Here is a 144,179-nt window from a genome sequence, read left to right as displayed (position 1 = left end):
GTGTAATGGAGAGAGGAGATGGGAGGTTTTCAGCAGTCAGAGCCAAACAGAAATGGATGTCTGAATATGGTTTTTACCTCCTGTAAATCTCAAGTTATACCTTCTGTGGGGCCCTGAGAACGCTGCTGTATTATAGTGCATCTACTAGCCTGTCACAAGCACAGACATCTATCACAGAAGCTGATTTTTATGGCTTCTTCTACAGCTGTTTTTCAGCTCTCCTGTTTGAAACGGTACAATTAAACATTCATACAAAGTGAGCACAAACCTATAAATAGCCTTTTAAGAACAGAGAGGAGATTGTTGATAGGCTAACAGTAGCAACCATTTCAGTCACTTAAGGATACGGTTGTAAAAAAAAAAAAAAAAAAAAAGATAGAATAATCTGGAAGCTTCTGCAGGAGTCTCAGGTTTCTACATGCTAAGCAACACTGGCGAGGACTCTCGTATGACTGGACCTGCCAGTCACTTCAATTAGAGAAGGAGAACAGTGACACGAGTGCAATCGCTACCGTCCACCAGTGCGAGGTGGACTTCTGAACAGGCCATTTACTCCTAACCTGTTGTTTGAGATCAGTCAACTGTGTCACATTTTTTTTTCTTTTGCAAGCCAGATCAAATTATTCTCTGGGCTTCTAAACTTCTTGCCAAACTGCTTTTGGCGGCTGCACACGGGAACACAATGGACGTGTTATGTAATGTATTTGAAATTGTAATTAAAAGCTCATTATTCCGAACACTCGCTGACCTAATCCTGCTGCCTCGTTCACATGTTCTCATTAGCATTATGTTGTGATCGCAGAGTTTAGTCTTTTGTCTGAGCAGGAGGCTTTCCTGACTTTATGTTTAACCACGGAGCTGCTGGGTTTAATTGTTCCGCAGCACCCTTAAGTTCAAAGTGGCACAACATCAAATGTACAGTTCTTGTAGCACTTCTCTTAGCACCTTGTGGCCTCTGAGATTTCTCTGAAAGCACATCCATGTTCTTCTCTTTTCAGATAAGGAAATCATGAGATTTGGTCATGTAATTAAAGCAAAATGTGCTTCTATGTTTCCTGCGATCATGACTGCTTCTTATCTCATAAACCCTGTGGGGCAGCAGAATATATTTATTAATGACAGGATCCTGTGACTTGTTCCTCTATTCTTTGCTTTTCTTTTTTCATGACTGTTTTCTTTGAGGCTTTTTTCATTGACAGAAATCAACTTCAACACAATAGACATGACTAATAACAACGTTTCTATAGGGATCTTTTTTTTTTCAATGGGGTGAGCTGAGACTGTGTTTACTGCTTAGAGATGTACAAGAACGACATCGACTCATCTGACTTGCTAACATTTGCTAGCTTGTAGCCTGCAAAAGCTATTGGTGTCATGAGAAGGAATAAGGCCAAAGCTGCAAAGCATCGAGGTGCATCAAATTAACCCCTTCTAGTCTGGAGCGCCCTGTACCAGGACCAGGCTGCGTCTGTTATAAAAAATGCCTTATTTTTCAAAGGTTGCTAAGCATGTTACGCTCAATGACAAGGTCACCTGGTGCTGCTGTGGCTAAAATGGATGCAGCATTTCTCGTACTTTCTTTCTGCTGCAACAGATTTGCTTGAGATTTTTTGAGAACTGGTTTAATAACATCAGTGTTTACTGGCTCACTTGTTATAAGGCCGTTTCCTACTCTCTAATTTGCAATATTTATTAGTGGGGAAGTAAACATGTCAGTTTTTGCTGGAGTTGTTCGGCTCACTCGCTGGTCTGGTGATTGAGACACAAACACTCATTGTATTCACAAAATTCTGTTCCGTGTCTTTGATCCACAAAGCCAAATTTGTTCATTTTGCCCTAACAGTTGTATAGCTGTTACTGGCAAAAGTTGGAAAAGTTTGGATTTCTAGCCAAGGCTAAATGTCTTGTTTGTAGTTTGTCAATCCACCTTTTCACATGAAGGAGACAGAACATGTTACTTATTCTTTGAAAAATGACATAGTCTTACTTTACTATATAGCTATTATTTTCACAATAGCCACTGTTGTACTCAGTCATTAATATCTAAACAGATCTGAGTGTGTTTCTGAAAAAGCTATTAATTAATCGTAATGAGATAAGTTGGATCAGCTACTGCTGTCTGCAGCATATTCTTTATGTAGGAACTAAAGAATTCCTTTATATATAGAAAAGGCAATATTCTAGATGCTGGTCAACAAAATTGTAAAAATAATGGACATTTATAGCATTTCCCATATGAAAAATACATATTTTAATCTTATTTTTACAGAAGACTCTCTGCATTTTTGGCTTTTTAACAATCATTGGAGAATATCTGCATGCTTTAAAATATAAAAATTACATATTTTGTATAATAATATAGATAGACCACTAGTTTGCTTTCTAAACCATGACACACAAGACAGACATCTTTTATTTGAATTATTTCTGTGACCAATAACTACATTGCAAGAAAATGAAAAATAAAAATAGACAGAAGAATGTCAGACTAACCTTTCATAGGCTGAAAGCTCTTCCCACTTTTTACAGCCTTCCTTATTTATCATTTTTCATTCAGACCTTTAATTCATAACATCATACTTTTGGAAACGATGTACATACATTTCCAAAATAGTGACAAGAAATGAAAATGTTGGTTGTTTTTTAAATCTTATATTGCTTATACGTTGCACCTACATAGTTGGTGTTTTATATTTCTAATCTGATTCCTGTCTTATTGTGTATTTTTGGTATATAGGAGTAAAGTCTTAACTATCAATGCACCATCCGAGGTTGCACCAAGTGCAGCTTTGTCGCGCTCTCACAATGACAATGAAGTTCTTGAAATGCCGGCAGCTTTGAAACTGCAGGCCAGAACCGTAGAGAGGACAGCTGAGTGATGATGCTATATTTTCCAAGGAAAGAAAAAAAATGACAAGAAGGTGGCCCATAATAAATATCTTCTTCACCTTTACTCTGTCAGAACACTTCAAGAGGACAAAATATGAGGCTGAAACTGAAGCTGTGCAAAAGGACACAGAAGGTATACAACAGTGTCTCTCACCTTGGCTGCTCATGGGACACTAGGTCCTGATATAAGGAGGGAAGTGATTTATCTGGGACAGAGAAAACTAAGGATAAAGCCAGATGGGGGGAAAGGGGTGTTATTATTTATGAAGAGATGTGAAGGTAGATAAGCAAGGCTGTGGAAACTCTATCAGCTCACTTCAGTTAGCAGCCTGACCATCAGGGGAGTCACAGACTGCACATTATATTACATAAGTTTAGTTATGAATGGATAGAGGATCCCATATGATGGAAGTCATTGAGGCAGAATGGAGTTTTCCTTTTGATTTTCAAGAATTTGACATTTATTTGGACTAATAAAGCATTTTATTTCACAATTATCTTCATCAAATAAAACAATAACTCTACCAGCTCATGTCTGAGAGTCTGTTTTCTTACTATGTGGAATATTCACACACCTGCACCGATATTCCCATCATTTATTCACACCCATCAACGTCCAGATCAGTTCTGTCTCACCTGCATTCCTGAGCTTCTTGTTCCTGTACACGGACAGGATGACGAGCACATTGCCCAGGATGTCAACCACGATGGTGAAGATCAGCACGCTGGCCAGCGCAGTGGACACTCCAGCGGAGACTCCAGCGGAGGACGCGCTCAGCCCGGGGTCGCTCTCGTTGCGCAAACAGTTCGAAGCGTTCACATCCTTCACCTCTAAATCCATGTCCCCTCAGGATGCAGCGGTCATGATGGCAATACTCCAATGTTTAGTTGAAGGGAAAAAAGGGGTCGAAAGTACAGAGCAAAAAATTTAAATGGACTTTCCTGGAGGGAGTCTTGAACTTCTTGTGGCACGAAACCGCGCTCCTCCGCCTTTGGAGCAGTAGGAGATCGCGAGCCACGACATGGTAGTCAGAGCAGCGGAACACTTGGAACATCTGAGTTGGAGCACAATTTGATGTCTGTGGTGATAATAACAGGGAAAGCTCCTAATTCACCGCCGTCCTCCGCGTTCTCCTCGTCAGTCATCGAGGCTCCTGCTACGCGCTGCTCCATTCTGACAGGAGAGCTCGTCCAGGAGGCATGTGAGCGCTCTCCTGTGCGTAATGGAAATGAGAGGATGCGAGGATCGTGCACGGGGCAACTGAGAGTCTCGTGTTGCCTCAGAGACCATTGATCAAGACGACACGTTTCTTTCTCTTTGCTCACTTCTGCCTGCAACAGAGCAGACCGACGCGCTTATTAAAGATCAGACAGATATATTGCGAGCTTTCCAGAACTATAAATAGCTGCTGTGGCACCGTCGTTAAACAACAACTCGTGTGAGCCGAGTGGAGTTTGTAGAGAAGTCGTGCCAAGGGTAGTGCTGTTTATTATAAGTGCGAGGTATAACTGCAGCCGTGGACTAGTTTTTTTAGTTTTTCAACTGATCTTCATCAATAAGAGAGAATCTGTCGTGCGCATGGAAATGGCGCCTTCATGCGTCCAAGCGGACAGAGAAAAACGTACATCCAGCATCCATTATCTATACACCGCTTAGTCCTCATTAGGGTCACGGGGGGCTGGAGTCTGTCCCTGCTGAGTTAGGTTGAAGGCAGGGCACACCTGGACAGGTAACAGTCTATCACAGGGCTACATAGAGGCAAACAATCACACTCACATTCACACCTGCGGACGATTTAGAGCTACCAGTTAACCTCAGCATGTTTTGGGACTGTGGGAAGCTGGAGAACCTGGAGAAAAGCTAACATGCACAGGGAAAACATGCAAATTCCATGCAGGAAAATGTTAGCTGCAACCACCAAGCCACTATTATACAAAACAATGTATGTATTTGATTAAAATGAGGGGGAAAAAAGCTCAAATTTAGAATTTTTGGACATTTAATTTCCTCCTGCTCAGATTACATTGGTTACATATGTGTGTTGAGTATTGATAAACCTTTTTAAGAGCCAAAATCCTAGTATTTTATTATCTATTGATTATTAATTGATTTATTTACCTCCTATAAATCCAAATCTTTCAATAAAGCTGCACAGAATTCATTGCATTATCATTAGTGCTGCAGCTTTCATAACTATGATTTTGGATTATAATCAGACTGAATGTTTTGTATTTCTGACTGTGGCATTATTTTTGCTCTGTAATGTCATTTCTGTGATATTTCAACGTGTCACAGTGAGAGAGAAGTTTAAAGGCGACAGAAAGTTGGCAACCGACATTACTGCTTAAAGGCCCCCGAGTGTATCTAAGCATTCATGTTTGTCATGTTTTCCAAGAGGCTCTGTTTTCCCTGAGCTGTATGTTTGAATTTATCCACACTGGAGAGCATTTTTGAGAAACTGGTGCACTGTCTCTTTCAATATGGAGATGAAAAGTGGCATTTTCAGATTAGCGTGGTTTGATAAATGTGAGGTGAGTGGAGGTTTGACCAGCTGAGACTTGTCCTGTGTCTGTTTCACTCCTGACCGCATACTGACTGTGATGATCTGTGAAAAGAAGAGGATGAATATGACAGTTTGTTGATTTCCTGAATTGTTCCATTGTGGATAATATCACAAGTTACATGGTGTTCAAACTGAGCAATAGGAGTCAGTGTTGTCCTCTGATAAACAGAGCCGTGATGGCATTTCCTAAAACTTATCCAAGTGGTTTAACATACACTAATGTAAGTCTCTTTAATTTTCGATGTGTAAAGCATGTATTCTAATGTTAGATGCTTCTTTATTGCTGAAATCCTAGCTGCTTGTTTTGACTTTTTGGGTTGCATGCTTACTATTTCTCTCTCTTTTTAACTTTTGCTTGTGACAATTAAAATTTAATCAGCTTACTTAGTGCTACCTGCAGAACACCACAGGAAGCGCAGATCTGACAAAAATCAATCAAGCATCTACAAACTGAAAGACTCAAAAATGTAAATTGCTCTACAACACTAACAGAGCAGAGGTGTTGTGTGAACACATCTTCAGCACCAAGTTTTCAGACTATTGCTGATTACACTGTTGGATTTCCTTATTGTCACTGAAACTCCCCTCAGCTCATTCCGATTCACAGTCTGTTACTTTCTTGTCATTATGAGGAGAGTTCAGGAGTCACAGAAACTATTATGATATGAAAGCTTTTTTGCAAAAAGCTGGCTGTTGAATTATTAACATGTTTTGCAGAGGTTTTGCACTGAATTGAACGTGTGAGCTCGAAACAGCAACAGATGAATACAAAAGGAAGATAGAGAGGAATTTTCAACACAGCAACATCCATCATGTGTGGAGAGGAATCAGTACCATCTCTGTACATAATAAAAAGAAAAGGGAGCCATTAGTAGGTGATGTGGAAAGAGCTGATAAACTCAACCTGTTCTTCAACAGATTTGACACTATGGACACACCTACTTCCACTGCTGCTCCTCCTTCTTCTCCTCAGCATATGGAAATCCCCACTACAGCTCCTCCTTCTCCTTCTCTGTCTCCTACACGTCTCCACAGCTGCAGCCACTTCCCTTCTAGCACCTGTGACCTTCTCTGTCTCAGAGACAGGGCTGATGTTGGAGCTGGGAGACTTTGCTCTGGGAAGGCAGCTGGTCCAGATGTTGTGTGTCCAAGGCTGCTTAAAGACTTAAAGTGCTGCACAACTGTGTCAACGTCTCCACAGGATCTTCAACCTCAGTCTACAGCTGCTCTATGGAAAACATCCTGTATTGTACCGGTACCAAAAATCAAATGTCCGGCTGAACTAAATCACTGCAGACCTATTGCCCTTACCTCTATTTAATTCTAAAGTAAACAGATGACACCAGATAATTGAATTTCCCTTTGGGGATTAATAAAGTCATTGTATTGTATTGTATTGTATTAAATGTACTTCTGAATGTCATGGGCATGAATGATGATGTTTTTACTTACTGATGCACACTCTGAAATGCATTTAAACAGTGATGTGTTCACTTTGCTTGGAAAACAAATGAAGACACAACAGTGACAGCAAATCTTTAAACTGTACAGAAACTGAATGGTTGCAACCAGTGAAGTGATTTCTAATATCAGATTTCTGTTTTCTAACATCGAGTCCTGTTAGCTGTCATTTTTATGTGTTCTGGGAAGCACAAGCCAGCCTGAGTGTCTTTGAGGCAACCCACAGCTGCAAAGTTATATGGCTTATTTGATCAGCTGCTCTCATGAATCATATCATCAATAGTAAATCAATCCAAGCCCATACTATGGACAGCTTTTCCTCTGATTATGTAATCGATCCTTAAAGGTTCTTCATGGTCAAATCCATATATATGGTGTTTTGGTAGTATAAACTTAAATATGGCACACACACACACACACACACACACACACACACACACACACACACACACACACACACACACACACACACACACACACACACACACACACACACACACACATATATATATATATATATATATATATATATATATATATATATATATATATATATATATATATATATATATATAAATTAAAAAAACTAGATATCCTCCTGCCTTACAAGCCAGTAAGAATTTTAGAGAACTGCTACATCTCAGCTGAGGAACTAGCAGTCATCTTGTTCAAACTTCATATAATCCTGTCCCCTCGCTGCCCACTGCTTCCAGGTGAACCATTCAGAAAGAGCAGCTATCTAGTAGTTCAACAGGTGTATTTAGAGCTGCTTCACTAACTCTAAAATGTCTCAGCCAGAAGCAAAGCACACTAAATGTTCTGCTGAAAAAGTTAACACGAGTATTCATGCACTCCCAGCACTTGAAGAACTGCAGATCCTGTTGATAACTTTTATTATTGATGGTAGTAGGGTTAGGGTTATAATAAAGGTGTTGTAGTGTCACCAAAATTGTCAGAAATTCCTGAATGTTAGCACGTTGTGGCTAATACTTTAGTTTACTTTTTTAAACTGCTAGTTATAGGTAATGTTAAACCTTAAACACCGATTGGAAACCACTAGACGTGTGGGTTATTGTGTTTCTTGTTGCTTCTTGTGCTTCAGTACAACCTAAGCTCAGCCAGTATGTTCAGCTTTTTACTTCTCTCTGTGCTCACATATACGGCATTTTATTACAGCCAAATTCCCAGTAAAGCTACTTTCTTTTTCTGTTTCTATTATCAGACAATGGAACAAATATGGAATAATGACTGAAATTCAGCCCATAAACATTACATGTTAACTGGCAGTCGCTTTGTAGCTGTTTACAAGCTGCTGCTCTGCAATACTAAACTACTGATTACCATAACATTGTCTAACAAAATCACCAAACATGAGAAGTAAAAATAATGGCTGTGTTGTGAACGCACACTCACAATCATGCCGGTGTCGGCTCCGGTGTGCTGAGCTGTCAATCACAGATGCAGCGAGAGTCTTCTTCCTGAAAGGGGTGTGGACAGCAGGAGCTCAGCTATATTTAAAGCCATAGATCAGGTTAGAAGCAGGTGCAATAAAATCACTTAGAAATTAACTATCTTTGCAGTACTTTAAACAAAAAACTGAAAGACTCACTCGGGGACATGTGACACTTTGTGACCTCAATTTGCTGAAAAGGGATCTTTAATATTCCACACACCCCACTAAATGCCCTCTCTATCTGGAATCTTTCTGATTTCTACCTCAAAACAAATGACCAGTGGTTCAGGCATTCCAAACTAATGCTGTGCCCTGCTCAGTTTCCCTCAGAGTAATCTTCATACAGAATTATTGAAGAGTTGGGACAAGCTGATTCTGCCATTCAGTGAGGAATAAAATGATTTCAGAAATCTTTTAGTTACGTAAGCCCTTCTACCCCAGAAGTCACTGTACTGGGAACAGAACGTATCTGGCACTGTTTTCCTAACACTGCCAAGCGCTGCATGTTCACTGAAGAAGATCCCTGGTGTTACTATTCCTAAAATGGATGTGTTGCACCTCATCTCTTTTGCATCAAATTTAGTGGAGTTGCACCTGAGAAATTGGAACTAGAATTAGAACAGACCCAATAGCTCCGCTGTTTACTGACTCACTGTTGTAAGGCCCTTTACTCTCTAATTTGCTGTTTTTATCAGGCGGAAGTGGATTTTCAAACCTCACTCTGGCCTGGTGATGTAGATAAGCAGACTTATTACATTTCAAAGTTCTGCCAAGTGTCTCTTATCTATTGAGCCCAAGGCTGTTCATTTTGACCTCAATGTGAAGATTAGTTTTTATTTTTTCATTTTTTTTTCAGAAAACAGCCTCCAGGGCTCAAAGAATTAAAGAAAACTGAAAGGAGAAAGGTGTACGTTAAGAGGTAGCTCTTATAATGGTGAACTGTAATATTCACCAGGTTGCCAAAGTGCCAGTATTAAATCTTCTTGACACTTCAAGCAAGAGACGCCAACAGTGTGCAGTTACAGTTAAAGAGCTACCAGTACATAAAGCTTGTGTTTTGACTGATTTGCTGTCTTTGGGCAGTGGTTTGGATCATAAAATGCATAAACAGAAGCACATATAAGATGTAAGAAGTAGTTCGATCCATGTATAGGATATAAGTAAAACATTAGGACCACATTTTCAATAAAAATGTACTTTGTGTATAAAATGTTTGACTTCTACCAAAATGTTTAGCATTTGGTAGCTATTTTTGAAAACCTGACTAAATTTTGAATGTTTTGTCAGTTTGGGACATCCAGCAACCATATTACCTGCTCACGACTGTCTTCAACTGTACCTGCAGTGCAGTCATTTTTCCCAGTCATGAAACTGATATTATGCTCTTGATATCAAATATTTTATTATAAATAAAATGTGCAGACTAAGAACAGGCAGATTCAGAAGTTTAATGTGGTGCAACAAACACTGTGGCTGTGTGGGAAAAAAATTAATCATACCTTAGAAGAGAAGATAAATTTAGACCAACTCCAATCATCCTCAGAAGATGACGATGTTGACATCACCATCACTTCACATAAACAGGCTTGTGATTACAGCAGACATATAATTTTCATTTTCGATAAAAATTAGTTTTATTCATAGCATTCCAAGATTTCTTAAGTTCATCAGTGAGAGACTGCTGATTCGTGGGATGCACTTTTCTAACTGATCGTTCCAATTCGTCCCACACAAGCTCAATTAGAGAGAGTTCTGGAGACTGAAGAGGCCAAACCATCTTTCAAAGAACACCTATCCCTTCTTTTTTAGTAACCCCGACAGAGCTTAGAAGAATGCTTGGGGTCATTATCTTCCACAAGTCTTATTCCAGACAGAACTGCAAGATGCTGGAGGATGAAGGGGTGCTGTTCCTTTGTCATGATACCCTATACTTCAAACAAATCTCTACTCTATCATCTGCAAAACATCTCCATACCATGGCACTCCCACCTCCATGCTTTACTGTGGGTGTTACATATGGTGCTTTAAGACGTTCACCAGTTTGTCCGCAGACATAAACTCCTCTGTGAATTGAGCCAAATTGTTCAAACTTTCTTTTGTCGGTCCAGAGAACTAGTTTCCAGTCATCAAAGGTCCAGTTTTTGTGTGTTGTTGCCCACTCATATCTTTTTTCTTGTTCTTTGGACAAAGTAGTGTTTTTTTTGCAGAGACACAACCCTTTAGATCAGTATTTCTCAAACGCCTTTTCACAGTTGCCAGAGATATGGGTTTTGACCATGTCATGTTGATTTCTTCCCTTACTTGTGGTGCTGTTTTCTGCTCTCTTACTGGTGACAATGGTATATTTATCCTCTGCTTTTGTAGGAACCTTCTTTCTTCCAGACCTGTTTCTATCATCATACCTTCTAGTTTCTTCTAGTCTCTTCTTGTAGTGAACTCATTTGCTGTTTTGCAATGTCTCTTTCAGTGCATCCTTCTTTCATCAGTGTACAAATCTGTACTCTTGTATCTTTACTCAGCTGTTTCTTTCTTTGGTAGTTTGTCAAAGATATGGACACAGTTGAGATTTATTGGGATTTTTGCATGCAAACTCTCAAAAGCCAAGGAGCTGAAGTAAATAATGCAAACTGTGATTAGGTTTTTTTAACATTTGCACTGAAGTTGTGACTCTTGTAAATTTTCTCAATTCTAAAACTAAGCCCTTCTTTTCTTTTGTTAACATTTATTCAACAATTATCTGGGAACTTCAGTGTATTCCTTAAGGTAAATTGAGGAAAATGAAATAAAATGAAAAGCAAAGTCTGATCATGCAGTGAATACATCACAAAATCCATAGAATTCATACTGGTTTTTAAGTAAGGCATTGTGAACAGAAACATGAAGCTGTTTCCAAACTTTTGGCCTGTAGTGCAAGGTAGTAAAAATCATGTTTTATCACAGGAGATTTGTTATTGTTGTTTTGTTTTTTTAACCATCGTAGGTACATAAATTACTAACAGAACAGTCCAATCCAATTTTATTTGCTTTAGTTATAATGTGATATTCACAAAAATGGTAAATGATTTTGTTGTTTACAATGAACCTTAAATTAAAAGAAAGTTTTAATAATGGGACAAAGTTTGGGTAATGAGCTGCAAGCTAATTTTTTGCTATTTTCTGGGTATACATTACATTTGCAGTTTTTATACTGTTGATATACAGTTAGACTATTAAATAATAGCAAATGTCTATTTTTTAATTATGCTTTTTTTCCTGTTGGTACCCCATTAAATTATAGAGACTGTAACTAAATTTATTTTATATACACCATTAAAAAGTATAAAATGTTCTTTTCACAATATCCTAATTAAACAAGCACATTTTATTACTACAGAGTCATTAAAATAGAGCAAATATCCAGGCTTTAATTTATTTATTTTTTACTGTGGACATTGTTCATTAACAGGAAATTCAGTTTAAATACATCCCAGTAATGAGCTGCCAGCACTTTGTCTGTTCATTCACAGATTTAAGATAAGATAAGATAAGATAAAGTTCTTTATTTCTCCCCACTCCAGGGGAAATTTACATTGTTACAGCAGTTTTATTTACAATATATACAAGGGTGGCAAAATTGGGTTATAAGTGTATAAGTGTAAACATGGCTCACTTTCTGTGAGATGTGACATGTCGTCCCTTCAGGGCTTTATCTTGTGTTACGTATCTTTATTTAACTGATAGTTAAACTTTCCGTACATAGTTCTATTTACATTGTGGACACAGTTCAGGATGTTTCATTATTCATCTTTCGACAGTCACAGACATCATCTGAGGTCTTACAGGACAGCCTGTCGGGCCTTTGTTCTAACAAGTTGGCTTGTTTTGTAAATTAGAACAAGTATTTAAATATTTTCCATTAGTTTCCCATTTTTGTCAGTAAAAGGTTAATACAACTAAGTTTTTACTGACTGGGAGTTTTGAACTTTATGAAATAAGGCAACTCAAACTGCATGTCTCTTTACTGACTCTGTCACTACTGTAATGGAAGAAGTAATATACACAAATTAAGCATTTCATGAGTTAACTTCCTCTGCACAAAAGAGTCTCATGCCACAAACCCTCAGAAATACTCAGAAGATGGATTATCTTTCAAAGTTCTGCTGTATTTACTGATTGAACTCGTGATAAGCTAACAGCTAGTAGGATGTTTTAGCTAAGTGCTGAAACAAAAAAGGCATTCATTTCATGTCATGTCTAGTTCTTTGTGTTATTTTCAGACTGCACCACAACTAGATGCGGTTTTTAGCCATAAGTTGACAGAAACACTCCAAAAAAAAGCACTAAAGTACCTGCTAATGACGGATATGTTAGCAAAAATTCCACTCATTCATGACAGATCATGAGAGACATTAGCATCCCAGTGAGCTTATGTCCACATTACACTCTAATGTGACATTCTTAAATTCAGTAATCACATTAACCCTCGTGTCGTCCTGCGGGTCAAAACTGACCCATTTTAAAGTTTGAAAATGTGGGGGAAAAAAATATTTTCACAGTGAAACTTCTGATGTCCACATTTTCAACATTTTTAGGAAATCTTTGAACATTTTTGGGTGGAAAAAAGAAATGTTAAAAAAATGTTTCTTAAGAACATTCACTTAAAAATCAACCAAAATCCAGCAAATTTCAGTAGATTTTGGTTGATTTTTTTTGTAAATGTTCTTAAAGAAAACATTAAAAATTTTACTGATATATAGGGAATCACTTTATATATTTTTAGGATTTTTTGGAAGATTTTTACTAATTTTTTGAAAATATTTACAAGAATTTTCTTGCCAAATTTGGGGGATTTTTTAAAATAAAAATTTTTCAGGGAATCTTTTAAGGAATTATTGGAATTTTCTTCCTGAACATTTTGCAAATTTTCAGAAATTTGTGGAATTTTTTTTGCAGAATTTTTGGATTTTTTTCAGACAAGGAAACAATATTTTTTGGTTCCCATAAATGAGGACAACAGGAGGGTTAAAGCTACTAATCAGTTACAGCTACTCTAATTCTGACATACCATCCCGACTGAGTTTGTTCTCACTGTGATATTTTTCACTGAAGGGCTCTTTGGGCTGCTTTGTCCAAACTTTGCTGTCGACTTTGTGGTAATCCTTTACTACAGAGGCTCAAATAAAGATGTTCTCCTTATTAAGATAACAGGAATTTGTTCTGATTTGTGGTACAAGCAAGGTTTAATCTTAGCCTGTATTGTTAACTCTGCATTACATCTCAGGAAATGTTGCAGAGTGGCGCAAAATTAATAATAATAAATTAATGCAACAAGTGGTGCAATTAATTACTTTCTATTGGGCATAAATAAATAAAGTGGACTCATGTGCGACTCTTTAGGTCATGTCCCCAATTACCTGATAAACATAAGTCAAGGATGTTCAATTACAATAAAAAAGGCAGGTGAGACCACCTTTCAACCTTAACCTCCTATATGGCCACTTTCATTGACCTTTTTAAGAACAGACATTTAGTCATGACAGGTGTAATGATTGACTTGAAAAAGGAGCTATTATGGCATATTAAAAGGCCAATTCTGTAGCTCCATTACATTGCTCCATTACATTGCAATCAAAAAATAGATTAATCTACATATATATATATATATATATATATATATATATATATATATTCAAATTTCATAAAGGAAAAAAGGGCTCACTCATGTTTTACAAAAAAGTTTATTTATTAGCTACATAAAAAATGTTTCATAATTACTCTAAAAATACTGTCATGTTTACTGACAACAGCTTCACAGATGATACTGATATCAGTCTTTGTGTTTATCTCTTGATTAAAGACTGAAATTTTTGTGTTTATTTCTGCATTTATTACAATTTGAAGGTGGATCTGTGATTTTGGAGAAAGATTGTTGATATTCAGCTAGCTGGTTAGCATATATTTAGAAATCCCTTTTCTTCCTTATTTCTCCTGTACGCTTCGTCCTATTCTGTGCTCGAGCACAAATGTGAATAACCGTGAAGGTGCACAGGAAACCCTAGAACAGTCTTGTATGCGCCTGTCTTTGTTTCCCATTTACAGATCTGGGGCTCAGTTTTTTTCAGTGTTGACAAAGAACGGACAGCGAGCAAACTGAGGAGAATGAATCTGGCAAAAAAATGGACTGAATTAGATGCTGACTCTACCTTTACATTACTGTACACACTTGATTTAATCTGATAACTCATCGTTCTGGAGATCAGGGGTCTCTTTCAAAAAGTGACCATGATTGTGCTTCTTTAAATTTTATTCAAATCACTCTTATAATTGAAACCAGACACACTTTAATCACACATAGTCCACTTTTAATAATCGCTCAATGTGCAAAACCAGATTCTTTGTTTTATTTTTTCCAGATAAACTTTGCAATCACACTTTCCATAAAGCCACCACTGAACACTCTTACACACATTTACAACCATCTTTTCTACATACTATTCCCAATTTTATTGCATAAATTCTGTGTGCCCTTTTCACTACAAACTCTCAGCACTGTACATTGAAAATATGGCTAGGGTTGTTAGCATAATTACTTGAACACATAATGTGACAAAAATCTAAGGCACTAGAAGTCATAGACGATGGTCCGCATATTCTGCTGAAGCACACGTAAATCTAGGTCAAAGAGAGTACGGACAAATATTCACAGCGGGCCTTTCTGCTCGGCGAATACATGTGACATAAAAGACATCACATGGAAAATACAAAAAAAAAAGGGCGCACATGATTCGTCTCTTCTCTCTTAGACAAAATATTGGTGCTCATGTCTGCAGTCTAAGATGAGCTTCGTCACAGTTCGGCATACGAAGAGCAGAGTCTGTCTCCAGGTGACTTACCCTTAAAAAATGGAACTCTGATAGGCACAGTAATGTCCTGGTGTGGAAAACCTCCAGTTGGGTTCAAGGTCCATTGTCCAGCAAAGCCTGAGAAGGGTCAACAGGTGGGACCCAGCAGCAGGAAGCCGCCTCACCCGTTTAAAATCACGGCCGGTACGTTTTGATCACATCTTTGATCGGCCTCCTGCATATGGGACAGCAGGCGTTGATCTGTCTCTTCAGCTTCAGGCCGCAGTCGTTGCACAGACACATGTGTCCGCAGGTGTAGATGACCGTGTCCACCTCCTGGTCAAAGCAAATGGTGCATTCTCCGTTTTTTCCAGCAGGGGGCAGCTCTGAGGCGGTGAGGGAGGGAGAGGTGGGAAGACTGAGAGGGGAGCTGGGAGCAGTCACTGCAGGAAAAGCAAGAAAATATATGTGGGTGCCTTAAAATGAAGCAGACACAGATCTCTCAGCTCTCGGTTGCTGTTGTTGCTGGGAGAGTATTCCACGTTCACTGCTGCTTTTACATATTCCTGATGTCTGTTGTTGTTTTGGAGTGTGTTTTGACTTATTTATAACCCAGTCCAAATGCAGAAGATAAATTATTAAAGCTACTAAATACAAAAGCAGAAAGTACTCGAGTTTAATCATTTCAGTGTTTGGTCTAAGTATCATCAAAAATCTATTTAAAATGAGTCACTCAAGGGAATGGCATCAAAGGAGAAAAGTTTTGGCAAACTAAAACTGTTCAGTTTACTATAAAGTTGGGGAAAAAAAAAAAAAAAGGAAAAGCAGCAAATGTTCACATCTGAGAAGTTTCCTCCACAATCCAAAAATGTAGTATACAGAAGGAGATGTGCTGTTGCCACATCAAAAGTGAGACAAAACATCTCTCTCCCCGACTCGTCACGTAACAAATTCAAACCACACCAATGTCACTGTAGTGATCTTGCGAGGGTTTTCTGTATACAATGCAGCATTAGGCACGCTGTCAACATTTGGAAACTTACCCAGAGAGGATTCAGAGGCAGAGGAGGATCTGTTGACACTGAACGCCAGGTCTGAGTCACTGTCATCTGGGCTGCTGCTCTGAGAGGTGGTGGGAGACGTGGAGGGAGGGCTGGACTGCAATGTTCCTGTGTCACAAACATAAAAACACATGAACAAACTCCAGAGAATTTTGTGTAGTGACTTCAAAACTTGGATTCACACAAAGGATCTAGAGCTGAATTCAGCAAACTGTTTAAAAGTAAGGCTGGAGCGTGACATTGTTACGCTGGCCGGACCTAGCCAGTCAGATTAGATAAGCATATTCATTTCATAGAGTTGTTTCTGTCTGAGAGGAATATTGCTGGATCACAAACTGCTGAAAATGAGGTCAGAGCTGATGGGAGTTTTCATGGGAGTAGTGGGACTGGGACAGATAGGTCACAGCTCAAAGCTGAGCAGGCTCACGCAGACATAAACCACCCTAATGCATTCCTTTAGTGTGGGAAAAAACATTCAGGGGCCACCTAGAATAGACTTTCTTCATTTCAGCATTAAAGCAAAACTTCCTGGGGAATATGTGTATTTACTTTGTGCGACAGAGTTTAATATGAAGACCAACTTTGAATCTGTCTAATAAACATGCTTGTTACTTTATGCTTAGAGAATTCTCCACAAAATTCAGCACTCTGCAGTCAAGCTAATGCAGCAGAATCTGTCTTCTTTTTTTATTCCAAGATTTAAAGACCTGGTGCCTACATTACTCACAATGCAATACTTGACCACACATGCAATTTGAACAGAGATCTATGTGTATGTATTGCGAGTAGCAGCAAAAAACAAAAAAAGTTGTAATTTTAACAGTACCTTAAAATCTGCTAAAAGCTACTCAACTTTGTAACCACTGACTCCATATTCTATACGTTGCAGTGTTGTTTTCTAAATATTGCTCATATATCATGGTTTAAAGTTTGTCTTAACGTGTTCATGATGCTGTCAAAATGTGTATTAATTTGCGATGTGTGTTCCAAGCTTTAACTGTGACCTGTCAGGGCACTGCAGATGACAATGAGCCTGAGGGGTAACTGTGGTACAATGCATCAAATGGAAACAGTTATCTTTAATATTGCACACAGTTCCTTACAAATAAAATGAAATATAATAAATAAATAATGCAGCCTTAAGTTGGCAGCCTCAAGCAGAGGTCAGGAGCGGTTTAAAGGTAACTTTTTGTAAACTCCCCATCCCCCAAATTTTAGTTTTTTGTAATCTTGGTGACCTCACTTGAAGCACATTATCAGATTTTGCACAGACACAAAAGGATTTATAGAGTCATAGTCGCCACAACCTGTAAGGTTCCTTTTTGGTTTGTTTTTTTGTGTTTTCCTTGATGGCAAGTCTCATCTAAATACACAAATAAACTTAGAGAACTTGAGGGATTTTAATGACAGTGGTTTTGGTTCTTGGTATCACCTCTATGTGCTGTTCCAACGACACTCACCGAGTATCCTGAGTCTGTTGACGGCTCCATGCAGGGTGAAGAAGGCCCACAGGACCTGAGAGGAGTCCACACAGAGCAGCCGGCCTCGCCCCGCTCCGTTTACCCCATGATGCACCTCTCCGCTGGGCAGCAAGCTGAAGCTGAGCACATCTCCAGAGCAAGGCATGGGGAAGCCCCGGTGCACCACCCAGTACTCTTTTCGGTCCAGGAGAACCTCAGGATCGGCTGGCAGGTCTCCAGCATGCAGACTGGCTGGATCACAGGACGTTAAACCAAACGACAGTGCCCCGAAGTATGGCAGGCCCAGGTGGCCGACCTCCACGTACAAAGTCTCACCTATGTGCAGCGGCCGATCGCTGAACACCAGAGTCCGACTGCTGTCCAGGAAGTGGATGCAGGCGGCCGAGCGGTCTGCGGAAAGTATCACGTCAGAGCCGCGGACAGGGTGAAAGTGCAAGTCATTGTCCAACGGGGAAGGAAGGCCTCGGGACGCCCTCGGGACGCTGAATCCAGTGGAGGCAGATGAGGACGGTGTGGCGGAGGAAGAGGTGGAAGAGCAGCAGGGGATGAGCTGAGTGTAGTTACTGAGCTGGAGGTTGGCCATTTTGGCAGCGGCAGCCTGGTTGTTTTCCAGCTGATTGTTGCTGTAATTGGCCGAGTCGTGGCTACTCTGGGGCAGATAGGCACTCAGACGGGCCGCACTCAGGCAGCTGGATCCAACGCTCTCAGCAAACGTGCTGTCTGTAGTGGAAAATGTGGACAAAAAAAGTACGTGATTTGGACATCGTAACATGTGAAGTGTCCCACACAAGCTAATCACTTTCCCTCTTGTTGCTCCTTTTCTCTGTTCTCCGCAGAGGCCTTTTCACATCAGATATCTGAGGAAAGCAATGAGCTCTGAGGCCCTATCTGTATTTCTACAGCTGCTTTGAGGTATTTGCTATGTGCACTTTAGTTTATATGGGAAGAGTACAGACCCATACCTTAATTAAATTATTAATCAGCTGACACATCTCATTTACAATGTTCTAATGCTGAAAATGACTTTCTACAATGTTTTCTTTAACTATTGTTCCATTATCTTAAAAAACAATAGAAGGCAAAAAAAACAATACTCATACGTAAAAAAAAAAAACAATCCAATGCATTTTCTATCAACTAATTTACTGAGAGATTCACTAATGTGCAGCTCAAACACATCAGTCTTTAATAAATGATGTCATTTTGCACGCAATGGGCTTTTTATGTGTCAGAGAGAACAACAGATGAAGCAAAACCAAAAACAAGAGAAATGTTTACATACATGGGATATCTGTAGTGTTAAATCCATTTACTGTATATCCTGTGCAAATGCTATTGAATAATTATTTCTGCGAGTGACAGTAAGCAGCTGAGAAATACGATATCAAACACACTGAGCAATAACTGTTTGCTATCAACGTATTGGATAATTCATGTTGATGGACGCTCCAACAAGAGCTAAAATAAGCTTAGAGCCCTTCGATTGTCGCTCTTGTCGTGATGTTTGTTGTGGAGGTAAATAAACCTTCCTTTTGACTACAAATAAGCTTTGCCACCCAGAGTTTATTTGTCATCCACCAGTATATTTACCTCTCTGTTTCATTTCCTTCTTTCCCTAACATGACCTCTCTAAACTGCCACAGTCCACGCATGAATCCGCAGCTGCACAGCTGAATTTCTGCATATTTTAGAGGTTGATATAAACATTTCTGACGCGAGTACGCCTCCTCTGACTTATGATACGCTCCTTTATTACTATTTCTAGTGATGCTGGAGCAGTTGAGTGCAGTGGCCCCTCACCAAAGCTCCTGGGATCTGCCGCCTTGACCAAACAAGGCCATAGCTCCTGTCAGACTGAAGATAAACACACCCAGTGAGTACGAGAGGGAACCACAGGGGACAGGGTGATGGAAATGAAGGCAGCGTAAAGGGAGAAAGTGACAAAGTGCAGGGAAGTGATAGTAAGAGAGTGTGGAATGAGCAGAAGAAGAGTGGTTAGGAGTGTCAGGGTGAACTGACTGGTTCAAATCCTCTTGTTCATCTTTTAGAGTTACGTCAGGCAGTCTGAGGGGAAGAAGTTTTCTAGACAAACAGGTCACTTTTATCACACAGATCATTGAGTCACTGAGCCGCCACAGTCTGCACTACCTCCTCCTACTGAACTGGCCCGTGGTGCTGCACAGCTTTGTAGCGCAGCTGCTCGCTGAAGTCCCAAGAAGCTGCTTAAATTAGCTGTGAATATGTTGACACTATGAAAATATTTTCCTGAGGTTTCAGGGTTGTCGAAGCTACGGTCAAAATGCAAAATTCACGGCCTTGTAGCTGACAGACGAAGCTGATTCCAGGCAGAATAATATCCATAATTCAACACTTTGTTAGATATGTTTGATTATTTTGGAGTTAGCTACTGCTTGCTTACATAAGTATTTAACAGGACTGATTTTAAGTAAGTAAACAGGAAAACTTAAATACTTACCAAGTAGCGTGACCTCCTGAGTGATGCCATAGATATCTATGATGGCCCAGAGTGGACAGCCGATGCTGAGCCCACAGTGGAAGAGGATGGGCTCTCCTTCGTTGATGCTATAGAAAACTCTTCCGTGGCGATCGGCCCAGAATGACAGCACATTGTCCTTCAAGGCCAGCCTCTCGGGCAGCGCTTTGGCCCAGTAGCCGGGCCGTGTCACCAGGTCCGGGCAGGCGTACTTGGGGATGTCCGTGGCAACCAGTTCGCTGGGATCCAGACTCGTAAAACCAAACCGCAGAGCTCCACTCCAGCCAGTGTGCACACCAGTCAAGCGTAGACGCACCTGAAGAAGTGACAGTTACATGAATTTAACTTATTCTCTCCCCTAAATACACGGTTAGTGACAAAGAGATGGAAACAAACCTTTTCATAAAGGTGCACAGGTCGATGGCTGAATGTGATGCCGTTACAGAAGCTGTTCTTGCGAGTGGCACGGCGTAGCTGCCCGTCCAGCCTGATGTTCTTGCCTTTGGCGTGCGGGTGGAAGCGGGGCGACTCCACGTTGATGCTGACTGGGGGAGCAGACGTCCTCCTCTCCACACCTGCCCCATTGTTAGGGAGGGTGTAGTACTGCCTACTGGCCACCGGGCGGGGTTGCAGAGTCGCATCTGTGGGTGGAGAAACATCACAGTGAGAGGAAAGAAAAGCCATTATTGATTTAACCAAGTCGGAGAGCAGCGTGTCAGCAGGTCTGCTTTATACGTTTCAGACAAGGTCGGAACAGCAACGTTTGGGACACCAGCTGCTGGAAAGAGAGACAAACATATCAGCACTCAATAACTCGTCTACAAAGCGGCCAGTGGCAGCTGGTCTAGAGGGCAGAGGCCAGTTATGTAAAGGAGCCCACAGTCTCACACACTTCCTTTCCCATAATAATTATGAAGCCCCTCTGCTTCTCTCAACAAGCCTCTTTTAGCATGTAACCCATATTTACAGTATAAAAAGGTAAACCGTCCCAAATCAGTCGTCTCACCACATCCATATGGGATATTTATATCGCAGACATAAAACAAGGTAAATTTAGACAAAACCCATGTGCACAAATTAATGGGAAATATTTATTTTAAAGACCATTTGGCCTATAGGTAAAACTAACAGACATGTCCAGTGATAATATTAGTAACATCACAGGGGAGAGAAAACACACAAAAAATCAAAAGAAAGTCAACAACAGACATGATAAGTCATCCTCGTATTTATGGGCTACACACACCCCTGGCCTACAGCATAAACAAACCCTGAATAGCCCCTTTCATTCCTGCAGAAGATAACTATCTTCAGAAGTGGAGAATGAATCACACAGTGCCTAGTCAGTATAGCAATACCCAAATAAAAGGCACAATCTTTGATCTCATCTTCACAGGAGTCCATGTCCTACTTGGGAAAGGAATTTCTAGATGAGCATCTCAAAACGAATTAACAAGGACCCGAAAGCAAACAAGCTGAATGCTGGCCTAAATGTGACCGGGATAGCTTTGGTTTAATATTAAGAGAAATGAAAGCTTCAGATGAGTGTTTATGGTATAGACTGGCTGAAATTCCAAATGGGGAGGCTGTGTTCCCACTCTCCTCCACGGCCACAAGTGATTACATTTCTGTTTAAAATTCACTGCGATCTGGTGTACAGACAATAACTCAGTGAAATGTTCCACAGTACATTTCCTAAATTAGACATTATCACTGATTATATTCTAAACTATGAAGCAGCAGCAAGAACATCTGTAACATCTCAAATGATGTGTGGGTGCCCCTTTCCTCTCAAACTCTGGGATTTTTTTTTCTTTCAAGAGAGAGTAAAATATACTTTGAGTAAATGGAGAAAAACATGTTGGTGCTTAGCCTATAGGCCTAAGGCTCAACTGCCTCGTTGACAGAGTGACATACTGCAGTTTAAGGACCTACAGTGAAGCCTGATATAGACAAATGTTTGACATTAGATGAAAGGCGTAGCACAACAGGTCATGCAGCAAGGGATGGCTCACAGCGTGGCCAACGTTAGCCCTAGCGGGTGCCTCTCATGAAGTACCATTACATTTGGGTCGGAAAGCTAAACTTCTGAAAAGAAATAAAAAATAAATACCAAGCTATGTCAAAAAATATTCCATTTGCTGCACAATAAAAGGGATTTTTAAGTGAATTCAAAAACCAGGCCTAAACAAAGATGGTATCAGAAAATGGCATCTTGGTTGTAAAATGTCAACTAAATGTAAAACTACAGTGTTGGACTTGTGCATATAAATGAAAATTCATTACATTCTTGCCAAATGAGTCCAGACAAAGCAGATTCAGCCATGTGGCGTGTAACTGAAGAGACTGTGACGAACATTGACTGTGCGTAAAGATGGACGACCAACTGTTATGTCACCCCCAGGTCTCCCGAAGAGCAGCTTTATTGGCTCAGTGTGGTGGCTCCGGCTGTTTCCATCTTTGCATAGAGGTGCAGCTAAAGCAGAGTTGAGGCAGGCCATGGAGACATCTCCAGGCCGTGGAGCGTCCTTTGACAGCTGTCAAAGCAGCTACGCAGTTATTGTATGCATAGCTTTAAGCTGAATACAACTGAAATGAGTTGTTTAAATAAACATTCACTCTGTGTACAGTTGTCATAATTGGGGGAATTAGCTATAGGGACCAAAGCATTTCTTGCACCAGGCTGTAAACATGTTTATTTCTATGTCAGCACTCTGGTAAATCTGTGAGGACTGAGTTGCTCTTTGAGTCAGCATCAAGTGGCCATCTGAGGAACTGCAGTTTTGGCAGTTTTGACTTGGCCTCGCTTTTCAGACCTGGAGGTTGTTGCTCAGTGATGACATACCAGCACTGTTGTAACGGTAGAAAAGTTTGTGATGCTACAAGTGAAAACAAAACGGCGCTCAGTGGAAGAACTACTGTCTAAAGAATGAATGGACAAAATTTTTGACTGTGTTTGTGTAATTAGCCTCACTGCCAGAAGGGGGAAGACAGAAATTTTACACAACAGGTTTAAAAACAGCATCTGGAGTGTTTGAAGTCTACAGTGAAATCTATTCATTTCTTCATATGAGGTTGTCTGTCCACATTTTGTTTACTTGGTGCATGCATATGGTGACCCACAAGCACGTGCATAGACTTGTAGGTGACGTAGTACACATTTCTGCCAATAACTTTGCACTATTTTACTACAGGTCCACATGTGGTGGTAATGCATGGTAATAGAAATGCAAATCTGTCCTAACAATGGCTATTCACTCTGAAAATGACTAACAGTAGTGTGATATTTCACAGACATTTTCACTTCTGTTTGGCTGGGTTTAAGCAAAAATTAGCTGATCATGTTGTGGGTTAAACTACAGGATGTTTATTGTCATGGTTAACAATAATACATGCAGTTAACATGATGAAATGAGCAAACGGTGTAAAGTAATGTTAAGATCAGCAACCTCCCATGTTTAAGCCCAATGTTTGTTGACTCGTTCATCCACCCAAACCTCCTCCCTACACAGACTCTGTGGCTCTATAACTCCATCACCTCACGTGTCCTTTGTTCGGCATGATTACTACGACCACTCGATGGCGCTGCCACAATGAATGCAATGAAACACAACTTGTGGTCATAACAAGCTTCAAAATGTCCAGGAATATCCACTTAGCACATATGTTATTTGTTGGACCTCAAGGATAAATGCAATTCTGAGGGCAATGCTGAACAGAAATACTATTTTTTTTCGTTTGTTCACAATAAAACTCTTCACTATTAATGATATCGGTATGTACTGATGCTACTTTTTGTTCTAATTCAATATCAAACAATAAAAAAACAGCTGCGGGAATATCAAAAACTGGGGTTAGGTCATTGTAAGCAAGTGTCTATTTTCTTCTTCATGAGACACATGTAGACGTTTCTTGATAACCCTGAAATCATTAAGTTCAGCAAAAGATTCTGATCTGTTTATAGTTTGGGGTCCTTTTTGATTTTAGGACTGAGAATCTGAATCCGTGCTGGAGCCATGTATAGAAAATCAAGTAAAAAGTGAAAAGACGTAGTGATGAGGGAACAAAACCACACTGGTTCAGGCAGCTGATCAGAAATTGCTCAGCTGATGTTTGGACATTGCTGCTGTCGCAAAACTTCCCACATGCATTATATCTGCTTCCTCACTTGAATCAGATCCTTCAGGGAAAAAGAACTGTGTCATAGCAATGGGGTCTCCCTGTTTTGTTCCCAATGAATAGAAATACGCAAACAAGTGCAATCTCAAGACTGCACAAGACACTCTTTTGTGCCAAAAGAAATGTTTAGAAATGTAAAACTGATCTGCCAGAGTTACGTTTAGCCACAAGATGTTTAGGCTCTTTATTCAATTATATATCCAGGCTGTTTATCTTCTTACTGTAAATCTTTCACTGAGCAAGGCACGAGCCTTCAGGGGAGAATTTCACAGCCTGTTTTCTTCCATTTTTGCTTCTAGGAGTTGTAAATTTAAAATTCTTGGTGTGAACAGCTCACTGGCATCACTTGTGACAGCACTGTCAGGTGGTATTATATCTTGTTCATCACACAAAGAAAGCCAAAAGATGAGAAAATAACCAACGAAAGCCTACATTATGATATGCCATGCACATCTCTGATATAAACCCAAGTAAATGCAAATATTCTATTAACTGCACGTTAACAGAAACCATACAGTGCAAGCAATAGGACCCACTCTGCTCCTGCTCCTCTATGACTAAACGTTCTCAGGCCAAACTCTACGTCAGCTGCTCTGGTGGCAGCAACCACATCATTTAAGCAGTGAGTGGGTCTGCTGGGGGCGTGGGAGTGTGACAGACATTAAATCTAAATGATACGGGGAACTGATTGTCGAGTAATGTGCTCTAGGTGTCATGACAAAGTGGCTGAGGAAGTGGTATTCTAAGAGCTCATAATGACGGGTTTATTCCAAAAAAAACCAAAACTAAAAAAAAACTGGGACTGACAATCAGATTGTGCAGGAACAAATCACTGGCAATCACTTGAGACTCTAATTTATGTAAGATGGCATTAATAAGTGTGGAATATTACCAGGAAATAGAGGTGGATATGTCAAGAATGTGGTGGATTTGTTCATGCTTGTTCAGCTTCTAGGAAAAATTTAGATTATTTATGTTATTCAGTTTTCTCATCAACTTCTTACAGTGCCTGGATGCTGTGTGCATTATTTTTATAATGTCCTATTGGGATTCATTTAAGTAATCCATCTATCCTGGTGATAATTAAAGTATTTTGCATATGGCCAAAAATGTGCAAAAAAAGATTCTCGTATAGTAATAATTACAAAGAGTCCAGAAGGGAGCAGCAAGTTTAAATTGATTGTGCACAGTAGTATGGAGATTTTTAAAACAGCTGGATTCAATGCACAGTGTGGTATAATTTCAACTAATTTGCACATTATTACAATCGGGTATGCAACCGAAGACAAGTTAATCCTATTTTTTTCTGAGTGTTTCAATGCCAAAATAATACTTGGCACGAATTCCCTGGATCGCATCTTGGGTATCAGTTACCAAAATAAGCTGTTTTCTTGAGTTTTCTCATGATGAGGTGGTTGCCTGCATTATGCATGGCTGTCAGAACCTTTGATTTCAAATTCATCACTGTGCAAATGATGCGATTTTTTGTGGAGAAACGCGGCTTTGCCTCGGACTGGCTCCCTGGGAATCACGCTTTGCTCCCCCGTGATGGGAAAGCGCGTCTGTGCGCAGAGCGAACACAAGGAGGACAAACCATGTGTATCTCCGTTCATGACACCGTTTTCGTGCGTGTATGTGTGCGCGCGCGTGTCTGTGTGTGCATTGCAAGCCGTCGTGAATGCTAAATGAATAAACAAGTCTCACCTATTAAAGGTTTAGGTGTCGTATTCCCCATTATATCCCGAAATTCCTCGCACCGGCTGGCAACTTAATTCCGATTGCAGTATATCTCTGTCCATCCATGTATCCTCCGGTCTGCTGAGTATCTGACCCGCTTCAATGGGAGGATCGGTGCCTTGAAACTGCGCCGTAGCTGCCCTGCTCAGGCATGGACACGCTGCTGCTTCTTAATGTCAACCCCGATCCGCTGCGACAGGCAGACACCTCCAACTGGCGCACAGCAGCCCCCTCCTTTCTTTAGTGTAAGCTCCCCTCTGCACGACTTTAAAGACACAGGAAGCAGAGATCCCCCCTCAAAAGCATCACAGAGCCTCTGAATAATTAATCCATCCATTTAGTCAACGCTGTCTAATGAAACCTAATGAGTGTGGCTCATAAAGCAAACAGTGAAGGGGATCTATAACATAAAAGGGAATACATTTGCATATGAAGAGGTCATGGATGCTGCAAACCTGGACCACAATAAACTAAGATCATAGCTCTGAATTAATAGTCAATGGATTTTAAAGCACATTGATCCTTCTGTGTAGTCAGATTTGCCACTGGGAGGTGATTAACCCTAATTTAATCACATCTGGTTTCACAAATAGACACACTTTTGATAAAAGTCCAAGCACCATATGAGGAAATCCCCTCTTTTCCCACCCTATCCTCCCACAGCCTTGACTGCTGGGCTTCTCTCAAGCTGTTTCCTGTCTTCTGGACCACACCGCTCTCTGAGGAGCCATGGATGGCCTGCAGGGTTTGTAGGAATGATCATCATCGGTGAAAGCAGAGCTGGAGATGGATTTTCTCCCAGAGTGGGGATTTGGAGGGGCCTGAGGGGCTGCAGCCAGAAAATATTGTGGACGAAAACGAATGAAAATTTTGATTGTGTGCAAATTATTCCTCCTCGATGTCAGTGTAATGATTAATTGGGACGCATGGTGGGACTGGTATGGACTGTGCTGATCCATATTACAAGAGAGGGAAAGTGCTGCAGGAGCCTGGCAGCTGACAACACAGTCACATATGATCTAATTCAGTTAGAGAGCAAACAAGTCTTGTAAGAGATGCCATTTGGGTGAGGGCAGGCAGCACCTAAATATAACTCCAAGACAAAAGCATTTGTTTCTACCTCCTCAATGCTGTTTGTTTTAGCAGGATATTGTGGCTCCTTATATGAGCCTCGGGTGAATGGTGTTTGGGGTGAAGCGAAGCAGAAGTGAAATTCCCCCACGCCCTTGCCCTTGCTTCAGAAAAGAAAGAGCTGCTGCAGCAAAAGGGAATTAACACAGGAAGTGAATATGAGGCTGCGATGAGGTCTGCAATCAAGCCTTCCCTGTAAACACGCCGGAGTTGCAGTAACAAGTGCTGCTTCCCCCGATGCTTGCAGCACTGTGCATGAGTGCAGACTACGGGGTGTTAATGAAAGCATAATGACTGCTGAGCTGATTTTATTCAAAAGCCAAATAAACCACTTTCAGGCTCATTTTCGGCACAGTCATTTAAGGGGCTATTGGGCGTCTGCAGAAACATTCGACACTATGGAGACATGGTAAAGAAATAGCCTGACATCTTGGGAAATTCACTTAGTAGAGACCAATCTCCCAAACAGAATGACAGCATTAGTCATTTTAGCCCAGAAGGATATAAACTTGTGTTTCAGGGGGCAACAAAACAACAAACTTTAACACATAAGGCTGCAGTTACTTTCCCAACTCCAGCTGACAGTCAGCAATCATTTCCTGGACTTAATCATGTGACTATTATTGTAACTATGACAACGAAACTTCCCTAACCTTAAAAACATCCTTTATTTGATGCAAAGTTCAGTCTTTCCCAACCTCATCAAGTCATTTTGTGCCAAACCAAACCAGACCAGACCAACCCAATACAGTCACACATAGGACAGATTTATTATTTAAAAGTGATTTGTACTGGGTTTTGAAGGGACAGTCAACTTGATGATAAGACTCTGGGCTTAAATTGAGTAGAAAAACACAAATGTGCCACAACGTTAAAATCTCCGGAGGTGTAGGTCCCCATGGTGGAGCTAAAACAGCTCTGATCCATCTTGGTCAGACCTGTTTTTCTAGAACATTCCACAGATGTTCTATCAGATTGAGATCTGGGGAATTCGGAGGCCAAGTCAACACCCTGAAGTCTTTGTCATGTTAAGCAAAATATTCCTTTTTGCAATATGGCAGGATAAATGATGCTGTGAAAGCAGCCCAAAGCCATGAAGACGTGCATGTGGTTTTCAGCAATGTTTAGGTGGATGGTGCACAATAAAGCAACATCTTCAGAAACGGCAGGACTCGAGGGTTCTCAACGCAACATTTCCCAGAGCACCACCGGCCTTGTTGGGTCTTTGTGCATCCTGCTGCCATCGTTTCCTCAGGTAAACAAAGCATCTGGTTATCCACAAGATGTAGAACGAAAAGTGATTCATGACAACAGGCTACCTTCCTCCACTGCTTCATGGTTCAGTTCTCATGTGGCCACTGTAGGTGCTACCGGCGATAAACAGAGGTCAACATGAACACTGACAGTCTACAGCTGCACAGCCTCATACACAAAAGCTGCAACTCTGTGTTCTGATGCATTTCTATCATAACCAGCATTAATGTCTTCAGTAATCTGTGGATCTGTAAGATCAGACCACCCGAGCCAATCTTTGCTCCCCACACACTTTTATAAGCCTTTGGTGCCTATGATCCTGTCATCTGTTCACCAGCGTTCCTTCCTTGGACAACTCATGGCACATAATACTGCATACAGGAAACAACTCACAAGACCTGCTGTTTTGGAGATGTTCTGATCCGGTCATCTATCACTACTTGGCCTTTGTCAAAGTTGCTCAGATCCTCATGTTTGCCCACGAAACACTACACAAAGCAAGATGCAATTAAACAACACAAACATAGCTCCTATATGGGCTTAGTAGTCGTTGGTGGGTGTAATGGCTGTGTAGCTAATAAGCAACTGATTGATAAACCAGCTGCAAGAATAAAAGCACAACAAGTGAGATGTGTGGAGCACCTAGATGAGCTAAGCAATGTTTGGCATACCTTGTAACCTTCACAAAAACTTTTAGTTTATAAGAAATCTGTTACATTAGATGGATGCAACTCAAATGAGTTCCTTCCTATTGAAACTAGACAGGCTAGTATATAGTTTTAACTCAGCCTAACCAAGCAGAGAAAGAGGCAAGGCTTCTGGTTAGGACTTGCATATTCAAACAGATAAGGAATGATTTTAACTTTAATTTAAATTTGGACTTTCAATTCACACTTTGCTGCCACTACACAAAGGCAAGCTTCTGAGATTTTGGTGTGATTAGTGAGTGTGAGGTGTGAAAATGGCTTAGTAAAGAGCTTCATCGACAAGATAAGATGAAGGACACAGTACTGTGAGAAAGCTGCATGTTTGTTTCTTATTTAACTGGGTGCAAACAGCAATGCTGCGCTCTAAAGTGAGGCACAGTGCATACTGTCCTCCTTTTGGGTATCAAGCATCTGATCTCATGAGGACCCCTACAGCGAATGAAGTTATTTCCAGAGAAGGAGGACAGACATGCCTCGTTTGCTCAAGGAAACTTGGCCCAGAGCAGTGTGACTGCTGCCATGCGGAGCAGCACAGCGACTGGTCTTTGGACAGCAAAGTGTTACATTTGCAGTATTTTAATTCTCTTCAAAGATTCAAAGGCAGTGCAGAGATGTTTGTGTTTGTACGTGGTGGTCTCGGTATCAGGGGAGGGCTGCTGTCCAAACCCCAGCCACTGATCTAATGGATGAAGTGAGTCATACCCACCTTCAACGTGAACATAACCGTCTCCATCAAACACACATGGGCCAGCACAATGAGCCACATTCATACAACAATGTTTTCTCGGTCACCTCTTTCTGTTCGTGCGCTGTTTTCTACTACAGTGCATTCACATCTGCTTCCAATATGTGCTCCTGTCTTTTCATTAGGTCGACTCTTAACAGGCCATTGGAGTCAAGCACCTGCTTTTCAAAAACGCAGTAAGAGCTCAGCTATTGCCAAAGCCATTGTATCAGTAAAAACTCTCTCACGTAGATGATGAAATATACAAAGCTAAAGAAGTTTTGTGTAATCAAAGCAACAGTGCAGCATTTGCCTTTAATTGGAGCCATTTTAGGGGGAGTTCTTGCCATGTGCTTGGTGCCCTCACAGATTGTTCTAATTTACAAAATCCTCAGATCATAAGACTCGATGCTGTAGTAGTCTCAAGCAGACAAAATGTATGCATGCTTGGTTTCGATTCTGCAATTTCAGATTTCAGTAAATTAAAAACACCACTTCGTAGTGAATCACTGGTAAGTGGTGTAAATTGGGGAAAAAAAAGCAGCGCCGCTGGTATGAATGCTGCACAGTAATGCAGTCCGTTGATAATCTGTGTGCTTTTCCCCTCTTCTCCCTATAACAGGGATTTTGCAAAAAGTGTCAGTAGGGGGTTTGAATTGTTCCCAGAAAACAATTTGATAAAACTATGTTAATACTAGGAATTAAGTTCTGATTCCTGAGTGTATGTCAAGAACACAGCAAGAAGGGAATTGATCTATAAAAGGATTTGATTTACTATACAGATTACATTTCATGTATTCATGTTAAAATAGTATATCTGGACCATGCTTTTCTTGAAACAAACGGAACTAAAGATCCACTTTCAAGTTTATTTAAGCTCTATCTTGCAGTCTGCTTCGGTACATGGACGTTGCTCAGTTATGAAAGTGATTAAAAGTTCCAGAAAGCAAGCATGTCTAAGGTGAAACATATATTTTCATACTTAAGTTTTCATTTCATTTATGCACAAAAACGTGATGATCACACAAAGTCTAGGTCTGACCATCTTCATATAATGTTCCCATGTTATTTTATGAAAAATGATTCTCCATCTCCAGACGAATTCACTTTACTGCTTCTATTGACAGAAAGGCTGCAATAATTATCAGAAAGTCACATGTGGTTGGTTACTTTCTAACCACCAGGACTAGGACTCTTCCCTGACTTCAGTGTAGGCCTGTAAAGAGAGCTGTCAGCTTTCTCCCACCTCAATGTGAATTCCATGGGTATACAGCAGTATTGTAGTAGTTTAGGTTGTTCATCAGAAAAGGGTGTTTCCTAAACACCGTAGCCATTGCTGAATGCTGACATTAAGTGATCGTCTGTGGAAAGTGTCCGACACCATCTTCCATGAGACACAACTACAGATTAGTAACTAGAGGTTTAATGTGGATGTTAATATCAGCCCCACTCCCAATCAAAAAGTGTTTCACTTCCTAGCTAGTGGATTGTACCTCAAGTTTTGTTCGTTTTGGACAGAATGGCACAGTCTTAACCGTCTCTGAGGAGCAATTTGGTTTGCAAAGCTCTGGTCTAAAGCAAAGCATGGAACTATACTTCAATTTCCAATTTTTGCTCCACTGCTATTAGTTTTGTTAATGTTTTCCCCTGACTGAGTAGAAACCCTATAAAGCTTGATGTTGGCAGTACAGACATGCTGCGTTTCTTCTTATGTTTCTGTCATTTTTCACTGTGTTAGAGAGCCGACAACAAAAAGCAAAAAGCAAAACATGAAAGGTACAAAACTACATGTGACAAAAAAAAAAATCCCCAGCTGGAAGCAAACAGGGGCTGACACAGCAATGTTAATAATGGTCATTGACAGAGATATTGACTGTTAAATGAGGAATTTCCATATTCATTTTCCATTGAAGGAGTCTAACTCACAACATTATGTAACATGACAGACCCTGACATTAAATGACCCCTGCTACTCTAACAATGGAACCAGTCTGGGGTTGACGTGTTTTTTTTTCTTTTCTTTACTGCTGTTATTGAGCATTTTAAAGGAATCTAAGCTGTTGGTAAATCAGGGCAGCACTTTGTCATAAAGAGCTTAATTTTTTAGTTTCTGATAGTGGAAGATGAAACAGTGGCATGGCTCCACTAAAATGTTGTTTTAGGCCTCTCTGTCAGTGGGAGACATGCTAAAAATGGCCTTTCAATGCATTTAACCAGATGCACGGACAGTGTTCTTCCTCCATCTGTTCTATTGTCTCGGTGTTCTCTGGGATGAGGAGCGGATGCACCACCGAAGGAGATGCAGGAAACACTCTTGGCCCAGAACAACACAGACGACATCTTCTAGCCTTTTGCATAGTGGCTTCAGATTCAAGAGCAGCTCAAGGTGGAGGTTAAATGACAATAGTCCCTGATGCATAATCTATAATGTTCCCAGTTTTCCTGTTGCTTTATGAGACGGAGAAGTCTTCATAAATGTGATCCAAACACACAAGAATTCGATGTGAGTTTGTTTCTTTTTGCTTTCATCTCCACAAAGTAGCGTGCTTAGTGTAGTGGAAAATCTCTTGCAGCTCTGACTGGTTTCCAGCCTCCGGGTAAAGAGGAACTGGGAGGCTTACTGGTGCCCATGTCAAGGTCTTTGTCATCTTTAACATGACTTCACACAAATAGCAGGAGGCACACTCCACAAATAGACATTTTGGTGGAGCATTTCAAATTTACAAGGTGAAGCTGTATATTTAATCCTTGAAAAACGGACAAAAATAAACCCTGTAAAGACGAGAGGTGCATAATGCTAAATAAAGAGAGGTAAATATGGAAGCAGTTTAGGGTTTGTGTGTATAACAGGATAAATATGTTTTCATGGGATAATATTATGAAAGCAAGATGGATGTTGTTGACCCACAGCCTCAGACTGCTGCGCCACAGTTGTTAAAACCATATTTGCATTAATCCTGTCAGGCACACGGGGGGAAAGCAGTGAATTCTTGTGGTTTATATTAAACAACAAACCTATAGTTAAGAAAATCCCAATTAAGCCTGTTAACATCATTAGAATTTATGACACAGTTCAAAAGGAAATTACTTCCCAAGCAGTTTAAGGCTTGTCAGAATTTGCCTTCAGGCTCCCAAATTCTAACCTCCAAATTGCTTCACTCTCAAATGTTCAGGAGAAAAGAATCCAAAACCTCATTAGGGAAACGCAAGTGGTCTGGAGGAACCGCTAAGGAGCCCAGTTTTTGGGGCTTTTCAGCTACAACAGTTTCAGCATTTTAATCAATTTCTTTATGTCGCTCCCCTTTCATGTGTTGATCGCGTAATGTAATTTCTGATTGAAGCTAAGGCAGCAATTTATTAAAGTTAATGTTCCTGAAAAGTGGAAGTAAGTTTTTCAGTCTTGTACTGTGCTTTGAACTGTAGTGTGAAGATGAAAAGTAGTTAATTTCAAGCCGCACACACGTCATTTTCTGCACAGTATTTCCTCAAAAACTTTTACATCACAGAATAATTATCGCAAACAATAGCAAAAGGAAAAATAGTATAGAAAAAGAACTATTTGGGACATTTTCATAATCAAGTACCAACAGATGTGGGAGTTTCCTACATGTTGCTAGCAGTAACAAACAGTTCCCAGCCAGTAGTGATGTAGACATTGACTGCAAAAGGGCTCAATGACCCAGCAAAGGCCCTGAGGTTATGACACCAAATACTTCTGCTATTATTACCCTCCCTCTGTAAGCTAAAAAAGACATCTAAGGCCACTCTCAGCGAAAGGCTTGGACAAACTCTGTTGGAGAAAAGGATTCCAACATTTCCATGAAGTGAAAGAGAACAACAGCCAGCACCTGTCATATTATATACTGACCATTAATTTGTTTTGTCTCGCAGTCCAAAAGGAGAGGGCATATAGGGATAGCAGAGACCTCTACATTACATAATAGCATATTTCCTTCCAACGCTCCTCTCTTTCCATTCCTGTGCAGTTGGTAGCCAGAGATAGTAACACAGATCTAACTGTATGTAGGGTAGCCTCTCTGTAACTCCAGCTTTCCAGTGTTTTTCTATCAGTTGCCCCTTCTCCGTCCCTCTCTTGGGATTCGCAGTGACACACACAATGTTCAGCTCCAAATTTCCCATAGAAGGCAGAAAAATTTAGCCTGGATAAACACACATGTTAAAACCCATGGAAGTTGCGTGGTCGCTGCGGGCCATGCAGAATTTATTGGCGTCTGAGCTTCCAGTGTTATCAAAATAATTTAACTCCCTTTTGTTTCACCTTGCGGCTGCTGATAGATGCTTATTATTTTCATATCATCGCAGTCTGTATGCTCTAAGCATGGCTCGCCTCCAAAAACACAATCCACCAGATCAAAAATGTTTGAGCAAACTCAAACAAACGCTTTAACACAAAGCAGTTTTTGTTCTCCGCTGGACTGTGCACCATGAAGGTCATAGAACTGACACTCTGGGAGCGGGACAGAAGTCCAACCTTTCCTTCCAGAGCTCTGAGTCACTCGTGTCAACTGTCATCAAAAGACATGGAAGCCACTAGCAGCCCTGCACCAGGAGGTTCAGTCATAGTGTGCTGTTCTTTTTGGTGTCAAGGGCAATTTCAAGGCCTGCAGCTCTCTTTGCTCAGGCTTTAATGAAGGCGAACAGGACTGCCTCGCTTCACGCGCCGACAAAACAGGGAAGCCACGCTCGGGGTTTAATTACTGTTCCTCACGTGTTCGGTGTGTTGCTCGCCTTTGAGATGTAACATGTCGAAAGGACAGTCAGTTTTGTTTTCAATGAAAAAACAAAGTCAGCACTTAATTCTCAGTATTTTACCTGTCAGCTTATCTCTATGCCAGCACTGCAGCCCACATGTCCCGGTCACTTCCTGTCCAGTTTCCATGTCCTCAGCTGTTGCCCCTTTGCCTCCATGCATCTTTCTCTTTCTTTTACCAACATGCAGACAAAGAGAGATTTTTTTTGTTGCTCTGTGCTAAGGGTCTTGATCTGATGCATGCCTCCTGCCTTGCTGCTAACCTGGGTGGGCACAGGTAATTAGAGAGCAAATCCTGTTAGTTCAGGTCTCCAGGGAAACAGCCACAGTTCCCATGGAGGAGCTTGAAGCTGAGGTGTGCGCTGACTCTGTTCTGGATGGACGCCCTTCGCTGAGCACACTCAGGTGTTCTCCTTTCTTGCTTTGTGAGGTAACACTTCAGGATCACTGATCAAATTCTGACAGTGTGAGAGTGAGATGTACAAGATGACAGATATTTTGTTAAAAATGGTCATCGACCATCAAATGAGACTGTTTCAAGAATTCCGGTAGAATATAGGCTTCACCTCTTTACTTTGTGGATCCTAAAGCTATTACTGCTCTGTACTGCAATAGAAAATCAGAAATTAAGAAGGCTGGATAAGAAATGTAGCTGTTTTCCATTATTGTCATTGTATCTCTGCACAAAGCATTAGAGAAACAAATGAAGTGCTGGTAGCTCTTTACTGATATGCAGCACTAGGGCTGTAACTGAGCCAGGAAGCAGAGACAGATAAGCAGCAAAGGGCCAGTCTCCCTTTGTTTTCTTATGATTCCAACCAACTTGTTTTGCCTGATGCATGACACCAAAATAAACAGAATTGTGTATTTTCTTATGTACAAGAGACAGAAAATGTCATTATTGACATTTTTTTTTTTTTTGGTTACTCCACCTGGTAGCAACATTACTCAAAAACGAACTAACGGATTGACACAAGGACTAACTGATTAGATTTTGGCAGTGATGCGGCTTATAGTCTGGATCCACAGACTTAAAGATTTCTGAATCATTGCCAGATAGCGGCACAGCTTCACTGTAACCATGACAACAAGTGAACACTACGTCAGCTGCCTGCTGACGATCACATGATTGTGATCCTACTACAAATCCACCGCTAAAGACTTATCGGGACTTATCTGTCAGAAATGATCCAAGGAACAACTGATTAAATTATGGGGGTTTCTGAGTCCCATCAATTCCCGTCATTCGCTACATATTTAGGTCACATGATTTGGTATCTGTACATAACATACACATGCAGAACACACACCTGTGCTCAGCGCAAGGTCATTTTGTTTGTGGGTACGTTTATATTAAATGACCAAATTCTATGTTGCTGTGATTTCTGGCACAATTTTTTTCAAGATTTCAGCCGTCGGAAATGATCCAACAACTGAGCAGCCTTGGTGGAGAACTGAACTCTCTGAGTGCTTTTCTTGTTTTTCCTTTAATTGCAGGATGAAGATTGATGAGGTTCGTACACTGAGCTGGTACTGGTCTGATTTATTCAAAGTAAACTGCTGAATAAAAATATTTGGAGAAACAGATGAGATCTTGACATATATGAAACACAATGACTACTCACATCTTGTGGCTTAATGGATTCCACTACAGAGTTATGGATTACAGCGTGTTTAATGCCTTCTGATTCCCTTTCATCTGAGGCCACGCATGAGGAGCCTGATACGTTCAAACATAACTGTTAATTCCACCGCCACTGAAATCTAGCAAACTTGGAATGTGTTAGATTGGACACTATCCGCTATCTGCAGGCTCCCTCTATAGACAGACTCCATATCAGACATCAAAGACAGCCGCCATGGAAGGACATGAGGCTGCTGGAAGTCTGTAAGCTGATCTCATGTCCAGGAACCTCTGAGATGTTACAATGTACAGTATGCAGCTAATATGTGCAAACAGGTAAACAGCGATGCCCAGTAACAGTGAGGAATTTGCTCTCCGTCATCAGGGACATGAAAGATTAGAAAGGTTAAAGGTGGTACAAAGTTACATCACACTTTAAACCACACAATAGAGAAAAAAAACATAAAAAATAATGAAATAAAATAAGATAAAATCACCTCAGACTGTTTAAAAGGACAATGCCAGCAGGGACAAATGAGTTTTTTAGTCCTGCAGCCAGATGGGATCAGCTTGAACACACTGTACTATGAATGAACAGAACTGACTGAGCCTCTTTTTGGTTCTATTTTTGAATAATACAAAGAGATTTTCAAAGTCAGTCTCAGCAATTTTCCTGCACACTTTCACACACATTACTCTCAATATAACATTTTCATAAAAGAGATGTTGAAGCTTCTAAGTTCAAAAGCTGGTGAGCCTTTCTGCCAACAACTAAGTAATATTCACTTCTTAAGATGACACTCAAGAACTACAATAACTGTGCAATAACACAATTATAACTGCATAATTACACTGTATACTTATAGTTTTATTTTATCATACAGTGCGCATTTTTACATTTTATACACATACGTTTCTACTCATGATCATTTTTAGGACATTTGTTCTATTTATGTTCATGTTAATATGTATATTCACTACTTTTCTGTGCAATAACACAATTGTAACTCCATTACTATTTAGTACACTGCGTATTTGTATTTATGCTTTTTTAGTACAATGCGTATTTTTACATTTTATGCTCATAATTTTCTACTTATTTTCAATTTTGAGGACATATTTTTCTACTTATGTTTATCTCGACCCTGCGACAGACTTCACCTTAAGTCAGCTGGGATAGGCTCCAGCCCCAACACGACCCTAATGAGGATTAATCGGTGTATAGATGATGGATGGATGGATGGATGGATGGATGGATGGATGGATGGATGGATGGATGGATGGATGTTTATCTTGTACTGCGTCAATTTCTAAGACTTGAATGGGAGCAACTATAACGTAAGCAATTTCCCCTTTGGCATCAACAAAGTATTCCTGATTCTAAAACAACCTCAGCATTGGAGTCAAAGGTTCATTTGTCATCGATTATTGTCCCCACATACTTCAAACTGTTGGAAAACTTGGACAGCCTGGCCAGGTGAAGGGCTCCTTCTAAAATTACCGTTCATTCATGAGCATTTTTTTTCTGCGTGCTTGGGATGCATTGATACAGTTGTCGGTGCCACAAACACCCTGTTACATAACCTTGCATTTGAAGTGAAGCGGGGAAACATTGGGGTCAATTTCACAGACACTCGGTTCACCTTTAACACATCTACGCTGCCAAGTGCTTCCGTCCATCTGTGCCCCTTTTCCTGATCTCCACGTCCCTCCGCTGCCACCCCGAACCCTTTGTCTTCACCGCTGTCTTCTTCTAGCATTTTTTTTTGCATTCTTTCTCACTCGTTATTTTCTCTCCTTCTCCTTCAAGCTAATCTTCCTCCTCCTCCCTCGTCCTCTTGTCATGACATCGGCCTGTGACACGTGTGGGAAACTTCTGCAGGGCCCCTGCTTCGGACAGGACACTGATATACTGAGAGTGCTGGGTGACGGGGCTATTTTGGGAACTTGTAAATATGAGAACTTCCTTTCCTAAAGTCTATCTAATATCCCAGAGGATTAGTAACAACAAGAGTAATACAGAGGCAAAAAAAAAAAGAAAAAAATCATGTCAGCATGTCTGTTATCACTTCGACTGCAGCTTCTTCTTCTTCTCAGAGCTCCAGAATTACGGCCACCATCTTGTTTTGTGTTTTTTTTTTTTAAATCTATACTTTCAGAAACACAGAATTTAAAGTTACAGGACAGTAAATGTGGCTGAAACTTAAAAGCTACCTTCATCAGCAATTGTTCTTTTGTCTGCATAATAGCATTTTCAGGTGTTTCCACGGTCTAAGTCCATGTTTTATAGGGGGTATCTGGCCCATAGGTCTGAAGACGCCTAAACTCTCTCCCATGTTTGGAAGTGGGGAGACAAGACAAGAGGCAAAACAGGGAGGAATTATTATTCAATTGAAGCCTTAAAGGAGGAAGCTGAGATTGCGATAAGACAGATGTAGGCTTTGCTGCCAGCATTTAAACTGGAAAGTCACTGGGTTAGATCTCATGAGTGACTCTATTCTCCACGGCTAATGGAAGAAGGACAGTGACTGTCTTGAATAATACTCAGGACTAGAACATCTTGTTGGAAAATTAATTGGAAAATTATGATAATAATACTGACAATAAACTGAATTGTTATCAACAGAAGGGTGAACAACTGGCATGAAAATCAGATCGGCATTAAAAATGTACGGCAACCTCCTCATCAATAAAGATAACTAGCTGGTGATTTATACTTGCGGAATATTACTGATTAAATGATAATGTGTCTCATTTTCTTATCTCTTTTTGTCTCTCTCTCACACACACATGCACAGTCAAGCCGTCTTAAATAATTAAGGTGGTGCTGAATGTTTTACTGCCTCTTCTCGTGCCAACAAAGAGCTTCTTCACATGTGAGGGAAATGATCATGGTCACAGTCACACCCACAGGACATAATCTTAGTTTACTTTCCCTGTATTCACACGTTCCATTACAGATCATAGGAGAAACATGCAGCAAGAGACAACCTGAAAACGGCAGATTAAAATCTTTATGCCTTTCTTTTACTGCAGCTTTCTCCACTGTCATTCTCCTGACGTCCTGCTGGCTTAATGACAAGTCAAACAACACTGATCCAGAGCCTAAACAAGGAGCACATAGAAGGCCCCATTACTCCTCAAAGAGAGGCCCCTGTTGTGTCCTCCGGCCTTCAAATATAGGAGCAGACATTACACAACCACACCTGTTGCTTGAAGCAACAAGACGCAAACAGCTACTTCCACTAAAAACCACAATAAACACATCTTCCTAACGCTGCTGCCTCTCTGGATAGTTTACATTCAGACAATGCAAATAGAAACAATGGCGACTGTCTCATGCGGTGACCTAATACAGCAGGAGAAAGTGATGAAACATGGAGCTTTGCTTGGCGACGATGAGCCAATGAACTCATCCTTTCACATGCCAAGTCAGATCCTGAAGTGATGAGCCCTCTAATGGCAGAGCCCCAATTTGTGGTGTGTTTGTGATATAGTGGTGCCACCTAGTGGTACAGTAGTGGTATGTATAACATCAGATCGCCAGAGCAATCAGAGGAAATGGGGATTATTTAAATTTGTGTGGTTGCAGAATGTATGACAAGAGGCTTTCTCTTGGGGAGTATCATGCACCAAATTACAGTAAATGTGTTGTCTTTGTTGCAGCATCTTGCAAAATAGGTGGTCAGACTGCCTTAAAACTAAAATTTAACCCTCTCTACTGCACTCCACCTCTTCTTCAAATTGACCATTGAATTTGTAGATTAAGTTTAACAGCTCAGAAAACAAGAACAAGAGCTGCCGATGGGCAAATACAACAATGCAGATGACCAGAGGCATAAATAGAGGAAAAGGAGAGAGAAACACGTAGCCAGGGGACTTCCAAACGTTTACTCACACTCTGTTTGTTTTCTTTTCTTCTAGATTACTTTGGGTTTTTTGTCCAGTGGCTTCCTCGTCTATTCTCACAACCATTTTGTCTTTTTCTCATTATCCGACGGGGGTCTGGGAAAGCTCTGACACGGCCTCTGTGAACCTCACTCAGCCACATGGGGCCCAATATAGCCACATATGAGCGACAGGCATTTCCCGTCTGTCTAAAACAACAAATAACAGGGTTTAATTAAATTAAGATGTGGTTAAACACGGCAGAAGCCAGATCTGATATCCAAACAACACAACGGATCTGAACAATGTAGCAATTATGGGATGTGACAACAGCAGCAATAAAATACATCAGAAAAGATGACATTATAGTCTTGTTTTTTTAAAACACACCCATAAAGGTTAAATTTGCATTATTATTTTGCTCATAAGAACTGTTACATTCATTTATTACAGTGATGTAATAACAACCTTGTCATGATCAGATAAATGCGATGTTTCAAGTACCCCTTTTATGGCTGATTTGGAATACAATAAATGGATTATTTAACAGCTTTAATCGAAATAAAATGCATTTAAGTGACAAAGAAAAATAAAAAGAGTGAGATAAATACAGGTTAACTTACCATGAGTGCCGCAGTGAAGTTTCGTTTGTTTGTTGGAAAGAGGTAAGTTGCTGAAACCAAAGGAAATGCACAGGTGTGATGACTGATTACTGCCCATGCTGGTGAAATCCTTCAGCTTTGATAATTCTGAATATTTTTTAACTAAAACTGACAGTCTGCTCAGGAATTCTGCTTCCTTCCAGTTGCTGGTTCTCTCAAATTGTTTGGTCTCAAACCTGAATCCCGCCTGAAATTTGAAGGTTTGTAAACAGGGCCACGTGGCTGCTGTTATCTCTTTATTCTGTCCAATAAAATCCCGCAGGAAAGCGCGAGAAGGACCGTTGGCACGTGGGAAAAGTGTGTGTGTGTGTGTGTGTGTGTGTGTGTGTGTGTGTGTGTGTGTGTGTGTGTGTGTGTGTGTGTGTGTGTGTGTGTGTGGTTAACCGTCGACTGTTAAATATAAACATACGTCCATGAATGAATCACCTGCCTGTGGACGCTGCGCTTTCTAAAAACAGGAAGTGGGCGTGGACACTCACAGTCGTGTCCTTCAGAGGTGTGTTTGTTTTAAACACGTTCATTTCCGTCGGAAAAAAAGACAAAAATAAAAGGTAAAACATTGTAAATAGTTTAGCATGTTCAAGGTGTGCAGCTCAAGTTCATTCATGCCCCGATTATTTTTTATTAACAGGCAGTTGTCATTTGTGCCATAAATGTGAAGTTAACGAGCCTTTAGCCGTGTGACAGCAGGAAAAGCAGAGCTGTAAATTATACTTTTAATGATGACTATATCAGCAGTGAATTTAGATGGTGAAGGTGGAGCTGCTGATTTATTATAGGTAAGCAGTGAAAGAATAAAGCCTTGTGTGCTTTATTTACTTGTGAGACAACTTATAAGAAAATTCTGAAATAAAATAATTTCAAGTAAATGCAGCTGATGAAACTGAAAGTAATTATTTGTTGAGATAGATAAAAATGTCACATTAAAAGTAGTTCTGAGGCTCTAAAATGCCTTGGTGTAGACTAGATAGATAGATAGATAGATAGATAGATAGACAGATAGAAATCTGGTGACTATGAATGTCTTAGTATCTGATTCACATTATTTTGACCATCATCATCTGTGCATGGGAGCATTGTTATCTGGAAGAGAGGTTAAAAGTGTTTCATCGTAGGACAAAGGTGACATTTCATCACGAGGATCCAAACCCTGCCTGCAAAATGCTCCCCACAGCATAAAAGAGCCACCTGATCCCCTCACTGTAGAGGTCAGAGGTTCATGTGTTTAATGCAGTGGAGCTGATGTATAAAGTAGAATCTCACAGCCACAGTTTCTACTGCCGTCCATGCGGCTTACTGGTCACTGTTAATGTTATTTGTTGCACCTGTGCTTCTCCTAATGTTGGCAAGTCAAAATGCTGGCTAAAAATGTAGGTCTGTTGGTTTACATGAGTCAGTCAGTCAATTACAAATACCCTCCCACAAATTTTCTGTCAAACTCAAACAGCATGTGTTCAGATAATTTGATGTGTCATATCAATTGTAAACAACAAATCTAACAATATATCTGTTCCAGTGTCCTAAATAAATATTAGTGTGAATACACAACTGCAGCCAACATCATGGTTTTAATATGAGCATTTGGCGCTAAATTTATGCTGATTCTCTCTGGCTTTAAACTTAATGTATCAGTGCAGCAGATAGAAACAAGCTGATCATTAACTCCAAACAATACAGGTACCTAAAATGCTCACATTTCCCTGCAGAATACGGGTTGAAGCCCTTACATCAGCACTGCTACTCATTAACACTGTTCAAAAGTCCACAGTTTGAATCAGAATCACTCGAGTTTGACCAATAGCAGTACAGCAACTTATCCAGTTGACCTCAGCAGTTTCTCTCGATTGGACTCATGTGTATTTACTGAATTGAAGTTTAAATGAAAATAGCTGATGTGGAACCAACTATCAGAAGCAGATGGAGCATCAGGTTAACCCTCCTGTCGTCCTGCTGGTCAAAATTGGCCTGGTTAAAAGTTTGAAAATGTGGGGGAAAAAAATATATTTCGACAGTGAAACTTCTGATGTCCACATTTTCAACATTTTGGGGAAATCTTTGAACATTTTTTGGTGGGAAAAAAATGTTAAAAATGTTTCTTAAGAACATTCACAGAAAAATCAACTGAAATCCAGCGAATTTCAGTGGATTTTGGTTGATTTTTTTTGTGAATGTTCTTAAAGAAACTATTAGAACTTTTACTGATATATATGTAATGACTTTAGATATTTTTAGGATTTTTTTGGAAGATTTTTACTCATTTTTTAAAAATATTTCCAAGAATTTTCTTGCCAATTTTTTTTTTTTTTTTTTTTGGGGGGGGGGTTTGAAATAAAACTTTTAAGGGAAACTTTTAAGAAATTGTTGGAATTTTCTTCCTGAAGGTTTTGCAAATTTTCAGAAATTTGGGGAATTTTTTTGCTGAATTTTTGGATTTTTTTTTCAGACAAGGAAACAATATTTTTTGGTGCCCATAAATGAGGACAACAGGAAGGTTAATATAAATCCCCTGGTCAGAGTCAAGAAAGCAATGTTTGTGTTTGATTGGGTTTCTACACCCACGCTGAGCACTTCAGAGCCACGAGTGACTTTCAGAGAACTGAATCATCTAAGCTCTCTGATCACACGAGGTGATAATAAAGGTAATATTAAAGCTAATACACAGGGAGCAATTTAATTGAGCATACTGGGCTCTCTCTCTGTTCCCTTGACAGACAACACTTCTTATTGGTGAAACACGTTATCTTCCATTAGATGGCGCTCAAATCCAGTGAACTTGGAAGAAGATGCTGCCTCGATACCTTTGAAGAGCCTTTCATATGTGTGACAAGACCGACTGAACATGCTGTGAAAAATAATCACAGATCTCAGTAGAAAGTGCACAACACTACACATAGTTAATTTTTTCAATGTTTAATGTGTTTTAAGGAGCTTCTTTTGGTGTCTTTGGTGCATTTAGTTACTGTATGTCGAACCTCAAGCAGTTGTTCATGACGATGACTAAACAAAAAGGACAAAAACTGGTGAATAATTAATTTTGGTGACTCACTTTATTGTCGACAACATGCAAACTTTAGTGATTCTGTGGGTCATCGGTGAATAAGAGTGTAGAGAGGTAAAAGCTGATACCACCAGAAGGGTTAGATTATACATGTCATACCAGTGTAGAAAATGAATGTGAATTTAGAAGATATGCCGTACTTTACACACTTGTGTTTGGATTAAAGCTACACTCATTAGTCACCTAATCTAGGGGCATCAACTATTATATTAATCATTATCTATTTTAATCATTGATTAATCATTTAACCGTTTTTGGATATTTTATTGCCCAAGTAACTTAATAATTATTGAATAAAATGATTAATTGAAGGTTAAAATAATCCTTAGTTGTGTCTCTAAACTGAAACACTGCTGACATGAGGAAGATCTTCCAAGACTTCTAATGCAGTATCTTTACTTGACTCCCAAGATTTGACACCATTTTCTAGAGTTCCAACAAAAAACAAGAAATTAAATCAAATGAATTTTTTTTACCCCTAGTTTTTCCTACATTAAAGAACCCACAAGTAGGACAACACCATGAGTCCTCTTCATTTTCCAGTCATGTGGAATCTGCTGTGGCTTACAAACCGGCCTTTGTGTGCGTATACACTGAACAAAGTAGGGTATAGATTAGATTAGATCAGGAAGATCTGTGCTTTCGTCAGGGCAACCAGATTTCTACAGCATGATTTATGGCTTTATTGTCACCCCTTGTTTTGTTGAGGTCATCACTGTTAGCGATCTCTGCCTGTTTTGTAAACATGCGGATCCTGCAACCAGTTTGACCAGTCTTTTCTTTGTTTGTTTGTTTTTCATATAGTGACTCTATGACACGTTCAGGTCCCAGCTAATGGTAAAAGCCAGACAAACTGAGCTCAAAACTCTTTCCTTAATTAAAGGTTTAGAGTCAAAATATGACTTAAAATTGGAGTTGTTTTAGCAGCCCAACACATCTGCTGACAGCTTTGTGATTTACGTCCGCACATATGTGTCTTCTTTGGGTGTGACATCATCTCTTCAGAGTGCAGTCGGTAGAAGACAGGATGCCAGACATTCCTTGAATACTCCACACAGGATCTCACTTATCCTTGTGAACACAGGCCTGTACCTCCAGTGAGTGGAAAAATACAGGCTCTGTTCAGAGTCAGCGGCCTGAGTGAGCCTCTGAATGTACTGAGAGGTGTCCTGCTGGTTTTCATTCAAATACCTCATGAGTTTTAATGATTTTTCTTAAAGAGCAATGCAAAGTCACTGCTTCTTTAGGTGTTAATGTATATTTATTTTCAATTACAGTGAAAAGTGATGCCCCACTTTTATACTAAGGTGTAAGAGATTTCTTATCTGGACAGGTGCAGCACAATACAAGATTAATATATGATAATCGCAGCACATGCCTCACATACTTCCTCTTCCACCATCGTCTGACAATCCAGACAAGACTGTTAAAGGAAGGGGAGCCCTGTTGGCAAGGAAAAGCCCCTTGACTGCAGCTATACGTAATGTCCTGACATTCCTTGAGCAAGTATTTGGCTATCATGTCACAGATCTGGCCTTATCTCTGTTCCTCTCACGCAGCAACGGCTCGACTGGGTTCTGCAGGCCGTCGACGGTGCAGGAAGTTAGAAAATGCATAGCAGCTCATAGCACAAATCGCCATTTCTGTCCTTCTCACACGCCGAAGTCCTTTGTATAAACGATTTTGAGGCAGTTTTGGGCTCTGGCACATTGACTCCTTTTATAGGAGGCTTCCATGTTTATAACAGTGCCTCCGTGAGATTTGGAACAACAGACTTTTGTGTGAAGATTAAAACGAGTCACTACAATGATTCAGATGCTGCAGCTACACAATGTTACAGGAGACTGCCTGTCACAATCACAATCCTCTTACAGATTTACTCCAGGTGCGTATTCTGCCGTGACATCAATGTGTGGCCTAAATCTGCTCAATTAGGATAATGTGTGTGTGTGTGTCAGTGGGAGACTTAATCCAGTTCAAGGTACGATGAAGTTCAAAAGGTGTAAATACTCAGCATCTTTTAGTAATCAGATGGGAAGCATTTTTACTTCGGACTCTCTTTACACTGAAACTCTAGATGAATAATGTGGATAAAGTTATTCATTTCTAGCATGTACATATTGAGACATGCCAGTGTTTAGTGTGTCTTTAATGTTATTTTAATCAGTTTGAAAAGTCACCCAGTGTGGCACGTAACTTACTAGAAGTCGGACAAACAACATTTTTATTATAAGTTAGATGGAAACCCTGCAAAATTATACTAAAATGCCTTTCTTTATACCGTGCTTTGCAAGCCTAGTTCACATAACACTAAATTACAAAAGGAAAGACTCCAAAGAAGAATCAAACTTACATGATTCTACAAAATCACAGTATCATTGCATCCCATTGGAGTCACTGTAATGCACCAATATAACTCTGTCCATTCCTGAAAAATCACAACGATGTTGAGATGTTTCACCAACCTGTTGAGCTCTAGTTTTTTCACATCAGCCATTTTGACTTAGATTTAAGGGAAAGAAGGTAATAACAAAATGCCAAGACCCTGAAAATAAAGCAGCTAAATGGAATTCAGCCATTGTTAATAGTCCAGGTGAACAGGGTAAAACCTTTCACCTTGAAACTTCTCCAGCTGATTACTCATACCAAGACAATTGTATTTTGGACTACTCACACTTTTAACTCTCCTCCTGTCCTCATTTACGGGCACCAGAAAATATTGTTTCCTTGTCTAAAAAAAAATCCAAAAACTCAGCAAAAAATTCCCCAAATTTCTGAAAACTTGCAAAACCTTCAGGAAGAAAATTCCAATAATTCCTTAAAAGTTTTATTTTTTAAAAATTCCCCAAGTTTGGCAAGAAAATTCTTGTAAATATTTTCAAAAAATGAGCAAAAATCTTTAAAAAAGTCCTAAAAGTATCTAAAGTTATTACATATATATCAGTAAAAACTTGTATTTTCTTGGAGAACATTCGCATTCGCTGGATTTTATTTGATTTTTTTGTGAATGTTCTTAAGAAACATTTTTTATATTTCTTTTTTCCACCAAAAAAATGTTTAAAGATTTCCCAAAAATGTTGAAAATGTGGACATCAGAAGTTTCACTGTCAAAATATTTTTTTCCCACATTTTCAAACTTTAAACCGGGTCAATTTTGACCCGCAGGACGACACGAGGGTTAAAGCACTCATACTATGCTTTCTGGATTTCCCTTGTCCTTTGGTGTGTTGTAGCTGTTTTGTGCATGTAAAAGATCTGCAGACTCACAAACCCCAAATTCCACACCAAAGAGAGGTGCTATCTCCCACAGAAAACACGTCCTTATCTGCCTGAAATGCTATGAAGAGACAGAAGTTAAAATGGAATATTTCAGACGGAGGATCAGAAGTGTCACAGCAATGTTCAGTATGAGAAACATTATGTGCTTTTTGAACATTAAAGCATATTCTATTAGACCCCAAAAATGAAATAAATATATAGTTCATGATTACCTGATTAAATATGAGATCATTTTCATAACTTTTCAAAACTAAAATCTAAACTTTTGATAAAGCCATGCTCAAAACTGTGATTTCATTTACTTAACATATTAGAGTTGAACTCTTTTACAAAGAGAATTTTTGATACCTCTTTTTATTGTTCCATAAATCAATCTAAAAAAAAAAAAAACAATTTTCACAGTGATTTAAGAAATATTATATATTTATCTTGCTGTGAATCATTTTTGATCAAACCTTCTGTAAAAACCTTATGAATATGAATATTTGGTATATCTAAGTGCTACAAAAGTGGACATTTCTGACTCAGAGGATTATAAAAAATGATTCAGAGATCAGCCTTTAAAGATGTGTCTTACGATTGAAATCTACTGACAGACAAATAGACAAAGTGTAGCAAAAAAAAATTCTATATTTTGGGCATTTCCTTTCCATTCGTCCAAAAGAAAACATGATATGAAAGTAAAAGAGCTGGGATCTGTAGATTAACTGTGCATGCTTTGCCTGAGGTGTTTTACCTTCATTTTATTATCTATTTCGATGTTGGGGTCAGAAAGAGCCAGAAGGAATTAAGCTTACGCATTCGCCAAACAAAAACAATGAGCCAAAGAGATTCACTTACGTTCCTTGTCAAGGTGTTACTCTGTCTGTGTGTGGCTGCTTCTGATCAGAAGATGATCTGAAATGTGCTAAACCTGCCTTTCCAAATTGATTTGGTGACATGATATGGATCTTACAGTGTTGTCACCTTGTTTTCAATAACCAGCAGGTATGTGTTTAACCAGATGACTGGGCTACATGGAAACCACAGGATGTGTGATCGGTCTATCAGAGCTATTGTGTCATATTGTGTTTCTACTACACATTTTTTTGTTTGATCAAATAGAACAACATGGCGCAGGACAAAAAAAGCTATTGTTTTCCTCTCCAGACAAATGTGTGCTCAAGCAAAGCCATCTGCAGAGCAAACTGTAAACCTTCTGGCCACAGCTGATATCACGCTTCATGACAAAGTGGATGAGGCAGCGAGACAAAAATCCTCTTTGGCAATTCATGTATGACGCTGATGCCAGTTTTTACTGACACATCTAGTTTGTGGCACTGTGACGACGGTTAATGTGTAATATTCTACCAGACAGGAAAAAAGAATCCTGCAGAAGGTATTTAAAGTGTGACTACTTTAACAGAAACGAAGGATTAGGCATTGAAGATCAATACTGGAAAGAGACTTTCACCAAATGTGACAGAATTCAGTTCATATACATTGTTCTCATTCATTACAGGAGTGGGTTTATGACACATAAATGATGTGAAGGAGACATGAAACTGAAAGACAAACCCACAGATTTGATCTGATGTAAAAGGGACGGGTGGGTTTCAGCCTCTTCCTGTCTTGGCAGCAGTGTCTGACACATTATATAACCATTGTTTTCGTAGGATTGTGTTAATTAAAATGGCTTTGAAGTTGAGTCAGAGCTCAGTTGTTGAATGACAGAGCCAATTGACAACTCAGTGAAACTGGTGAATGACGTTATGGTCCGACTGGTGCTACGTGAAACATTCGAGGTTATAAAGAGAAATGCATGATATAATAGAGAGGAAGCAAACTAAAGCAAGTTTTTGTTTTATCCAGTCTAGCTGCAGGCTATTTGAAATTCTCTCACACGCACTTTACACCACTACGCTTTAATATCTCCGATAGACTGGAGGCCTTTTCTTTTCCTCCCTCCACAACATCAGATCATAAAAGATGCCTAACGACTTTCACACACATGCAGACACAAACACACTCCCTCCTTACAACAGGAAATCTAAAGACACAAAGGCGGGTGGGCTGGGTGGCAGGAGGAGGGTGGGGGGTCGCACATATGTCACCAAAACCACAGCTTGTCTGAGGGAGATGGTGAGGTAATGAACGAGCCTTTCATCACGGAGGCCTCGTCGCTGCTCATGTTTTCTGTCAGGGACAAACATTTGCATCGCTGTTAGATGAGCAGGAGATGTCTGGTTGTTATTTGTCCATTTAGTCTCAGAGAAAGTGGGCTCAGAGTGTTGTGTCTTCTCTCATAAACATTAGCTGTAGATGGCTGATTTGTCAAGAGGACTTTGGGGTATAATCATCATCATCACCTTCACAGGAAGTTTTTTTTGTTCTGTTTTTTTCTCACACCCCACCGCGGGTCACAGCCAATGTTTTGGCTAATTTGCAACCCAAACATATTCCTTTCCCTTTCACGGCCATCTCCGTCCCCACCTCCTCATTGGTGTGTGAGGCGGAGGACACGAGGCTGGTGCTTGACTGAGCCCTGAATGCTCTTTAGTTGTCACACTTTTCCCAAACGCCTTGCAGCTGCTCCTATTGTGGCGGCGGAGGGAGGGCTCCTTAGCTGATTCTTTAAGCCTCCTGCTGTTGCTCCCGGCCTCACATGGCTTCATAGAGAGGGAGTGTGGCCCAAACAACGGCTGACGCCATGACATCATCCTTCTTATATTGGTGAAAATCCTTTTGCAGATATAGGATGGGATTCCATCGCATGGAACAAAACAGGGAAGGGTGGGTGTTTGTAGCATTGGGGCTTTGTTTAGGTATGTTTTAAATGTTTTTTTCTTCTGTGTTCTTTTCAGTCTTTATAAGCAGCAGATTAACTATCAAATAAAATATGTACAAGCTGAAACACTGACTGCATCAAAAAATAGAGTTATCAGCAACTTTTCTGATTAAAAAAAAAAAACTATTTTTAAGGAAAGATGTCACTTTTCCACTCTGTTTGTTTCTGGTTTTTCTCAGTTTTCTGACATTTAAAAGAACAAAATGATCACACAAGACAGTAATCAGTGGAAACTGTGGCTAGCTTCATCCTTTTTTGTATTCCTGGCTATATACACAGCACATTTACACAAGAATATGAAGTTATTCCAGATTTCTAAACTGTGGTGACCTAATAAATGCACAATAAGGTCATAATTTTGTTTTATATTTGATATACTCATAATGGAAAGAAAAATCTGCATTAGTTTACTCGGGATACTGTTTTTTTTTTTTTTTTTAGATGTTTACATAAAATATGTATTTCAAAACTTAATCTGTGTTATTAGCTGTACTGTTGGCTATTATCAAAACTGAAGACAAAAGGAGAAGATGTGCAACTTAGTACAAAAGCCAAATGACATTTATTCAGTCGTATAAAAAAACAACATGTAAACAAACATTTGGAAAAATATATATGATAAAGAAATATATTACTTTATGTTAATAAATATGTCAGAATGCAGTCAGAGAGGACAATGTGGCCCCATTTTAGTAGTTTTCTGGGGTTCTGTCCATCTCAGCGCTGCAGTACACAGTACGGAAACATGAGGTATTTTGTGGTCGTTTTCCCCAATGTGTCAGGATCGTCAAAGTTTCATGATGTCTTGAAAGGCAGCTATTTGCATTTGAATTGGCAAGCTATTCAACTCTAAAACATGAAGATTTTTGCCACATTTGTGTTGAGAAAAGGGGGATACATTCATTGTTCGTCAAATGAAAGAGTTACTTCCATGCCATGCCGGGCAGTATGTTTCCATTGCTTTCTTTGACCAGTGCAGAAAGCAAAAACAATGGACATGTGAGAGGATAAGTCAACATTCCTGAGACAACTGTTAGCCCTCTCATTTTTGTCTTACTTAAAAATGATTATGATTATCAAAAGCAGTTGCCTTCATGAAAAAAAAACAGTCCTTTGAATAAAGAATATTCAGATTATTTCCTATACAAGAGAAATCTCATCTACCTTGCAGCAATTTCCCAAGTCATTTGGAATTAAAACTGTGGATGACTTTCACATTTAGAAGGTTAACAACAACACTGCCTGATGGTAGTTATCAAATCTCCCTTTGAAATGAGGAGGCCAACCTACACAGATTTGGCCAGCAGATCAGAGGGTCAAACGAACTGACCTCAGACAATAGTACCCATTCTGTTCAGTGATACCAGCATCACAATCAATGGATAAACAGATGAGAATCTGGAGCATATTTTGTGAAGTGCTCTGTTCAGTCACTTGTGAGCTGCAGTTCAAGTCCAAACAAGCCGTCCACAGCTTCCTCAGCAGCTGGGAGAGGTGGTGATGGGACTGTGGAGGAATGACAGCTGGCTGGCTGAGGTGTGAACGGGGATAGAGACAGGGAAATTGAATACTGTGCTGCTGTTGCCTATAGCTGGACTGCCTGCTTCTGAGGAGCACGTGGATGAGGCCAGGACCTGCGACTCGAACTGAAGGAGCTGACCCATGAAGCTGAAGTTTGGGGAGATGATGCTGCGACGCTGCTTGACAAACTCAAAGGCCTCATCCAGCTTCACACGGTTGGTCCGCATGAGGTACGCAAGGCAAATGGTGGCAGAGCGGGAGATGCCTGCTTGGCAATGCACAAACACACGACCTCCTTTATTTCTCACTGAGTCTGAGGGGGGGAGAAGAGAAAGAAAAATTAGTGGCTTGTAAACATCTACGAGGTGATAAATATAGAGGTGAGGTTAAAACTCTGCCTGTCACAGGAAACCACAGACACAAAAGTCTTTGTAACACGTTCAGTTTCTTTTTAAATTCAACAGCACTCATTAGGACACAGGAACACAGTTAATAGCGGGGCAGGGTGTGAGCTAGTGGGGTGTATTCCCAAAGGAGGCCGCCTGAATGGACAAAGAAGGGGAACAGACCCCCGCTGGGGGTATTGATCTGGGAGGAAGGCTGACAGTGAGTGAGGAGAAATTGCCTTTTGTTCGGCCAGAACAAAGAGCTGTGTGTGGAGGGAGCTATTGAAGCACGGCCAGCCTACCCTCTCACTACAAAACTAGTTTGGGGCTGTAACCTCACAATTCATTAAAAGAGGGGGGCATCCCTTTTTCTACGCCTGAGAGCTGGCGATGATGTAACCACCATTGTGGTGAAGTGGGGAGCCTGCGCCGAGCCAGCTGGTCGGTTTTGGAGGGAACTTTTTAAAATTTAAATCCAGCAGTCAAAGAGTGGAGTGAAGGAAGAGGGGGGTTAGGTGTTTGTGTTGTTTGCTGGACTCAGTGGTAACCGCTGTGACAGGTCCTCACATTTAGCAGCTGAGAGAGTAAAAATGATGCTCACCGATAAATTCAATCGCCTCGTTGAACCAGGAGCTGATATCTGCTTTGTGGTTGTCCTCGACGGGGATGCTTTTGTAGAGGAAGGAGTCCTCAAAATGGTTGGGGCAGTTGGCAGAGACGTTGATCAGAGCGGTGATGCCCAGCATGTCCAGCATGTCTTTTCTGGAGGCATGGTACGCACTGCCAAGGTACAGGAAAGGTAAGATCTCCACAGGACCCCCCTAGACAGAGAAAAACAAACCACTTAGTTAAATCCAAGGCAGATAAAGTGAGTGTACTGTGTGGTGTAAATGTAATTACAGAAGTTGTGAAAATACACACCTGGTCGTATAGAGGTGTATTGCATGGGCTGCAGTTTGGGTCAGCACTCTCTGGATGGCTGGAGCTCAGGGGCAAGCTGAGCCCCTGTGGAGGGGAGGGCTTAGTGCACATCTCTGGATAGTCTGTGGAAAATGTGTCAAATCCGCCTGGAAAATGATTTTAAAAAGACAACAAGGTCAGATCACTGGACACCACAAAGACATGTACATTTAAACACGGCTCTCCAAAAAGGTGACAACTGCTCATGGGGCTATTTTGGAACGTTGTTTATACTCCAGCACCAGCTGGTAGGTGACAGCTGGAATCTGCATTTGTTGCCCCGTTGTTAGGATACGAAGAAACAATTGTGCCGCTGACTTTTTCTTACCTTTGAGAATAAAAACACGGGCTCCACAGGGGTCGCGGCACAGGGCTGTAAGAGCGAGCATCAGAGTCCCGTCCTTCTTCACCTGGCTTAAGTCCAAACTGCGGTCGTCGAGCAGCACCACGGACTGGTAGTCCCCGGACAGGAGCCGGGTCCGGGTGTCCTCGTTGGGGACGATGTGCTCCAGCCCCAGGCCGCCCCGGGCTCTCCGGCGGACTATGGTGCTGAAGCGGACGTTGGTGGAGCCCGATATGTGGGACGAGTTGAAGGAGAGGAAGGAGCGGCAGTCCAGCACCAGGACGCCCGGGACGTCGTCCTCCAGCAGGCCACAGAGGGACGCAGAGTTGATGGTGGGGACCTCCATTATGACCATAGTAGAGCGGCGGGAAAGAAAAGTTAAATCCAAATACATAAAGCTGGAAAACACAACTCTCCTACGAAGTAGCGTCGAGTCCTTTGTTCCGGTTAGCTTGTTTAAAAAAAAAAAAAAAAAAAAAACTAACTTAAAAAAACAGCAACGAAAGAAGACAAAAGTTTTAAGACTATCTAAAGTTGACTTGTCCTCTTGTGTTCCGTATCCGGTAGTTGTCCTTTAGTCTAATAAGTGGAAGTTTTCAGTCGGTAGCTTCTGTCTGTGGGCGCCGACTAAAACCGTTTATATGCGGCTCGTGCTTGTGAATGAGGGGACGCTGACGTCGGCGCCCCGCCCCGCGGTGGCGTCCTGCCAGAGCTGCAGACGTCATCGAGTGCGGCAGAGGGCTCGCGCACATGCTGGACATTTCTGAACAGGCGCACCGCACGTACGCGGGCACGCGGAGTTCACTGACCTCCTGTCCTTCTTCCTCTGAGTCTCTTCCGTTCTGCTTTTAGTTTTGTACTTTCTCTTTTGTCCTCCTGATATTTGTTAGATGTTTCTATATGTTTTATTTAAGATATTTATATTGTAACATTGATTTTTATAAAGTCATAACTTTCTCTAGTTTTGAAAGTAGTCAGGTAAATCTCCATAATTTACCACACTGTAGGGTTCATCTGTACAAATATCAAAAGTGTGTGGTAGTAGCCTTAATATTTAAGTCAGTTAGATTAATCTTTATAAATAATAGTGAAACCACTGTTAATAATATTGTAGGGTTAGTTTCTATAATTATTAAAAGTGTGTTGTATTAGCCTTAATATTTTAATTAGTAAGGTTACTCTCCATTATCAATAAAACTGTACGATCTTAGCCTTAGTATTCAAGTAGTTAGGTTAATCTTTATAATTAAAGTTTAATGTCTATTTTTAATAATATTTTAAGGTTAATCTCCTGAATGAAAAAACAATATTACTTAGCCTTACTCTTTAAATGAATTAGGTTAATCTCCATAACTACTGACACTCTACAGTCTTAGCCTTAATATTTAAACTAGCCAAGTTAATCTTTATAACTATGCTATAAGGTTATGTCCATATTATATAATATCATAGGGCTAATCTCCATAATTAATAGTACTATAAGTCTTAGCCTTACTATTTCATTTAATTAGGTTGATCTCCATAAGTAATGTTCCTGTACCGACTTAGCCGTAATATTTAGCGTAGTCAAGTTAATCAATATAACTAAAAATACTGTAGGGTCAGTCTCCATAATTAATAATACTGTATGTTCTTAGCCTTAGTATTTAAATGAGTTGGGTTAATCTTCATAATTGATAATGCTGTAGGGTTAATCTCTATAACTGATAATGCCGTAAGGGTTTAGCCCTAATATTTATTCTAGTTAGGGAAAACTGTATTTTATGTAAATTTTAATAATAATAATAATAATAATAATAATAATAATAATAATAATAAATTTTATTTATAAAGCGCTTTTCCAAAAACTCAAAGACGCTGATTGTTGAATTTTGTAAGGGTTTAATCCTTATTCTTTATATGACTCAGATAAATTAACACCATGACTAACACTGTAGGACTTTAACCTAAGTATATAAACTTGTTAGGCTACTTGAACCTGGAAAGCACTTCAGCGCCTTTTTTTTTTACCTGTGCTGTATAAATAAGGGTGACTTATGTAAATGATACAAAATCCCGGGTGTCTTTGTTAACTATTGACAGGACTATGACAGCATCCTGCACCCGTTGCCTTAGATTCAAACTATTATTGTGGCATATTTTGATTTTTTTTTTTTTTGTCAAAATCAAGTTATTGTCACTGCTAGATTACTAAATTTAGTATAAGCATCGAGTCATATCATTCCCAAAATATCTACTTAATACTGATGACTGATTATGATTAAGGTCATCAGCAACAATCAGAATACTTAAGATGTTCATGAAAATGACAATATGATGATCTGGTGTATTATTCATTAGCTGGCAGTTCCATTACCAACGTCATAATATTAATCCTGTTAAGCAATGAATCAATGTTTGGTAAATTAGTAATTAGACAGATTTTTCTTTAGTTAGGATTAAAATAGGTTATATGTAGTCATCCCCAGAGACTATAAAAGTTAATCATCAAACTTTTTATCCTTTTATCACATCATTATAGTGAACCTTATGGTTTTTAATTTTAAGTGTTGGTATAAATGGTCTATATGTCAGCAAATAAGGAATCTGCCAAATTTTCCATGATGTTAGTGTTTAATTAGATTTCTATTTTGCCTCTTCACCTGAGAGTTGACAAATAAGACAATAAGTAAATACCTGCCATGGGCACCATAAAAGTTTATTCTTTGTTTTTATTAGTCAGCGGTACATAGTGTTCAATGCTGCGAGAGCAAAGGCTAACCATAAAAGTTAATCACTGTATAGAAATCTGAAGTCCAGTAAATTTCCACATGCTGAGAAACAAAACACTGGTATTCCAGGAAGACAACAGCAGATGGAGATCTCCTGATGACCTGTTAGTTTTGTTTCATTTGTGACCTAACTGAAACAAGTGGATGAGGTGTTTTTTTTCCCATACCACAACCGGAGTATGTGTATGTGTGTGTGTTTTTTTTTAAAGCAAACATGATCGGCCTGTCCTGGGAAACCCTTTTCATTTGTTGCTGTGGTTTGCTGACTCAGAATGGGCAACACTGCTGTCTCATAAAAAGGAAACTGTTGACGGACACCGCTCACCCGTTGACTACATGGTGAATTAAAGTCTTAGTGTACTGAAATGAACCAGCAGAGACACACCGATGTTGTTTTGCTGTGAAACAAATGTTTACTAAGCCGAGTTTAAAGCAGGTAATGTTGCGACACTCACTCATTCACAATCCCATGCAAGTTTCAGCTTAACAAATCTGCAACAGTCACAATAAACAGATCAAAACTAATCTATTTAAGGTTTTATAGCTCAAGTGTCATGCTGAGTGTGAGAGCTTTAAGCTGTACATTTCTTTAAACATCAGGATGACATGCACTTTATAGGCCATGATGTCATTCTTACTTTACTGTAACCTCAACAAATGCGGATTTCAGACACAGTGAATCTACATTGGTGCTGTTTTGACCCTCTTTTTTTACTGCAGGCAAAGGGAGAATGGATGTGTTATGCAAGGAAGGAAGAGGGGGAGGAGAGGGGTTAGCCTGAAATACAGAAACTTAACCAATCACAACAGAGTGTAAAAACTCTCCAGCCGGTTTAACCTCACACTCCTGTGAGATGAGTCAACTCTGAGGCACATGCAACAAAGCAGAAATGTTACACTCTATGCAGGGAAGGAGGGTCAAATGTGCTCTGAAAACAGTCCGTACCCAAACATTTTGTCCTCACTGTGAATACGTGTTGCCTCAAGTGAAGCCCTTACGGTTAGGAAAGACATTAGACACCTGACAAAGAGATGAATAAAGACGGTTAGTACATAATGAACCTAGTAAAGCAATTTCGTACTTTCATGAAGTAAAAAATGTTGACTTTTATCCCCTTTTTGCCTTATTTGCATCACCTGCTATTGGCATCTAGCATGATATTAACTTCCAAAATATGTGACTACCCTATTAAAGGAAGTTAATTTGGTCAAACCCATGTATCAAATTTTCTCTGGGGTGACGATGACCAACAAAAAGACCATGTATTAACCCAGAAACATGCATTTCAACAACGAAAAACCCTGTCCTCCCAAAAAAATGCATGTGTGATTACACTTCGTGTGACAGAATATTGAAATTGATCTCCAAAAATAGAGCCTGAGTTCTTGCTTTGTTTTTGATTCCCATAATTATTGGCCATAACCAACGAGAGCGCTCGTCCAGAAAGGGAAGTGAAAGAAAGGATGACAGAGAGGCATTTCCTGTGGTCCTCGCTGTCGCTTGCTGTCACCCCTGCCTGTTTACTGTCACTGTCACCACCAGCAACAGCTGAGCCATCACTGGGAAAACACAGGGTCTATCCACTTCTAGTGTCTCAGCAACAGGCACGTTATGTCAGGCACATATGTTTTGTTTCAGGTATATATAACTCAACTGATGTAGCATGTAGATTTTCTTATGTGACAGATGCATTTTTTAAACTACGTAAAACATGACGTATAGCTCTCTGTTTCTGGTTTGTAGCTGGAATATGGTCCAAATTGGTCTAAAACAGAGAAAGGCCTGTCTGATCACATTACACTTTATATTGCTGAAAACAACACTTCCACTTTCCTTTACTGAGCAGGAAGCTTGAAGAAAGGCCATATCACTTGAAAATGAACTTGTCTCACATGCAAGTTCACATGGACTGCATGTTTTTCTTGGTTGCCTCTTTGCTTGTAAAGACTAATTTATGTGACTGAATTATTAGAGTTTTATAACAATGTGTATCGATGATTTATTCAAGCCAAATATTGTAATTGATATGTTTGGGGCCAGCAGCACCAATAGATATTCCTACAGAAATAACTTCCTGAAATGGAGTCAACCAATTATCTGTCTGGCTGTTTGTCAGATCTGAAATTCAATATTTTTCCAGTTATCAATATTGTTTTAAAAAACGATTCTCTATAAAATAAAAATGTATTCAAAAATGTGTTCCTTTGGCTCTGATGCAGCCACCTCTCTTTATCTGTTGTCACCACTCTTAGAGCAATGTCCTGCCCAAAGCATTATCTGATTTGTTACATGCCAGGAGCAATAGCCTATAAATGGTGAAAGATATAAAACTGAGCGGTTCTCTTTAAATTCAACATATCTAAAACATTAATAAAGATATTTTCATGGCGTTCTGTGATGGAGTGTGTTTTCTTCTAAAAATTTAATACCAAAAATTTCATTTTAATTACAAATGTTTATCAGTTCAACATACTGGTTATTGGTCTCCTTGATCGCTACTGATCAGTTGGTATCAGCCCTGAAGAAACCATAACAATTGTGCTCTAGTTTTTATGGTACAAAAATAATCCTCTTGCCTTAACTTATTTATAAGCCGAATACAGTCACTTAAATTCTTTATAGCATATTCCTTAAAACACCAGTGTAAGCAGATTAATATAAAACTAAAATAAAATAAAATGGCTTTTTGGTTAAAAATGTCCACACTTGTCTATGCACTATAATGTATGAACAATATTGGTAAATGTAGTGTTTGTGTCTTCCTGCCCAGAAACTGTATATCAGTCTGTATTTAAATCAGTTTAGGTTTCCCTTCTCCTGACCAATAGATTTGGTCAGTTTTCATTTCAGGCCTTTTCTTGGAAGTGCTAATCTTTAAATAGCAGTGAAATCATTTTACTGGTCCGGGGAAATCTAAAGAAATGCCTGAAGCAGATTTTTTGATTCAAATATATATGCACAAACATTTTTAGGCTACTGTTAACATGAATCATGAGAAGGATGACTCATTACTTTAAACACAGAATGACAAATACTTTATATAACATGGGGAAGTGTAAAAGGAGAACTTTTGAGGTAAGATAATAGACATCTGTGGTTTAAATATTCTCACCCAAACTTCTGATAGATTATGCCCCATCACCATCATTTCATACAGTGACATATTAGCTCACCAGCGCTAAAAAAAAGGAAAAGAAAACAAGCAAACAAAAAATATTATTATTTGTCTAGAAGGCTAAAATAATATAACAAAAACAGAAAAGCGCTCAGAGACCACAGTACTCCAGCAAGACTGCTCACTTGTATCATTTCTGACGGCTGAAATGCTGAAAACAGTCGTGGCAGAAATCATGGCACCATGGAATGTGTCCATGTAAAATAGATGTATCCACAAAACATGACCTTGAGCTGAGCCCAGTCATGTGTTCTGCATGTGTACATTATGTATGGATACTGAATCACGTGACCTAAATATGTAGTGGGCAGCAGGAATTGATGGGACTCAGAAACACCCCCACAATTTAATCAGTTGTTCCTTGGATCATTTCCAATGGATAAGTCGAGATAAGCCCACAACAGTGGATTTGTAGTAGGATCACAATCATGTGATCATCGCAGGCAGCTGACATAGTGTTCACTTGTTGTCATGGTTACTATCTCACAATGATACAGAAATCTTTAACAAATTCATGAGTCCAGACTATGAGCCGCATCACTGCCAAAATCTAATCAGTTGATCCTTGAGTTATTTCTGACCTTCCCTAAAAATTTAATCCAAATCCGATGGTTCGTTTTTTGAGTAATTTTGCTAACAGACACACAGACAAACCAACTCCAATCGTCAGATTACTCAGCTGAAGCTCCACCTCCATATTTTCTGCATGTGCAATCTAACATTTATGTTGCAGTTAAGGTAAAAACAATGTCAATACGATGGAAAAGTTCGTTTTGAATTAATCTTTATTATTTTACATGTAATTTATTAATAACACAGTTGTACTCTGTTATTAATTAATTCCCTTTAAATGTGTAGATCTATAATGTTGAGATTCAAAACATATATAGTTTTAATATTGATAATATTACATAATATCAATAGTATTGCCACAAAATACTTACAACTTTTTATTTGGTTAAAAAAGTTTATGTAGTGTGATTTCAGGTATTTGGTGTAGTTATTCTCAGCCAATAAAAATAAAATATTATTTATTTTATTTATATTTTTGCTGTTCTAATAATTTTTCCTGAATATTAGACAGTTTTCATCAGTTCTCAGCCAGTTTAGCGACAAAAATCATACCTACGTGAGGTTCAAACCGGAAGTAGAATCGGTTGAACCGGAAGCAGCTCTCAGCCAATCAGTTTCTGCAAAGCGTCCTAAGCTGACGTCAGCCCGGTACCGATGAACAGCCGGTAACGTTGTAGGGAGCTGTATGGCCGCCCGTTGTTTGTAGCTTTGTCCGCTAATCTCTGTCCGACGAGCAGACATCATGCCTTTCGATGTCCGGAGGTGAGTTCGGGGCTTCGCTCGGTTCGGGGTGCAGAAACCGGGGGTACCGGGGCGGGTGTTTGGCGCTCTGAGAGCTGCTCTGGATGGATTAACGTTTGGCTCAGTGTCGCCTGCTGATGAACCGGTGGAAGTTGTGACACTAGTGTTTCCCGTTTGGCATGAATAGGCTGCATTGTGGCAGAGTTGTTGTTGGGGGATGCTCAGGTTTACTCAGTTTTTAATTCCCTCCTGCGCATGTGCAGATTTTCCTCCATCCAGCCTCTAATGGCAGGACTAAGCAGTGGTTTCACAGCTGCATGCTACACCAAACCAACATGGTATGCAGGTACACCTCTATAACCTCCTGAATGCGTGCAAATTCAGGCTCATTCAGACCAAAAAACACCTAAAAACAACGAAGGACAGAAATACAAACGACTGCATGTGTTGCAGAGCCATTCAGCTACTCTGTTAGAAGACTTAGAATGGCTTTATTTTCATCATACATGGCATGACCAAGCTGTTCAGCCTGCTGCCATCAGGGATCAGGCTGAGATCCTCAAAATGCAAGACAAACAGGCTCAGGAACAGTTTCTATCCATGGTCCATCAGACTCCTGAACTCCAAACGCCTTCTACCTGAATGCACAATGTCACTTTTTGCTGCTTTCGTGCAATCTCTTAACATATTTATCATATTCTACTGGTTCTTATTCAATTTCATTTACCTCCCATGTTGTCATGCAGATGTTGTCATTTTAAATATTGTTTTGTTATATATGTACATTTGACTTTATTATTTAATGTTGATATTTTATTTCTTATTGCTTGTTGTTGTGCACCGTCCAGCGGAAGCTATTCATATTTTCGTCATGCCATGTATGTGATGTGATGACAATGAAGCCATTCTAATGCTGTTGAAGCTTTGAGAACAAATTTATCAGACACACCTTCTCTATTGGGCCGTTGAGCACACCCTGGTCAAAATAAAAGGCAGGATGTTTGGACTAAGTGGTCACACCATGCTGTTGAGCAGTGCTAGATACTGACTGCTATCTGGTGATTACAACACACTCTGAATCAGACCAGTCAGAATCACAAGTACTTTAATAACCACATACTAGTCCCTGGATTTGACTGCAAAGTAGTAAATCGTGTCAATAATGAAAAAAAAAAGTGTAATGCTTAGGGCTCAGACTCAAATCAGAGTTTATAGCAATACAATTAGCAAATCACTGCAGCATGTTTGACCTATGGCTTAAACTTCTGTGTCAATAATTTTATAAATTCATGCAGTCCTGTTTGTATAATGCTGTGTCATGTGTTTATGTTCCATTACATGTTTTAAATATGTTACACAGTGACAACTAAAATGAAGCTTGACTTTTCTGTCCGTCAACGAAATCAGTCTGATAGTTTCCCCAAATTGCTCAGCCATAGAAGGGACACATCTGTGGATAATTTCCACATTTAAACTATGCTTATTTTTCTCAGTTACTCATTTAATCCTCTCAAGTCCAATCAGTTTCTGAGTGTGTTTTGGTCTTGTCACATTTCTACTCACTGTAGAGTTATTTTTCACTAAATAAACTCTTGCACCTCTATAGATACAGCACAACCATGGTGAGAAGAGAGAGAAAACTCAGAACTGTCTTCTGTGCAGTATGACACACTTGTAATGCCATAAATCATAGCAAAGACTCAACACAAGTTGAATTTGTTTGATTATTTATTGTACAAAAATGTGTACTAATACGACATACAAAAGATATTTAACTAATTACATTTTTGTTTTGGTTCTATGTAAACACTGCCTGCAGTTCAGCTGAAAAGTCTCTAAATTTTTGTCATGTGACTGTTCACTGTTGAGTCCGTCAAGACTTTTCATTTAAGGAAAAGGAGCGCAAAATTTAGTTGTTTTCTTAAAATAGAAATCAGGTAGAGCAAACGCTTTATAAATTGGATGTGGAGCATAAAGTGATTTTAAATAAATATCACAAATTTAAGAATACATTTTTATTTTTTAAGATGGAACCACGTCTCAGATGAATAGTTCAAGGACCACCAAAAGGTTACAACGATACATTCAACAGTACGTTTTGTTTTACAGTTTCTGGCCCTCATACATTGTACAGGGTGTCCCAAAAAAATTTACATCATTTGAGATGTCCATATCGGAGTGACTACATGGTCAGGAGGAATTATACTTCATAGGATTTATTTTGGACATAAAATGGTTTATTCTACAAATTGCAAATGAAAAATTGTGGAGGATGATAATTTTAAAATGTTCCAAAGTTATTACAGATGTTCAATGTGTGCGCCGCTTGTACACATGAAGCCGGTGGTGGAGTTCCTTCCGCATTCGCTGCAGGATGTGGTGTAACGTTCTGCAGAGTTCCTCTACACATGTGGGAAGTGGTGGGATATAGACCAGTCCATTCACGTAGCCCCACAGAAAGAAATCACACGGTATAAATAATAATAAATAATAAACATGAAAATAAATTAAAATGATTACACTTTTTGGAGCAAAAAGAGCAAACAAATTTTAAAGAAATTATTAGGTGATGAAATAATGTCAGTTTTTTTTGGGACACCTTGTATAATTTTTGCAATGCATTACTATTTTTTTTTTGTTGTTGTTATTATTGTTTTATTTTTTAAAGAAAGCATGCCTACTGCCAGATTTTGGGATTCAGAGGGTCCAAGAATACCCAAACCCGAACGGTACATGGTTGACTATATGTCACCGATAAGCATTACATTGTGCCATTTGACAAGCTTGAATTAGAGAATATGTGATTTTTTTCCTCTTATTTTGCTTGAGAATTGACTAAAATGAGTAACTGCTTGTCTGAATACTTGCTTATTATATCTCTGTTGGTTGACCAAGCAACCAATCATGTAAATTCAGAAGGGTGTGTATACAATTTTAATTAGCTTTTTAAACTATTTTCAGACATTTTGTATCCTAAATCATTATTCAATAATGAAGATGATCAATAATTGCAATTTCAATCACACAAGATCTGTGTGTGTCTTTCACTGCTCACAGTTGCTTTCATCTTAGAGACCACGGCTATGCGGTAATTAACGACAGAGCAAATTTAGCACACAGGATGTTGTATCAGAGTCTTGATTGCGATGCTGCAGTAAGTGTGTGAAGGTTGTGTGTGAGCAGGTCATGAGGTTGTTGTGTGGCCATGTTGCGTTCCGATGCTTCCCAGATTGGCACTCTGATCGCACAAAACCTGCGTTGCAACAGCAGGAAGTGGGTCGATTGGCCAACTAACTAGCTGTTTCGACGTGACGCCCACTCAAAAATAGTAATGCTTTAGTCACCAGTGTGAGAGTGTGTAACGCCTCTGGTTACCGTAGGTTACACCATGGACATGGGAAGCCTGTATTCCCAGAATGTTGTATGGTGTGTTTGTTTTCTTTGTTTTGTTTTTTTACCCTCTCCAGAAGTAGGTTAAAGTATACAGTTAGTGTTTATCTTTTGACATTGTCGCTAACTCCCATGAAAACACCAAATTATCCACCTTGCATTACTTGCACAAACTGACTCAACTTGTTTTTATTAAATTTAAAAAGACACCACATACATAGTTTCTTTTTTTTTATTTTCATGTGGCTTTTAAAAATTTAAATATAAACTACTAGATCTTATATATTTATATTATTATATATTTATTTTAAAAATAAACTGCTTGCGCTGACAATTCTGCGCTCCTCAGTGTAACTGTGACACCACTAGTGACTCGGTGGAGACCTTGATAGAAATTCAGGGACTTTTTGGCAGTATAAAGTCAATAGTATGTGTCACCTCTTTTTCTTTTTTCTTTTTTTTTTTTTTTTTACTAATATTGGTAATACCTGAGGACACTCAAAACATGTAGGAAATATGCACTAGAATAGTTCATTTGTTGGGGACTGTTTTCAGCTGTTGACACATTTGGAGTTCTAGGGAGATTTTTACAGCAGCAGAATGGTGTAACCACATATCTGAGGCTTTGTATACCCCTCAGTACACGTTAGTAAGATCAGTTCATGGCTGGGTTGGGTCTTTTATTTGAATTCCATCATTACCAAACATATCTGCCTTTTGTTTTGCTTTTGAATGGAGTTTCAGACTCAACCTCATCCAGAATAACTGAACATTCTCTGTCCCGAAAGAACAAGTGAATAAATAATAAAAGACTTTTATCCCCAAGTTTAGTTGACTTTACATTAAGTCATCTATTGACACAAGGAGGGTTGGTTCTGGCTCACCTGATGACGGTGTACTGTGTTTGTCGTATGCTGATTAGATCAAGACGACTTTAGAGTCAAAAACAGTGTTTTTGTAGCGATATCTCTTAATCTTGTCACTGCTGTGTAGCTACTGCTTCACACTTGACGTGCTCTTCCAGTAGATGACTGCAAACCTACATAGAAAAACAAGACCTCAGTACGTCTTGCTTCTAGGCTGTGATGTGACACGATCATATGTGAGAACCTCAACCGTTCTTAATGTGGGTTTACTCAGCTATACATGGATGAACCACTGACTCACTCTGACTCATTTGCAGTTTATTTAGTAAGACCATTCCTTGAAAAGCCGCCCCGTGCTTTCATTTCACGGTGTTAAGCAGAGAGATGCTGGTACACCGTGTCCTTGCTAATCACAAAACATCCGAGGGCCCTTTGCAGAAGCCTGAGCAGCGAGTTGTGACGGAGGGAAGATGTGTGGATGACTGTAATTCAGGAAATTACAAACGTCAATGACAGAACGAGACGTGAACTCGCAAGAGTCAACGTTAATATTCATGAAGATGCTCTGAGTGGAGGATGTTATTTTGAAGCTGAATCCTCACCCTGTATAAAACAAGCATATGGAAAGACAAAGTATGTTATTTAAATTAAATGTTAAAGAAAAAAACATCTGAAATTATGTACATTTCTTGAAAGACGTGTATTAGAGGGAGTATATTTCCTCACAAAGTTTTTTTTGTGATATTAATACACATAAAAGTCTGAAATATTCAACATTTTGAAGTAAAAGTACTACATATCCTGCAGTTTAAGAACATACGAGCAAATGCTTAAAATATTACAAGTAATTCCAGTTTTGCTAAATTTATGAGACGGTGTTAAAAAAAAAAACAACTTATATTAACAGTACCAAACCTCAATTCACTTCACTAACCTTAACATTCTGAATACCAAAGTCTACTGATAGGTTTGAAAGGCATGTTCTCTTTAAAGAAATCTGCCAAATTCCACTGTCTAGCCGAGCCAGAAACTGTATAAACAGAAAGAAGTGTCAGATTTTGAGACTATTCATCTGTGACACGCTGTTCTGTGGGAAGACTTAACCAAATCCAAATTTTAAATCGTGATATTTCATTAAAATCCCTCTATTCCACGTCTCTTTTAAAAAAATCACCAAAAAATAAACCCTAACTCTAATCCTGATTCTCTAAAAAGCAAACAGTTTTGTGTTTGCTTGTGCAGCTGTGACACCATTAGTGACTCAGTTGTGACCAACAGTCATGTGAACAGTCAAGTGAGTGCAAATAAGGGACAAGTATGGAAAGAAAACATAAATGTGAGTAATGTCTTATCTACAATATGTACAGGCACCTTTTTATTTTGTATCGTGCTTGAAAAAATGTTGTACATGCTGATTTGAGATTTTTTTTTTTTCAATTAAAAAAAACTAAATTTGGACAAATAAAGCTTTTATTTTCTTTTTTTATGATTACTTAGACTATAACTTTATGATTCTGCCCAGAAAACATTTTTGAGTTCAACTACTTCCAGCCATGGCTGCGTTGCTTCTATCAGAGAGCAGGACTTTATATAGCAGTGAAAAAAAATGCAACAACAACAGAAAAACGAAGAAATTATCTAGAGTTCAGAGGATTAATCTTGAGTGGCAGGTGTCGTGGTCGTGTTTATCATCCTTTTGTGGCATTTGTGTGAATCTGGCCTATTATTTTGAGCAGATATGGCAACACATGATAAGAAAATCTTCTCTCCCTGTTGTTATCACACAGTTTGAGCTTTCAAACTTTCCTCTGGGCCTGTCCTTTCAAATTCGTCTGCTATTTTCACATTTTAGGTCTGTGCTGGCCTCTCTAAGATGAATTTAATTTGAAAGTAACTTTAGCGTTCAACTGTTCTCAAGGTTTAAACTGCAGCACAGTAGGGCTGAACAGGTAATCGACTTTAAACCGAAGCAATACAATTAAGAAATCGCAGAGGCTGCAGTTTAGAATATACATTATGCAGCACGTCTGACCCGGGGTTTAAACTGTCACGTCAATGGTTTTACAAATTCATGCCGTCCTCCTTGTGTTACAGTCACGCTTTCAATGCGGCCTCATGACGTAATGCTCCATCACATGCTTTAAATCCATTACACGGTCAATACACAATGGAATCTCAGCTTTAAAACACTGTATTGCAGATCACATTGCAATCACAGTATTTGTCTTAAAAGTCACAATGACTTAATTTCCCCAAATCGATCACCCCCTACAGCGCAGCGTGGGATAGTTATGCTATTCTAGTCTACTTGTAGGATGAGCTCATCACGTCTTTTTTTCTATAATGCAGTGCTGCAGTTCATGGAGGAGGGAATGTCTGCTTGCATGCGATTCCTGGCCGGAACGATACGGTCCCATGGTCTTCGTGTTTGAAACTGGGCTGCTACTTTATCGTGTAATTTTCAATTCGTAATCAAGTACTGTGTCACGTCCACATGCAGAAAACACTGTGATGCCTCAGTATTCCCCCTGTCCACATCTCCAACCGGTAACTTCAAGTGTAACCCACACCGTGTGTCAGATTCGTAGTTAAATCCAGACTGTCTGCTGTGCATCCATCTGTGACTATTTACAGTTCACGTGTAGCATCAGATTCCATCCCACGTCTCAAGTGACCAGATGAGTGGGATTTTATTTCCCCGCTCCCATTTGAATTTAGCAGTGGGAAACTGTGACTGCTAAAAATATGTATTTGTCCTCATACAGCTAGACATTCTTTAACTATTTATAATCTTTTTTTTTTCTTCCAATGGATATTCAGTGGCATTCAGCTGCTTGCAAGGTACTAAATTCACTCTGGACTGTTCTCAATTACATTCTGCGATGTAACGTTTTGGATATGCAAAATAGCATCAAGAACTATTTTCAACATGAGTACGTTATAAGGATTTAGTCTGTTACAGCAACCCTCATGAAAATGAAATTTATCATTAAGTATATATATTCATAACATATTAAACTATTTTAAGTGTTTAGTGGATCTATATACCTGCTTATTGTGGTTATATATCACAAATAAATACTTATATATACGCCAGAATGATGTTTGTGTATCTTCAATTTAAATTCAGTCATTGCAGATCAATTGAATTTTGTTAAATGACTTTTTATTCATTGTTTTTACTGATTTCATTGATTCTATTTATTATCTCATACTGATGGACTTTGTATTTATGTCTATGTGGTTGTTCTCTTTTTCTGTATCTGCCCATGGAGAACAGATGCAAATTAGCTGCTAGCTAAGTCTGATGCCATTACTTTCAATTATGCTCTGTCCCTGCAAAAATAAACAAAAGAAACTCAATTATTTTTTTAAAAAGTACACCAATACGACATTTATATATAAAAGGTAAAATTCACGGGACACTTCCTTCTTTCGTAAGGCTAAGCTTAATGTATGAGGTCAGTGGCATCTCTTTTTTTGGGGGGGTAAATATGCCAACATTTCATAAGCCAAACTTGTCGTTTCTAATGTGACCACTCTGACCACAAGTTTCCCCAACAACAAAGGATCATGTCTCCACAGGGCATCCCACACGGGAATGTGTAATCCTTGACCTGAAAGTGGAAATCAACAAAACTGGAGAGGCTTTCATGTGACGGTGGTGGTGTATCAACACGCTCCACCTGTCTGGTGATCTCAAGAGAGGATGTAAGGACAGAGACTCTCCCTCAGCACATTAGGGCTTAACACTCAGGGAGTGTATTAGTCTGGTGATCCTTATAGAGAAGGACCACTCCCTGAGCTCTCCACCCAGCCCCTCTCTGTGCTGTCTGCCCTACATATCCTGTCAGGCCTGCTATTTGCACACAGTGATCTATTATTATATTAACGGGGAAAAGGGAGGCTGGCTGAGGTGTTTAGGGTCCAGGGGTCCTTGTGTAGATACAAAAAAAACAGGGGAACGAGAGCAGGAGCCGAGGCAGAACAAGAGAAGCAGCAGGGTCGAGGGCCGGAAGGGAAGCCCTCCCTCCTGCTTCCTCTCCCGCCCTGCATTGCATCAGCTGCGATTATTTCTCTGGCAGCTCTTTTGGTGGAAGAAATGTGAACAGATGTGAGTGTTTTGGTAGGAGATGAGGCTGTGAGAGAGGACAGAGTGGGTGGGGTGGGTTTGTGCAGTCAGCGATGGAAGTTTTTAGGGTCGAAAATGTTTCACTGCCCAAAAAGGACATGTGCAAGAACTCCTGAACCTAAATAGTTTTAGTGTTGAGTAGCAGAGGTTGCTTTTTTCGCCGGTGCTCAGCTCCCCAAATAGGAAATAATAGTATTTCACAAGCAGAGAGCTGATTGTCAGGTGGTCATGATCTTCCTACGCCACTGACTCATTGATTTACACACACTTTGTGTTATGAAAACATCTAAATTCATCCGAAAATCTTAAAATAAAGACTTAAATGAGAATATTTCTCGTCTGATTCCTCACTGCTTTTGTAACTGTTTATACTGTCAGTGTTGAATCTACTTACTGCCAAGTAGATGGAACCATATAATTTGAAGGTCTTACTGGAGTAGTGTTTATGTTCCTTTTTGTTGGAGTGTGTATGAGTTGTGTTGGCTTTTGTGTTTTTCCTGTGTATATGCAGAGTGTCAGAGACCTTTGTTGGGGTCAGGTCATAATTACAGAGCACACATTCAACGGAAGAGGTGTAACCCTGTAAAAGTGTGTGTGTTTGTATGTGTTGCGGTCGGCTGTCTGGATCCGCTGTGTGTAATGGCTTCAGTCCAGAGCTAACATTCCACCTCTCTTCTGTAATATCGCACAGCCTGACGGGTACAGAATGTGCTCCTTTTCTCTGCACATAGTGTTTACATTTGCCTTTTTTTCTCACTCTTCTTTCCCATTCTTTTTTTTTTGTTCCCTTTTCTTCCTGTCTCTACGCAGATTTGATATCTACAGGAAAGTGCCAAAAGATCTCACCCAGCCAACGTACACAGGAGCTTTCAGTGAGTAGTTCTTCACACACAGGCCAAAATCATCAGCGTTTGTCACTGGTTTTTCATTATTTGGGTATTAAGTTTTGTCTTTGTAAGTATCTAGAATCCATGAATGTTTCTGTTTAGGATTATAGATGCAAAATCTACAAAAGTAAGTTTCACACTCTTTCCCATAAATCTGACAGCATCTGAATGCAAGAACCCTGGTCATTTTTTGTAAAAGTCGTGGTAGCAGTGTTGCTACGTCAAAGCTAGTATGATTTCTATAAGACCAACAAGACGTTAACGGATCGAAACACATAAGCAAAGTACTCTGAGCTACACAAAGCCGTTTGGGGAAAGATACTTTTTCCACCCCCTTTTGCCATACCATTTAACATCTATTACCAATTGAAATACCCATAAATATTTAACTTTACTGTGTTGAAGACAGGACAGATTAGAGAAATGAGACTTACCAATAATGAATATAATCAGAGTTTTGACAAAATGTAAACAGGAGCTAAGGTTTTTTCCTTCTAACTGTTTCTCGGGGGTTTTCCTCTGAGTTTATTACATACCAGCAGCAGGATTCAAAGCAAGACGGTCTTTGGATCCGGTCACATTTACACATTTAGCAACAGCACTGACTTCATTACCTACTTTACCTACACGAAGACAGACTTAATCAAGATCTGACCCCATTTAACACAGAGTCACTATCATCCTCAAGTTGAGTCTTGATCAATTAATTGACAATGAAATTAAGTGTTGGCTCTAAACTGTATACCATTCCAAATATCAGTTATTGGCATCCTTAATTACTAATATGTGTGTTTGCATTGTCCGTAAGAAAATCATATTGGTCAAAACCTGTTTAAAACAGAGATCTTAAAGCAGTGTGAATTTTCTTTTCTCTCTCTTTGCAAACAAATACACAAATGTTTCCATGTTGTCATATGCTAAATTGGCCTTAAAGGGCAGTAATAGAAATGTGTTGTATTAATTTAAAATTGTAAAGGATAAGTGATTCTTTTTTTTTTTTCATTTTGCAACACTTGGCAACTAAAAAATAATTTCAATTATTATGAAACCTTTGCTTACATGTATTTCAAGTGATGTTTTGTCATGTGTCTTTCGTTGTCTTGTGTTGTTCTTAAATGGCAATAACTTTGCTTCAGAGATGGTATCTAGCAAGCCTTTTAAAACTCATATGCACGTTTTTCATGGGACAGTAAGTTCAGGTATCAGTTGCTGCTCAGGGAGGTGGATGTGTTGAGGTAACAGTTTAGAAAGGAGATGAGATGACAGTTGTAATTCAAGTACCTGCCTGCCCCAGCTCAGAGGTACGTCTTGGTGGAGGCAGTCGGAGCCGAGCACTGCCTGTTTTAGAACACTTGGTATGATAAGAATGTTAATGATAATGGTACCTCATTGCCGCAGGCAGCTCAGAAGTCATCACTGGAAATCTGAATGCTTTTTTTCCTGTCAGGCCATGTGTTTTCCTGTCATCAGTAAGTCACTGACGAATCAGAGAATGGATTGATTATTCACTGCTTTGTAGAATACAGAACACCTGCTGACACATTTTTGGCTCCTGTGTCATTTTCTGTTATTGATTATTCATTAGTCAGCTGATAATAGCCTGTCAAGCCCAAACAAAACTGATGACACGATGGATAAACTGAGCTGTCATCGCTTATTGAACTGCTTAACGCAGATTGTAACACCTTCCTGGATGACAGGGAAGAGAATGAAACAGCTCGACATATACGACAGAGTTTCCACCCAACAGGAAATGTGTGGAAGTCCTTCCTATACACAGTCGACTCCCTTCCTGTCTCCCTGCACTGTCTAGGAGTGAAGGGCATTGGGTTGATTTGGGTATTAAACAACTGTTATTGCTTCATTCACAGCAGGTCAGCTTACAGTCTGGCTTGTGTGGTTCAGAGGCAACCAGAAACCGACTCCCCCTTTTCACAAAAGGCCAAATATTTGACCCCATCTGCTTTTGTTATTCTTTTTTTAGGGGCGCATTCCTTTGGGTTCCATTTTTACGCTATTTACGCGGAACAATACCTCTGTTTTTGCCACTGGGGTTTCCGGAGTCGTCCTTGTTTTGGATATAATGTGTCAATCTGTGGTTTAATATTCTCTCTTCTTATTTGTTTGCCCTGTCTGTGCTGGTAGAAAATCGTCATTTGTCTGTTCTTTGTGAGGAAAAAATAAGCCTTAGGGAGAATGGTACAAAATAAATGACACATCTGATTTCGGAAATGCAAAAGGCTCGTGTCGGATTTCACTGTCTGATTCATGGTGTTATTGTATCCGATTCTTTGTGTGACAGCCCTGAGAATATGCGAGTTTAAATAAAACCCAGTCATGTTAGGGCTTTGTAAATCATTTGGCTCATCAGTGTTTCCATTACAAATGTGTTGAACTTTGAATCAGTAGTAAGCTATTACTGCCATCTGTAGTTATCCCCTCTGCCAGTATTGCACCCTTTGAAGCCTGGGAAGAATTACTGTATATGTGGTTTGATGAACCTGATCTGGTAAGAGATGTGTCATCGTGACACTCCCTATTGTTTGTCGGTAAACATTACCTTATGTAAAGTCTCCACTGGCCGCAGGTTCTGCCACAACACCCAGCCAACTGCGAGGTCATGTGATTGATCCTAGGAGACGGTTGCCACGTAAACACGCCTCACCTGCTGAGTGAGAGCTCTTCTGACCGAGGCTCTCGCCATACCGGATAGACCACAGTTGCGCAGACACAGATCAGTTCCTTCCATATTTATCTTAGTAAACACATGACAAAGTTTTATTTGAGCCTTCGGCTGATTAGTTTGACACATGAAATGAAACAGACAGCCTGGCTGCTTCTCCTTTTAAGCTCAGACTTTACATTGGCTCAGGGTGACAAAAATTATTTAAGGTTAATAATTTCTAATTTGGTTTCTGTTTAGCTTCTCTGTGGGAGCCATTTTTGGTCTGGGTGATTGTCAGAGTGTGAGTTTGTCTAAGGAAGGCTAAAATGTGCTGTTTGTAGGACTTAGTAAGGCATGAGATCACCTCTCTCAAAGAAGATCTGCTGTAATGGCTGCCTGGTGTGCTGGCATTTAATGTGTGATTAGAGTAGGAGGGTCTTTTAAAAACCTGCGTAATGGCAGGCCTTAACACCGCCAGTAAAAATGCTATTTAGGGAAAAATTTTTATGGCTGCTGTGATTTCATTAATGTCAATAGCTTAGGTCAGCCATTCCAAAAAGACTGGATTAGTCCGGCTCGTTAGGTTTGCATCATTCCGTGAACAGAAGGTGTAATTTGAGATTAATGTGAAAGAAGTGACATACATAAGATCAACAGTGACTGGAGTTTAAACAAGGTGTTCACTCTAACTCTCTTCCTCTTTGCCCACAGTTTCCATTCTGTGCTGTGTCTTCATACTCTTCCTGTTCCTGTCTGAGCTGACAGGATTCATTGCCACTGAAATGTAGGTATCACAGCATCTCGTAATTTCCTGTAGCTGAAACACGAGGCGACCGACAGCTCCTTGGTTGCCACACAGGCGCAGGGACTTCATAATGAATTTCAATGCCCTCATTATGGTGTATTCTGCCCAGCCAGTGTTGTAACCAATGAATGGAGTCAATTTTCTCACAGGATATTGGCTTTGTGCATGCGTCAGCCTCTTGGCAAAGTGTATTAAGGGATGACTTGTGAAGGGTGTGACAGAAAGGAAATTACACCGACAGAGATACACAAATGCTCATCGCTTGCAGTTTGGCAGAAGATGAGCTGGCGACTGTTAATGTGGTGTCCAAATTACACTTTGTGGGAGGAGAAAATAGCCTCTTTCTTATAAAAACTGCCTTTTTTGCCGTCATTAAAAGTTTTCTGTTTTGCTAAACTTTTTGTACACTCTCTTTTCCATCCGTTACAGTGTAAATGAACTGTATGTGGATGATCCTGATAAAGACAGTGGTGGGAAGATAGATGTGAGTTTAAACATCAGTTTGCCAAACTTGCACTGTGATTGTGAGTATATACATCATATACATCATATACACAACTCTGTTTCTCTACATACTCTACATACTTTGTGTGTTTTGTCTTTTATATTGTCTTTTTAAGGCTGGTTTTTCCTTTTTCAGATAATAGCATACTTGCCGTGCCCTTATTTAACACAGCATATTAGCAAAAGATAAATGATCCCTAAAACTGCTTTATAATTTGTTGTGTTGTGGCATGCTCCCTCTGTTTGAATCTCATGCTGCCACACATCTGTGATGTGCGTTTGACATAAAGTTGCCTCTGCTGCCTCGTCTACTGTACTCAGATGTCAGGAAAAAGTGGGCAGGCCGGTTGAAGCATGCCAGGACGCAGAGCAGTCACTGGTTATTTGCTCCTCATGACTCCTCTCAGAAACTATGCCCAATGACAAATCTCACACACATTGGCGAGGTTTGGGCAGCACAGAAAAAATCTCACATTCGGTCGGTTCAAGAGATACCCAAAAATGGCAAAGCTAATAAATGCTTGTGTGAAAATGAAGTCCAGATTTCTGCAATAGCGGCTTTGGCATGCAGACACACAGCTGTCAGCCATGTGTTTAGACGAGCTCACTCATGGCATGTCTATACAAAGAAGGTCCCCCTGCCGTTTCCAATTAAAGCTCTTGATGACTGTATGCACAGCGGGTTTGTTTATTTGCAGAATTTAAACTTAAAAAAAGAAAAAATGTGGGCCCCTTATGAAGACCAGCTCAGACATGTTGCTTGAACCACCCTGCAGCTGCATGTAATGAGCAGAAACGTCCCTCGACCCCTCTGCTGCAAGCTGATATTGCACATCAGTCTACCTCCCGGGCCTTCAAACAGGTTGTCATCCATTGCAAATTTACTCGGAAGGGAGAAGCAGTTTCATCATGGAAAACTTGGCATTTCCGTCTCTTTTTTTTATTATTTATCAGCTCTGCCGGTCTAGAGTTAAACACCGTCTCCCTCCGCTGACCTTTGCAGGTTGATTTGTGACTTCATGGAAAACCACAACCGCGTGCAATAACCTTATAACTCCTGCACCACCACCACCACTACCCACTCCTGGTCCACTTTATATCAACGCACTTCCAGGCCTAAATGTCTTAAAAAGGAGAAACAAGCCATCTCTCTCTCTCTCAAACACACACACATATTCTCACACTTCACTTATATTTGCACATGGTATTTTAAGATCTGGGGTTCTTGAATGTCAAAGGTCAGACAGACGGCATGTGGGGGTTTTAGCACAGATCCAACAGACATCCCTCTCTCTCCGCTGCTGGCCGACATGAAGCACCAGCAGGCTCTGAAAATAGGCGACTGCCAGTGTGCCAACATACAGCGGCCTGCAGGTGGTGGGGGGGAATCGGTGAAGTCTAGATGGAAAAACACAGGCGGAGCCAGAGAGGGGGTGAAGGCCATGATAAGTGGTCTGTTTGGACTTTGTATGTTTACTTTGTGGGTCACTGTCTGCAGCGATATGCAGAATCACTGTGTTTATTCTTCTCTTTCTACTTGTTTGGTTATTGAATGTAAGAAATAGAGCTGCAGATGTCTGTTGTCAGTCACGTCTCAACTTAGCATTTAGTCTATATCGAGTCCAAATAATCTGAAAAAAATGCCTGTGAAAAGGTGATGTCTTCAAATACTTGGCTTTCAGTTAACAATAATGTTTCCTTTTACATTTATTCATACTTTTGTGGCTGTTTGATCACTGGGATGAAGTCATGATTTCAGTTTTTCCAACATTTAATGTTATTAAAAGCTCTAAATTATCATACAAGTCAAATGTTGGATATAGAACTGAAGTATTAAATTGAACAATCAAACAAAAACTTTGTGTGTTGCATCACTGTAGAATATTAATCGGATAAAACAAGCAATTTCAAGACATCACACTGGGAAAATGTCTGTGTTTTCTTACCATTTTAGGCTGAATTAGTCACTAAAATAAATCACTTACAAAATATGTCAGTTTTTTTGTTGTTTACTTTGTCTCAACATAAAAACAAGTAAAAATCTGGATCTAGAAGCAGAAACTGAAATATTTTTGATTCATTATGTCTCCCATGTGTCTTTGTGTTTTTTGTTTTTTTTTTTTAGTGGTGGGTTTGGACATCCAAGATGAGATGGGCCGCCACGAGGTCGGTCACATAGACAACTCGATGAAGATTCCTCTCAACCAGGGGGATGGTTGTCGCTTTGAGGGAGAGTTCACCATCAACAAAGTAAGGCCTCATCACACAGTGGAGTTTATAAAGACTAGTCCAACACATGCTGTATGATTTCTCTGATGGCGCCTTCACAAAATGGAGAAAAGTCTAGTAGTTACATTATAATGGATAGAATGAGAGGCTTGCTATTGTATGGGGCATATACTCATGGACTATATGTTGTGTATTTATCTTGGACTGCTTCCTCCCTTAGGCTAAATTAAATTATATTAAATGGAAGAGCTCAGGAATTCATCTGACAAGTATAGTCTGAGCCCTGTGAAAGGCTGTTCGTTCCACCTCCTGCTTGTGCGTCACTCTTTCCACTACATTTAAAATGATTAACCACGCAGTTGGACATTTAACACTTTTGCTCATTGAGTAGTTGGAAATATGTAAAACGCATGAAGTCAGGAGGAGCAGGGAACATTTAGTTTCCAACCGAGTGTGTGTGCATTTAAATGTGCTCATTAGTTAACTAAATGTGTTGCAGGTGAGTTTAACTGTTTGTGTGTCTTCAGGTACCAGGAAACTTCCATGTGTCGACACACAGCGCTACAGCGCAGCCCCAAAACCCTGACATGACCCACACCATCCACAAGCTGGCCTTTGGGGAAAAGCTTCAGGTCAGGATGCACAGAACAAAACACACAGAATAAAACTGAGGCATGGAAACTGATCTCCCTCCTCTCTATTGTCACACAGGTACACAAGGTCCAAGGAGCCTTTAATGCTCTAGGAGGGGCCGACAAGCTGTCATCTAATCGTACGTATCCACGCTGCACATGTACTCATTATACCCGCTATGTGACGTTTATGTAAGCCCGCTTGCTGACATAGTATGATGCAACGAAATGCAACTCCTCATGAACAGCTTTTGAATCCAAAAAAAGAGGAAACTTGATTCACACAGCTGACACTGCAGCCCAAATACAAAGGGATCCATCCACTTTATATTTTTAAATAACTCTGTTTCCCTTGCAGCTCTGGCCTCGCATGACTACATACTGAAGATTGTACCGACGGTGTATGAAGACCTGTCGGGTAAACAGAGGTTCTCCTACCAGTACACAGTGGCCAACAAGGTGCCGTATCCCTGCACGTTTTATTCCTTTCTCATGAGATCATACCTTTGTGTCATATGTTTTCTTTGCACTCATCACGGAGGCAGCGTGACCGTCCCAGCATGTGGTCGGAGCATGTATTGCTGCGTTAACTTGTGCACTCACCCGGAAGTGAAAGCTCACCCCTTAGCGACTGGAAACACTCCGTCGATGTCAACAAACCATAAACACACTTCCTAGAACTGTGTTGACTGACAGCTGGGTATGGAGTTTGGAGTAATAACAGTGCAGGTCATCTGTAAAGCAGTGAAGATGAGGGTCTCAGCAAAATATTCCGAAAACCTCATTCCCAAAGCATAAATACAGGCACACGTTTAAGCCTGGACAGCAAAAACAAGTGTTTGTTGACATACTAAGTGTTTTATTCTCATCAGTTTTATTGTCTTGGTCAATTAGCACTGATTTTGCAGAAATGGAATTATATAAACTCACTGATAGCCATGTCATCGCGCAACAATAACTTACAACCCATTGTAGCCTCCTCACAATTACTTCATCTATGAATTATTCAGCCAAGATTTATTTTTAATGAATCATTTATGACTTGTTGAGTGACTTTGTCCGAAACAAATCCAGTAATGACTCAAACAGCGCTGTCACCACTACAGATAAAAACAAAATGACAGATTGTTCTTGTTTGCTTTCTAAACTTAATGGGATTAACTTTCTTAGTATTGATTAAATCTGTTTTTTTTTTTTTTTGCCAGGCACATCTCCAAAAGACATTAAAATTTGTATCGCTCTCTTTTTTCCCCCCTCCTTCCCACACAGGAATATGTTGCTTACAGCCACACAGGCAGAATTATCCCAGCAATCTGGTTCAGATACGACCTCAGTCCAATCACAGTCAAGTACACAGAGAGGAGGCAGCCGCTCTACCGCTTCATCACAACAGTAAGTGAATTCATACCTGGGATATCACAGAACACAACACTTTTGGTTAAAGGTCTTATATTAATATTGATTTATTTAATTCAAGGCCTCAAAAGTGTTTTTTCAAACACTACTGGATGGTTCAAAGAGTATTTTTCTGAGTGATCAGTCAACAACTTTGGACCAGACTAAAGCATGTATTTGATAGATTGCTGTGGCATTTTTTTTTAATCTACTGTTTGTCTCCTACTAATTACCAAGTGACAGTATGTTAACATGAAAAACTTTGACATTGAATATGGTAAATATTCTGTCCATTAAACATCAATGTGTTAGCATTGTCATTGTTAGCTTGTCAGCTTGGTGACAAGGAAACGTATCTATGTTCCCAAGGTTCTACGTTCCTGTGATACTCAGAAGCATACAACAGTGATGAGGAAGATAAAAAACCCTTTAAGTTTCCACAACAGCTCATATCATATTATGCGAATACAGAGCTTAAGCACGTAGTACGAAACAGGTTTTTCATAGCCAGGCTTTCTCACCATTGGCTGGCTCAGTAAAACATAAAACCCCAACCATGGATAATCGTGGCGGTGGTTGTCAACTTTCTTTGTGCGTGCTCCCTTAAAGATGGGTATTTAGCATTTCATGTGACTCCTCTTCTGCTCAAAATGAAATCCGAATATTCGGATCTGAAAATAAATATTCGGATACCACCGTAATGACTGAATATTTGGATATTCGGGTCCAGCCTTACATGTAGGTTAATATATCTATTTCACCACTCAGTACGCTCTCAATGCCAAGCTGCTTATTCCCAGACAGATACACATTATAGCTGTTAAACTTTAAGCTTCATGTATTTAGTGTTTGATATCTTTATTGAAATTTTAACAATATTTAAAAAAAACACCCACATAAAACAAACTGATCAATCCCTACTGCCACTTACAGAAAAGAAAACACTGTTTAAAGCAGAAAACATTCAGACCATCAGTAAATGGATCACCCGGACTACTGAGCCTAGTCATTCTCTTACCGTTGTTGATGGTTGGCTGAAAAAAGTCAAAAACGGCCTCCACACCTAATAAAACTTTTTCTCAGAGTCCCTCATCACAAATCATATTTTTTCCAACTTGAGATGAAACAATACATCTTTAATCCAGTGTGATACTGTGGGTGGGGCAGCATCCTTCCATTGGAGAAGCGTTAGACGCCGTGCTAGCAAGGTTGAAAAGGCAGTAAGTTTTTGTTTAAGTTTAATGAACGCAGCCTTTTCGTGTCACTCTTGACAAAAAAAAAAAGTTAATAACTGCCTTTTCCAAACCTTCATTAATCCATTTTGCTTTCCTTTGCCTCGACTCCCCACCTCACCTTGTGGAATGTTGTCTTGGCCTCATCAGGAAAGTTTCCTGCTGACTGATGATGCAGTCAGGATTAAATTGGCTTCCCGGCTGATGAGCTCCACTATTATTTGTCTTCCGTGTTGTTTAAGTTTATCATGACTTAAGGCATGGGCAGGAGATGACTGCACTTGTAATGTGATTATGAGTCAAGGCTAAAGATTGTGAGTCAAGCTGCAGCTGGATTCCAGCACATAGAGAGGTGTCAGTGTGATGTGTTATGATTAAATGTGACTATTCTGCCATTTATTGAGCAATTTGTACCAAGAGAAGAACACAATAAAGCTCTTGAAAGTGGAGACTGACAGATTGACATGTTTCCTCCAGATTTGTGCTATCGTTGGAGGGACCTTCACAGTCGCAGGAATCATCGACTCCTGTATATTTACTGCTTCAGAGGCCTGGAAGAAGATCCAGATTGGAAAAATGTCATGAGGACTGCTTCCCACCACTCCTTATATTTTATTTATAAGTGCAAGGTTGCTAGCCTGTTAGCTAAATCCAGTCCTGCTCGAAGCAACTTCCTTATGGAGATGGTATCCCGGTGACCAATGAAGAGTCTCTGGCACTCGATATAACTACCAGGCTACACGGTTCTGTTACTGAAGATCCTCTCAGGCTCCATCTGCTCTGATGACGTGTGAACACCAACTATCACATGTCTGCTTCCTGCGTCTTCAGTGTCAGGAGAGGGAAAGGGAATCTCTTTTGTTACTGTGGAGGTGAATGTTAAAGAGCTGTGGGCCAGGATTCAACCAGTATGTGTTTTTCAAAGGCTGCAGCTGATATTTTTAAAATGAAGTTTTAAAAGAATAGCTCATATTTGTGCTGATATGAAAGTTTTTTTTTAAATTTGCGCCATGTGTCCACACAGAATCTTCCCATTTTTAATTCATGTATGGATTACTTGCAGACAGAAATGGATAATTTAACCTGCAAATGAATCCAAATAAGGATTAGCTCCACCAGTATTTCAGTCTGTGTTTGTGACTATTAGAAGGAAATTGTGCAGGGTTTTGAATCTTGCAGACTGGACTGAAATCTGAAGTGTTTGTTTCTCATACTGTCTGTAAAACTGTATCATACAACATTGTCTTTTTGGTGTGCCCCCCATTTTTATCTCCAGCATTCAAACTGTATGCCTTTTTGTTCACTTGCCTCATTATCATCAACTCTCATTAGTTTGTCAGGCTTTTCAATGGCTGCCACTGAAACCTGAATTTTCACCATGTTTTTGATGAGATTTACAGCATTTGTTTAGATTTTAGCTTTTAGAGGATTCTTTTAAACACATTGCTCATTTTAGTTTTCAGTCTCTGTATACCAAATAATTCATCGGCACTGTTAAATATCCCTGACTTTTTCCATTCCATCTCAATGATTGTAAAAATGTGGTGGAGGTCTGTTAGTTTTAGTTTGATTTATGTACAAGGTATTTGTATGTGTTTCCATGAAGTTGTAAATTGTAATGAAGGTTTGGTTTTGTAAGGAGAGAACTTGTTGGTGAAGATGTCCTTTGCTTTTTGCTCTTTTTTTATACTATTACCACAACCTCTGTGATCAAGGACAGTGATAGTCACAAACCCCCAGAACCAGTTTTTCTACTCTGAAGGCCATCAATTTCCTCTTCCGTCTCAAATTACTCTGTAATGCTATGTGTTCCTCAAGTAAAGGTGCTATTGAGGTTACAGGTGTATGCTTCATGTCTGAGTTTCTAAAAGCTGGCTGCCATTTATTCCTCTTGTCTGACTTCATTGTTGATTTATCTACCAAGTCTGTTTTAATGATAAATGTCACCTATTGAAATGGAAACGAAACACAAAGTAGTTAAGTCATGAAGCTTTTTTCACATAGAGCTGAATGTATCTGGATGCCCTTATCACTAAAAATTGATAGAAACTAAAAATGGAACCTTTTGCGTCGGTGATTTTGCAGCATTACTAAGCTGTTGTGACTAAAACTGTGTGTGTGAAGTGGACTTAGCGCCCAGACACTGCTCATTTCCCTCAGCTGGCAGCCACAGCCAACACCCTGCAGGTTGTCATTTGTGATGTGAGTGTGTAAGAGGGTGTTAAGCTGTCACAGCTATCATCATGCTTACGTCCAGCGCTGATAAGAGGTGCTTAGAGTGACTCACTCCTTTATTCGCCCTACATCCCCGTTTACCTCCGTCACTTATTGCTAGTTAACGGTGTTGTGTCTCCACCTCCACTGAATGACACAGATGCCACAAATACATATTTGTTTCTTTAATTGATCCGTCATATGGATCATCACAGAGCTTGTGGCTCTTGTTTACTGTGAGCTAAAAGCAAGTTTGCATCTAAAAACAGCCGAACTGGAATAATTACAGATCCAGTTTCACACGAATCAACAATGTAAGAGCAAAAAAAAAATCTGATAAATTTCTTTATTTCTTCCTATATGAGTCATAAATTGTACAAATAAAGGAAGAATACTTTGTATATAAAAGCTAAAAATATGTGAATATAAAATACTTATGCATTGTTTTTGTAATAATGCTGCCACCCAGTGGCTGGTTAGAGGAATGTCAGGCACATGTAGCTCAGTCCATTTGTTGAGGCAGCAGCCCGAGAGGAGAAAGGAAGGACTTTGAGATGAAAAGAAGTCAATTCTGGTTAAAAGAAGATAAAACCTGATCCTCATTAGCAAATGACTGATTACATGTCAGATACTGAGATGTTACAAAGTCCTTCCTTAACCTGAGCACTTTTTTTTAACCCCTTCCTTCCTTTGGTCTACATCTTTGATTACACATTCGAGGAAGCGAGGCAGGGGGCGTCTGGTGTGGAGTAGAAGTCGCAGAAGCCTTCCTCAGACAGGTGTCCGTACTCGTTGTTATAGAAGGTCTGTCCTGACAGCTGGCTGAAGAAGTTTGGACGCTGCCTGTAGCTGCTGCTGCTGCTGCTTTGACCTGGTGAACTGTGGCAGGCTGTCAGAGGTTCCATGCTGCTGCTGCTGCCTATACGACTAGAGAAAAAAAGACAGCTTTCACTGACAGCTCGGGCAGATAGATGTTCAGTATGCTGTTTGGAAAAATATTTTTAAATAAACTCAACAGATTACTGTAGATATGCTGGTAAAAGCCAAATACCTCCATCTTTAAGCTCCCATAACTTAAAAAGTAAAATATTAGTTTATTGCTCTGTAACATAGACCATCATTGTGCAAAGCCTATTATAATACACATCAACGATCCACACTGCTGCACGGATTGACAGGTTCCCTCATTACCATGAACAGGTGCTCTGTAGTTTATTTTGAGTCAATCCCACATACACCACCCTGCCGCTAAGAATGCGAGCCATAGTGCCAAATCCACAGCTGAAAATAGTTTCCACTTTGGGTAACTTTGCTAAAATCTATACTGTCCAATCATTTAGCGTTTAAAAAAAAAAAATTACAACATTTTAAAGACTCACTTCCTCTGGAGGCACCATTAGGACTGTGACCACAAACAGAACAGTAAAAGTGAGTCAGACTAATTTGCAGTCAGACTTATTTAACCTATTAGACTTTTAAATGAGAGCTCAGTGAGTACTCAGCTTCGGAGACCTGTTTTGTTCAGTATGGCTGCACAGTTTACGTCACAGGGAATACTGAACAATACAGTGAATCTAATCTGCATAAATCAGGTAGTTCAAATCTATTTTTCCACTTCTTAGGATCACAATATCTGCTCCTAAAACTCCTCCTACACTTGTTGCAGGAGGGACTCGCCAGATAAATATGTATTATTTTTTACTTTTAGTCAAAGATGATTCTTTCACCATCTTGTTGTCCTCATTTACGGGCACCAAAAAATATTGTTTCCTTGTCCGAAAAAAATCCAAAAATTCAGCAAAAAAATTCCCCAAATTTATAAAAAATTGCAAAATCTTCAGGAAGAAAATTCCAATAATTCCTTAAAAGTTTCCCTTAAAAGTTTTTTTTTTTTAAATCCCCAAATTTGGCAAGAAATGTAAAAAAAAATTAAATTTAAAAAATTTAAAAATAAATTTAAAAAATACATATATTTTCAAAAAATTTACAAAAATCTTCCGCCAAAAATCCTAAAAATATCTAAAGTGATTACATATATATCAGTAAAAGTTCTAATATTTTCTTTTAGAACATTCAGAAAAAAATCAAATAAAATTCAGTGATTTTTTTTTTTTGCATTGCTTTTTTTCCCACCAAAAAAATGTTCAAAAATTTCCCAAAAATGTGGATATCAGAAGTTTCACTGTGAAAATATAAATATATTTTTTCCCACATTTTCAAACTTTAAAACAGGTCAGTTTTGACCCGCAGGACGACACGAGAGTTAAACACAATAAAAGATGTAATTTGATGATGACGAGCCTCGGATTTGAATGACTTCACCTGCTTACCCATGCATTAACTGAAACTCTGCTGATGCTCACTTCCTTTGCAAATCTAGTTTCGCTGCACATAAAGCAGTGGATGACTATTCTACAGTTTCCATGAAAGAGAGAATGACTGTTTGCTCATAATAACACGCATTTACCGTATGAAAGTATTCTGTACTAATATATCTGGAAGGTTTTGCTTGAAACTGACAGACATTGTGCTGTTACAATGAGTAATAAGAAGTGTGTATCAGTCCATAACTGGCTGCATATTTCTTATATGCCACTTCCAGGCGATAATACAAATCATAGCTTCAACCTTTTTAAGACGGTCCCCCTGTGGTTGTGTTCAATTCTTTCAAATTCTTCCGAGGCCAGAACCATCCCGCTGTCTGTCTGGTTATCCTGCGAAGAGACACAGTTTGACATTGTGTGAATTAAATGCCTTTAGTTGACCTATCATGTCTCTGCCAACAGCAACTATTTATGGTTATTATCTGAGGAAAATAAATTACCCAAAGTCCAATCCTGGTCACAAAATGTCACCAGCCGGTTCACATTTTCAGCAGCTGATAAGAAGATAGGAAGAGCTTACTTGAGGAGCTTTCTGCGGATGCATCTCCAGGGGCAACTCTTCAAATGTCTTTACCCTGGGCTGACATATTTTGGAGGGACCCACAAACACACAGCCGGCAAAAGGCACGCAGTTATAATACCTGGAGAAGAGATATAAAAGAGATCAGCAGATAAATCCCTGCCAGAAGCTCCTGATGATGTACAAATGCCACTAGAAAGATGAGAAAAAACACCAGCAAATCCTGCTGGAGCTCCGCTGTGTCTCTTTTAGCATCGCCAAATTGTGTACAATTCTTGAAATTTGGCCTGTGCCGCGCTGAACAAACAACTGTTGAATATCGTCCCTTTTCTCTTTGCCTTCTGCTACCCAAAACCTAAGTCTGTTTCAAAAGTATTCAACAGACTAACTGTCTTTTATATTTAATGTCATTAATCTGTTCTCCATTTGGCAAATATGAATGAAAAGAAAAGTATTTTTATTTTTGCTCCAACAAATTGTGTATTTTGTGATTACTATTCATACCTCTGTGTATTTGTGCTAAGTTATATAAGGATTGATGTGTTCTTTTATATAATTTAAAATTGGACACTTCTCGGTTTTTTTGCCCAAAAATGAAAGAAACAAAACAATCCAGACATCTCTGTGTTTGTATGTCAACAACTGTTTCTTTTTTCCCCAGTCCACTTCAAACATGGCGGGTGTATCGCTGTGGATCTGTGCCAGCAAAGTGTCACATTTAGAGCAAATCAAATAAGCAGGGATCTTTTGTGGTATTTTTGGGGTCCTACAACTTGGCAGCCTGTGGATGGAATTGCAAAAAACAAATGTAACGCGCAAATCTCTTCAATATGGAGACAATAGAAGAAAATGACGACAAAGCCGTCTGTAAACTGACTGCTGAGTTATCAAGAAAGAAATATCTGTAAAGAAGAACTAAAATGGAAGAAGCAGCAACAGGAGGTGACTCAGCCAGTCAACCCCTGGAGAAATTCATCAAACCTCCAGGAGCTGGATGAGCTGAACTGAACAACTCAGATTTTCAAGAATTTCTTAGTTTGAGAAAAACGTTCAGCAGGGACAGAAAGCAGGTTTCAAGAAACAGAAGAAAGAGAAGAAGTCATCTCTTAAAATCATGTCTGGATTAACTCCTGCAGCAACTCCTGCAGCTCCTCTCACAGCTCTTGAGTTACCTACCTCCATTCAGCCTGCAGCCTGCAGCAGCTGAACATCTACTACTCAAGCTAATGCATGCCAATAAGCCACCTGACAAAGCAATAGGAATTAATTTTCCACATAATTTTACATTATTTTTGGTCATAAATTAATTTAATCAACAGAAAATCTGAGGAGCCACCACATAATATTGAAAAAAGGAAATAAAGAATAATAACAGAACATTCTTCATAGTCGCCACTAACCACAAAATGAGTTACTTTCACAGCGGCTAAGGCCACGCTAACAGCAGGAGGCAGCCACATATTACCACAAAACAGTGACTGGAAAATAACTAAAGTTGGTTGAAAATACGGACCTTAGTGGGAAATGACAGTGAAAATACAATGAGAGATTACCAAAACTGAGAGGAACAGCAGATGCAACTGTAGGAAACAAACAGTTTTATCTCAAGCAATCGATCTCACAGTAAACGGACACAGTACACTATTGCTACACATCCAGCTACAGGAATCCTTATTAATTAAGAAGCCTAATTACAAATAACAGGTCCCCTCCTGTCACATGCTGTTAAAATATAAAATGTAATGTATATTGGTTCCAAATATCAGTTACTGGTCTCTCTTGATTAGCAGTATTCGGCATCAGGATGAACCCATGTTGGTCAATCCCTACTTTATAAGTCATATTCTCACAGGTGACCATTCCAGGTATAATGGCATCGTCTTCCAAAGTTTGTGTTCACTTTTCTTAGCTGATTTCAGTGGTGATAATAAGCCCATTTAGAGGCTTTATTAGTCTCAAGACTTTGCATACTAATGTTTGACTAATGTCCACATGTTTATGAAAAACGTTACTATGTTTGCTTATTTCTTAGTGGATGACTTTCATCTAAAGCGAAGGATTTGTCATAGGGATCAATCATTTACTGGACTGGTCGATTATTGAGGCCGATATTTAGTATTTTCCAATCATCCAAAACGTGATTTTTAGTAAACTAAATACACTACTTTGGGTCTGATGAAGCTGCCTCTCTCTGTCTGTAGTTGTCTTTGGTCACAGCTCTAATAGAGTCACAATCTAAGTCGCATTACTTGAGCTCTTTATAGCCTTTTTGTGGGCATTTCCCCATTAGCTAGCAGTGCTGAAAATTAACATGACTCAGTTTCTGAAACCACAAATAAAAAAAGTATTGCTTATGAATTTCTTTCTCTGTTGTCACTATTTTCTGGTTAAAATTTGAGTTTTAAAATCTGTGCCATTTTCCTGTTCAAGAGCACTTCCTCTATAATACATGACAAGTTTTTATAAGCACATTTATATACAGGCACACATTTATGGCTTAAGGATTTACATCCAATTCCGTGTTTACTGCAGCATGGTAATAACAGTTCTTGGCTACTGCAAATAATTTTTAAGTGACATGCATGTGGCAGTGTAAACACTGCGCTACTAAGAAGAGCTGTAGCACAAATTACTGGAATATTCTAAACCAAATCATCATTATGGAAGATATCTTAGTGTAAATGTAAATTTTCCATGCACATTTAAGACATAGAATTGACTTTAAACACATGTGAATCTTATTTATCTCATTATGAACAAACAGCTACAAGTTCAGTTACATTTAAATGAGTTATTCGAATCCAGTGACTCAGCAGAGAGATTTTTTTGTTCATATTGGAACATGTTTGTTGAATAATGAGATATTGAGCTGTGTATTTTTTGGTCGTTCTTTTCAGATATTTTTGGTACATTCAGCTCACACAAAAAGAAGAAGCATTGTTCACACACTCTAATATATTCTAAAGCAGATGTAGCTTTATATGTTGTCACAGAGTCAATGTCAAGAAGTGATGCTGCTGCTGTAGAAAATCTGCCAAAACTAACGGAACAGAAAACAGCTTTAATATTGTTGAAATTGGGTTGTTTTTTATATTCCAGCCACAGCTGTGGATGAATTGTTGGAAGAATTTGCACTTTTTTATTAAGCTCTGCTTGCGCTTCAGTCACAAAATGTACTTTTTCAGAAATTTTCAAAAGCCACAACCTTTACATCAACCAGGCTGCTATTGAAGAACTTTCCAGTTCTGTTCAAAATTTTGAGAAAATAAGGGCCTTTTGTGATTAATTTCAAAAGACAAAGTTCTACAAGTTCAATTTTAGTGTTATAGAGCCTGTTGAGTGTTTCTATCAAATGATTTCATTTCAGAGTGTTCCTTAGTTACAGTTGTTTCAGGAGTTACTGAGTTACCATCAGATACTGGATGGACTGATTGAGGAAAAAAATTACTCAAGAGAAACCTGATGATTTGTGTGATGGTACAGGTGTCTTCAAAATGGTCATCATTATGAAACAAATAACTTTTTCACTGTTGAAGTGACAATCTTTCTTTCCTTTACCTTGACGATTTCGAGGTTTGCAATCCTCTTGGAACCTCAAATAAAAGTCTAAACTTTGTGGGGCCTTGGATAATTTAACTCGAGGCTCTTATTCGGCTCTGTTGTCCATTTATTTTTGCTGTTCTTTGTAAAAGTAATTCTTTACAGACATTTAGATTTTAGAAAGTTGTGGATTCACTGTTAAAAGATCTGGTAATTTTCGACACCGTGATGTGTTTATGACTCAGTTGAATGAGTTTATTAATGGTACTGGGACTTGCATAAAAGCTGAAAACATTAGGAGCTAATGGGCTTGGAGGCTTTGCAGAAAGTGTTATATTTGTGGAGTCTGCATAGCTAAGAAGCCTGTAATTCAGGTTTTGACTGCTGGTGTTTCTGAGCATAGAACACAGGAACTTCATCGAGCTCGTTTAGAATCTGTACTGGTGTGCTGTGGCGTGTTTTGATTAAGAATCTCCCTCATTTTGATGTCACTGCAGGCTGTTCCCCACATGTAGTCCACAACTTATTTGATGGTGTTATACCTGTGGAGCTTACATGTTATTTAGTTATTTTGATCTTAAAAAACTATTTCATTTTACAGGAAACATAACTCAATTCGGAGTACTTGAAACCACCCTTACAGTGATCTGTTTTAAAAATGATATAGAGGAAGGCAATGCAGGGACACTTCAATGTCAACAGAGGGCTCAGCAGAATGTTCCTCTGCATCCTCAGCTGACATCAGTAATACAGCGTCTAGTTCAGTCATTGACGAATCTTTGGGGTTGGAAAAGTGTTCTCACTGTCCCACATTTCATCTATGATGCTGAACTAGAACTTGAGATGGCCAGTGCTGAGTATAGCAAAGAAGAAACTTCTTTGAACCCTTCGCTGCCCCTGGGATGTCCTGAGATAAACATAAACTCTCTTAAGAAGAAGTACACTGCCATATATAGCATATTTGCAGCATTTGTCTGGTCAGTTTTGGGAGATAACTCTTGGGTAACATTTTTGTTAATAACACATTATTTAAGGATGGAGTTTATGCCAGTGATTAGATTTGTGACCTTGTGAACAGATGCATTCATCAAACTAAAATGAGCTACTTACGACAAATTTGATGAATTTGACCCAAAAGACTGTTCAAGCATGAGACCCCATAAGAGAAAGACCTTGGGATTTGACATGAGAGGCAAAAGGGTTTGATTTCTTAAATAAGCTGTTGTGGATTTGCATTTACTGCTGTATATGTAACAAAAGTCACCACTAAAAGATGATGGTATATATTTTGTTTTCCCAAATCCCTTGAGAAACCTGCATTCTATTAGTCCGTAGCTGAATATGCTCCAACTCCCTTCCTGTCCGTCTCTCAACTCAATGCCAACACTTACGATCCTAAATCATGACAATGCTTTCAAACCAGTAAGAAAAAGAAAACTCCAAAAATAGCTGGGAACTGTATTGCATTTGTGTAACTGGTGAAAATACATTTGTGTGTTTGTGGAAATTGTAAAGCATGTCACAAAGTGCAGCTGTTTTCATTTGACTACTTCCAACAAAAATGATTGAGTTCTGGCTTTGACTACACAAACAATGCACTGAATGATCGAGGCTTTGTTGGTTTTGGAAGAAAATCACTTGCATGAGTTCATACCTTGTAGGTAGAGTGTTACAGGCCATTCTCAGTTCTTCCTCAGATGCGGGACCAGATGAGGCCTGTGAGAAACCATCATCTTCTGAGTTCTGTGAGTGGTTCAGGGGGATGTAGTCTTTCCCATCCTGAAAGGGAATAAAGGGAACATCAAGACCCCAGAACTCTTTACCACACAAAACAATCACTTATTAAGGTTCTGATGGGACTTACAGGTAGGCTGTTGTCCTGCAGCAGGTCTCCCAGGATCTGAACCAGAGCTGGGAACGTGGGTCTGTCTTTGGGCTCGCCCTGCCAGCAGGCCAGCATGATGCCGTATCTGCCAGCAGAGGGCAGCACAGTCACAACAAGAACCACACACTCAAGTCATGTAAGAACACATTTGACTCAGTTGTTTCCCTAAATGTGGGAGTCACTTGGATGATATTCATGAGGAAATTTCCTCCCGGCAGTGGCATTATCAGTTAAAGGGATTTAGAGCTATGAAGCATATCTGTTCTTTAAAATGTAGAAAGAGAGAGAATAAATGCCTACATCTCAGGAGAGGCCGTCTCTGGTGCTCTCATCCTCACACCATCTTTCAAACGTTTGCAAAACTCTTCATCAATCTGTACACCCGGGTACGGAGAGGCACCTAATTGGGGAGAAACAAAAAAAGGTCGACGCACTGATTAAAATATCAGGGAAGGGAAGACTTCAGCTACTGTTTATAGTCAATACATAAATTTAGAGACACTTGTGAGCTCAGCTACTTCACACTTCTGGTGGTGACTGTGTTTAAACTCTGCCCCTTGATTTATACACAAACGACTGCCTTCCTAAAAGATGAGTGCTATGATTCAGTCCTTACCGAGTGAAAAGATTTCCCACAGGAGAACTCCAAAAGACCATACATCACTCTGGCTGGTGTACACCTTGTCAAAGATACTCTCCGGAGCCATCCACTTTAAAGGCAGACGAGCCTGAGAGAGCATTAAAACACCCAGACAGTCACATAAACAAAAATGACACCTGCCATTAAAACGCAATCATTATGTGGGTGGTTAAAAACATAAAAACAAGGGGGAAAAAGGAGCTTAATGTTTCCCCACAGAAAGTAGAGATGGATAATAAACCAAGAGCTTGTAGTGCAGCGGTGAGTGTGAGGAAGACGTACGTTGCCTTTCCTGACGTAATCGGGGTCTTTGTATATGTCTCTGGCCAGACCAAAGTCACAGATCTTCACGATGTTGTTCTCTGACAGGAGAATGTTCCGGGCAGCCAAGTCTCTGTGGATACACTGCAGATACACAGAACAACGCATACATCACAGCCCTGCAGGCAGCTGTTTGTGCATGTTTGTACAGTTTTTGCGTGCATCGTTTAACCCGTTTTCTCTGATGAGTGACATGATTTGGAATAAGAAAACAGCAACTAGGCTATTTCTGTAATTTGTGGCCTTAATATCTGAGTGTGTTTCTGCCTGTGTGTGTGTTTCGGTGCAAGTTTTGCGACTGGACTGTGTCTCAGCCAAGCTGGGCTCTGTGGAATCGCTGCAGGAGATCCAACAGCATTCACAAAGCTGTCAAGTAAACGTGTCTTTGGGTTCCCGAGCAGTTTTGATGGGGGCATTTAAAGCCACACAGTCTGCCTCATATCCCATATGGGTTGCAGCTTCTCGCTATTTTAATTTATTATTCATCCACTCAAACTGTGTAAGATGGACTGTGGCAGGCGATAACCCCTCCATGTTAGCATTTTCACTTTTTATTCTATTTTATTGAACACAACAATGATGATTTTTTTATAAACATGCATTTGATGTGTGAGTGATAAACTGAAACAACCCAATAACAACAGAAATGACATAGTTTGCACACTTCTCCAACACTGTTTGCTAATAAACTCGAAATATCTCAGCTCCCTGTGAGAGCTGTTCCTCAACTTAATATCATCCCTCCTCATTTATTTTTAATTTCATTGGATTTAAATTAACTTACTTTGGAATTTTATTGCATATTTTTTTATAATACAGAATATTATTTAACTTTTATTTTTTAGCAATTTTAATCTCATCTAATTCAGTGTTGGTCCTTTTAATGTTACTATGAACTGATGAATATTCTATTTCACGTTCACTAGAGCAGACGGATCATTTCTCAACCAACCGCTGTGCAAATTGAGTAAATTAATCATTAGTTTAAAACTTCTATCAGTCCCTACATACAAGTTACTCTGAGCAGCTTTGTGAAAAGGCTTTTAGAACAAATTTTAAGCTAGAACTGGAATTTAGGAGGCCTTAATGGTGAGAACCAGCATGACACTTTGTGATAAACCCCAGATACACTTAGGTTCAGTGTTAGACTCACTGTAACAAATTACATTTACTGAAGCACTTTGCTTACGTAGGCTGAATAGTAACAGTGTGTTCTACTGTCTACCACTAAACATTTCAAAGTGAAATATTGCAGCTTTTATACTTTATTTCACAGATGTAGTTACTAGATTAATATATCATTTTATGAATTACTGTCTGATGTATTGTTAGAGACAAACCTACTTAATTCTAAATGTATTAAGTACTGAGCATTAACCACGAACACGAAAATGTCTCTTACTCCACAATACACATGCAACAGTAACGAAGAAACATAATATTGGATATATAAAAGTCTCTAACATAATGGCTGCAACTTACATCAAGTTTCATTGCCATTATTTGCCCGATATCTGATCTGAAAAATGAAAAACATTGACCAGTGTTTCTCGAGATGACGACTTCAATTTTTTTTTTTTTTAAAAAGCCAAAAATATCTTATTTACTGTCATAGAAGAGACAAAAACTAAACCAGAAAGCATTCAAAAAGAAAAAAAAAAGAATCACAGAATTTAGATTTTTCTTTTTAAAAAAAATAAAAAATCACTCAAACAAATAATCGATTTAATAAAATAGTTGGTGATTAATTTAGTTGTCAAAAACAAATCTATTAATTGATTTCTATATAACAGCCTGTATTAAAACTGTGCTTGGGTCAACCTTAAGCTCTATCATTTGTTAAATGTATAAAATAGCCACATTTTCCCTTGCATTCTGTGTTTGTATTTAGTATTCAAGCCATTAGAGCACTTTGTTTTTGTCAAATATAAAACAACGCATTTCATGTGGAAAAACAACTTCTTCCTGTTGCTGACATTTAAATTAAATTCCTTTTTTCTTGTCTTAGTCATCCACAGTTTGCTCTAATGTTTTGCTGTTGTAAATGGTGCCGCAGTTTTACACCGGTTTGTCATTTCAATTGTGTAAAGAGGCGGAATATTGTAAAACTGCTCAGGGTGAGTTTAAGTTATGGAATTGTAGCACAAAGGACAGAATGGCAGCATCTATATGTTCCTTTCCTACACACTGCACTGCACAATTTGTCTCTCCATCACCCAGTCACACAAACAGTGGTGGTAAAGCAGCTACACGAGGCTCCAGGGGACCCGAGGGTTCATGGACAACCTGCTGAAACACCTGACCCACAGCATGAACCATCCAGACCACAATCCAAAGCCTCTGAAGCTAATCTTCGGCAACAATTCACCTCAGCCTATTCAAGAATTGTGGACATTGTAGTGCTGACAGCTAACCTTTCTGGAGGCCAGGAACTCCATCCCCCGAGCCACCTGAAAACTGTAGCAAATCAAATCTTCTATCGTCAGAGGAGTTTTCCACAAATCCTCCACTGGAGAGAGACACAAAGACAGCAGGTAGGAGGGTAGTCATGGAAACAAAAGAATACAAGGTTACGTTTTATCGTGGGACACTGAGCAGCAATTTTTCTCCTGTCAATTTAAAATTACTCACTTTTCTCCACAGCGGGATTCGGGTTGGTCGTGTTTGATGCGGGACTCTGGGGGCTGCTGAGCGGGGCGGACGATGGAGAAGGCGGCTGACGAGCTCTTTGGTCTATCTGACCCGCTTCTATCATCCGCCTCACTTGGCTTTGGGTTTTCGGTGAGCGATCCTAAGTGGGGAAAAAGTTCAATGCGTCATCTCAAAAACGGATATCAAGAATAGAATTATGAAACACATGTGTCACAGTGAACTAAATTTGTAACATAAATTACATATAACAATCAAAGCAAAGACAGAAATATTGAACAAACTAAAGGCTCGAATGAATTGTTTTTATACCCTGTAGGGGAGGAAGAATTCCCTTTTGGCTCGTAGGAAGTTGGACAAATTCCCATACTTGCAGTACTCCACTACCACCATCAGTGGACCTGTGGGTACAAATGATTTAGAATATTAGCTCTTCTCTTCTTCAGCATATGTTGCATTACTTTCACACTTGACAAAAACCATGAAAATGACTTCTGCCTTGTTTAGGAGGTTTTTTTTTGTTTTGTTTTTTTTGGCACACTAGATAGCAAAGGGCTGCATATAAGCTTGAGTATTTCCTGCCAGGCTGCTGTTGTTTAGAATAAACATTTTCAGATGTACCCCAACAGAAATGTGCTCTATAGGTCAAATCAATTTGTAGGTGTAAAAAAAGGGGGGCCAGCTGTTGGAAAAGTCAGTGTAAGCTGCAAGGGGGTGGATAAAGTGTGACGTAACTACTTTGAATTTCACATTGAACTGAGTTAAAATGAGGTCAAACTGCAAATATGTTTCTAAAAAAATACTGATATTCAAAAAATACATCCAAGATTATGACAACACCTCGTTCAAAAAAAAGGCAAACGTCAGCAGGAAAAGGTTGATGTTACGTTTCCCAAGCGGGACCCCAGGAAAATATCCAGAACCCCAAACTTTATTAAAGTATCAAAAGGAAAACCGTAACAAAACAAAGAACCCCAACACAAATAAACCAAACAAAAGGTCACAAAATGGGTTCGGAAAGGTGATGGAGGTAGATTGCCTCTATCACCCACTAAGCCAGCCAAAATGGCTGGAAGAATTATAACAAACAAAACCAAACAAAAGGAGGAGAGGGTGAAATAAATGTGCTTAGGGTGTAAACACAATTCAAAGGGGCTTTATTTCTCACAAGAGAGCTATTTGACACACGCTCTCAAACGAACAGAGAAATATGATGTGCAGTTCTCTGAAGTCAGAGCCCATCTGAACAGCTCAAGAGTCTGTCTTTTAAAGGAGTGTCACCAATCACTGCAGCAGGTGTGTCGGATGCAGCAGCTGTAGCCACTCAGCCTAATCAACCAGTGTCCCAACACTGATCACATAGACACATATGGAAAAACAGCAAAACAACACAAATTTGCAGTCACAAAGCCACAAAACAAGTTTGAAATGGCCAAAAATACAAGACACAAAACTCAAGTGAACTGATCAATGTGTTTTAAGCATTATTTCCTTCACTGTGGTCACTCATGAATTAAAAAGTCCCCTCACAAACATATGGCCATCAAAATTGGGCAAGACACCACACAAACTCATAACAGGAATCCCTGGTCGTTGGTTGTGCTGTCATTGATAGTGACACAAGTTCCAACACGCATCTAGAATCTGAACCAGTGGTCCCCCTGGGTAACTCCGAGATCTTAGCAAATCTTGATAAGTATCTGTCTCATTTAAGTATTAAAGAAAGAGCAGATGTTGCAGATTTATTGTGCTCATACAAGGGTATATTTTCGGATATCCCCTCTGAAACAAATGTTTTGGAGCACGATATTGACGTCGGTGATGCTCAGCCGATTAAACAACATGCGTATCGAGTTAACCCTATGAAACGGGCACTGCTGCGAAATGAAGTTGAATATATGGTAAAGCATGGTATTGCTGAGCCCAGTGATAGTCCATGGAGCTCACCCTGTATTTTAGTACCTAAGGCAAACACACCAAATCTGAGATTTTGTTCAGATTTCCGTAAAGTAAACAGTGTAACTAAAGCCGACTCTTATCCTCTTCCGAGAGTAGATGACTGTGTGGATCGTGTTGGGTCAGCTCGATTTGTTAGTAAATTCAACTTACTCAAAGGTTATTGGCAAGTGCCACTAACTCCACGCGCAAAAGAAATATCCGCTTTTGTTATTCTGGATGGTTTGTTTGCATACCGTCGAATGCCGTTTGGCCTGAAGACTGAATTTTGGTGGCCATATGTTTGTGAGGGGACTTTTTAATTCATGAGTGACCACAGTGAAGGAAATAATGCTTAAAACACATTGATCAGTTCACTTGAGTTTTGTGTCTTGTATTTTTGGCCATTTCAAACTTGTTATGTGGCTTTGTGACTAGTGATGTTACGCTCGAGCCAGTTTGCTCGACACAGTGCCGAGCTTTTGAAGCAAAAGTGTCCCGAGACAGTGTTTCGATCCCTGTTTCAGCACGCCCACAATCACGTGACTACCGAGAGCGAGGCCTCGTTACGTCACAGCGTGTGTCGCGGTGCTTCGCGGGAACTTTGAAGGGGTTGGACATTTCAGTCTGTCCAGGTCTTAAAAGGAGTCTGATTCACTCCTCAATGGTTTTTAAGAAGAGATTACACTCGCGCATTTGTCATTTGTCATTTTGAAAGAGGTTAAGGAGAGGATACATTTAGGTAGAATTTAGTTTAGATATATTTAGTTGCATTTCATACATTAAATAACACAGATAGATACATACACAGAGATTCTCACACACACACACACACACACACACACACACACACACACACACACACACACACACACATATTATCACATTATTTAGATAGATAGATAGATAGATAGATATAGATATATAGATATAGATATATATAGAGATATGTAGATATAGATATAGATATAGATATATATATAGATAGTTTGTGTGTATATACATACACACAAACATACATATATACCGTTTTAAAATATTTATTGCAAGTACAAAGCAGTGTCAGACAGGCAGTCCTGAGGCTTTTTCAGTTTTCTCCACTTAGATGCAGTTCTGACACAGAGCCAGCAGATGTCGCTCTTCTGGCTGTGTCAAATGCTTCGAAGCAGTGTGTCGTTCTTGATGCAATTGTGTCAAAGTGGTTCATTACTTCATGAAACTTCGATTTCACCATCACTATTTGTGACTGCAAATTTGTGTTGTTTTGCTGTTTTTCCATATGTGTCTATGTGATCAGTGTTGGGACACTGGTTGATTAGGCTGAGTGGCTACAGCTGCTGCATCCGACGCACCTGCTGCAGTGATTGGTGACACTCCTTTAAAAGACAGACTCTTGAGCTGTTCAGATGGGCTCCGACTTCAGAGAACTGCACATCATATTTCTCTGTTCGTTTGAGAGCGGGTGTCAAATAGCTCTCTTGTGAGAAATAAAGCCCCTTTGAATTGTGTTTACACCCTAAGCACATTTATTTCACCCTCTCCTCCTTTTGTTTGGTTTTGTTTATTATAATTCTTCCAACCATTTTGGCTGGCTTAGTGGGTGATAGAGGCAATCTACCTCTATCACCTTTCCGAACCCATTTTGTGACCTTTTGTTTGGTTTATTTGTGTTGGGGTTCTTTGTTTTGTTACGGTTTTCCTTTTGATACTTTAATAAAGTTTGGGGTTCTGGGTATTTTCCTGGGGTCCCTCTTGGGAAACGTAACAAATACACAGTAATCAATTTTCATGAGGTGTTCATTTTATTTTGCATTTAAATTTTGTAGGTTTATTTGACAGCTCGTTGATTCTGTCTATCAGATTTGCAGTTTACAAGACATTTTAATGCATCAAACTTTGTAGACACGAATCAGGAAAATAAGATTCTATATATACATAAAGGGTAATTTAATGTACTCACCATTTGGTTTGGTGCAGGCTCCTAACAGGTTCACTACATTCAGATGGTTACCAATGTGAATCAATATCTTTAACTCTGACATCAAGGCTTTGTGCTCACTGGCTGTGGCTCCATCTGTAGCATAAATTACACAGAAATCACATCTTATTGTGTATTTTTCATTTGTTATTCATGCTGCACTGCACATGCCTTTCGAAGAACCATACATCTAAGTCCAAGAGCTAAGAGCTTCATCAAACTGCTGCTTTAGTGTTTAGAAATCTTCCAACAACACTTCTATACAGCATGCAGTTACACACAGAGCACATAAACAAAGCCAAATCTCACCCTTCAGCATCTTCACAGCTACAGTGTCCAAACTGCTGCTCTTGCTGATACCATAGATTGATGCTTCAATTACTTTTCCAAAGGCGCCATGTCCTAAAACCTTTCCTGTATCAGGAGAAAAAAAAAAACATAAATAAACACAAGTATTCATGCCTATTGATTCATGCTGACTTGGTTTCAGTCTCACTGGAATACACAGTGGTGGGAAGCATTTGCAAAGCGTAAATGTACATGACAATCCACACAGACCAAGAGGAGGCCTTAGAGTATCAATTGCAGCATTTGGAAAAACAACATGTTCCCATAAGTTGCTGTCATGAAACAGATGCTTTTCCTCTGGGCATTTTTTAAAGAAGCTGTTGTGGGAGCGAGCACATATTTAACATTAACACTTTACTTGGCAGCACTCTGCCCAGCTGGCAGTGATCCAAACTCATGCTGTTATGGATTCTGAAAATGGAAAAGTAATTCAGTTTCATCCCTCTACTTGCTATCATCCATGCCAGCATATGTTCTCACACACATCTCCATCCTTTTCACCCATTCTTCCTGTTGCCCACCCAGTCTGAGCCGGTCTCTGGAGATCTCCCACTGCGATGAGTCGTAGGGCAGGTATTCACATTGCTCATCCAGTGGCACCTCCCCCGGGTCCATAATGATCGACAGATAGCCCGTCTTTATGTCTGCTGGGTTCACCTGAAGTTTAGACAGAGAAGAAGCTAAATTAAGGTGAATATTGTAAAGAAAGCACTGAAAACACAGCACAAACCGAAAAAAGGTTAGAAGATCAGAGTGCAACCATGATGGAATTTTTTGCAGTACCATCATGGGAGGAATATCAAAGCTCCTTCTTGCCTCATCTGGCAGGAGGGGCCTGTCTTGGTTTGACTGACAGGAGCTGGCAGGCTGAGCTCCAGCAGAGGAGAGAAACAAACTCTGCAGCTTACAAACCACCAACAGACAGATGGTGTTATTATCAGTGGTCTTGAATAGAAGACATCATGATGGTAACACTGTCTACACGGCCGGTGAAGTGTGAGCAGCAGAGCAGGGCAGTAGAAGCTTCTGTGCTACATCATGTGTTCAGGCACAGAAGTGTGTGTTAGATCCAGTAGTATACTGGTAAACTTTCATTTATTTTTTGGGCCATCCAAAAAATCCTTGATTTTTTTTCCTGTTTGTCTGGTGCCTGTCAATCTGGGCGCACATGAGAATATGCTGCATGTATATTTATATATATGATCAAGTTTCACCAACCAGAACCGAAAAAGTCCATCCAGAATGTGGGTTTTAAATAGCTTGTAATCTTAGTTGCATGTTCAGAATCACTGTAAGCTCTGCAGACAACAAAACTAGGAGCGATCCTCTTTAGGTGCAGAGCAAATGCAAATAGTAAAACACAAAAACACAGGAAGTTCAATAAAGAAATACCAAGATAGATATAAAAACAATAATATCAACACTGAACACGAAGCCGACTGCAGAGATGAGATACTTTCACTGACACAAATTGATAAAAGACAAGTCGGTTATATTAATTTTACAATATTGATTTATGTTGCATATCCAGAATCTCTGTAGTGCTTCTCCTTTGGGTCTATAGCAAAACACTGAAAATTCCATAAAGAAACACCAAGATAAATGTAAAAAAAGAATAATATCAACACTAAATAGGAAGCCGACTGCAGAGACGAAGGACTTCCAGAAACACAAATGGATAAAAGGAATGTAAATTATATTCAAGTAATAAGTTCAACTGCAATATTCTACCAGAGTGTTGACTATAATAAGTAGCAACATGAATTATGATAAATAAAGTGCAGGATAAAAAGCAGCCTGAATGAGTGTAACGATGTGTGAAAGAATTGCAGGAATAATAAAGTCTCTCAGCACTTGTTTGAGTTTATTCTGCCAGCAGCCTTGGGGAAGAAACTGCCTCTGAATCCGGAAGTGTGCGTTTCGGCTGACCTGTAATGCCTGTGTGGGGTATTTAATGTTGCTGGTGGCTACATGAAGTCGTGCGTTGTTGCTTTTGGACTTTGACAATTTAGTTTATTGTGTGATTAATTGTTTCATTATCAGCTGCAGCATTTTATTAATTAAAATTTATATTTATGTGGGTAACATTGAGTGGGCCAGCACGGTGGTGGCCTTATCATCCCACACCTAGGATTTGCTGGGGCCTTCCTGTGTGGAGTTTGCATGTTCTTGCTGTGGCTGCATGGGTTTTTCCAGGTGTTCCGTTTTTCTCCCACAGTCCTAAAACATGCATTGTAGCGTAGTTAATGATTCTCAATGGACTGCAGGTGAGTGTGAGCGAGCATGGTTGTCTGTTTCTCTGTGTTTGCCCTGTGATGAAATGGTTTACTGACTCTTGCCTATTGTCAGCTGGGTTGTGCTCCACCACTCCTGTGACCCTCTATGGGATAAAGCAGGTATAGCAAATGGATGGATGGACACTTAAGTAGCTTTTACAACCTACATATACACCTCACTTGACTGAGAGTAAGTGCCATTACTGATGAAGAGACGAACGTGAGTGTGACAGAAGCAGAATAACATGTTCAGAGGTTAACCTGAAGAACATACTGTCTTGCCATGTTGGCATTTATTAAAGAAGAGTCCACTTTGTCACCCACAACCCAAAGAGATCAGAGTTAAAAGCTGTGCAAAGTGCGAGTCCACCTATTTAATATACTAATTTGTCTACTTCTGTGCATGCAGACACCATTCAGATGCTTTTTCTGCTCCCATAGAGAAATAACAGTTGGAACAGCTAAGAGGATAAGAGAGAAAATGATTGAGGTGCTATAAGTGAGAGGAAAAAACAAGCTAATTAATTTGTTATTGAGAGCACAAATTGTGGATGAGCAGCTGTGTGAAATGATTTCAGAAATGTTCAAGTGAGGAAAATCAAAAGCAATTGGAGCTTTCTGGTGGGGCTAATAGCAACTTATTGGACTCATTCCCGGCAAATATCAGTAACTGTCTCAGGGTGTAAAGTTACAGACTATCTCTAAGAGCAAACAGATTGTGCTCAAATGCAAACAGACATGTTCTGAGTCAGAGGTCAGAGTGCTTCTGTCACAGTCTGTCAGCTTCTCTCACAAATGCACAGACAGAAACTCAGTGAAAAGTGGCGCCCTCTGACCCGTTTCACGTTGCAGAAGATGAGGATGAGCAAAGCCCAGAAGAAAACAGCTATAACTCCGGTCCCGATGAGGATTACAATCTCCACACTGGCTTTGTCACTTGACCCTTAGAAGAAATGAAAGAGGAAAGAAAGTTACTTTCACACGCAAATGTTCTGAGCACTATTGCAAACCACTGTATGCAGTCACAGGTCTTACTGTTTACCATCTATAGGGGGAGCTGTATTACAAAGTATTTGTACTTTTAAGCCTCCAGCAAAACCCAGCTATGGAGAAGGCTCCTTACATTAAATCTGTAGGTTAAATATATGTGCTAAGCAAACCTTATTCGTTCCAGCCATTCATTATGAAACGGCTTCCAGGAAGCCTTTTGAATTATTCATCCTGAATACAGAATATGCCAGTGGTCACTAACTTTAATTTTATTGTGGAAAGCTGCACACAACAAAAGCACAAAAACTACAGCTGCAGTGAGAGGTGAAAATCTGAAACCTGTACGCTATGTGGGTGAAGATCTGAGCTCAAGGGCAACAGTGATTTCAAGGCCCGAGTGCACTTGAAAAAAGTGTGTCAGCAGTGAGTGTGTGAGTAGATTCAGGTGTTTCTGTGTGCTCTGTCTCACCGATGACCCTGACTTCGGCTGAGGAGTGAATGCATCCACGCTGGTTGCAGGCAGTGCAGGTGTAAAGACCTGCATCCTCCTCTCTAACCCGCTGGATACTCAGCGTGCGGTTTGAATCCTGCAGCTGGATCCCTGCGGGGAAGCACAAGATGACAAGGGACACAGATACTTCAGTGGCTGCCAGAGTCCTTCACCTCACGCATTATAAATTCAGTGACATTTAACCCGACATTTTTGGAATTCCCGTCACACCTCTGGACTTCAATCTGCAGCGTTCATTTATTATTCCACCGTCCTGTGTGTGGAGCCACATGTCCCTGTAGCCTGTCTGAGTGGACCCTTAGCATCAGCTGTCACTCAGACCCATATTGACCCCCCACCTCCCCACCTCCTTCAAACATTAAGACGGAGACACACTGAGAAAAGCTAATGAGCCGTGTCTATTGGCCGGCAGGGTTTCATGTTTGTGTGTGGGTGGGCGTGTGGGTGTGCAGCAAAATGCATACAAGTATTCTTGTCGCTGTTGTGTTTGACACATCTGTTCAACGGTAGGAGAGTGTGCGTGGCTGTGCATGTGTGTGTTTGCCCATGCTGGCTTTTAATAGCTGGACTGACATTTTATCACAATGCAACATTAAAAAAAAAAAAAATTTGCCAGAAGTTGTAGATATCTGAGTAAATAATAACCAAGCATATCTTTATTTATCTAATATTAAGTTGGAATTTGAACTAAACTAACTAAATTAATACAAGCCTGACATGTCCCCAGAAAATGCCTTTCATTTTTTTTTTTGAAAATACTGCAAAATGGATTTTGTTACCATGACTGTGTGGTTTTAACTCTGTTCTAAACAGGCCACCTCAGTGTCTTCAGGTTTAAATGCAGCTGAGCTACTGCTGTCCACCCCCTTCAGGAAGAAGACTCTCTCTGCGTCTGCAATTGACAACAAGGGAGCTGACAGATTTGAATGAGTGGGTGAGACCAGAATGTTCTTCTTGACATTGAAACACTGGCAAATTCACAGCACAGCCGCTGTTTTTAACTCTTGCGTCTATAAAATCAGTAGCGAAGTGACTGTCATTTAACATGTTGGAGGGACTTTGGCTGAATACGTAGCACACAGAGCAGGAGAGAAGCAATTAGATGGAAACAGCAGCTGAGTTTAGCATTCACTGAAGCAACGTTGGCGTATGAGTGTGTACAGCCTTGCATGTGTGGCTGCTGGGTTGGCGGTGGGCAGCTGCACTGTGCTGTAAGCATGTGTGTCACCTGTGTAAGTGTACTCATGCACCTGACATCTGGTGGAGAGGCTGGTTGTCTTTGAACCAGGAGAGACGGGGAAGAGGTCTGCCCTCCACATCGCACTCCATCCGCAGAGACTGAGTCACATTCACCGTCTGGTTGGTGAGGCTGCGTTTATACCGAGGCGCCTCCAGGGCTACGGAGGGAGAGGGAGGCCAAAAACACCATCCAGGAAGGAGAAAGAGAAATCAGCACGATGACTTGAAGCAATACAGATGGCACTGATGTAGTATCAACCAAAGGATTGTAAGTGTACATGGCATTTACAAAACGGTCTCACAGGATGGAACGAAACCACACATGAAAAATCCCATTAATATCTGTGCTGCAGGCAGTGATGCAAGGTTACAGCACCACAACATGAATGAAGCATGAATTTGTTTGCACATTTCAGCCCCAGAGCTTCTCAGCTTGTTTTCTGTCATTACATATTGATTTAGTGCAAACACCAGGTATTTTGTGCATTATGTGTGGATGTGGGTCTGGGGCAGCGTGGGCATCTCTTTCTAAATGTGTGTATTTTTAAGCCTCCAGCATCTCAGCACCAACTCCAATGCAACCCGTGTGCATTTCCACTGCCTAGGCTTGAGCTTGTCTCTATAGTTAGCTGTGGTTGTTCCTAGTGCCAGGTGATGTGTGTTTATATGTCTGGAGCTTTCATTCTCTTTTATGTCTCACCTTTGACAGAGATGTATCTGACCAGGCACTGTTTTTCCCCGTTGCGTCTGCTCTGAGCCTCACACACATAATGACCCTCATCCTGCAGCTGTATGGAGTGAATGGTGAAGTCCAGGACCCAGCTGTTGGAGGGCTCCTGAAAGGAGAGCTGGCCTTGAAGCGTGTCGGCATAGAGGTGGACGCTGTTGCAGTCCAGCTTCTGAGGCTTACCCTGCTCATCCTGCAGGGCCTGGGGGTCAAGGCGGTACCATTGCAGCTGCTCATAGGTGTAATTGTCGGCGCTGCAGCACAGAGATACTTTCTCCTGCTCCAAGGGATTCTCAGGGGGCTGAACGTCCACACTGAAGCCCTCAGGGATGGCTGCGTAGTTGAGACAGGGACAGCTACAGTGATATGGCAATATTGTAAGAGAGAACTTTGCATTGCCCATTATTGAAATCTATTTGTTAACAGCTCAGTTCACCCAAATTACAACAACTAAAAACTTATAGTTTCTCACTTAAATTCAGAGAAATCAAACTATGGAATGCAGTTAGAATATGAATTGAGCACTCCAATAAAACCTCAGCTATTTCTTTGGGTATAGAAATGTAAAAGTCAACCAGAACAGCCCATATTTCACATTTTATTACTAGGAATGATCAGCCTTAATATGAAAGAATCAGGGTTAAAAACTCAGTCTGGACTTAATTCTTATTGAATTCTGTCAACTTTGGCTAAAACATGCTTTTAGCAATCACAAATGAACACAACTCTTTAGAGCCTCCTTCATCTGACATTGGAGGCTTTTTAATGTGGCTTTTTCCTGCCTTCAGCTATCAACATGTTACCATTTTCAAAATCCATTTTCACTACAGGAAAAACCTCTGGGCAGCAACTTACCACGCGTGTGTTACAGATAGTAGAGGAAAGTGGTGGCGCTACATTCCAAAGATATTTTCCAACTTACACTATTATTTGTTAACATAAGTTGATTTTTGTGGCTGTTGGTCACACCTGTGCTTCTGATTTTTATTTGTTTTTATTTTTTTGAGCAAAACTTTCTATGAAAAACATGTACAATAAAGTGTTTGTGATAAAATCTAATTATTGTAATTATAAGCTTCAATTTTCTTTATTTACCAGGCGGAACTGCACGTCCCAGAGGAGTAGTTCAACAGCTTTTAAAAAATTATTTATTTAAGTTTTAACAGGTTTTGGTTCTGATAAATAGTGCAGTTTTGGCATTTTTTTCAATTCAATATGCCTTTTAAACACTGCAGGAAACAAGAACAAGCCCCAGGCAGCAACTTAGCGCACTGTCACTGTGAGATCCTGCATTAAAGCAGTCCTGCTGCTTCAATTATGTGGTAAATTAGCCATTTTAATGATAGTTTTTACCTGCATTCATGCAAATATTCTACCAAAACAATTCCCATGTCATTATTTTGAGGGTACATCGCTGTTGCAGCCTTCATTTAACTTCACTTAATACGACTGTGAGTGCTTTCAAAGAAATACAAACAAACCAGAGAGTTTTTGTTTTTTACCTACAGCCAATGATTACGAGGTGCAGACAGACCATTCTGCACAGATGTTTTCTAAATCCAGATGGACGTACTTACTGGTTACGTAGAAGTAGATCAGCCGCTCATCTCTGCCCACTTTATTTTCAGCAGAACACTTGTACATGACAGAAACACTGGCATTGTGAATCTGGAGCCTGCTGACGGTCTGTGAGGTGACAAAAAGAGGACAAAACTTTAATTCATCAGGAGGAAACACACACCTTTAAAAGGAAGTGCAGTTGTCTGTCATGTAATTCAGTGTGAGCTGACACAAAGCAGATTTTATGCTGACAGGCCAATAAAAGGCAAACTCACTCAGGTTTGAATTTAAAAAATGGGACGTTTGCGTGAGCGAGCATGCATTCATGTGATAATTTCCTCTTGTGTGTGTGATTTATAAATGCACAGGCGACTGTACGTGCACATGTGCCCCCCTGAGTGTGTGTCTGGATGTGTTTATAACCAGCACTTACAGGAAGTCTGCAGAGGAAGGCTGTTCTAAATATTTCTACTGTGGAAATGGTTCTTGATTGACAAATTATGTTATGGAGCTCAGAATTTGGGACACTTACATAAAAACATCACAGTTCATGGATAAGTCCACTTACATAAATGTCTTCTTTTCAGGGTTGTGTCCTAATCATATTCTGTTATTTTTTTACTCCTACAAGCGCATAATCACATTATGATCCTGTGCATTTTAGAATTCATAAACACGTGAGTTAATCCATAGAGAGGCAGCAGCAACAATTACAAGAAGCCAGGATGAACCTTTTGTCGTCCGTCCACCACTTCGACATTGGTTTCAATAGCTTCAATTTCATTCATGGCATTTTCCGAGTTAATGCCCTGCCAGTTCTGACAGTCTGCCATCCCGTTACTCCGGCTCTTCCTGTCTCGTCGGACTCTGGAGAGAAGCACAGACACATTCATGACATCTCTCCTCATTGACATGTACAGCAAGAATTCAGAAGCACCGAGGAGATTTTTATTTTTTTTTGCAACACACTGGATTGCATTTCAGATCAGCTTGCATCCCAAAGCCAATGCAATTATGCAAAGTGTCCTAGCAACTAATGAAAAAAATAAAGTATCAATTTCTATTACGACGCCCCATAGTGCGAACATCATAGCAGAACTAATGAAACATGAAATGGAATTTTATTTAGCATTTTCTCCTAAAGACTTCTTTTTTGGAGAAGGTCATCGGTGCCAGTTACATGTCACTCTCTACATAATATAAAAACACCACACATACTTAATATATGATAATGTATATTACACAATAAATACTACACTGTGCTTTGATTTCCTTAAAATATTTTAGTGTCAGCAAACGTCACTGACCATCCTCTTGTGCCGTTATCAGGCCAAATTATTCCAATACTTTGGACTTTTTTATAGATAAATAATACATGTCAGCATGTTGAAATATCAACATAAATACTAAACTCAGCAACTTCAGTGTTCTTTTTTTTTTTTTTACTCCTGTCACATTTTTAATCACTGTGAGCTCATTTTTTCACTGCAATAAAAAGTCCTGCATGTATATGGAAACAGCACAACCGCTGCTAAATGAAAATAGAACTCAAAAATGTCTTTTGTGCTGTATGAAACAGTTAAAGTGACAATATTCCTAAAATATATTACATCAAAACCTTGATGAATTATTATACCAAAATTGTAGAAAACCTGGAATCAACACGTACAAATGTTGTCCAAGGAAGTAGTGACTCTACATACTAGATATTTTACTACTTGCATTTCTGTTTAAGTTTCTGCTCTTGTTTGGGATACCAGGAATTGCTGCCTCAGCCCAAAACACACGCATAATGTAAAACATTAAACCGGACACGTGCTAAATATTAGCTTGTGGTAATACTGTGCAAATGAGAAAAAGCTTCTGGTTGTCTCCTAGCTGCTCCGTGTAAACACAGCCTGCAGTTCAATCCAGTTCAGCTGAAAAATCCCTGAATTTTTGTCACATGGTTGTGGATCGTAGCTGAAAATAGTTTGAATTGCTCTGTCGAGTAAAAATCTTTTGTTTTTCACACAATATAGTTAAAGTAAATTATGCCAATTTTTACATAAGACATGTAGAATTGTGAGATTCTGGTGAAATAGCAGGGTTTTAGGTGCAGGCTAATTTTCCTGACAGAACCATATGTCCCAGATGAGGAATTATAAAGAGGTCAAAAAGTTATTTTTTTTTTTTTAGAAATGTTTGTCTCTCTGATAAATAATGTAATTTTGGTGATTTTTGGGGGGGTATCTTATCAAAATCTCTAAAGCTCACAAATTCATACAATAAATCTTTCCTAATCTGTAAGAACAAAAAAAAAAAAGCCTCCTGTGACTCATTGATCCCAGATAAGGAAAACTGTCTTGTGTTGGAGGTAGATTAAAGTTTTCCCCTTATTTGTTGTCTGTTCCATTAACTATTTTACCTAAAAGGTCTTAACCTTTTGTGCAAACCTGCTCTTTGTATGTAGCTGCTCTTTTTATTACCAAAAGGTAAGAGAGCCGCTACAATGTGTGAGCAGATTAATGTCTACTGCAACAACAGACACGTGGTTCTTATCATGCAACACGATTCATTGTTCTCAAAGTAATTTCTTGAGCTCTGTGGAAAGACGTACACAACTGAGATTGCAACAGTGCTAGTCTGATATTCTGAAAGGATGTTTTTCATCTAGTACACCTGGAATTGAATCCACAGTGTACTACTGCACTTCACAGGCTTTGGGCTTCACCCAAAGACAGATTTAATTAAAAATTCTGGACTGTATGTTTGTTTGATCATCAGATTAAATAGGAAATTCAATTTGAATCTTCCACAGAAGGTCAAAACGGCATCATTTTGTGCCCATGAAATGTTATATTAGATGCACAGTGCAAGAGACAGAACCCAAATGGGACATCTTGAGCAAAAGTCAAGACTAACCTTCCAGAGTGCTGTGCTTTAGAACCCATAAGAACATCCTGCACACTTCTGCCTGCACTTATGTTGCTTTCTTAAATGTAAAGGTCAGAACAGCAATACCTTGACAAAATTAAGCCTTGGAGGAGTACGGTGGACGTAGGTGAATATTAGAAGTATATCCTGCAAAAGCAGCTAACCCCTAACCCAGCACTGGGGCTTAAAGAAATAAGAAATAAGTCAATATATGGGCTGTCCAGAGAATCCATTATGTCATCTTGTGGGCTTCAGAAGAGATGGAGAAAGGGAGAAAAAGCCTGAGGCGATGCCTGGTAATAAATGTGTGTTTATGTGTGCATTCAAGTGTGTGTATGTAACATATAGCATCCTGCTGGGCTTCACACTCGCCTACTGGAGGTGGTTTATGTGCATTCATGACACAAGAATGAGTGAGAGTGTTTGCTGATGAATGTCAGAAAGTGGCACCGCTGTGTGAGAGCTGGACCGTGGAGGATCAGGAGCAGAGGATCGGTCCCATTATTACTCCCCCGGTTGGACATCTAACCGACATTTTCCCTTCGTCTCCTCTCTCTTCTATTTACTTCTCCTTCTCCACTTTCTTCTTATCTCTACTCTTTTCATCTACCTCCTCCTCTCTTTCTTTTTTCTCATTCTCCCTCACTTTCCCCCCCAGATAATTTCACACTGACCTCCTCTTCTTATTTGGTCTCACATAACGCTTCATGCACTGCATCCCACTCCTCTCCTCCTTTCCGTCCTGTTCAATCAAGCCTTATCTTCTCCCACACCGGTTACACACAATTTGAAAAAATATCAGTCCTGTGCAGGAATGTATCTGGGACATAAGTTTTTTTTTCTCTCTCTCTTTCTCTTACAGTCTGCTTTGGGTGCTGTTGAGGACACAGGGACCCCAGGGCCTCCACTGCCAGCTGATGTTGGGTGCAGGTAAGCCATAGGCGGTGCATGTTAGGGTCTGGCTGCTGCCGCTCGGGTACGGATTAGACGGGTCAGCCACTTCTTTCTCATGAATCTGAGGTGGAACTGAGGAAGAGAAGAGCCAGTCAATCAATACAAGCAGCCAAGATACTTAAGATTGACTGTGTAGAACAAAGAAACACCCCAGACTAGCAGCCAGTCCCTCGTGGCAAACACAAATAGAGAGAAAATCAAACTTTCACTCCCTTTTAGAGTTATGAGATATGTAGGTTTAAATGTTTCTGAACCGTGGGAGGAAACTGTGGGAGGAATGTTATAAGAACACAACAAGAACATTAGAAAACATAGAGGGCAGCCTGGTGAGGTGAACACGAGGAGAATCTTAACTCCTAAGCTTCCCTCAGAAAGAACTCCACTGAGCAGATACTTTTACATTACAGTATTGTGTATATTTTGGAACATAACCAACTAGAAGTGTGAGTCTCTGTAATGTTTTGCAGTTTATTTGTTCTGTTTCAGGCTTTAAACAAACAGTTTCAGTCCCAACACCCTCCTGATAGAACAGCTCATGCAGTTCCTCAGTTCAAAAAGCCTTTAAAAATTCTCCTGTATAACATTTTATTCTTTCTCTGATTCGTTGTTATTGATCTTTTCAAGGTTGCACTGTCTAATGTTTTATTGACTTCTTTTAATATTTTAATTGTTATATTCCAATGCTTTTTGTATTCTATTGTTCTTGTAACTCCAGTTTTGAAGGCGCTACAGAAATAAAGTTTATTAATCTCACCATCAAAAAGAACCCAACGTGTTGAGTTTAAAACTTTCATTTTTCTTTTTTTCCAACTAAATCACGACTAAACAGAAACATTTATATGTAAAAAAAACATTGAATCAATACACTAATTTTCCAACTCTATGTTTTGCTTGTGGCAGCACTGTACCATTAACACAGTCCCACAACCACATAATGTAGCCTGTTTCAGAGTCTATCTGACCATGTAGTAATTTATCAGCTGCACTGGATGTCAGCCATTAGTGCTGACAATATATTGTTTATGACAACATTATTTAATGTTATTGCTACTTGAATTCACTTTATGTATTCATTTATTTAGCCATTCATTCTTTTATTTATGCCTTCATTCATTTATTAGGCTATATTTAAGGATTTATATCATCGCATATGCAGCGCAGCACACACCCCATGGGGCACCTGCAGGGGGAAGAGGTACATTTCAAAAGGGTATTTGACTAAAAATAGATTAGTCCAATCTATGAGTACGGTTCCCCTACGTCTTCAAAATGCTTTCAAAATAACGTAGCTGATGAATTATTGCCCCAGACACCAATGGTACAGTCCAACCACCACCACAAAAATACCTACAAATTTTAAATATTCAATATTTTTTTTATACATCGCAAGTGAACAACTAAGAAATTAAACTGAGAGACAATTATCTACATGTGCAATAATCGAAGAAATAAATAATTGAAGTTTCAACTCCATTGTTCACTTGTTTTAGATTGATGGTTTAAATTGAACAAAGAGCTGCAAAGCATCACAGGGAAAGCCATGCAACACAATTTTGCATTAACTAAAAAACATAAACACTTAATACTGTATTCTAAAGAGGGGAACAACGGCATAATTATTGCATGACCCTTCCATAATTTTAGATATATATTGCAACTCCCCTTATTTATGATTTATCGTTTGTGAAAGCTTCTTTAAGAAGTTGTATTTTCTTTATAGTTTGGATTCATCCACTGCAGAGACAAGATGATGCTGCATCCAATTATGAAGAGAGAATCAAAAATTACAGGTAGAAATCAACCCTTTGTGCATTACTTCTTCGTTGATGTAAACTTTTTAAATGAAAAACAAGCAGCTTCTTTTACATTTCTGATTTAAAAGTAAAAAAATACATCTCCAAATCCCAATTTTAGTTCAGATATTACACATTTTTGAATCATAATACCTTCATAGTTCAGTCCAACCATCATATAATGCACACATCCTATGTTCCTTAAGCAAATATGCTGTAAATCTCTGTTAACTTCACATCCACTGTTGCACATCCACAAAACATCTGTCATGATTCCCACTGAGGCTCCACAGATCAACATACCGTTGACAACCAGAGTGATGTTGAGCCTCCTCTCCAGCGTAGCGGCACTGTTTTTCAGCACCACCGTGTAGATCCCAGAATCCTCCTGACAAACATCCTTAATCTCCAAAGCGTGGTTAAGGTGCATCCTCATCCTCTTCATCTTGAACTCTGGCCGCTGATTTATCAGCTTTCCATCTTTATACCTGGACACAAACACAGTCATTACAGTCATTTCAGCTCTCGGCTGTGTGGGGTCTAATTATGTCTCACTATGTTTAACGAATACAGAGATTCTCATCTTACCATTGCGTTTCAGGTGTGGGGAAGGCCGAGACATTTACTTGTAATTTAAAGGACTTCTGGCCAGCTGTTACCTCCACCACAGGCCCATTTCTGTAGTCGAGGTTGATAAATGGCCTTTCTAGAATTGGAATCATTCAATCATTTACATAAATTGCTTCAAAAATGTAAAGTTTGGATAACACTCGCCCGCTGTCATCTTGACAGTTGGCTCTAAACAAATGTTGTAGATATCTCTTTTGTAGAAGGTGGCAGCTGTGAAATCACACGTATTGTGAATACAAATGACTGCAGAGTTACAGCATGAAAACATTACAAGCGTTGAATGAAATATGTATGTTCAGCCTGTTTATACCAATAAATCACTTCCTGCACAAGAAGTGGTTCAGAGGTTCAAGCACATTTTCTTGCAGTGAATCATCAGAGTCAGAGTCAACTTTACAGCCCAAGGCACTAAATATTTAATAGTTCTTTGATCGTGCTCATTAAAATCCAAACTAAACTGTATAACTCTATCTGAATAAGAAATATCTTTGTCTTCTTGTTATGAATGGAAACCTAAATCTGTAAGAAACAAAACGTATCACTGCTTAAATTAAAACCCTGAGGCCTTTCTCCAGTTATTGGTTTAGAGGCTAATGGTGACTTATCTGAGCTAATGGGAGCACAGTAAATCTGCACTGATAGTCCTTCATGATGGACATTAGTGAGTCAGCCGCTGGCTCTTACACTATGAAACTGTCCCACTACATTTTAACCATCACTGGTATCTCATAATTTCAAGTAACATAGGCCTGCTTTGGACTCTACAGATGTCAGTGGCTCCATCAGTTTGACTGGAATATCTCAACAACTATTGGAGAAATCAACATAAATTAAGAAAGCTTGTCCAATACTTTGGATTATAACTACAGAGAGATTGTAAAGTTTGGTCATACTTGTGACTCCAGTGTGGTTACCTGCTTATGTTTTGTTTGGTTTAAAAAGTTGAATAAAGTATTGAAATCTATTATAGAAGGGAAGACATGAAGAAAAGAAAAGAGCAAGAAAAGGAATCCTACTAGGAGAAATTAAATCATATTGCCAAGCAGCTGTATTTTTGACTAACTATATGCAATAAGCAGCATAAATTCATAATATATATAGCTGATGTTCCACTTATTTACAAACATGGTAAACTGTCTTGTTTTGAGGCTAAAAGGTCTCAAGAAGTTTGTGGCTGATCAACTCCAGTGATCCATTGACTTTGTGAGTTCTAATTGCGCCCTCTTTGTGAATTTGCAGAATCAGCTACTGTAGAAGCGTTAATGAGCTTCTAAGGAGCATAAAACTGAGCATCAAAACCCAACATATGCTGGTATTGCTAGTATAACCAGCATGCATTTTGCTTTATGCAGTTTTTCTAGCAGGGTAGTAATGGACAGAGTGCATTTGGCTAAACATCAGCATGCTAATCAATCACAACATGTTCAGTCTTGCAGAGCTGCTAGCATGGCAGTAGATCCTTGGCTGCAGAAAACTGTGTTTACTGTGGATTTTAGGCAGATTGATGTATTGAAAAAAGAAAGACAGACTGTTCTCAACGATTACTTACCATGAACTATGACCTGAGTTTGATGGGTTAGTGTTGTGTCCGTGCTTGTGACGTTACAGCTGTACGGGCCGGTGTCGGTGACATTGACGCTATGGATGGTCAGAATGCTAACAGCCTCTGTGGCTTGAGCCAGAGCTTCTCGATAGGGCTTAGTGTCCACCCAACTGTTGGTCTGACGAGGGGAGGAGAGACTTACTGTGAGTGTCACCATCTGATATTCTGGATTTTTTTTTTGTAATTTCAACATGTGACTGTCCGCTGAGTACCTCCTTGCCAGGGTACGACCACTGAATGTCCACCCCGGTGTTGAACTCCACCAGTGCTGTACAGTTCAGGGTGAGGGCCTCCCCCACTATCAGCTCCACCGGGTCCTCAGGAAACAGCTTGACATCGTAAACCTGACTTCCTATCCGGGAAAAAAAGAAAAAAGGGGTGGAAGGGGGGAGACACAGTTGGACAGGGGGGAGGGAGACAGTGAGAGGAGGTCACAGTGACACTGTCAGCAGTTTTTTCCTTCCTCGCAGGACCAGAGGAAATGACTTTCCTTTGGAGCAGAGGAGCCATCGTACTATAAAGAAGCTGTCTGTCACAACCTCGCACTGTTTCCATTCATGTGCCAAGCTTCATTGCTGAAGGAAATTACAATGGAATGCAGTGAAGCCTCAGTTAAAGATAAGAGAGAAGAAGGCAAGAAAACCTTTGGACACTGGCCAGTGAACCTGATATTTGAGCTGCAGTCACTGGAAATGACGCAGCATTAAAAAAAAGCCTGATTGTTTAAACACTCCATTAGTGTTCAGAGAGAAGACTCGCTATGAGTTTCTCCTCTGACTGATGCGGCTGTTACTTTTGGCCGGCAGCGGTGGGTATGAGTTTCCCTTCGCCCTCTGAAGAGCGAGGTGAATGATCTCACACAACCTAGCAAAAAAAGCCTCCGGGGTCCCTTGGAGTTCACATCGGGAACCTCAACATAAAGTCTCATCTCTCTGACTTAGTTTCCTTAAATTAAATTATGCCTTCCCTTTCCTTTCTTTTCCTTTCTTTCTTCTCTATTAATTCTGCTGGCATAATGACTCACATTAAAAAAAGGGAGTTGTTTTTGAGGAAATGACATAATTCAATAAAAGTTCGAAACTGAAATAATTGGCTGCCATGAAGAATTATGGTGACAAAGCGGTCAGTTTCTTGATTTCCCAGCTAATTTCTCTTTCAACAAGATCTGAGGCTCAAATATAATTTTCAATATTTGTGCTGGCTCGGGAGTGTTTGTGTAACTGTTGAAGTTCAAACTGAAACTGAGACTTTTTCGAACCTTTGGAGTGAGTGTTTTACCTGTGGTGTGGATCAGGTAGTTGGCAGATTGGTACTCTTTGCCTCCCAGCATGGCCAAACATGAAACTCCAATGAGCATCGGCACACTGTCAATGATCTGTCTGGGGATGGACCAGCCTCGCTTGTTATCCCACGTCATCCCGTTCCTCTCCAGAGGCGTGGGATACTGAGAGGACACACAGAAATAATTCAAATCACTGATCTGAAGCATCATTTGGCCGCTTCGATTACAGGAATGGAGCACGAACCGCGTGGAGAGTGACGTTCAGATCCGGCACCGTGACCAGACACGGCACTACGACTTGCATGGAGAAGCGTGTGATTAAAATGGTCTCCAGGTCGCTGTCACCGTCTCTCCGGAGGAAGGGATGCTCGGGGTCTGGACAGAAACATGAGGCTGTTAAAGGATGACCCTGATAGCAGCTAGGTGGTAATGGCAGCTATTACTGGGGTAACTTCATGAACAGACAGCATGATCCCTCACAGCCTGATAATGACCCACTGGACGTCCCTTTATGTGGAATTTATCATGATTACCAACAGCTCAGTGTGTCCGCAACCTCGCAAATAGCATTAGGTGCCACTATTACACATCAGCCGAGAGACAGACAATCCTCCTCTGAACAGTGTTACAATTTCACCACAAGCAGGGGCATAATCTCTCTCCTCTGTTTCATCCCTGACACCGTGATGGTTCCCCTTTTATCGTCTGGCTCACAGGGCTTTGCGGGACATCGCGCCAATTGTGTCGCCAATTTACATCACAGCTGTTATTTCCACAAAACCTCGCATTCCCACAGCAAAAGAGAGCAAAGTGTTGTAAAAACACTCTCCTGTGACTTTACTGCAGCAGCCAAAGATGATGTTTGACAACCACCTGCTCGCTTCTTTTCTTATTTTTTCCCACAATTAAGCCTCCCTGTTATTTTCACACTTTGTCGCTCAATGCTGCAAGGCCAAACAAAGGGGCCAATCAAAAGGCTTATATTTCCACCCCGCTGCAGTCTAAATACGCAGAAATAATACACAACTCCTCGCAGTTGAAGTTCTCATCAATAAATCGTTGCAGGTATTAGACTGCAATCTAACACCTTTTGAAAGAAGAATCCTGTCACCAAAAGCAGGAAGAAGGAATGGCAGCATGTGTATATTTTAAATGTGCTTGTTTATGTGAGTGAAACCCTGCAGCTGTACAGTACATTCACATCACACTGAGTGTTTAGAGGACACATCAGACGGGGTAAAGGGTCGACATCTTCCCGTCTAATTGAATCCACATGTGTCCCTTCTCATCCCACCAAACGCTGGCTCTAATTTATGAGCTGCAGTTTCATCTGCTTCTGATCAGCCCCCCAGTTACATCTGTGGAAACTGTTTTGGCACCTTGTCAGAGGGGATAAACAGGCATTTCACACTAGTGGACTGGTCAGCAGGACTCCTCCACATGACAATCATCTGCCTCTCGATCTAAAGTGTAAGTCAACTCTGAGTCTAAAAGTTGGCTCTGAAATCTACATTATCGCATGCCAAGATCTGTAGCAAAACACCCACTTCTTATCAGATCTGATACTCTTATAAAACACATGAATAACCTCATAAAAAAGGTGACTCAAAAGAGCGTCGCTGTTTTATTTCAATATTTACAAATTAACAGGATATTCTTTCTCTAATTAGAATGAGCGAATGAACTGATCTTCCCTGTCTTTATCAAAAGCTCTGCATCTCTAATTTCCGAAACATTAATCCTGCCAGCTTCCACTGCGTTACCGAGGCCAACTCATCAATTCCAGTTCTAATAATGCGGCCACCTCTTTAATATTGAAGTTACATTCAAAAAGGAGATCTGTTTCAGCAGGACAGCTGTGGTTTTCATGTGAACCTCCCAAGGCAAACAGAAGTAAAGATTAAAGAGTCCACACAGCCAAGGAGCCAAAGAGCTGCAGACCAGTTCAGGCTGGCAAGAAGATGAGACGCAGTCTCTTCAAAAGCAACAGCAACATAAACCCACACACACATATAGTCTCACTAAAATCATTTTTATTTATATATATATATATATATATATATATATATATATATATATATATATATATATATATATATACATAAACTCCTATCAGAAATAACGTGTTTTGTTAAAAGTGACACTTTAATTTGCAGGGTTGATGCATCTACACTCTGACTATTAACTCTAAAAGAAAAAAAGAAAAAAGCTGTAACAGCCCTTTCTAATGAATATTTTATGCTGAGCCAGTGAGGTTAACAAGTCATTTCAACGTTTTCAATTTTCATTTTCATGTCAGTGTCAGCATTAATGTGTGTGTGCGGGGTTGTGGGAGTGACTCACCCCTCACAAAGACATAAACGCTGACGGCAGTGGTGCCGTCAATGACGGCCTTGACATCCTTATAATAGCAGCGGTAGTGTCCCGTGTCTTTTCCCTGCGCCCCGTTCAGGACCAGCCTCTTGCAGTAGGGCCTCCCCGGCTGCCCTGAACACTCACTGACTAATGCCACCCTCTGACCGGGGGCCCTGGTGCTCGGAAGCTGGGCCTGACGGTCGGTTAGCTCCTGTCCAACCACAGTCTGGTCAGGCCAGGCCCAGGCCAGAGTGCGTTGTCCCCTGAGGAGACACCGGTGGAAAGACATGGAAGAGATTATTTTGATCTACTTCAGACATGCCACATTTAATAAATGCAAAAGAGAACATAAATACACAATACAAAACAAACAAAAACAACTAAGCCACATCCAAAAAAATAAAGACTTAAAACAAGTAGGATGAAGTTTACCTTACTAGCTCCTACATTTCTGTACATCTCACATCTTACTGTTTCCTGAAACATTTACTGTTCCACATTATTCTATTTTTCAAGCAATCTTACTTTGTATTCTTTTAAAAATAATTTTATACTTGTGTTGATTTAGAGACCCTCATCCAGATTGTTCCATAAGTTTACTCCACACATTCATAAAAATCTACTCTTCATAGTGGTGCGAGCAAATGGCTTTTTAAAATGAAAATTTCTTCCTAATTCATAATTTGCACTTTTACTTCTGAACAGCTGTTCTTTGTTATCAGGGAGTAAGTTTGGACATATTTGCGATGTTTAATTTAACTAAATCAATGAATTTTAATGCATCTCCTTTGGAAAACAATATAGATTAGACCGTAATTAACAGGAAAAAATGGACATTAAACTGTTTCAAGCCAGATTTGTTCAACAATGAGTTGAGTGTGTGTCTGGTTGTGCTACAAATTCCTCTCCGCAGCCACACATCTCTGTTTCCTTTGTGCTTTGTCACATAAATTCAGTTATGTTAACCCGGAGGCCTTATGAGCGAGATTGAGAGGAATCATAATGGCTGTCTGAAAACCAACAGCTACGCTTTCACCACCTGCCTCTGCCGAACACAATCGTCCACATTTGCAGACGGTGCCAAAATGTGATGGCTGGAAATCACATAAAAATGACAGAGGGCGGTGGAGGTATTCGGCGGGTTATTTTCCAGCTCTCTGAATAATGTCTGTCTGTGCAGGTTCTACAAAACACTGTAGAGTCTACAATGAAGACCTCCTGTCGGTGGTGCGGTCAAGTGAAGTTTACCTCCAAACAACTATTTAAGGCCCGTGTTGGAAAAAGTCCAACATTATCCCCAGCTTTCCAAAGACAGCACAGAAACTAAATGTTTAATGGAGCGAGCACTTGGCAGCAGAGTGCGCAGTGGAGATTTCATAAGGATAAAGCATGGTTATTATGACTGAATTCATATCTCACATAGGCTCAGTTTAAACCAGCGCTTGTTGTGCTTTAGAACAAAAAATCCCTGTGTGTCTTTGTGACAGCCTGTTGTTTGTATGATGTAGATCATGTCGAAAAGGTGCTTTATCAGTGTGGACATACTTCTTAGTCAAACAGAATCTGATCTTACACAGAGTATGTTAGAAAATTCCCAGAGAACAACCTGTAATTTGGGAATTCGTAAATAAAATCTACTAGTTTCCATCAAAAGCACAAGGCGTACAAAATACTGTGCACTGAAAAATGTTTCACAGCAGCAGTTGGTTTAAATTACTACCAGCATCCTCAGCAACGTAACTCTCATTTAATTATGTATTTGTGGCATGCCCAGTAATTGACTTTTACAGTTTATAAATGTTGCAATATTCCACCATATTTTAATGTGTTTACTTTATGTATTTATTTTTGTAGGTTTATGCTTTGTTTTACTACATTGAGACTCTAAAATGTCTAAAAGTTGTATAATCATTTCATAAAATGCTGGATTTCTGTAATGCAAACTTGCATGCTTTGCTCTATTTTTACAGCAGCAGACCTGTTTAAAAGGTTATTTTAGGATATTTTGCATATACACTATTGTTAAAAGGTTTGGGGTCACCCAGATAATTCCATGTTTTCCATGAAAACTCCCACTTTTCTCCATGTGCTAACATAACTGCACAAGGGTTTTCTAATCATCAATAAGCCTTTCAACACCATTAGCTAACACAATGTAGCATTAGAACACAGGAGTGATGGTTGCTGGAAATGTTCCTCTGTACCTCTATGGAGATATTCCATTAAAAGTCAGCTGTTTCCAGCTACAATAGTCATTTACCACATTAACAATGTCTGCACTGGATTTATCATTCATTTCATGTTAGGGAAAGAAAATCTGTATTGATTTTTGGTAAATGTCTTTAGTATCTTAAATTTGTTAAATCTGTATGTTGTGTGTTTTTCATCAACGGTGAGTCCTGCACATGCGCACGTCCACAGTCCTGAACCACACACATACACACACACACACACACCACACACACACACACACACACACACACACACACACACACACACACCACACACACACCTACCTGCATGTAATAGTGAGTGTTTCGTGGACGGGGATCACGAGGTCGTCTCTGGAGCTGTCGAGGATGGGTGGAGTCATAGAAAAGCCTATCACCAGACCTGAGGGAACAAAACACAGCAACTGCATTAGATTCATGTTACACAGGTCACCCAGGACCTTCTATGGTTATGACAGAGCTGCTGGTCGGCCGTCAAATCTCCGAAACGCATCAGGAATCTGAAATCCGACACGCTGGTTATTACATTTACAAGCTGTAAGGCAATCTGCAGCTAAAGTGCTCGGTCGCCCAGAAATCATGGCCCACTCATTGAGGCAATGCTGCCTCCTCCTCTGCCTCCTCCTCTGCCTCCTCCTCCCCTTGAAAGCCACAAAGACCATTTACCCTTGATTCATTACCAATGCACTCACATTCCTGATTTGTGCTCAGTTAATATGACCAGTCTTGAATGTCATTGCCATCTCAGGGTCTCCTCAGGGTACTATTAGCGCTTAGCCAGGCTCTACACCTAGAGTCTATCATATATAAAAGTGTCACCATGACTTATGTCCCACCTGGATAACATTACAGATGAAAACACACAGAGTGACAGCAGAGACTCACTATTTGGTAGCGGTGAGGATTTATGTGCATTTGCAAAACAAACAACCATTTGTCACATCCGACTGTATTTGTGATCTGTGTGTAGGAGCTAATGTACTGTTTGTTTGCACCTTACCAGTTCTGCTTTTTCCAGCTGTTTCAAGGACAAATAGAGCAGCATCATAAATATCCAAACACCTATATTAACCCTTCAAACCCCAAAACTCAGAAGCAAATTGGAAAGGCATGCTTTTAAGAAATCCGCAGAATTTCTTCTTTGATTACAGCTAGAAAGTAGTGATGGCAGTTCCAGCTCTTTTAAGAGAGCCGTTTCTTACAGCTCTCAAGTGCCTCCTCAGATTTAAATTAATTTATGACCAAAAATTATGTGTACAAAACAAACATTATATCAAATGTTTATTATTCATATGACTTATTATACTCACCATGGAACAGCGCTGCAAAAAATACATTTTAAAGTACAAAAACAAATACCCATCTCACTTTGACAAAAAGATCCAATCTCTGACTGTGTAATTTTTATAAACTTTTAACTATTTACAGTGAAACAACATAGAGAAGCTTAGAGAATCACTCATAATCAATCATAGCCTTTTGCACAAACTGCCTCATAGACTCTGGGTTGGAGGTCCAGGTGGTTGTCATGGTTACTGGATGATGCAGTCGACCAGGGTTTCAGCTACTGGGTGGCTGTGGTGCTCAGATATATGTGTGACCAAACGTGACATTGAAAAGAGGTAAATTAGAATAGAATAGAATAGAATAGAATAGAATAGAATAGAATAGGGTTAGGGTTAGTAGGGTTAGCTCTAACCCTACTAACCCTAACCCTTCTATTCTGTTCTGTTCTTATAGAAGTACTAATTTCCACCACTGTGGTAAACACAGTAGCTGCTTGTGCCAGTTAGAGCAACACAAATACAGCTCAGCGATCATCATGCGCTTGCATAATGCGACCACTTGAAATATTAACTCGCACACTCTCAAAAAAAAAGGTCACAAATGTGACCATTTTGGTTGCAGTCTGGAGCCCTGATGTAAACACAGCAACAGCAACAACTACAGTTGCAGTAGTCAGACTTGCATTAGTAGCAGGTTCATTTGCTTGTTGTTTTTCTTTGATTTAAACAACTTTGGATAACCGTGACCTGGATGAATGAGAAACTACACAGACATTTTTCTTCCAACTGCACTGATGGATGTCCGGTTCTAATGTTCCTGTTTAGGTTATTTGTAGAACCTGCTAGATATGAGATTTTAACCTTGCATACTCAACACTCTGCCTTTGCATTTTCAATGTAAATGAAACACACGATTTCACCACACATCATGTAGTTAACCAATCAGGTGCGGCTTGAATAGAAGAAACAAAAAAGTGCTTCCGCTCCTCTCGTTCATTTCAAAGAGCCGTCTCTAAGAGCTGTTTCGTTCACAACCGACACATCATTACTAGAAGGTGTAAAAATTTTTTTTAAAATGTCTAATTTTCAACTTTCTGATGGTGCTTCAATGTAACAATTCAGGAAAATTAACTAATTCCAAGCCTGAAATTATAATATTTCATCATAATCACCTTATTCTAAAGGTCCTTTTTAAATAATAATTTTAAAAAAAAAATTTCCAGTTACTAAATTTTGTAAGAAAAAAACAATTCCTGCACTCTTTAGCACAACTGTGAAGTCATTAGTATGTCAGCAGTAAGCAACAGTAACATGACAAAAATTTGGCTAAATTCTGTCTTTACACAGAGCAGACAGGAAGACAAATATGCAAAAATAACTTAAAATTAAGTAGGTAAACATCTGTAGTATGTAGATTCACTTGTTTTTTCAAGTATTGGTAACACTAGTGGGAAAATTTCTTACATGTTGATTCCATGTTGTTAACATTTTCATAAAATGTCCAATGACAGAAATTCAATCCTATTTTTTAAAAAAAGTTGATTTATGGCATTAAAATGGTGTCATACTGAGCAGAAAGTCATGGTCATGCCGCTTCCATAGAGTTGCAAGATTTTATATTGCTGTGAAAAATGAGCCCACAGTGGGTCAAAATGAGAGAGGAGCACAAAACAGTGAGTTCAGAGGGTTAAGCAAATTTCATACACTGCAGCACAAAAGAGCAGCGTGTGCACATTTTTAAATAACTGACTCATGCATCTTAAAATGTGTGCAACCCCGACAGCAGACCAGACACCAGCGGGAGAAAGCAGTAAGAACGTTTCACAGTCATGACCTGCTGCCAGTCAAAACCCAGAGCTCTGGACAGCTGCAAATTTTGTACACAAACTCCAGACCTTCAACACATCCTGCTGCCCAGGGAGCACAATGGAGCAAAGTTATTCTCATGTAAATATTTTGTTAATCGTGTTTACAGTAAAGGCTGATCCCAGTGGAAGGAGACTGATCAGACCAGGTTCCTTCCAAGACAGCAAAAAAACAAACAAAAAAACCCTCAAAGACACCCTCAACTTCATGGGTCAGTCCTGTAGTGAAAGCATGCAAAGTTATTAGAAACTTTTATTAAAAAAATTATTTGAGGTTGAGCTTATTTGCTGTCTTGGTGAAAAAATCACCACTCCTTTCATATCTAAATATAATATCCAAATATGAAACTACAATCAGTTCCAGTAGTGGCCCTGTGAACAATGCAGGAGGCATCTGCAACAACATCTTCTGATGATTTTTCCAACACTGCTCATTAATACCGATCTCCTTTAATCTCATGGGTTGCAAACCATGGCAACGGCAACTACAAGCAAAACAATATATATCTCAACTGTGTCCAGGGTGTTCATCTCCTTTTAGTGCCTTCTGGAAACAGCTGCTTTAAAGCTCGTTTCCGTTATAGTCACTGCCGTTTGCAGGGTTTCTGTATTTGGTTGTGTTTTCTTGTATTTGCAGTGATCTTTACATTTGATGTGGATTTTGTTTGGAGTCTTTATGTCAAGATAAACAGCTGTTCAGCTTCATTTTTACTTTATGGATGTGAGAGTGGTGTCAATGTTCACTTGGCAAGGAAGTAAGTAAGTACCCTTCCTAAAATGGTGAAATGCCCTACATACAGTGTGCACTTATTCTTGTCCTCTTACTTTCATAATGAAAAAAAGAGAAATGTTGTTTGACACTTCAAATATCCATGTTCGTCATATCTGCTTCTGTCTTTGTGCAGAGATTAAAGGAACAGATGTGTAAGATTCAGGATTTCATGGCATCTAAAGGAGGTTGCAAATCCTTTCTTTGCAAGCATGTAGAAGAATCTATGATGGTGTGAGTGTAAAATGCCCCTCTGTAGAGCCAGTGTTTGGTTTGTCCCTTCTGAGCTATTATAGACAGGAGATAGGAAAAGTCCATTCTAATCTAGCAAAAACACAATGATTCATAGTTACAGATCATCATGCATTGATGAAAACGTAACAATTATTAAATTCCCATTTTAGTGGTAATAAATCCACTTATATTCTGCACATCGGTCCTTTAAAACTGAAATAATGTAATGATTTAAATGCATGCACAGCCCTTAGAAAAACAAAACTGAATGTAAAGTGTGAGAGCTAATATTGCAGAAAACAAACATGTTGAAGGCTAAAGTGGGAAGTGGTGTCAGACCATGAAATCATTCCCAGCTTGGCTCCCAGCAGGGCATTCCTTCCCTGCTCCTTTAGAGATCTTTAACTCTTCCTCAGAGGACCAGCAAGGTTCCCCCCAGCATATTGTCTCAGCTCTGATGTGAACCTGCCACCAGCTTCAGTCCCATCACCACCCCTCTGCAGCACAGCACAGCTTTGTCCAGTCTCCCTCACACCTCCAAATGCCGAGACGCCAAACTGTGTCAAAAGAAACATGCAACGGGGGCCAACATGGGCCCCCCAAGAGCAACAGGCGAAGGGGAAAGTGTGAAAGGAAATTCCTGTCAGGACGGATTTTTACTATTTTAGGAAGACCAGATTTCCTTCGTTGACACTGAGGGAGGCGAACAAGAGCGATCATCTCCTTGAGTCCTGGCCCAATCTTCAAGGGGAGCAGATAGATGAGCTCCGGACCTCCCACACCTTCCCATTAAGATCTCAGTGTCTCCTGTTGCCCAGCAGAGCTTGATGCAGAGCATATGGCAACGCCTGCCATGTTGGATCTCACAGCATTACATTCAACTGCACTGCAGAAGTAAAAGGTGTATTCGAGGTTTAGTTGAAGCACAGTTTCAAATAAATCTCACTTATCTCTCTTCTCTGGTGGATGAAGTTTGAAATTACATTTAGTCGCTTTAAACAGGTGTTTTAATTTCAGCAGAAATGTGAAAATTAGGTTTTCTGCTCCTTTAGCATCACAATGTCCAAGTTTCTTCAAATTCAACTACCATTTTCTAAAGTTTTCTAAAGAGTAAAGAAAAGCAAAGAGATTACAATATCATGTTTGACATTTTACATCTGAAACAGTGAATTATTAAGTTGGAAATATTGAAAAGTTTAAGCTGACTTTCTGCAAATGAAAGTGGCAGCAATGCAAACTGTTCATCTGAGAGTAGACCTAGCTGGAAACATTAGCATTATTATTTCTTGCTAACTTAATTTAATTGCAGCAATTCATTTAAGTTGCTCCAACAATTCTCATTTTCTAGTGTGACTCAAAAACTAGAGGTTGAGAGATCAGCTTTTCAGTTTTGACAACTTTGAAGCTGCACTAATCAATATTTTTAAATTGATTAAAGATTAAATGATGTGTATTACTAGAAGGTGTGCTGTTATATGGCCGAATGTCTTTTAGCTTTATGGAGCATTTTAGATTTTCAGCTCATTGGTTTGGCTTTTTGACTTGCAACTTTAATGATTTGGTTCACTCTCAGGGCTCTCATTAGTTGACTGCTAATGAGACTGCTTCAGGTTATAGTTGACGCAGTTTTTTAATCGATATAAGCTTTAATAAACCCACTATTTGCCACCTGCTCAGTAACAAACAGCAGACGGCTCACAAAGAGCAGGTAAACATCATGTAGCTGCTGAAGATCCAGACATGAAGCTCAGGAGGTGGTGGAGATCAAACCGGAACTAAAAGTAGAGTGGATATTATACTTATATGAAATGGGAAGACAGAATTACATCTCCGCATAAATGCTGCTCTGTAATTGCTGGTTATGTTATTAGGAAACAATTAAAACAACTTTGTAGCAGATCAGAAAAACCTTTATATGAATGAGTCTCTCTGGGAGCAATATTTAGACACAAAAACAAAAAAGTCAAAACACTAATTATATCATGCAGGAGAGCCATAAAAAAAATAAAAAATTATACGTGAGAATGTGGACAAATGACTTGTTTTGATCGAAGCACCTTTTTCTTGATTTGGGCCATATGGAGCCCTCCAACTGTGATAATATCAAATAAGACAAGGTCACAGACAGCAAGCAGAGTGCTGCCCACATAGATCTGACTTCATGCAGTCCTGTCTGTTGATGGGTTTTACATCAAACTTGAACTGTTGTCATCAGGAAAATTTGAAAGAAACTGTTATGATATAAAAAATGTGTATGCTGTGATTTTAAACATATTCCCAGGATAATGGATCTAGTGTAAAACAAATCAAACAAATCGCTGCACATTTAAATACAGAAGAGATTCAACAGCAAATGAAGAAAAATGAAGGATGTCAAATATATGGAAAACTGTGCACAGGCTGATGTGCAGAGCCACGAGTTTTGCCTTCTGCTCGATGTACAGACTGATTGATGAGCCAAATCTCCATTGTAGCTGAGTCTCAGTGATGGATGCTTCCCTTGCAATCTGCTGAGAGATCGCACACTGACAGACAGGATGCAAATTGTAAATCTCTTTAAAACGTCATGACTGACTAGCATGCTCTGAAAGATAAAACACCAAGATGTTGGAGGTGTATCTTGGTGGGCCAAACCAGGAAAAGAAACATACAAGGAAGACGGCTATTTGATTTGAAAATGCTCCAACATACAGTGGACGTGTCTATCACACTACAAGCAGAGTATCTCCAAACCAAAAGGCAGAGACGGCATTACGCCCACATTAAGTCAAGCTAAAAGCTCTTTGACGTCAAGCAAAACAGATCATTTAAAGTGACAGAATTTTACGGCAAATAGGAGCTCAGCACTTCTTACACGGTCTATTTCCGAGGTGAGTTCGAGGATAACGGGCTTCTCATTACTTCAAGTCAAGACTTTCTGTCTCTTATAGATCACTTGTCATCCTAAGTGGTTCCCTCATCACTGCTGAAGGAAGTGCAGTAAAGTCGTAACTTATACAGTACTGGGTGGCAAAACAGCCACCCGCCTCTCTGCAGTTTGGACACTTCAGATTGATGAGATTGGTGGGAAGTGGACATTTCTTAATGTCTTATATACTGTAGGTGACTCTCATGCATGATGTTCCAGGAGTCTTTTCACCCTCAGTTTCACAGCAATGGAAATCTTTTGTGCCAGATGTCAATATCTTCCATACGGATGCACTGCATAATGCATGGGCTGCACTGTATAACCCACCACCAGACAGGGAGGCCTGTCAGCCAGTCACAATGTTGAAGAAAATCTATAATCCCATTAGTAATTGTTTACATTCTGCCAAACACAATTAAAAGCAGCCTTTGCTTCAGTGAAGGTCTCGTGAAGCCAAAGAAAACACATCAATTCTTAGAAGTCCACTGCTGATAGCATATCTTGTCATGATAATAAACACATTTTCCTGCTGTGACCTTTCATGCAGCTTTTCATGACAGCTTGTCGTGACTGTTATCACTCAGCAAGCTCATTTATTTTAATATGCATTGAATTGTGAAGTACAAAAAGGTTAACAGCTGCCATATATTGTGCAGGCTTTGTTCCTGAGCAGCAGTTTGGGCTGCAGGACAGTCAGCAAACACAGTCATGTAGGTGGGCAGCGACTGAGCTGAGCTGCAGCCCGACTGTACACATGGGTGATGCTTCGACAAGAAAAATGACTGTTTGACTTCAGTTTTTGACTTAATTTTCTTTTGTTTACTCTATGATTGACAAGGTTTGAGCTATAATTTCTGTTTACATTACTGAAGAACATTTCTGAAACTGCTTTTGTGTAACATATTTTTCTAACATTACATGCAGCCATGATTTCCATTCATTTCTGAGCTATTTAATGGAGTCAGTTAATTATTATTTTTTAGATAGTTTAATTGATTTAGCTTTTTAATTACAAATTTTGCTCTGAGAACAACATTGTAAAATATATCTGTTAAAAAAAATGAAAATCTACCAGCAAAGGTGGAATACGGTGACATTCAAAACTGTAAAAACTGTGACTATATATATATATATATATATATATATATATATATATATATATATATATATATATATATATATATATATACATATATATATATAAGCAGGTTTATATACAGTTAAACAAGAAAAGCACTCAGAGAGGGCAGTGCTCGGCCAACGCTGTTCATTCCCCCATATAGCATTCTCAGAAATGCACTATTTGTTTATTAATTATTGAGAATCAGAAATCATCATTTAAAATAGATGTACCCACAAACAAAACAACCTTGCGCTGAGCACAGGTGTGTGTTATGTATATGTATGTTATGTACGGATACCGAAATACACAACCTAAATATGTAGCAGGCGGCGGGAATTGATGGGACTCAGAAACACCTCCACAATTTAATCAGCTGTTCCTTGGATCATTTCCAACGGATAAGTCCTGATAAGTCCGTAATGGTCGATCTGTTGTAGGATCGCAATCATGTGATCATGTAGTGTTCACTTGTTGTCATGGTTACAGTGACGCTGTGCCGCTATCTGGCAATGATACAGAAATCTTTAACTAATCTGTGGATCCAGACTATAAGCTGCATCACTGCCAAAATCTAATCACTTGGTCCTTGTGTCATTTCTGACCTTCCCTGGAAATTTCATCCAAATCCGTTTTTGAGGAATGTTGTGCACAGACAGACTGACAGACAAACAGACAAACATACGCCGATCGTCACGTAACTCCACAGAGGCTCCACCACCTTGGCTGAGTAAAAATTGTGTCATCTTAAAGTCAAACACCAAAAAGAATGAATTGTCATCTATAAAATAAAATAAAATAAAATAAAATAAAATAAAATAAAATAAAATAAAATAAAATAAAATAAAATAAAATAAAATAAAATAAAATAAAATAAAATACAGATTTTTAATATGGGCATGATATACAGTTTTGGCCTGTTTTTTATGCTTAAAATGTGAGTTATTGCTTTTATTCTGTGACTTTGCAAGATATAATTTATATTTTAACAAAACAGGGAAAATCTGTTGTCAGATTAAATAGCACTTTAACACTTAATTTTATGGTCAAAGATTAAAAAACAATAATTGCCATTTATAAAAACATAGATTTTAATTGAGGTCTATGTTTACAGTTTTTACCTGTTTAGTGGTTAAAATTCAAATTAAAAATGAATTGTCTGTCATTTTCCTAGATATCATATATAATTTAACAAAACAAGTAAAGTCTGTAAAATACCATGCTTCAAAAATTACTGTTAAAATCTGTTAAAATCGGTTCATTTTCTACAGTGTAAACCATGGCTTTTGGGGAAGTTTACTTTTTTGACTTTTTTATGGTCAGAAACATCAGATATGAAATTTCAATGACACTGGATTCATCTTTTACTTCCATTAGTCCCGCTAATAGGAATATGAATATTAAAAAGATGAAAAGGAGCCGCAGCTGTCCGCTGTCGCCACAGATTCTCAGATTTGTTCTTTTGTTCTGTTTTACAATGAGTGGCATCAAGTTATTTTTCCTATCTTTGAGTTTTGTTTTTTAATTTTCTATTATCCGCAATGCTTTGATAGTGACACCCAGGATAGTATTATGCCAGTGATATTATTATGAATTACAGATACGACAGCCTCATGCATGAATCCAACATCAATGATAACTTAATTTTGGACATGATCCACGGTGGTGAAGACAGAAAAACGCAAATGCATGGCAAGAATACCATATTCTTCCCCTACATTTCCACATATTATATTTTCATTTCTAATTAAGAGAATTCAAACTCCTCTTGGCTCCCCTGTTATTTGCAAAATTGATTGCATTACAATAGAGTAATGAAACTGCGTTCATAGATTACACTAATTCAACTCATGTATTTCCAAACTTAACAGGATTTGATTAAAGTTAATGGCTGACTGGAAGTTCAGAAAATAGACTCCAACAACGTGGTTTACAGGATGGATATCAGTAATGCAGGTTGTATGTGAAGTTAATGATACGTTGAAAATATAATAAAGCATGCAACATTTTTTGTAGATAGTTTACTGTAGCCAATAGCAACATTTATCTATTCAGAGTGACTCCTTGGCCTAAAAAAAAAATCCAAATGGACGGTGATTGGTGAATGCAAACACGGGCAGTGAGCCAGAAAAATATTTGAGCCTGGTTCCCCTGTTTTCCCATGCATTCCAGCTGCTGGTGCAGAGATAAGCAGCAGCTCTGGGTGATTACTCCACCAACAAAAAGCAGCATCACAGTTTAACCTAGAAAGATAAAGAGCACAATAATTCCAAGTTGACTTACTCCTTCTGTTATCCTGTGATTACACAGGATATAAACACACAAGCTGAGATGCTAAATACTTCAGACAGATAAATGTTGCCTGAACGGAGTCTGCCAGTAAGCTATCAATTCTGTCTAATTTTCTGCACTTGAAATGACACTGATTCCAATGACTTTATAAACTTTGCCATTCAGAGCAGCGATCACCAGGGACTGTCAAAAATTGAAAAAGGAGCTCTTCATTGCAAGTCATTTGACATGCTGTTGTATCAGAGAGACAATTAACTGAATATGTCCTTGTAAAGAGAAGAAAAGCATGGCATTGCTCTTAAGAAACACGACTATCTTGTGAAAACCCTATTCTCACTGTGGGAGTAATGTATGTACCCGGCCCTGGAGCCAGCTGTCTGCCAAGCAAACAAGAACCGCAAAACATTTGTTTAAAGCATCAGCTAAAGAGAGGAGCTGATAAGTGCTTTCGTAGGTGAAATGTAATTTAGATAAGGCGGCGAAAACAGTTTGGTTTAGGTCTCAAATATGCCAACAATGTGCCAGAGATCACACAGAGCTGGTTACATTCGACACATGAGTTCACACAGCTGCTCAGTCCAGCCTGCATGCCTCTGCAGTGATGGAAGTGCCAGACGTGCTGCATGTATCTGAGCTAAGAGCCACAAGTCAGAACTCTTCAAGGACGATTGTGACTGCTCACACAGCCCGAGCATCAAGGCAGCACTTTGATGCGTCAGCTTGGCATACCTGAGCCGACAGCGAGGAAAGATGTGCGACTTCTAACTTGTCAGTTGAAATGTGTAAACAACATGCCAAAGGAATGTCTTCAGCAGAGTACAAAATTATTCATACCCAAGTGAGTCTTTGACTTCTTCTGGCTGGAAATAAGTCAGAAAAGACAGTGAGACATTATGTTTGAGATGTAAATGATACCTTTGAACTATTTTTATTATAAAGCCATGTCCAAAATGATTCATACTCTTTCTTAGTGATCAATAAAAATCCTTTATGTGGCACCGCACCAATCAAATGGTTCCTAAAATTGCTAACAATCTTTCTCCACTGGGTTCTCTAGGTTTTTTCTCATCTCTCTGGTCTTCAGTTCCCTGATTCTCAATAGGATTCAAGTTTAGACTCAAAATGTCAATATTTTGACCATTTCTTTCCCACTTCGACGGTTTCTTTCAGATCATTGTTTTGTCAGAAGGTCTAAGGACAAATTTCTCTGCACACAGCCTGATGTTTTCTACCAGCATCATAATCTAGTCCTCTTTTCTCACCATATTTACTGTTTACTTTTGCAAGGCTGTCTGACCCATTGGCTGAAAAACCTCCTCAAAGCATCACATTCTCCCCATCATATTCAACGTAGAAATGCCACTCTCAGGTTTGAGTGTTTCTCCTTTTTTCACCGAACAAAAACGGCATCCATGCATCCAAACAGCTCTGTATTCATCTCATCCATCCACAGAATTGATGACCACAAACTTTCTTTTTTGCCCAGGTGAGCTTTTGTGGGCCTTGGTCGGTGTCCATGGAAACTTCAGTTTAATCGAGTGTTTGCTGGAGTTTGTGCTTTATGATGTTTTTTTTTTTTCAAGAACTGCTCCGATTCATCAGGATGACCTTGTTGGTGGTCTTGGACTCGTCTTAGCCTTTTATACTATCATTATAGCCAGCAGAGAGGACGACTTTGGCTTCTTATGTGACCTCTGAAATTTTGCAGTGTGGAGCTCCTTGTACTTTTTGATTCTGCTATGCTGGTACTTGAAAACACTTGAATCAGACTTTTTAGTCTTTCCCTGTCTTGCGAGCAGCTACAGTTTGCAACTTTCTCTCAGTGATGGGCTCTAATAGCAGCTCACTAAGCTCCCTGACTTTCTCCATGACTTCAAATTCTCTGATAACTGACAAAAGAAGTGCTGCATCAGCTGTTAGCAATTTATAGCCAATTTATGGTAATTACAAGGACCATTTGGAATCTCATGAAGGCTGCTTTTTCTCAAAATTTGCAATAGTTTCAAGGGATATAAATGACTTTAGACAAGACATTTCTCAAGAAGTAAAGAACTACTGTCTTTTGTTACTTGTTAATGTCAATTCAAGCCAGAAGAAACCTACTAGTCAGCTAAAGATCCACTATAAATCAAAAGTTGACAGAACCTTGGGGTTAACAGGGTCAGAAAAACAAAAGATGCAAAAGACTGTTGCCGCCAGGTGTTTTGGAACAATTTAGCTCTGTGAAAAATAAGAAAAATTTGAAATCAATAATGCTGGAAACCATTTTCTTTTGTTCAGGTGTGGGTATATACAGTGAAGTTGATGAAGGTTTCCTATCATGCTTACTGGTTTGCAGTAGAAGTTCAAAGATGTAAATCATTAAACTGTAATTTCCCCCTTCTCACATCCACCCAGGAAGATTTGTCTTCTGTCACACTATCTTTCTCTGCCCTCACATCTCCTGTCTGATTCTCGGTTGCAGCCTATAAAATATGCAAAGACGAAATTCCTACAGTGATAAAAAAGAAAAAAAAAAGGAAAACCTTCTGCAGCCCACAGTTTCTAAATCACAGCAGAAATGCAATAATCAAACAGCTGTGTATTTCAGATCACTTGCTTCCACTCCTCCTCGCCCTACTGATGGCTGGACCTGAACAGAAAGTGTGGGTTTATCTTTTCGTTGCTGTAAACAAGATTCCAGAAATAACAAAAATGGAAGTAAATCTGGCATTTAGTTGTGTTTGTTATGTGAGGAGCTGTGAAAAAATGGGTAAGAAATTGCTCAAGTCAGTGGGACTACAACGATACATGAGACCTTTAGCCCATTTAAATGCCTCTGCGTATCGCATTATCTTTTGCAGAGCTCTCTTCGTTACTTATTGTGGTGGTTTTGTCACATCTAGGCACTGAACTGGACTTCCAAGCCTATGAAGGACACCTGCTGACGAGATAAATCGCACACACAGAGGGGAAGGAGCCGACATCCATAAGGAACTCTAAGCCAGTAAAAAATGCAAAGCTTCTTTGACAAGACGAGGGATGCAAGGCAGGCAGGAGTTGTGCGCATTAAAGGTAAGCGTGGAGATGAGAGCTTCTCTCTCCACATGCCAATGACACAGGGCCACATGAAAGCGTGTGAAAAACAGAGCAGTGTTTTTCATCACGAGCAAATTTCCTGTTTTCTTTATCATGTTCACGCTTCTCCCATTTCCCTTTTTCATGGACGGTGAAGACGATTTTGCCGTCAGTGTTTTCCGCGCTCCTCTGTAGTTTTGTCGCTTATCAGTCACATGACAGGAACAGGAAAAGAGGAACTTTGTGTAAACAAATAAAGCTTTTCTCAGAGTCTCAGTTTGGCACAATGGATGCGACGGGGGAGTCGTTCAGAAATAAAGACGTGGGTTGCACAGATACACTAATTGTGATGAGGTACTGGTGCTGTTGCTGTGCAGTTACATGCAGTGTGAATGAGCAAAATGCCTGGAAAGTCACTTGAATTTTTATACCACTCTGACATTCCTTCAAAGAAAAATCACAGAGGGTTAAATGAAAGCGCAAATGTAATAACTGGATTTTCTTGGGAGGGTTAGAGAGCAAAGAGTCAGTGGCAGTGCAGCTACACAGCTACTTCAATGACACAGTGTCTGGCAAAGAGCCAAAGGTAGAGCTCTCTGAAATAGCCCTGTATATCTGGTGAGGGGCGGGAGGCCAAGGAGGCCACGGAGGCCACGGAGGCCACGGAGGCCACGGAGCAGACCTGCTCTTTGGATGTGGAGTCAGCCAGCCTCAGGCTACAACATACTCTCTCTCTCCCTCTCTGAAAGAAATAAAGTCCACTTCCTCTGTCATTTGGATACAAGGACGGCCAAAGCCAGGCGACGGACTGACTGGCAGCCCTGGCTTTGATTTCATTGTTACTACGGAGGTGGATGACATCCACTACGCTCCTGTCCTCTCCACTATTGAGGAAGAAAAGCCTTTCCAACATCCTGCTGGAGGAGGGGTGCAAATTTAAGGATGCGGCGACAAGCCATCTGGGCCAGCTTCCTATGTTTAAAACCACTGTCCCTGACTAAACCTTCCTGTACCTGCCACACAGGCACACCGGACAGCTCCAGCTCTTCCTCTGTGGCAGTTAGTTTTTGGTGGTTTTTTTTTTTGCATGTCATCATTTTTATCACTGAGAAATGGCTTCCCCTGCTGAGAAGGGAACCAAGAAATCCTGGTAAAAGCGCCGTCCTGGCTCCTGGCAAAGGTATTTCTATTGGGAAACATCTAAAATATCTTTTTACAGCCAAGTGCCAAAGATTAGCACAATGCTGGCCTGCTGTGTTGGCCTGCACGCTCCTAAAACTGCCGCTGCGATTGGTCAGAGGCCAAACTTTGAGGAGCCCCATTACTATGCTCGTTACCTAATTCCTGGTGATTCAGGCCGTAAACAAGTCTCTGCTGCCGCGTCAGATCTCCCAGAGAGCTTAATCACTGCGGCAGGTTAAGTTGCTGCAGAAAACAAGAGCAAAGTCGGGAGTGCTGGGTCGGAAATTATGGTGCCGAATGCCTAAAGGGAGGGAAGCTGGCAATTTCCTCGGGCTTTGGCAATGGCCTCGTTCCCATGAACCTCAAGTGACCTCCAAAGCGCAGCAAGAGGTATAAGTGAGTGGTGATATATGCCACAGGGACTTTCAAGTCACTGCTCTGAACACACACAGCTGCCCGAGACCGAGCAGCGAAATGAAAGTAACGGTGGCTCTAGTTAAACTGATAAGTGCTCTAAATGATGCTTGTTTCTAAGCAACAGGGGCACTTTAGGGTGTTGTAGTAACTGTATGACCACAGTGTCCCAGGATCTAGTTTTTACCTCCTGTTATGATCCTGCTCCAGCCTCTGCCCTTCTTCCTCCTTTTCTCTTTTCTCCCATTGCTCCTCATCTGTTTGTTTTGACCTGTCTCTCTCTCTGTCTCCCTCTGTCTGTCACCTCTCCCTCATGTCTCTCTCTCTCTCCCTGTCTCTCTCCCTCCTGCTTCACCTGCTTCACCTGCCTGCACTCTGTTTTGCTGATTGCTACAATGAGTTTCAGCTGCAGCAATCAGGTCACACCATTCACCTGTTCTCCACCTCACCTCCACTATTTAAACCCTGCTCATTCATTCACTCCCTGTCGGATCATCGACCCACGTACCCTCAAAGATTCACATCCCTTCATGGCTTCCTTTGCATTCCTGGATTCTGTTTCTCCCCACCAAGCCTCCTACCCCCTGTCAGCTTCAGCCCTTGGACTAAACTGATTCCCCCATCCTGGATTTCCCTCTCGTGGACTCTGTTCAACTTCTGTTTGTTCTTGGATACTCCCCAGTCTTCAGTACGCCAGTTTTGTTTCCCCACTAGCTTCTGATTCCCCGAGCCTGCCTAGCCCTTAGTTCTGTTTTCCCCTGGTTTTTTGTAACTACATTGCTGTGTTGTTTGGTTCAGTTTATTCCTGTTTGGTTTTGTGGTTTTTGTAGATTTAGTAGTATTGTTTCTTTTAGTGTTAGAGTCGGCTTAATTTATCTCCTGGTTTGTTTTTCCCTTTTCTGTATTAGGTTAGTTATTTGGTTGAATAAATCCTTTTCCGTAAATTCACCTGTCTGCCAGTTTTCTGTGTGCCTGCACTTGGGTTCTCCTGCTTCCCCCCGTAACAACCTTCAGAGTGATCAGACAGTAAGATGTCACCAAGCAGTCTCCCTACAGTGTCAAACAATCCTGTATTAAATGTCTTTTTATTGGCTGATACAGGAGCTGAATGTATGCAATTAGCTTTGCATTATCAGTGAGGTAGAATCTGTAAAGTCAAAACATTTGTAGCTGTGAATTAAACCCCTCTAATTAGCCTGGACACACTAATTGTAGATCATCTCTGTCAAATGAAATCCATCTCTGAGTAGTTTGCCAAGATTTAAACTGAGCAGAAAAACATGCAGGAGTCCGCGTGATCCTTTTTAATCTCTGCTAACAAGAACATGTAATTTATTTCACCTGCTTGGTAAGAGCAATTATACGTACAATTGTGCACACTCATACCTATTCATGGGTGGTTTTATACACTCAGGAGTCAGAGTTCAAGTACCTGGCGAGGAAAACATCACTAAAATACTGTCTTTGTGCTGACTGTAACGTGAAACTCGGCTGGTGTGAGTGTGATTGAAAGGACCAGAGAGAGCGTGAAAGACAAGAAGAAAATCAATAGCTTAAGCGTCCTCTGCCTGGTAATTATTCCAAGTGTGGGAGAGGGTTTTAAAAAGGCAAAGTAATAAAAGAACAAAACAGGAGCCTGCTGTGACTAACATTTCATTTGCACAGTGGGGATGCTGAAAATGACCATGAAGGGACACTTCTGAACGGACTTTAAAACGTGTTAATCACTGTCTTTATGGAACTCACACAGGCCAGTCGGACGTTTTGCAGCAGAAGAACAGCGGTCCTGTTGATTCTGTAAGGAATGGAAGTTATGTGCTGCAATCAGAGGCAATAGCTGCCCAAACACCTTTGTGTCCTCTGTTATGGTGGGTTCAAGCAATGACAATACATTTAGATAGTAACAATATTAAAGCTGCCAATATGCTTCATCAGATGTAGGAAGTCTTCTGGAATCCTACATCCACTTCAGACTGTGCCCTGCACAAAAGAGCCAACATTTTCTCTCTTTTTTCACTCTTGAGTTAACTATTCCTGTCACTTCAAAAGAGAAATCCAAAAGCAACAACATATACGGCCAGTTAACGGCAATGAATTTTGATATCCAAAGTGGCTGGACAAAACACGTCAGATGTGTGGGGACATTTGAGAGTTATTTTCTAACATAACGTATACTGGGTCTGGACCTCTGGATCACCCTCTACATGAGTGAGCTGGAGCTTTTACTTACCTTACTGTGATAACTGTGTCACTTCTATAATTTTATAAGTAGCAAACTGACATCTGACAGCTTTTACGTACAGTTTGTTGCATCATTAGAGAATAAGAAATGTGAAATAACCTTTGAATCAAAATTCAAAACACTGACATGAACCAAACATTGTCTAGACCAAACAGCAGGGCATAATCGGCCTGTTTAGTATTCTTCAGCATACATGCTGCAGTTTTACAGGAAATGTCAGGGGCAGCGAGTACATACGATAAGTGATATGAGCATCAGAAGAGTCGAACATACAGGTTTGTACGAGGTTGTAGCACTGAAATGTTGTGGGGGGATTTGAAACAGATAGTACAACTAAGAAAACCCTCAAACATGTTGCAAAAAAAGAGTTTTGCCTCAATGACTGGTCAAAAATTTCAGCAAGGTGATGTCAGAGACTGGTGGCTAATTATGCAAAACGCCTACAGGAAGTTATTTTTGTTAAAGGGGGCGATACTAGCTTCAGAGAAAAGCAGCCGTTTCCAACACTGGCTGTACATAAGGATGAACTACTCTGTGTGATGTTACCCACAAAGGTTTCCTGAAAAGCTATTTTTAAAAGGCAGGCAGCATTTCACAGCTGTTTCATCCAGTATGTGTACAGTTGGGAGATACTACTTTATCACAACATTATTCTTTCCTTAACTGTCTGTGCACACAAGCTTGTTTGCTCTCACATGAGACACTTTGATGTATCTGCCCTGAGGATTGTGGGTCAGAACAGCCAGAAAAGCATGCTGACTTGCATAATGCAAATTCTAAGTGCATGCAATAGGACATTGTGGTATTTTTGGCACACTACATTTGACATACTTTGTACTGGGACTTAATAAATCTTTTTCTGGCATATTATACATTATGGCAGTATATGTAGCTCCAGTCATTGCTATCTTGGCAGTGCCTAACTCCTCTTGACTCCCTGCTAATCCAAAAATAATCAAAGAGTTGGGGCTGAGTCGGGCTATGCAAAGTTCACTGGGCTATGAACGCTTCCATGACAACACCGACACTCTTAATTATACATACCTGTAGGCCTTAATATGATTTTTTTTTTTTTTAAAAAAGAAGTCCAATAAAAATCCACACTCATGAATGTGAAATTTTGCTTTAGAGACCAACACTGTTTTTGTATGAGGTTGCAAACATGTTTATTTCTGCTGTAAAGATGGATATTTTAACATGGGGGTCTATGGGGAATGCCTCATATTTGGAGTCAGCTTCAAATGGCCATTTGAGGAACTGCAGTTTTTAACACTTCTGCATTAGCTTCACTCTTCTTCATTCTTCAGAAAGTTGCTGTTTACTTGAAGCAAGTTATAACTGTCACACAGATATCAAGTCAGTTTGTAATAGAATTTAGTTGCTTCCATTTGTATGGCACTCTGCTACATAGGTAACTGACCAAAGCTGGTATGGCAGAAGCTTTAGTCATGTCTGTTTCCTGGAGGCAGTACTAACCATTATAAACCAAAAACAGCCTCACAAAAGTCCCTTCTACACCTGTGGTTGCAGTAATGTTAGGTTGTACTTACATGCAAGAATTCAATGGTATGCCTGCCACATTTAACATTTCAATGTTTGCTAAAAAAATAAATAAATCCAGTTTTGAAGACATTTTAGTGTTTCAAGTTGATCATACTGAAAAAAATGCAATATTTAGAATAACATATTTTCAATATTTGAACCTTACTATGTGGCTAGATGAAAAGTTATGGTTGCACCAAAGTTAGTATAAGATTTCCAAAAGGAAACATGAATGTCTTCACCTAAAGTCTACCTATCTGATTGTTGGGGAGACATTTCACAAAATACGAAGCACAAACGTCAACGTCAGAGTGGCGCTGGATAAAAAGTCAGGCGATCAATAAAGTTCTTATGATTCATCTTCTCTGGACCATGAGTAATATGGCAACTGATCCAATAGCTGTCAAAACATTTAAATTAAACTCAAAAGTGTAGCGGAAAAGTTCAGGGACAGTCAAAAGAAGTGGAAAAGTAGTGTCTGTTCAAAAATTAATTGCAGGCAGATAATTACTGAGCTATTTCCATATGTTGTTGGGCCAACCAATCATTTACAAAGCCAGTGCAACTAGCATGGCTTTAAACTGGGTAGAGAAAACATGGACGGGTCAGAAATATGAAAACAAAAATACCACAGATGGTTTTCATCAACCATCTAACACCAACTTTGACACATATTTGGCTTCAGCTGCAGATTCCTGGTGTTGAAAGAGCTTATCTCTCGGCTCTTCGTCATATTTGGCGTGTTGCTTTAGCATGATGAGAAACTGAGTGACCAGACATCGAAATGCCCACGGGGCCTCGCAGCTCCATGCCAATGATGAGTGAGGCACTGGACTCCCTATTTATTTGGACTTTACTGCAGAGGCCTCCCCACACAGAGCAGCAGCAGAAGCAGCATTCCTCTTTAATCTGAGCTGCTCTCCAGCTGATAGAACAAGATATTCAAGGACAGACACTGCGGACTCGTTCCTCTGAGTCCTGAGGTTGATTCCTCAGATCAGCGCTGAGAACAGGGGGCTATTGTTGGCTAAAACAACTCAACCTCTATAAGTGGACAACTAGAATAATACCCAGAGTTGAGAGTCAGATTTCTGGGATGATCTGATCAAGCAGAGGTATGCGTACAGAAAACACTCTACTAAAAGAAATATCAGCACTATGCACCCAAGACACAGAGCAAGCCAAAGATCATTTGGCTTTAGAGCTCAGCTTAAAAAAATATTTTAAAAAATGAAAAGATTCCCTGCTTTCATGTGAAGCTTTTCTTGACTAGGAAGGGTTTCAATAGCTAATTATGCAGCAACAAAAACAAGGAAATTATGAGGAGATGAATCAGTCAGTGACTCACAATTCGTTTCAATAGTATCCATCAGCAGCAAAGTTGCACCACGATGTCTTTCTTAAATACGATAGAATTTCTGTAGCTGTGAGATAAATGTTTTAGAACCACCGTAATTCAAACCAGAGACAGAGTGTGACAGGAAGATGGTAGAAAATGGTTCGAGGGTGAAATCCTGGAGCTTTATAAATGCAGCTGCTCTCTAAATTATATCTTCTCCCTGCCTAAAATGACAATGACTTCTGGGCTGGCAGGTTTGCTCTCCCTCAATCTTTCCCCTATGATCATAAAAACGGGAAGCCAGCGCTCTCATCATCCTTGCATCAGCCTCAGAAGTGTCTTCCGAGCATCGCACATTTGTTTTGTCACTGAAAGAAATTTGGGAGGTTTAGGCAGTTAAGACAATCTTTCAGAGAAATCACAGAATTTCAGATTGCATTTAATCATTTCAAACAAGACTTGTTGTCTGAGTTATTCAGTGAGAGATTTAAAAAACCCACAGCCGAGCAGCAAATTTGCTCAAAGTCACACCTTTTTATCTTGGAGCTGCGTCAGCTTGCTTTGAATTCGTAAAGGAAAACAGACAAGAAGCCTTTTTTGCATGAACTGTGCATCTCCAGAATACATTTTATATCCCAAAAACATGAGAGGAACACAAATTTCATGTTCATTTCAATTTGAAAGGATTTCAAAAAGCAGCAACACTGGGATGACGCCATGTAGGTTCAATCTCTCAGGTTCCTACTGTGAAGCTGTGCTTGAAAAATATATGAAGCATTCTGCCTGCAGGATAGCTAGAAGATACCAATATTGTTTTTCTATTTTATGTTTTTCAGCATCAGTTGAGAACAATGGAGGGCCGTGTGTGGTCGAACAATCAGCATGCAAAGAAGTCTGTCAGCAGATAAGGCCACAAATAGGCTCATTAGGTTTGAGTGATAACAGAAATGTCAGACAGAGAAGTACAAATGGTGGACTCATATAAAATGATGTGTAATTAAACTTCACTATTAAATACGTGTGTGCATGAGACCTGCAAAAGTTTGGAGCAGTGTCACACATTATGAAATCATTGCGAGGCATATTTCTTCTTGTTGCTAGGCATTGTGATTCGCCCTGTTTGTGTTCTGAATGTAAATGACCCACCCAGCATGGCTCATTAGGTTTGTGTGATGACAGAAATGTCAGACAGAGAAGTACAAAGAGTGGATTCATAAAAATGTATGTGCATTTAAACTTCACTGTCAAATTTATATGTGCATGTGACTTGAAAAAGTTTGGATAAAACATGTGGCCTGAGAGAAAAAACATGTTGTCACACATTATAAAACCACTGAAAGCAATTATTTTTACTGTTGCTAAGCATTGTGATTCTTTTTGTTTATCTATTCTGAATGTATATGACGCACCCAGTGCAGCTATTTATGAAAGGAGTCATCCCTCCACCCCAGATTCAGGGAGCCATATGTCGACTGCCCCCTCACAAAAGTTATTCCCTGCTCTTTATGAACAGCTGCTCAACAGCAATCAGTGATGAACAACTGAGAGAAAACTCTACTATCAGCCTGCAAAGTCACGGTTCAGACTTACATTATGCAGACTGAACAGAATGCATTCGATTATTCAGCCTCAGTTGGACACACAGGTGACAGCAGAATACATATTAAGGCTGATCAGACTGCCTGTTTTGCTTTCCAAAAAGTAAAAGCACACAAAACAGCAAGAAGAGTTAGGAAGGGATCTGGATTTCCACCCTGGTGCCCACATGGCAGTCCAGTCATCCCTCCTCGCACTCTGCCTCCAAAATGTGACCTACATACACCTACATGCCCTCACACTCATCAGGACAGAATCTCCTCTTCCTCATCCACCTGAGTTTGTGGCATCATCAATTAACAAGCTGCATCTTACTCGATCACAACAACAGCATGCCTCCCCCTAGTGCCTATCTGCATGTAGACTTGGAGGCTGCCACTGACTGGGCTCCGTATTAATTCAGCCCCACGCTGAGAGGCAAACTTTGACTCATTTTTGAGTGGCAACGGCTGCTTCCATTCAGAAAATATGTACAAAATGCACACGCACTGCAAACTGAAAATAGAAAAAAATAGATAACTTAATTTTGTAGGCTGAATGTGGCGCGTAATGCAGTAATATGTCACTTTACGCACCTTAAAAAGTAGTTGGCGCACAGAAATAAGTACTTTAAACGTGGATAAAACTTTAAAGCCTCTAAAAATAAACACTGGATCAGTGTAAAAGTCACCATAAACAGTGACCTCGACTTTTCTTTTCGTGATTAAAAAAAAGAAAGTTGTGTCAAAACTTTCAGATTCCTCACCTGAGGCATACACAATTCCAATCCAAGTTCGACAGAAAAGCGTAAAATCCGTCTTCATCTCCAGATCTCCTGTCCAGAAGTGCAGAAGCTTGAGCGATGTTTCTTTTTAAAAACAAAACAAAACAAAAAAAACAACAAAAAAAGAAAGAAAGAACAACAAAAGAAAAAAAGAATAGAGCGGCACTCGTTTTTAATGCTGGTGAGACGCTGGTTTGAATGAAGGTCCGTGAAGGGGGGAGACACTCAGGTGATCGTCCGCCAATCGATGCTTGTTTGTGGTCTGCTCTGTACAGAGAGGACAGGGAGCCCAGGAGAGGAGGAAGAGCAAAAAAAAAAAAAAAAAACTGTCAAAAGGATGCATCGGGCAGTGAATGGGATTTACAATGATTTCCCTTTCCTTAGCTCGTGACTGGAGCGCACACACCCACCCAGTTCCCCAGTTCATAAAACAAGCCTGTATAGGAGGGGGTGTGGGGGTGAGAGTTGGTGGGTGAGGGGCAGGGGGGGTTCTCCCAAACAACCATGACAAGTTTCCCCTTCTGCAAGATCCTCTGTGTTACCGATCTGTGGTAATAAAACACCGTGTGTTAGATAGAAGATAATGTGAAGAGGAATTAGACAACTATAGGTGCAGTGTTGGGTCTGTGGGTTTTCCATTTAGTGCAAAACAGGTTTTCATTTGCTGGATTTTTTTCAAAGGCATCCCAACACCTAAATAGCTCAGCGGGGAACCAAATAGCATCAAGAATTCTTTGAAAGCCACCACAGGCGAACTGCAGTGACACCGCATGAAGTGAACGAGCACCAGAGCAAGACAGAGCAAAGCCTCTGCAAGAATATTAGAAGAGATATTACATGATGTTCTCTGTTTTTGGACTGCTGCCTTTAATCCAGTAAAATATGCTCTGTTATTCGAAACTCTCCTGACACCGAAAATGTCAATATGGTTTTATCTGTTTGGTTCAAAGGTTTGCCATTAATTTGATGCGCTTATAAAGGCAAATTCTTCCTCAAACAAGCAAAAAAGCTGATCTGAGCCAAGCGTTGGGTTTCTGTTAAGTAATTATTCATGCAAGGGGTCAGATGTAGTGATGCCTCTGGTGAATCTTAACGGAGCTCCTCCAGGTTTATCCTGTAAACCTTCCTCCTCAGGGAGCCCTCAGGGTGTGAATGAAAATCATGTTCTAAGTGCACAACATGGCCTCAGTGAGCTGCTGTCAGTGCTCTTATACTATGGGATTGTAGAAAATTAAAAGCTTGTGTACCATATATGCTCAGGAATAAGAAGTCAGAGAGGGTACAAAGGATATGTACTTCAGTCAATGAGCACAAACATGCACATAGACGGCGTAGTTCTGTGTTTTATCCATTTACAGTCACATTTGAAGGCCAGTCAAGTCTCATACGGAGCAGCAAGAAAACCAGCATGCTAAATCAAGTCTAATCAATCCCAGACACTTTTACTTTCCAGCACCAGGAGTGTGCTGTAAAATCAATAATATGCTATACCTCCACCTGGAAATCCATTACAATGCTGCTACAGCTGAGTCCAGACTCCCCCCTAACTGTGGCTTCAGCACCGCTCCTCACCAGTCCATCCATCAAGTGGCGGCTGTCGATAAGACGTGAGAAAAGAAACATTTTCCCTCAATAAGAATATGTTGTTATTCTCAGTTACTCCTGAGCTATGGAGAATACGAGGAGTGTGTGGACGTAGAGGGAGTCAAAGGATCACTGAGTGTTATTGTGGGCATGTGTTCCCCCCCAGATCCCTTATGGCAATCCACCTCTCTGACCTTAAAACACAATGTTGTGATTGAATGGTTGTAATTAAAATGTTCCCCTGGTTCTGGCCCCTCAGCGTCCCTCGGCTTCAGAGGAAAATAAACACACTAAATTGTGTTGATAGTCCAACAAAGCTTTGTCCGGGGAGTTATCAAATCTCATTACGAATATAAAACAGATAATGTCAGAAATGCATGAAAACACTTGAGCGGCCAATTTTTGCAATAATAAATTGCACACATAAGCTTTTTCAGGCGACAGGGATACAACAATAGCCAGGATAGCAGGATCACCTCTGCTGCCACATAAAAAAGGTTTGAGTTTATAATCCCGCTGGCTCCTGAGAGACAACTGAGGGCTCAAGGACCCGTCCTTGAAGTGCCAGCACTCCATCCGGCCCATCCTCAGGTCAGGAAACAGATTACAGCTCCACAGCTACTATCATAGGAAGGATGTGGAGAACGCATGCAGCCCACTCACTCTCTGGCCGAGGTTCATGCCCATAGGTCTGTGTACTTCACTGCACTTTGCCCAGCTACTTTGAAGTACTTGTTGCTGTACAGCAGAGTCTTCTCCTTTTGTTTTAATTGCTGCTGCCAAAATTTCTCATCAGTTGTACGTCATGTCTGCTATTATTCAGTAGTTACAGCAGACCACCCTGACTATATGGACAGAACTCCTGCTCAAAAAATGATTCACCAACTAATTACCCATGAAGGGAATGACTGAATGAACTGCAACTTGACAACATGAATTTGCATGCTGGGTCTCTCTGAGTTCTTTTATCTGTCTGCTGTATAGAAAGTGACGTGACACCAAATGAATTCCAACGTGGCTTCTTTCAATGCTGAATGTATGACTAGACTAACTGTTGTAATTAATTTATCTATTTGCTTGCTGTAGTGATAATAAATCAGTGTCAGCTAGTTGCACTGCCCTCATTTGCCAAACAAACTGCAACATTCTTTCACCAAATAATGATGAAAATATAGGAATATACTTTATAGGATCTAGTGGGTAATTTTGTCTGTTATTTGAGGCAGGACAGG

General features: G+C 39.8%; 5 protein-coding genes across 6 annotated transcripts in view; 1 reads left to right on the top strand and 4 right to left on the bottom strand.

Annotated features, from left to right (window-relative positions):
- Nucleotides 1-4,464, bottom strand: part of mtnr1c (melatonin receptor 1C) — a 17,073-nt gene extending 12,609 nt beyond the window's left edge. Inside the window, exon 1 of the mRNA XM_023285722.3 lies at nucleotides 3,526-4,464. Within this exon, the coding sequence (XP_023141490.1) occupies nucleotides 3,526-3,730 (205 nt within the window). The 5' untranslated portion in view covers nucleotides 3,731-4,464. The remainder of the gene's footprint in view (nucleotides 1-3,525) is intronic.
- Nucleotides 4,465-14,686: 10,222 nt separating this feature from the next.
- On the bottom strand, nucleotides 14,687-41,100 carry neurl1b (neuralized E3 ubiquitin protein ligase 1B). 2 transcript variants are annotated; one of them, XM_023285724.3, is made up of 6 exons: nucleotides 40,863-41,100; nucleotides 20,621-20,865; nucleotides 20,207-20,540; nucleotides 17,710-18,450; nucleotides 16,232-16,357; nucleotides 14,687-15,631 (listed from the first exon to the last, which is right to left on the bottom strand). In XM_023285724.3, exons 1-6 carry the CDS (start codon nucleotides 40,957-40,959, stop codon nucleotides 15,384-15,386), a joined length of 1,791 nt encoding a protein of 596 aa, XP_023141492.1. In that variant the 5' UTR covers nucleotides 40,960-41,100; the 3' UTR covers nucleotides 14,687-15,383. The 2 variants fall into 2 exon arrangements, with proteins under 2 accessions (XP_023141492.1, XP_023141491.1); XM_023285723.3 differs by lacking the exon at nucleotides 40,863-41,100 and adding an exon at nucleotides 26,108-26,418.
- A 9,508-nt stretch (nucleotides 41,101-50,608) lies between these two features.
- dusp1 (dual specificity phosphatase 1) lies at nucleotides 50,609-53,903 on the bottom strand. The gene is made up of 4 exons (XM_023285733.3): nucleotides 53,261-53,903; nucleotides 52,894-53,039; nucleotides 52,574-52,793; nucleotides 50,609-51,899 (listed from the first exon to the last, which is right to left on the bottom strand). Exons 1-4 carry the CDS (start codon nucleotides 53,667-53,669, stop codon nucleotides 51,544-51,546), a joined length of 1,131 nt encoding a protein of 376 aa, XP_023141501.1. The 5' UTR covers nucleotides 53,670-53,903; the 3' UTR covers nucleotides 50,609-51,543.
- A 6,495-nt stretch (nucleotides 53,904-60,398) lies between these two features.
- ergic1 (endoplasmic reticulum-golgi intermediate compartment 1) lies at nucleotides 60,399-81,111 on the top strand. The gene is made up of 10 exons (XM_023285732.3): nucleotides 60,399-60,557; nucleotides 69,735-69,796; nucleotides 73,188-73,260; nucleotides 73,711-73,805; nucleotides 75,911-76,035; nucleotides 76,542-76,646; nucleotides 76,726-76,786; nucleotides 77,005-77,105; nucleotides 77,916-78,038; nucleotides 79,751-81,111. Exons 1-10 carry the CDS (start codon nucleotides 60,538-60,540, stop codon nucleotides 79,856-79,858), a joined length of 873 nt encoding a protein of 290 aa, XP_023141500.1. The 5' UTR covers nucleotides 60,399-60,537; the 3' UTR covers nucleotides 79,859-81,111.
- A 708-nt stretch (nucleotides 81,112-81,819) lies between these two features.
- On the bottom strand, nucleotides 81,820-141,758 carry flt4 (fms related receptor tyrosine kinase 4). Its single transcript, XM_023285718.3, has 30 exons — nucleotides 141,346-141,758; nucleotides 119,040-119,136; nucleotides 116,512-116,786; nucleotides 114,413-114,543; nucleotides 114,165-114,330; nucleotides 113,099-113,238; nucleotides 112,833-113,004; nucleotides 111,242-111,359; nucleotides 110,957-111,141; nucleotides 108,767-108,932; nucleotides 105,722-105,857; nucleotides 105,008-105,116; nucleotides 103,404-103,763; nucleotides 102,715-102,861; nucleotides 101,423-101,554; nucleotides 100,800-100,906; nucleotides 98,209-98,344; nucleotides 97,649-97,753; nucleotides 97,322-97,435; nucleotides 93,739-93,827; nucleotides 93,409-93,568; nucleotides 93,192-93,286; nucleotides 90,739-90,861; nucleotides 90,433-90,544; nucleotides 90,117-90,216; nucleotides 89,796-89,901; nucleotides 89,586-89,710; nucleotides 84,392-84,512; nucleotides 84,116-84,201; nucleotides 81,820-82,414 (listed from the first exon to the last, which is right to left on the bottom strand). Exons 1-30 carry the CDS (start codon nucleotides 141,401-141,403, stop codon nucleotides 82,195-82,197), a joined length of 4,191 nt encoding a protein of 1,396 aa, XP_023141486.2. The 5' UTR covers nucleotides 141,404-141,758; the 3' UTR covers nucleotides 81,820-82,194.
- Nucleotides 141,759-144,179: the final 2,421 nt, after the last annotated feature.

The sequence above is a fragment of the Amphiprion ocellaris genome, chromosome 13 (genome assembly GCF_022539595.1).
Source record: "Amphiprion ocellaris isolate individual 3 ecotype Okinawa chromosome 13, ASM2253959v1, whole genome shotgun sequence".
Lineage (NCBI taxonomy): Eukaryota > Metazoa > Chordata > Actinopteri > Pomacentridae > Amphiprion > Amphiprion ocellaris.
The sequence above is the reverse complement of the archived record's forward strand: the minus strand, read 5'-3'. Positions and strand labels throughout refer to the sequence as shown.

What these genes read in the sequence shown, in the direction of transcription:
- neurl1b (XM_023285724.3), bottom strand. Translation starts at nt 40,959, where the DNA reads ATGGGCAGTAATCAGTCATCACACCTGTGCATTTCCTTTGGTTTCAGC. An exon ending in TCAGGAGGTCACGCTACTTG is followed by an intron (nt 18,451 to 20,206) that starts GTAAGTATTTAA and finishes TTTCCACTACAG; the next exon opens with ACAGCACGTTTGCTGAGAGC. An exon ending in TGCCTCTGAATCCTCTCTGG is followed by an intron (nt 15,632 to 16,231) that starts GTAAGTTTCCAA and finishes CTTTTCCTGCAG; the next exon opens with TGACTGCTCCCAGCTCCCCT.
- ergic1 (XM_023285732.3), top strand. Translation starts at nt 60,538, where the DNA reads ATGCCTTTCGATGTCCGGAG. An exon ending in ATGCCTTTCGATGTCCGGAG is followed by an intron (nt 60,558 to 69,734) that starts GTGAGTTCGGGG and finishes GTCTCTACGCAG; the next exon opens with ATTTGATATCTACAGGAAAG. An exon ending in CGACAAGCTGTCATCTAATC is followed by an intron (nt 76,787 to 77,004) that starts GTACGTATCCAC and finishes TTTCCCTTGCAG; the next exon opens with CTCTGGCCTCGCATGACTAC.
- flt4 (XM_023285718.3), bottom strand. Translation starts at nt 141,403, where the DNA reads ATGAAGACGGATTTTACGCTTTTCTGTCGAACTTGGATTGGAATTGTG. An exon ending in TGGTGGACGGACGACAAAAG is followed by an intron (nt 105,117 to 105,721) that starts GTTCATCCTGGC and finishes GTCACCTCACAG; the next exon opens with ACCGTCAGCAGGCTCCAGAT. An exon ending in GAGACGGCCTCTCCTGAGAT is followed by an intron (nt 89,902 to 90,116) that starts GTAGGCATTTAT and finishes CTCTGCTGGCAG; the next exon opens with ATACGGCATCATGCTGGCCT.
- dusp1 (XM_023285733.3), bottom strand. Translation starts at nt 53,669, where the DNA reads ATGTATTTGGATTTAACTTTTCTTTCCCGCCGCTCTACTATGGTCATA. An exon ending in ATACACCTCTATACGACCAG is followed by an intron (nt 52,794 to 52,893) that starts GTGTGTATTTTC and finishes TTCTCTGTCTAG; the next exon opens with GGGGGTCCTGTGGAGATCTT. An exon ending in CGAGGCGATTGAATTTATCG is followed by an intron (nt 51,900 to 52,573) that starts GTGAGCATCATT and finishes TCCCCCCCTCAG; the next exon opens with ACTCAGTGAGAAATAAAGGA.